The 127,475-nt window shown below is 40.7% G+C and overlaps 1 protein-coding gene and 1 pseudogene across 2 annotated transcripts; both read left to right on the forward strand.

The window, feature by feature from the left end:
• The first annotated feature begins 61,689 nt into the window (after window positions 1–61,689).
• Window positions 61,690–90,264, forward strand: LOC124251038 (cytochrome P450 2G1). 2 transcript variants are annotated; one of them, XM_046683452.1, is made up of 11 exons: window positions 61,690–61,733; window positions 78,110–78,195; window positions 80,888–81,109; window positions 81,697–81,859; window positions 83,197–83,346; window positions 84,552–84,712; window positions 84,960–85,136; window positions 85,893–86,034; window positions 87,702–87,889; window positions 88,012–88,153; window positions 89,266–90,264. In XM_046683452.1, the coding sequence occupies exons 3-11, from the start codon at window positions 80,930–80,932 to the stop codon at window positions 89,445–89,447; spliced, it is 1,485 nt and encodes a 494-aa protein (XP_046539408.1). In that variant the 5' UTR covers window positions 61,690–61,733; window positions 78,110–78,195; window positions 80,888–80,929; the 3' UTR covers window positions 89,448–90,264. The 2 variants fall into 2 exon arrangements, with proteins under 2 accessions (XP_046539408.1, XP_046539409.1); XM_046683453.1 differs by lacking the exons at window positions 61,690–61,733; window positions 78,110–78,195 and adding an exon at window positions 78,784–78,833.
• A 5,987-nt stretch (window positions 90,265–96,251) lies between these two features.
• On the forward strand, window positions 96,252–116,508 carry LOC124250381 (cytochrome P450 2G1-like; annotated as a pseudogene).
• Window positions 116,509–127,475: the final 10,967 nt, after the last annotated feature.

The following is a 127,475-nucleotide window of genomic DNA, read 5'->3' on the forward strand; positions in this document are numbered from 1 at the left end:
TAGGTATCTAGGAAGTCAGGGGTTGCTGGGGTCCAGGGTTTCATCGTGCTTCTCCACATTGCAGCCCATGAAGGTGTTGACTTCCTGCAGGTTTTTGTAGACTTGCCTGTGTATGCCAGGAAAGTGCTTCAGGAAGTCAGAGAAGAGCTCAAACACTTGCAGGAAGCAGGAGAGAAGGGCCTGTGCAGTCCTCCTGTTGCTGAGGTCACAGGGAGGGGTAGCTGTGCTGATACTGCAGAGGGGGAATCTCTGTCTGCCTCTGTTTCTCTGTATCTCTGTCTCTGTCTTATTCTGTTTCCCACTTTCTGTATCTGAGTCCCTTGCTCACTAATTCTATGTCTCTTTTAATGCATATTGTCACATTTTTCTCTTTCTGCATCTCCCTCTCTCATACTCATGTCTTTTTGTTGGTCTCTGCCCCACCTCTCCATCTCTCCTTTCCACCTCTCCTTATCTCTGTTTCCATGTCTCATCTTGTTAACATTTCTCTGGGATTCTCTTGCCTACCTCAGCAGTTTATCTGTTTTGATCTAACCTCTGACTCTTTCTATCTCTTGGATTTCCCTTGTGTGTCAGGCATTGATAACATGATATTTACACAAGATGAGCCTACTGGAAATTTAGTCTATTTATTTATTTGGAAGTATAGTTGTATTGTTTTGTTTGATGATAAATATAATATTCAACTTCTTGCAAGTTATTGCAAAAAGTTAAGGAACATAATTATGTAAAATTCCTTCTTAACCCTCCCTCTATAGATAACCACTGTTAACTTTTTTGTGGACCTCCTTCCAGATTTTTCTCTCTCCATGGTTCTCTATCGGATAAAAAAATTGAAACCACCTCTTGGGCTTGTCACAAATACTCACTCTGGGCCCCATTCCAGATTTGTAACACTCTTACCTATGAATCTGACATACACGTGGTGAAGAAGGATAGCCAGGCATACTGTTCTGCCATTTAAATTTTTAACTTAATATACAATAGGGATATTTCCAGATTAGTTGAAAAGGTGAAACTTTATGATCTTGCTTTAAAAGAGGAGCATATTCCTTTATAATGTGGGAGAAATTTTTGAAAAAGAGAAAGAGTGAGGAGAAATGGGGAAAATGAAGTTTCTTGTTTTCACATATTCTTGAATTTCCTTAAGTGAGGGGCTTTGCCAAAGATTTACAGGAAGCAGAGACAGAGTAGAGACTCTGAAAATCTGACTCACTCTCTCTCTCTCTCACATACACCCCCCCCCCCCCCACACACACACACATTGAATTTTCAACTGTCTCTCACAGGATTGCTTTATCTCTGACCTTCTTTGTCTAGTTTTCTCTCTTTCTTATTTCTTTTCTTCCCCTTTTCTCTCCTCTCTCCTCCAAGCCTCATTCCTTAGTCTTTCTCTCTATTTCTGCCTCCCTTATCACTCCCCTTTCTTTCTGTTTATCTCTCAGTCCCCTTCTCACCATGCCTCCCTCATTCCAGGTCTCAGTGTCCCTGTCTCTCCCTGTTTTCTCTGTCCTTCTTCCAGCCCTAAGGTGCATTTCTGACCCCGAAAGCAGATCATGCCTTTCCTATGCCCTGGATTCCTTTAATGTTCCCACTGTCTCTCAGTCTGTCCTGTACCTGGCTGGAAAAGGAGCTGCTGAGTGCAAAGCACTGGTAGAGTGAGCCCAGGAGCCACAGGAACTGGAGATCTCTGTAGGAGAAGCATTTTGCAAAGACAATGGAGCAGATGATGTTGGTGGCACTGGCGTGGAAGAAGAAGATGGGGTCCTGGAGGGCTCCTAGGGGAAGGAGGCGCAGGTAACTGGACGCAGACTCAAAGGCCTGAGGAGCATTTGGCTGCTGCCTCAGCTCTGTGTGATTATCCTCCTTTGCTCAGGAAAGATGAAGAAAACATGACCAGGAGCAGCTAATAATCACTAGCCCATATGAGGTGCCAGGCCCTATTCTAAGCACTTCACATATTGTTTAGTTTAATTCTCACCACGACCCTGCAAGTAAAATGCAATTCTGTTATTATCCCCATTTCATAGGTGGGCAGACAGAGCAGTTGTGTCATTTCACTAGAGTTACCCAGCTACTCATTACTGGGTCCAGGAATCAGACCCCGGCTGCCCAGCTGCAGGGCTGTATGGTTGGTCCCCACTCAGGCTCCTGCCCTGACTCTGGGAGCAGGTAGAGTTCAGTCCCAGGATCAAGGGTGCTGCAGAGCAAGTGTTCAATCAATACAGGTGCAAATTTAAAAGCTCTGCTCTCCCTCTCCCTTATGTGTCACTCCCCCTTCATCACTTCTCTTCAACCTCTGGGCTTTGGTGATAGTTCTGCACTTGTTAGTTGATATCAGTGTACCCCAGGCTTGGCCCCATTGAAGGGAAGGTGGCTGTGAGCCCAGGAACATCAGGTCATGTAGGTGTGGCCTCTCTCTTTGGGTCTCACTTGTCCATCTTCTCTTGTTCCCCTGCAGACCTCCTCCCGAGCCTGTCTGTCTGTCTCTCTAATTTTCTCTGCCTCAGTTTCTCTCTCCCTTTCTTTCTTCTGCCTCTCTAAGCACCTTCTACTCTCTCTCTCTTGTCTCTGCATCCCTCTCGGTCTTGGTCCTTCCTTCTATGTCTCTGTCTCCTTCTCTGTCTCTCTGCACACTCTGTTCCTTCCTGGCTTTCTTCTCAGACCTCTTTCCCTATTCCTTTGTTGCTCCCTGTGTCTCTGCCTCTCTCTGCCAGTCTTCACATTTATGACTTGCTAATTCTTAGAAAGCACTCTGTCACCTTTGTGTCTCATAAGCACTCATATTAGGAGAATCCAAAAACAACTGGAAGTGTGTCTTTGACATCCATCCAGCTGCCCAAGAGTGGCCTACCCCACTGCACTCTTTGCTCACTGCAAGCTCATCAGCAGTTCACCCACAGAAAGGAAAATTCAGTTCCTCATTTTCCAAATGTTTGTACTTTTCTTTCTTTGCTTTCTTTTACGTAAGTCCTGTTTTTGCCATTGATAGACACAATTAATCCATGCATTGGTTTCCCTGAATAAAAGTAAATAATGTGCTAATATCTCAGTCTATGTCTTTGGACTGTTCTCAGCATTACAAACCCCACATCTCTTCTGTCTCCTCATGTCCCTCTTCTGCTCATCCTCCATATCCATGCTCCTCTCTCTGTCCTATCCTTCAATATGATGGTCTCTTGGGCTCTGTCTTCCTCTATCTTTACTTCTCTTTCTATGACCACGTCTACGCCTTGCTGTTTCTGCTGCTATTCACTCCACATCTCTCTCTGATTTACTGTCCTTCTGTCCTGCCTATCCCCCGGGGCTCACCCTTGGTATTTCACAGCTTCTCCACCAGACACTGAACCTACTCCTGAATTCATTCCTCCACACTCCACTTTTCCATGCCATAGTCCCTCATAGTGGCCAGAGAGAATTGCCGAAGGGCCTTCCAATGTTCCTCGTTTGCAATAGACCACACCTTGGGATGTAGAAGTCTCCTCCCCTTACCCTCCCTTCCCACACTCACCTCCTCAATCCCCAACCTCCATCCCACCCCTGCCTTATATTTGATCGATAATTAGCTGCTGCCCCCAAGACCCTCCACCCCAGGACCCAGCAACTAAAGGATTAACCCATCACCCAGCCATGCTCCATGTGATTGGAGCCCTAAGCAATAGAGTTGGTTCAATATTTCTAAGATCACCTTTGCCTGTACCCCTGTGTCTAGCCAGATCTCCCTGGCATCTCAACTAAAGAATCATCCCTCTTGTGACCCAATTTCAACCTGCTCTCTGCCTCCTGACAATTTCCGCAGAGAACTACCCTGAATCCCCTGCTTAGTAGACATGAAGGGAAAGTACTGCCCTCTGGGGATGATCATGAAATTTGAAAAATCATAATATCAGTACAGCCACTTGAGAAACTCCTCAGCTGTACTTACTGAGACTGAACACATACATACTCAGTGACTCAGCACCTATACTCTCAACAAAATGCCCAACAAAAATGCATATATGCATTCACCAAAAATATGAAGAAGGAGTTTCATAGAAGGCTTATTAATGAAATGTTCAACATAATTGATAGAACATAAATATAATGATTTATTCATGTTGTTAAATATTATGCAGCAATGAAAAAGAACAAACCACTGCTACACTTAACAACTTGAAGGAAACTCACAGACATAATGTTGAGTGAAATTCAGTGGACACAAAAGAGTCCATAAGTCATAATTCTGTTCATATGAAGTTCAACAACAGATAACATGTTATTGGTCTCAGGCTGCTCTAAGGGTATTGACTGTAAGTTGGATGTGAGGGGGGTTTCTGGGGACAGGCTGTGTTGTTGCTTATCTGTATGTCAATTATATGAGTATGTTTGTTTGAGAAAATTCACTGAGCTGCACACTTATGATCTGTACACTTTGCAGGGTGATTTTAAACTTCAACAAAAAGTTGACTTGACATCATAAGAAGGTTAAGTTTACTTAAAACTGACTCACAATGGTCTCTGCAAAGCCTCCTTACTGGTCTCCCTGGTTTCATTCCTGTACTGCCTACAGTCATTTCACCACTCACCCATCCCACCCCATCCTGAAGTCGGAGTAATCCCAATACCATGTAAATTCGTTAATATCACTAATCTTCCCCCAAACCTCCAACGATCCCACTACACTGAGAATAAGATCTGAAGTCTCCACCGTGGACCACACACCCTATATAATGCTGCCCTATCACCCCTCTGACTTCTCCTCCCGCTCACCCCTTAGCTTACTTAGATCCAGCCTTTATGTTTTCCCCCAAACATGCTGAGCTTGCCTCCTGTTTCAGGGTTCTTACACCAGCACCTGCCTCTCTCTGATGCCTGCTACCTCCATCTTTCAGGGTATCTGCTCAAAAGAAAAGCAAGACTGAGTCTTTTCCCTGCCACTCAATCTGAAATAGCTCCCACCACTTTCTAAAATATTGCTCTGCATTATTTTGATCATAGCTCTTGTCTACCTCATATTTTCTTATTTGTTCAGTTTCTATGCCCTGTCCAATGCCACATCATCAAAGTCTAGAATATTCCCCACACACAGATGTCCAGTAAATTATTACTGTATCAGTGAATAAATGAATGAGTGTATCTAACTAGCTGTCATTTAACTTGCTATACACAAGGCTTTATGCAAAATATCCCATTTAATCCTCACAAAAAATCTTCGGAGGCACACATTCTTATGATTACCATCTCATTTTAAGAAGTTTGTAAGAGTTGAGTAATGAATAAGTGTTGAATATGGAACACGAACCCATTTCTGTCTGACTCCAAAAGGATTTGGGAGCATATGGGAGACTGGAGGAGGAGCAGTGCCACTCTCCTCAACCTGTCCCATGATGACATCCAATAGCCAATGCCCTCTCCCTCATTCTCTCTCTCAGTCTCTCTCTCTCTCTCTCTCTCTCTGTCTCCTTCTCTCTCTCTATGAAGATGCAATGATAATGGAGGATCATGGACACGTTGAGGATCCTTTGAGGGTCTCTGGAAGAGCTTTAGGGGTTCGGCAACTCTCAAAATTGTATGCTAAATTTGTATGGATATTTGGAGGGGAGGCAGCCCACTGCTCAATAATCCCCAAATTCTTGGGCAGCTTCAGTCTGTGAGGGCATTGAAGATGGAGAGACCTCCATGCTGGACTCCATCATCCCTTCTGTGAAGTCCCAGCTGTGTTACTGTGGACAAGGGACCTCCCCAGGCTGAGCTTCACTGTTCATACCTATAAAATGAGAAAAGTACCTTTCTCAGCTCTCTTGTTGTAAACAAGACCTGATGAATTCCCATGACAATATAGATAAATCCTAGCCACATAATTCTGAGTGAAGAAACTGAGTCCAGGAGTTTACACAAAAGCATGATACACTTGGGATACATTAAACATATTGAAAGTTAAATAATACGCACTTGGGGCCTCCACATCTGTGATAAAACACTCTCTATTAAAAACAAAGGGACAACAAGCCCAAGATTGAGCAGACTGGTTGCCATGGTGGGGCAAAGTGGGCAGAGAAGCACAAGACAGTTGGAAGTGACTGTCAGTATTCCATTCTCTGTTGGGTAGTGGTTTCGTTGATGTGGATTATTGTTAACAAATAAACAGATCATCAAACAGGGAATCATGCCTGGAAAGCAGTGATACAGAGCCTAGTACATATTCCACACTGTCAGCTAGTATTATAGTGTGTTAATGTTCATTATTGTAACCACTCTGTACCTGGCCTCCTGTCCTGCTCTCCCTCCTGCCTTCCCTCTGTCTTAGCACTGCCATGAGCCAGTCTTTGCTGTCCTTTGACAGCAGAGGAGAAACCTGCTTGACTATTGTCTCTGCCTGTGTTTCTGTCTTTTCGAGTAGTGAGCAGGCAGCCACGAATGTGACAGAGGGTGGCAGAGGAGGGCGAAATTCTACACCTATGGCTCACACCCAGACGCCATTGCATGACCAGTCATCTGCTCCAGGGATAGTGACCATGCACTTCCAGCTGAGCAAGGACACCTCTGCTTGTCTGACTGCCATCCACCATGTTCAGCTCTATGCTCATTACTCACCAATCTTCAGGCATCCCATCCCCGAGCCTAGAAGGATGCCTCAACTCCTTCTGGGGAATGATCCCCAAGTACAGAGGCAGGGAGCCACCCTCAGACCCCATCCATCTGTGTCTCACCCTCAGGAATGATTTTCATAGGCCTCTTCTGTCCATCTGCAGAAGGTTCCCAAGTACAGCAGAGGATGGGGTCCTGGTGGGAGGTGGCCATGGGCCTTTGGGCAGTGCCTGGCCAGAAGAAGCAGAAGTCCCATGAAGAGAGCAAAGAAGAGGAGCACACTGAGCCCCACGGTCCCAGTCTGACTGCCTTCCACCCCACTCAAGCCTTGCACAGGGCTTTTTATCCTGAGCCTGCCTTCCCACCCACTTACGCAACTTCCTCACTTCCTCTATCATCATTGTCTGGGAGTGTCAACATTAAAGAGAAGAGCTAAGGGACCTACATTTCCTCCTCAGGCAGTCTACTGACCGGCTTGCTCCCTACCTACGCACTCCTTCCCTAGATGTTGTCAGAGGTACTGTGGTAGAGATACAAAGGTCCATATGAGTTTATGTGTGTGTGCATGTATTTGCATGTGTGTGTGTTTATTTTTCTGGGTCTGGGTGAGCATGCAATCTCTACTTGTTTTGGTCATATTTGTGTATTTATGCTTGCGTGTGTTTGCCTGTACCTACTTGCATCTGTGTGTGTGCTCGCATGATTTTCATATGTGAAGGTGTTGTTTGTGTTTTGTGAACATCCTGATATGTTTCTGTGTATGAGTCTGGGTGTACTTATGTGCACATTTTTGCATATGTGCAGACTTGTATGTGTTTATATAGTTTCCTACTTGAAAATGTGATTGCATTTGCATGGTGGTCATGGTATATGTCTCTGTGTGTGAGTCTGTGTGTGCTTGTGTGTTTGTGTATCAACCGGTTCCTGTCTTTATAGGGCCCAAAGACCCCCAGTGTCTATCTCTGCAGACCCTTCCTTCATCCTCCATTCTGTAACAACCACAGATAGGAGTGATGGGAGAGATGGAAAGAGCGGGGAGAGACACAGAACTGGTGAGACTCAGAGGTGGAGTTGATAAGGTGGAGAGAGAGACAGAGAGACTGAGACCTGACAGGTGGAGCATTCAGGTCCCCTGGAAATCTGATAGCTCTGACCAAAGCCAGGTTGTTCTGTCTCTGCCCCTGGTTCTATCTTCACAGTCAAGGAATTTTCTCTGATTGTCACTGACAATCTGTATGGGTGTGGCTCTCTCTCCTGCTACCTCTCTCTGTCTTGGTGTCTCTGTTCCCCGCAATAGACTCTGAGCTCCAGGAGCTCAGAGACTGGATCCGGTGTGAATGATATCCGCTGCCCTTGCGTCTGTCTCCATCATCACTCTGAGTCTTCCCCCACCCAGCCTGTGGCTGGCTTACTTCATATTTGCTGAATATGTGTCCATGTCTACCTTTCTTGGCCTGGGCCTGACATTTCACCTCTCTCTGTCTCTTTCCTTGAAAAGAGAGTGAGGGGAGATGAGACAGCATCTTTCTTGCAACATTAGGCACAACCCTTGCTGGACCCAGGATCCTCATGCTTGTAGTTGAGTCATACTTCTCCACTCAGAAGGAGAGGACCAGCAATCTTGACCTCTTGAATTCAGGGGTGGAACCTGTACTTTCCCGACCTTATAGAAGTGCCACCAGGGACTTTCCTGAACCCAGCTACTGGCGTCTGCTGTGCTGTGTGATCTGGCACTGAGCTTGGGTCCTCATTCCAGCCCTGGGAATCACTGGTGGGGATGGGTGAAGTGCTTTACACAGTGTAACTCATTTACTCCTCACCCTTTGAGGTAGGTATGGTTGTCATCCCAACTTTATAGATTTGGAAAGCGAAGCACAGAGAGATTGAAAGTGTTGCCCAAGGTCAGCTGCCGATTAGACCTGCATTGTCCAAGATGGCAGACACTTGCCACAAGTAGCTATTAAGTATTTGAAATATTGCTAGTAGGAATAATTAAAACCAAAATTTATTTTTAATTGAAAAATTGATACTCAACTCAGTTGTTGGAAAACTTCTAAGTACATTTGGAACAACTTGGGTATGTGGAACTGCTTTTTCAATGGTAACTGTCATGAATCTAAAGACATCAACTATTTCTGAAGACATTTTAGGGTCCCAGTTAAGATACACTGTAAGTGCAAAATAGACAACAGGTTTCCAAGACTTATAAGGAACAAAAGGTATGATGAGAGGCAGAGGCAGAAACAGAAAGAAACTGAGAGTCAGGGAGATGCTAAATATAAATATTCTTACAGATAAGAAATATCTTTATATATATATATATCTTTTTGAATTAGTGTTTTCATGTTCTTTGTATATATACCCAAAAGCAGAATAGGTGCATCATATGGCATCTCTATTCTTAATTTTTCTGAGAAGTCTCCATACTGTTTTCCACAGTGGTTGCACCAGTTTGCATTCCCCAGAGGAGTACTTAAGGGTTCCCTTTTCTCCACATCCTCTTCAATACATGTTATTTCTTGTCTCGTTAATAATTGTCATGATGGTTGTGAGATGACATCTCATTGTGGCTTTGATTTGCATTTCCCAAATAATTAGTGATGTAGAAAATCTTTTCATTTGCCTGTTGACCATATGTATATCTCCTTTGCAAAAATGTCTGTTCTTATCCTCTGCCCATTTTTTCATCACGTTGTTGGCTTTTTTTGTTGTTGAGTTGTATGAGTTTTTATATATTTTGGAAATTAACTCCTTGTTGGATATATGATTTGCAAATATTTTCTCCCATTTGGTGGGTTGTCTTTTCATTTTGTTGATGGTTTCCTTTGCCTTGCAGAAGCTTTTTAATTTTATGTAGTCCCTTTCATTTATTTTATCTTTTGGTTCCCTTGCCTGAGGAACCCCCTTCCATTCTGATTGGTGAAAGACCCATATCATTTCTGATTAGTCACTGGCTCACATCTGTTTGGATTGGTTAAAGGGTGATGTTTGTTCTTTTTGGTCTGGCAAGAGTCTTACAGGTTGTTAAATGTCTTCAATATTACCCCGGATACACAGCTGCAAGAGGCAATCAGGAGAGCAAAGACACCAAAGGAAAGAGAATATGATAACAACAATAGAAAAGTAATCCCTCGTTTCCTGAACACTTACATACATGATATCAAAAACAACCACAGGTGATGAACTAAGGCATAGAGAGGTTAAACTCCTTGCCTAAAGACACATATCTAGTAAACGGTAGGGTCTGAGCGTGAACCCAGGCAGTTTTCCTCAAGAGCCCACCCTTTTGCTACTCTGTTGGCCTTGAATAGAGAGAAAAAGAAATAGGGAAATGAAAACTGGCACAGAGGAACATGGGGATGGGTAGGGAGAAAAGAAGAAACAGAAACTAGTAATGGATGCAAGGGGAGACATTTCGGATTGTCCACTTCCATGCCCAGGAATGCTCCAATCCTAAGAGTGAGTTCCACCTTAAAAATCCTGTTCACACACTGGTCTTGCGTTCTTTGCTGGCAGGGAGACCTGCAGCACCACTCTCTGCTATGCACTGCGCCTCCTTCTTAACAACCCAGATGTTTTAGGTGAGGGGGGCTTATGGTGGGGGTGGGGGGCAGCGACAGTCAAGGATTTCTGAGGCCATGCTGGAAGGTCATTGGGTGATGGGTGAACACATCTGTCCTGATCAGTCTGTAAAACAAAAAATCTACCCCTGTAGGGATTGTAACTCTAGTCAAGCTTTGCTGCTGACAAAGCTCTTTGAAACGGATAAGATGCTTACAGTTTACAAAATCTTTTTCATTCAGTGAAGCAGCCTATGGTTTATAAAGGGTACTTTTATACTTATGAAGTGTCTTGCACATTGCAAATTGGAAAACACTTGGCAGATTTTAAGGTGCTTGATGGTTTACAAAGCATGCTCCAGTCACAAAGAATTACCATTTGCACAGCATTTTGCAATCTATAAAAGCACTTGGGTCTTGACAGAACAGTTTGACTTTAATACTTTGAGTTTGCAAAACAACTTGACTATTTGGAGTATATTACTGTTTACAACTAAGTAAAAAGCTCCTCAATTGGTTCTCATCTGGAGGGTCCTCAGATCATACTTGTTGAAACTCTCATCTAATCAATCTCCCTTATTTTACAGATATGAATTTAGGCCCAGAGTAGGGAATTGACTCATCCAAGATCACATGGCAAATCAGTGGCACAGAAGGACAAGAACTGAGTTCCAGGCAAAACTCAATTTAGTTTAAAGAAAAACATGTACCTTAAGTGTTCAACCAATTTCCACCTGCCCATCCTTCCCCAAATGATCCCTCTCTTAATGATAATGGAAACATCAGGCAAGGCTTTGCCACAAGGAAGCCATTAACTGTCTTTCTTGATGATTTTTTTGAGAAGGAACAATAACCAAACATTTTAGTAAAGACTTCACAAAACTTTCCCCCTGTCTGCAGGTTATTTATTTATTTATTTATTTATTTATTGTGGAAGATTAGCCCTGACCTAACATCTACTGCCAATCTTCCTCTTTTTGCTGAGGAAGACTGGCCCTGAGCTCACATCCATGCCCACCTTCCTCTACTTTATATGTGGGACGCTTACCACAGCATTGCCAAGTGGTGCCGTGTCCACACCTGGGATCTGAACCGTTGAACCATGGGCCGCAAAAGTGGAACGTGTGAACTTAACCACGGCACCACAGGGCCGGCCCCTGAAGGTCACTTTTTGGGTGACTTCCTGAGCCCAGCACTATGGACATTCATTGATGACCCCTCTCCAACTTTCACCATTCTTAGAGAAAGTCCAGGCAGAGATAGACAGAGTGATCAGCCCACACCGTCTCCTAGTCCTTGCAGATCAAACAAAAATGCCTTATATAGATGCTGCCATCCCCAAGATCCAGCTGCCCCACCACACTTTAGACTCCCATTCTCTCATCAAGGGCACTCATTTCCGAGGGTATCTTCTCCCTAAGGTGAGAACAGCAGGACCACAGAATCTTGGATGTACGGTGCTGTCTGCCTGCAGTCTTAGGCTTCATGTCTCTGATTGTGGACTGCAATGAGATATTTCATTCCAGATTCTGTGGGAGGGAGGGAGAATTTAGAAGTTCACAAAGGTCCTCTCCTTTCTGTCTTTTTTATATTTTATCTTTAGTAGATGTTAGATTTTCTGAAAAAAAAAAAAGATCATATATTTATTAAAACTTGTTATACAGTAGAGGGTTTTTTAAAACTATTTTATAATCTCTCCTACCTTCCTCCTTCATGAGAAGCATTCACAATATATTTCTCCTTCCACACTTTCTTTAAATTATATGAACATATAGCACATATATACATGTATACACAAAGATCGGTTCATACTATATCTATCATTTTGGAACCTGTTTGTAAAATGCGCATGTCTCCTTCCCCTCCTGTCTTTATGTTCATATTAATGCAATCGGCAACTTGTTTTTTATTTTGTGTCTCTGTGTGCGACTTCCCTTTTATAATATTAGTATGATGTCGATATATTTTCAGGTCAATACCCAAGGTTGTAACTCATTTTTTCTGAAGTTGCAAATGTTCATGAGTATAGATGTACCTAGGGGTGATACAATATCTAGTCACCAAATGGGCACCACCCACTATATTGAATTCTGGCTTTTGTGCCAGAGTCGGATGCTTGGAGGCCTCTGCTGATCCAGATGTGACCCTTTTAGTTGACGGGTCATGGAGAAGTCCAAAGGGTCTTGGAGAACAGGGGTCAGGGTGGTCAGTAGAGATTCCTGGAGAGCTCAGGACACAACTATTATCAAAACGGGGCAGAATTATTTCAATTCATTATTTTGGCAATTATTTTAGCCACCAACTGTAGACCATACAGTTGGTGAAGCTTATTTTCAACTGTAGAAGTACCATCATTGATTCAGCTGCTTGCTGTTGATGACCCTTTGGGTCCACTTGGCTTTGACACCCTCTTAGGACACTACTGTGTACACCATCCTGAGTTATGTCCTCCATGACACACACCACTTTGAGAAGCCAGATGCCTTCCACCCTAGCCACTTCCTGGATTCAGAGGGCAACTTCAGGAAGCAGGAAGTCTTCATCTCATCCTCCATGGGTAAGCCATGCTCCTTACACTCTATAAGAATGCCTACTTGCCCCCTTTTCTGTGTATGACTTTCTCCCTTTGTCCAACCCCAAACACTGTGTGAACATTTTTGAAAAGGATGAGGATTCTCAAGGAAAGAGAAAGCAAGACATGTACAGACACTATGATAGTGTGAGTGGGATGAGAGTGAGGAGGTATGATGGGAGAGAAAGGTGGAGAGTAAGTTGTAGATAACATGAAAGACGACACACATACAGGCACGTGCACACACAAATGACAGACAGATAAATGGATCCATTATTGAGCATCTGACATGTGCCAAGAATTTGGAAAAGCATTTTCAGCTTTTTTTCATAATAAAAATAACTTTATTATTTTTTTCTAATTTTTATACAAACAGTGATGCAATTAAGGTGAAAGTAAAAATAAACTGCAATTCACCATCAAAATCATATCTGTTAATATTACAGATGTCCTTCCAAATTTTTTATTACATATACACCTGCATACCAAGGTAGGTGATGGATGAATAGATAGAAAGATAGATAGACAGATAGATAGATAGATAGATAGATAGATAGATAGATAGATAGATGATAGATAGATAAATAGGTATAGATAGATAGATGAAAGAAAGAGGGAAAAAAAGAACAGAAGAGAAGAGAAAAGAAGGAAAATTCAGTGATTTATTTCTTGTGAGCCTGTTGTTAAATTCCAAGTCACAGACTAGAGTGCAGTCCAGGAGCCACGTAAGGCACAAAACTTTGGGGAATATTCATTCTCAGGGTCCTGCAAGTGCCCTGATCCAATCACCTATCAGATAATTTAACTTTTAGCCACTGGCTTGAAATTTATCATATGCTAAAATTTTAAATCTCCTTAGGTTTGTTTCCAGTAAATTTATATTCTGATGTGTTTTACTATAGGTTCTTCTTTTTAAGAAATTTCAATAGAGTTTCGTGGCGAGAATTGTCAAATATCTTTTCAGATCCTGTCAAGAGAATCAAATTGATATTTTCCTTTAACCTGTTAAAAAATAGTAGATGCCCTGGTGTTGAATCATGCACTCTCTTGTAGAGCTGGAACAAGAAAGGCCCAGAGGGCAGGGGGCCTGCCCAAGGCCCTGTAGGAAGTCAAGACCTATGTTAGTCAGGACAGGCTAGGCTGTGATAAACAACCTGAACATCTCAGCAGCTTAAAGAATATGAGTGAATTTCATGCTCATGAAATGTGCCCATACCAGGCCATCACAGTCCTTTAGAGATAGGGACCACTGGATACTCTACCTACCACATGCAGAAACAGTAAACAGCATGACATATGTCAATTTAGCCCTCACTTCATTGGCCAAAGCAAGTGCCATAGAAGTTCAATGTGGCAGAGATGTTCAATGCACCGAAGGATGTGTCCTGAATGTTTGTGAATGATAATGCTCTTTACCACACTGAATGAGGCAGCTTTCTGGGCCCACCCCTTTCCCCCTGAGGCTGCAGGTCAACAGGATGCCATCCACACTGTGGCCCAGCACAGGGACTCATTTGCTGCCCACCCTTGGTTATGCCAGTGACATAAGCCTATGCTGAAGTCAACAGTGGATCCTGAGGGCTCCATCTAGATAGGACACTTTTGTGATGGTGGATCCCATTTTGCAGGAAGATATGAGTGGTGTGTATGAGAGACAGAAACTCAAGGATGAGGATGGGTGAGGAGTGCAATTCAACATGTTTATCATAAATGACAGGACCACCATCCAATCATAATGGCCACTGGTGGTGATGTTGAAACAAGGTCTAGGAGGCTTACCCATTAGCTGCTGATTGTGGACAAGTCTGGGGTCTAGGGGCAGGGCCAAGGTGACTAGATGAGTGCAGACAACTGGAACCTTAGAGCAGTGGCTGTGCATCACCTCAGTCAGAAGTAGTTCAATATTGGCTGTGAAGGCAGCCAATTGAGATATGGGTGCCCACCTACTGCATATCAGTCCAGGACAGGGGCCATGGAGGTTTTGCTCCCCTCTACCTCTCTCATGGTTTCTCATACCCAGGGTACAGCAGCATGGATTTTTCCATTGTTTCACATTGTCTCATAAACTTGCTTAGTCGAGAATTTACTTAACCAGAGACACAGAGAAAATAGAGATTGTGAGACAGGCAAAGACAGGGACCAAGATAGATAGAGGAAGGCACAATATCGGATACACTAAGAAGAGGTGGGAAAAGAGAAAAACCCACACCACTTGTGTCGTTGGTATTGAGAACAGGAGTAGGAGCAGAGGTAACTCATATATAAACCTATGTAAATACTCATGCAAATGTCTGGGGAGCCTGGAGGTGGGCAACCAAGTGCTCTCAGAGGGCTCCTCCCAATGAAACAACCCCCATTATGCCTTCAGGAAAACATCTCTCTGGGTGAGAGCTTGGCTCACTCTGAGCCCTTCCTCTTCTTGACTTCGATGCTGCAGAACTTTTCTTGCGCTCTCAAAAGGTCCTAGAAGACATTGACCTCACAGCAAGGAAGAACGTATTAGTGAAAATGCCCCCGTGTTTCAGCTCTGTTCTTGCCCCACTGGGGAGGGGGAGAAAGGACGCAGATCCCCTCAGAGTCCTCACATCCAGCCCCCACCTCTGCCCACAGTGAATCTGTGGAGGTCTCCTGACTCCTCCCTGCTCTCTCTTCTTGTGGAATGTCCTGTCTATAGTCTCTCCTTCATTCAACCTACTTTAGACATCATTTATCCAAGATGTCCTGCACTATTGACCGAGAGTAAAATCTCAGGGTTTCAGGGCCAGGAAATACTCAACAACTCAGTGTTACCACCACCCCTAGCACAGTTAGGGAAAGTGAGGCCTAAAGGAGGGAAAGATTTAGATCCAAGTTTACCCAGGACAGCAGCAGCGGGTGCCCTCCCTCTGGCCCTTGTCCCTATCTGTATCCCCCACCTTGCTGTTCCCTCCTTGAGTTGAGAGGGCCAGTTCAGCCCTCAACTTCTGTACTGAATGAATCAAAAATATCTCCCTTACTTCTCTGATTTTATCCTCTAAAACCAGTCATATCAAAATTAAGTTCTCCTATTTCTGGGCAAAATGACTATCTGTGCGGCCTTTCCATTGTTATATATTTTTCTTTGGAGGTAAAATTCACAGAGCATAAAATTAACCCTTAACTGCATTAAAGTGTACATGTCAAAGGCATTTTGTACAAATCACAATGTTGTGCATCTGTCAACTCTATCTATTCCCAAACATTTTCATCACCCCCAAAGGGAAATTTTGTACCCATTAAGAAGTCAATTCCCATTCTTCCTCACTTCTAGTCCCTGGCAACCACTGCTATGATTCTGTCTCTGAAAACTTACCTGTTCTGGAAGTTTCATATGAATGGACTCAAACAGTAAGTGACCTGTGTCTGGTTTCCTTCATTTAGTATGTTTTCAACGTTCATACACATTGTAGCATGCATCAGTACTTCATTCCTTTTATAGCCAAATAATATTCCATGGCCTGGAAATACCACTTTTGTTTATCCCTGCATCAGTTGATTGGCATGTGGGTCATTTCCACATCTATCTATTGTGAATAGTCCCGCAGTGAACATTTGTGCACAGGGTGGCCCTGCTTTTGCTTTAAGCTTCACTGGGGCAATGGAAGGAAGGTGATCTTCAGCCTCCACCTTCAGACCTGAGGCTCTGGAAGGATGGGGCCAGACCTCTCCTCTCAGATGCTCTTCACAGGTGGTTTTGAACATTAAATGAGACATTGCTGATAAAGTGGCTAGAACAGTTTCTGCCACCAAGTAAGCATTATTTAAGTGATTGATAAATAAGCAAATCCTCATCTTTGAGTTGATGCTCAGAGAGGTGGAGTCACTGACCCGAGGTCACAGCATGACTCACACCCCAGCCTGGTGACTGCCAAGGCTGAGCTCTTAGAAGTGGATGACATTTATGGATCAGGAAGGAAGGTTGGATGCTATGGTTGGGAGTGGCATTTCCCACCAGCCCTGTGCCTCAGTTTGCCCCCTGTCCCATGCTGAGTGGCCCAGTCAAGTCACGTCTAGAGTGAGGCTGTTTCATGAAGAAGGGTGGGAGGGATAGTAGGTTCCTATATCAGGGAGGGGGGATGTGGGGATGAGGATCACAAATAGCCAAAGTAACCCCCCCTCCCATGTTTCATCATTCTCTGCCTCAACCCCAGGCAGGTGCAGTGTGTTTAGGGCCCAGTGCTCAGGAGAAGGGAGGCTGTGGGCTGCAGTGGAATGAGGAGCTTACTGCATCTCAGATTACAGGTCTTTAGTCAGCCCAAGCTACACCTACACAGCTGAGGGAGGCAGATGTTCTTGTGGTCACTCATGGAGCTAAAGAATCTTCCACTCTTCCCTGTTCAGGCCACAAACAGTAGACTTCAGGCTCAACTTGAGGAAGTGGCCAGAAAGAGTGATGTGAAAGCTACACTATAACTTCATGAGGAAAACTGGGCACTGGTTCTAACAAGGGCTCTGTCCCCATAGTTGTGTTGTGTGGGATTAAGGTTGTTCAGGAGATCGTGATGGAAAAGTCAAGGGATTCTCCAATAGGTGTGAGATTGGGTTGCTAGAAGTGGTTTCATGGGGAATCAATGAGTGGAAAGCAGAGAAAGGAAGTCCTGAGAAACAGGTAGGTGGAAATTGTATAGTCTTTTATGACCTTGCCTTGGAAGTCATGCAGTGTCACCTCCACTGCATTCTATTTGTCAGAGCAGTTACAGATCTATGCAGATTTAAGTGGAGGGGAAAAGAGGACATCTCAGTGGTGGCACGTCAGTGTCACATTGAAAGAGGACTACATGGGACAGGAGATATATATACCTATACAGTTATATAGATGTATACAGTGGAAATTGATAAAGAAACCTTAACTAAATTGGAGTCAGAAGGACCTGCAGGGGGAGCTCCCACACCCTATCACATATCATCAATATCATCAGTTACACCAAGGAGGAAGAGACAGATAGATGTTTGCATCTCTGACCGGAACTGAAATTACTTTACTACTGAAAGGAGATTCCCCCCCTGCCACCCCCCACCAGTCAACAGCCCAGCTGATGAGAAATGACACAGCTCGGCCAAAGAAAGTCATTGTCCCCCTGAATTATTACCCTCCTCCAATGGACTTTCACTTTAGAACAAGCCCCTTCCTACTCCCCTTTTTCCCTATAAAATCATGCTCCCCTCCTCGGTTTCTGAATTTACCTATGGTTTGCCATGGTATTCACATGCAGAGTTGCAATTCTTTTGGTTATTGCCTAATAAACTCATTTAGAAATAAAATAACAGGAAAATCTGCCTTTTTAGTTGACATGTATGGTGTCAGAAACACGGAGCCAAAGGAAATGATCCCCTAGACACATTGACTCCCAAAATCAAGCAAGGTACCCACAGCCCCTTGTGCTCATCGCTTATGTGTGTTGCTGCCTGTTTTCGGTTTGGTGAGGCTTCTCTCAGATGCTGAGCTCCGTTCTCCTTGCTTTTTGAGCTCTCAGACTTTATTCAGAATCACAAGAGGCTTTGTCCTCTCAGGGCAGGGACCTTGTCCTTCTGGTTCAAGGCTTTGTCCTTGGGTTCAAGGCATCATCTTTGGTGAGTACTCAGTTTTTTCTGAAGGTAGAATAGTTCCTTTTGGGGCTCAGGCTTGCTAACAATCCAGAAGTTTCCCTTGGTTTTCAGATTCCTTTTTGAATCAGGACTAGAAATCTGGCAATTTTTCTTTTGTTTATAGATTCCCTTTGGGGACAGGGCAAGGATTTTAGGAACCTTCTGGAATTTTCATAGGAAATTTCAGAAATGGGATCCCAGGCATCTAAATGTTATTAGGGAAATCCTATTTCAGGGACCCCAGACTGGTTTATGTTTAAGAACTTTGGGCCTCCTACATGCACAGTTTTAACTAAGTGGGCCAAATAGATCAAAAGTAGTACAGAATTGCAATGTCCATTATAGGGGACATTTGATTTCCCCAAACTAGCTTTTCTTAAAATCAAGTTGGAAGACTGTGGCTCTAAATTTAAGCAAAATAAATGTCACGGCTATTTTTGTTGGTACCTGGAAGCTTCCCGCTTACGATGCAAATAATCAATAACCAATCTGTAGGTAAGGGAGATATTTAAAGAGCTAATGTGAGGACTAGCCCAGAAGCACTCTCTTCCCCAGGGAAGAAAACCTCTGGGAAAATGTGATTTACAACATGGTTATATACCTTTTCAGAACAAAGAACATACAGCAAGCATGATAGAAATATGTTTTTTCCTGCAAATTCATAAGGAAGTGTTCTGTCACAGTTTAGCATGTACACAGCAGATAAACTTGATCTTGGTTCACTGGGAAGAAAAACTTATCTTCAAAGAACTACAGGTGTCAGCATCAGAGGGGGAAGACACTCATCCCTATCTTTAAAGACTGCATTCTTTGCTTTGGGGAAATGTTTGAATGAGATGTACAGGGCGTGTTTGATGGGCTGGAAGTCAGGCTACTCTGAGATAAACATGTTTTAGTTCAAATCAGATTTAAACCACAATGCCTTCCCCATATATCCCGATATGTGAAAATTTCATTTTATTCTTATTATTTTCATAATTTTTCCCCTTGTGGCCAATAATCTTTTGATAGAAAGCATTGATGACCAAGTTATTGTCCCTTGGTGCCAGAGTGGTTGCTCCCTGCCCTGGGTCTTCATGTCCCTTGGAGCTGGGATTTCATTTTATTTTACACAGTTATTCATGTTGGGAGAAAATACCTGAGCTTAGTGAGCAGAGATAAATGTATATTCTCATAGGGGAAGCATTCCATAGATCAATAATTTTGGATTTTCACAGAACCATTGTACGTGAGCTTCAACAAGATTTTGTAAACATTGCTTATAACACTTGTTGACTATAGAGCAGATATATTAGCTAAAAAAATGACAATGAAGTGTCTAGTTCAGAAGAATAAGTGTTAAGCATAATCACTATCAGAGAAGAAGGCTCATTCAGAATTATAAGAATGATCAACCATCTCAAGTTGCTGAGTGATTGTTACATGAGCTTGCATATCAGCCTTACAACATTGAGTAAACTGTAAATAGCTTAAATATTATTATTAAAACAATAATTCCAAGAAACAGCAAAATAAGAATTGTAATCCGGATTGCCGAAGGCAACCAATATCTGAAGGGAGCCAACTAAATAAATTGAGACCTGGTGAAGTGTCGCTTAAGGCATTCACCTGTTTTATGTGTTTTATCAGAGATGACAAATTGGAAATTTTATCAGGTATAAAAACGCAGTATTCAATTTGAATTACAGCACATGGAGCAACTCGGGATGTGGTTGGGATACCTAAGATCATTCTATTTTGAAGGACAGCCTTTCTCATTTGGACATCTTACTATTCAATGAAGCTATTCCTGTTTGGCTATCAGTAATCTTCAACAAAATGCTAGAAGATTGAAACAACAATAAATTAAAAGCATCATACACCACAATCAAGTGGGAATTATTCCAGACATGCAGGGATAGTTCAACATCCACACCTCAATCACTGTGATACAACACATTAACAAAGTAAAGAATAAAAATCACATGATCATCTCAATAGATTCAGAGAAAGCATTTGACAAGATCCAACATCCATTTATAAAAACTCTAAGTAAAATGAATATAGAAGGAAAGTACCTCAACATAACAAAGGTGATATATGACAAACCCACAGCCAACATCATATTCAGTGGGGAAAAACTGAAAGCCATCCCTCTGAGAACAGGAAGAAGACAAATGTGCACACTCTTACCACTCTTATTCAACATAGTACTGGAGGTTTTGGTCAGAGCAATTAGGCAAGAGAAAGGAATAAAAGAGATACAAATTGGCAAGGGAGAAGTGAAAATCTTTCTGTTTGCAGATGACATGATTTTATATATAGAAAATCCTAAAGAATCCATCAGAGAACTATTAGAAATAATCAACGACTACAGCAAAGTTGCAGGGTACAAAATTGATTACTAAAATAAGTTGCATTTCTATATGAATAATGAACTAACAGAAAGAGAACTGAACAATACACTCTCATTTACAATTGTAATAAAAACAATAAAATACCTAGGAATTAATTTACCCAAGGAGGTGAAAAACCTATACAATGAAAAGTGTAAGACGTTATTGAAAAAAAATCTAAGATAACATAAAGAAATGGAAAGATATTCCATGCACATGGATGGAAGAATAAACATGGTTGAAATGTCCATACTACCTAAAGTCATCTACAGATTCAAAGCAATCCCCCAATCAGAACAAATGACATTCTTCATGGAAACAGAACAAAGAATACTAAAATTCATATGGGGCAACAAAAGAGCCTGAATGGCTCAAACAATCCTGAGAAAAAAGAACAAAGCTGGAGGCATCACAATCCCTGACTTCAAAATATACAACAAAACTGTAGTAATCAAAACAGCATGGTACTGGTACAAAAACAGACATACAGATCAGTGGAATGGAATAGAAAGCCCAAAATAAAACCAAACATCTACAGTCAGCTAACCTTTGACAAAGGAGCTAAGAATATACAATGGAGAAAGGAAAGATCTTCAGTAAATAGTGCTGGGAAAACTGGACAGCAACATGCAAAATAATCAAGGTAGACCATTATCTTTCACTAGACACAAAACTGAACTCAAAATGGATTAAAGACTTGAAGGTAAGATGTTAAACCATAAAACTCAGAGAAGAATATGTAGCTAGTACACTCTTTGGTGTCAGTCTTAGAAGGATATTTACTCAGGCAGGAGAAACAGAAGAGAAAAATGAACAAGTGGGACTTCATCAGACTAAAGAGCTTCTTCAAGGCAAAGGAAACCATGAACAAAATGAAAAGACAACCCACCAACTGGGAAAAAATATTTGCAAACCGTATGTCTGACAAGGGGTTAATCTCCAAAATATATCAAGAACTCATACAACTCAACAACAAACAACAAATAACTAGATCAAAATACAAGCAGAGGATATGAACAGGCATTTTTCCAAAGAAGACGTATGGATGGCCAACAGGCACATGGAAAGATGTTCAATATCAATAATCATCAGGGAAATGCAAATCAAAGCTACAATGAGTTACACCTGTTAGAATGGCTATAATTACCACACTACCAAGACAAAAAAGCAAATGTTGGAGAGGATGTGGAGAAAAGGGAACCCTCGTACACTACTTGTGGGAATGCAAACTGGTGAAGCCACTAGGGAAAACAAGATAGAAATTTCTCAAAAAATTAAAAATAGAAATACCATACTACCCACCTATAACACTACTGTGTATTTATCCAAAGAACTTAAAATCAACAATTCAAAGAGGCTTATGCACCCCTGCGTTTATTGCAGCATTATATACAATAGCTAAGATGTGGAAGCAACCTAAGTGCCCATCGAATGACGAATTGATAAAAAAGATGTGGTACATATATATATACACATATATGTATACATACACATATACACGTGTATATATGTATACGCAATGGAATACAACTCTGCCATAAAAAAGACAAAATGGTCCCATTTGCAACAACATGGATGGACCACGAGGGTATTATGTTAAGTGAAATAAGACAGACAGAAAAGGACAAACACCATATGATTTCACTCATATGTGGAAGATAAACAAATACATGGACAAAGAGAACAGATTAGTGGTTATCAGAGGGGAAGGGGGCTGGGCGTGGGCACAAGGGGTAAAGGGCACATATATAGGGTGACTTACAAATAATAATGTATAACTGAAATTTTACAATGTTATAAACTATTATGACATCAATAAAAAATACACAGCATTCAGTTTGAATTATAGCACACGTACCACCTAGGGATGCACATAGAATATCTAAGTCCATTCTATTTTGAAGGAGAGCTTTTATCATTAAGGACACCTTAGTATTCAATAAAGCTATTCCTGTTTGGCTATTGGGAAAGGACTGTTGAGTAAGTTTAGTCAGGGCTTCTACATGTGTTATGACATCTTCTAACTATATGAAAGGAATGAATGTAGCTGGTAGGTGGTCACACCAGTGGAACACTGAATGAGTTCATCTGGCCTTAAGGAGAGGAAGACTGGCAGCAATTGTTAACTTAGGAAGAATCCTTCCCTTCATCTAAGGGAGCCCCAGGGAGCAGCGTCCTAGCCATCCCAGCAGCAGCCAAGGCCAAAGATTTGTTAGACGAGACCATTGAGTTTCAATGTGTGCCACTCAATAAATGCCTGGCCCTTGAGAACAGTCTGTTTCAAACTAGTCTTTTTTTTTTTTTTTTCTAAGAATGATAGTATTTTGACATGTCTCCAGCTGTATCCATCCCATGTTTTGGGTACATTTAGGTAAGTTTTGTTTGGAATGGTTTCTCTGTTCCAGCATAAAGGTGTTCATGACTTAAAGACCCATAACTAGGAGTAAGGCAAAGAAATCGACATGAGATTTGTGTGAAATCTCCCCTAGTTGTTGTTGTAGAATCCAATTTCTTTTGTTTAGTGGCAGATTCTTGGGATAACTGAATGGTTTGAGCAAGAGAAAAGGAATAACCTTGCTCTTTACTGTTAATAGTGTTGGCTATTAGCCAGATTTCAGGATCATAATTAGTAATATCAGATGAAATGTGAACATTGTAACTAGAAATCTCTATCATACTACGTTGTTATAGAGCTTTGCCATCTGTACCTTGAGGGCGAGGAACCCTTCAGGGTAACCCTGATACACTAGCAAAGGGAAGCTGGCCACATATCCAGCAATTGGACTGATTAATATGTGAAGCAAAGAAATTAACCCATTGTCAGAAGACATCGCCATCAGAGGTCCATTCCGTGAATTGAATAAGCAACCAAAGTATCAGAAAAACCTTAAATGACATTCTGGTAGCTAATTAAAAGATCTTGTACTTAAGCTCTGATCTATTCTAGTCTAGAGGGGTAGAAAGAGAGTATTAAAATTATAGGAACAACAATTAAAAGACACCAAAAAGGCAACCTACAACACAAGGAAGGTGACTAGTATCACATAAAAGTATTAAAATTGCTAATATACTCAATAATATGATTAATATAGCAATTATAAATGAGTATACAGCTTAAGCATTATAAGGGTTTAAACTAAGGGATATAAGGTTGGGGATACAGGCCTGGTCTAGGATCTTGGGACAGCTATCTACAACAGATGTCACCTTCTTCTCATCCTGGTTGGTAGTACTTGTCTTAGTCAATAGAAACCTGGTGTCAGTTACAGGAGTTGAAATCTACTCAATAGGAGGGGCCTTTTTTAAAATGCGAAATTTGAATCCATGAGTTTCTATCATTTAATTTTGCCATGCATGGATTGGTTAAAAACCTGGAAAATTCTAATGGGATTTTCAAAGAGTCTTTAAAATTTGGTGTATTTTCCGATGAATAAAATCTCCAGCTTGTAGATTATGATCCTTAAGGTCTTTATCTCCCAAGGGATCTCTGTGAAAAGAATCTGCTGCCAGTTTTTCATTTCTTTCTAATGTCTTAATAAGATGTTGACAATAATTTAAGATAGCTCCTTTGAAAACAGTTGGTTCATTCATTCCTTCATCAAATTGCATAGGGCAGCAGCCTGTTGTTATTTGAAAAGGAGACAGCCAATGTTTACCAAAGTGTGTAGATCTAAGATTGAGGAGCAGTAGTGGAAGAGCTTCTGGCCATGAGAGGTTAAATGCTCCTGAAAGTTGTGCCAATTGAGTTTTGGTTGTGCTGTCAGTTCTTTCTACCTGTCCTGAGGATTGGGGATGATAACTGCAGTGAAAGTGCTGCCTTATATGCCAAATATCACAAATAGATTGAATTATTTGCCCAGTGAAATGAGTTCCCAGTCACTGTGTAGATTAATAGGAATTTCCCAGTGGGAATTATTTTTTCAAGTAACAACTTACCTACTGGTAAGCTGTTGCTCTTTTGAAAGAGAAAGCCTCAACTCAATATGAAAATGTACAAATCATTACTAAGATATATTTATATCCTTGAGATGGTGACAAATTTGAACAATTAACAGATTTGAACAAAGTCCAATTGCCATACCTCAAATGGTCCCTTAGAAAGGGGAGAGTGGTTTCCTGTGGTTACATTTAGGACATACAGGACAAGAAGCATAGATTTTATGAGCCATTGTGGGAGAAAGTTTCCAAAAATATTGCTTTCTCCACAAAATCATCTTTCCAGATGCCCAATGGGTTAATTTATGTATATGTTGGACTGGGGAAATTGTGTTCCAATAAGCAATATAGGTTTTTTGTAGGGCCTAAACCACATTTGCACAGTGGGGTAAAAAATTCCCCCTTTTGTTGTCATATTTGTTTCTCTTTTTCTGTGGTGATTTCTTGAACCTGCAGAATGAAATCTTTCACTGGCTGAGCAGGGTGAACAGAGAGCAGTGGGCATTCTCAAGGCTGAACATGACAAATTTTTAAAGCTGCCTACTTAGAAGCCACATCAGCAAGTTGATTTCCCTTAGCTACCAAAGTGTCAGATTTGGAATGCCCCAGTATTTTAATAATTGCCAATGTTTTCATAGTGGTATACCATTTAATAATTCTGCCAACTGTTTTCTATCTTTTGTAGGTTGCCCTGAAGAGGTTAAACCTTCACAATGTTTCCATAACATTCCGAAGTCACGTGCCACTCCAAAAGCATAATGGCTGAGGTATACATATCTGCGAACTGGTCTTCAGCCAACTGACAACCTCAAGTTAAAGTAATTCATTGTGGTGGTTGTGCTGATTTTATTTCTGGTAAATAAGTACTCTCAATTGTGCCCACTGAAGAAATTTCTGTATATCCAGCTTGGTAATGTCCTTCCTCATCCTTTAAGTAAGACCTGTCTTTAAACCAACTTAAATCAGCATTCTCAGTAGGAATTTCTTGTGAGTCATTGCTAAGAGCAAGAAGGTAATCTGTTATTAAAATACAGTCGTGGTCAATTTCCTCTTGTGGTTATGGGAGCAAAGTTGGACGGCTGAGATTTTTACACTGGGATAAGGTAATATGAGGTTCACAAAGCAACAGAACTTCGTAAGAGGCCAACTGGCTTACAGAGTAATGCTGAGTGTGATGAGAATTTAAGAGATTCAACTGAGAGTGGAAGATAAGTAGAGAAAGGAGACTCCATCACCATTTCTTCAGTGCCCTTGCATAAAAGAGTTATTGCTGAAATAGCCCTCGTAAAACATAGAAGTCCTTTTGCTACTGAATCTAAGTGCTGACTATATTATCCTATAGGTTGACGTTGACCACCATGGTTTAAGTTAAAACACTTAAAGCATTTCCTTTATCTTTCTGCACAATGAAGAAAAGTGGCAAGGTGTAATTAGGGTGTCCTAAAGCTGATGCATGATCCAAGATGAACTTTAAGGTATGTACTACTTTCTCTCTTTCTGGAATCCATTCAATCAGGCCAGGCTGGTTGGGCTTAAGTAAGGCATCTGAAAGTTGAGCAGTAAGTGAAAAGTTAGGCACCCAGTTCCTGCATTATGCAGTTAGACCTAGAAATCCCCTCAAGTGTTTTTTGTTTTAGGGAGAGAAAAATCCAAAATTCCTCTAATCCTTCCATAATCAATCAAGAGTCCATATTTAGAGATTATGTGCCCTAGATATTTCACAATAGGCAAACACAATTGGGGTTTACCTTTGGACAGTTTATGCCCCTTAGATACCAGTTGCTGTAGTAGATGTGTTGTGCCCTTTTGAGAGTCTAATTCAGGCTTTTAGCATAAGAGGAAGTTACCTACATATTGAATTATAGTAGGATCACTAGGAAAATCTACATTAGCTAAATCGCCTTGAGTGTTTGAGAAAAGTAAGGAGAGCTTTCAGTATAGCCCTGTGGCCTAACTGTTCCAGTGTACAGGCAATCTTCTCAAGTAAAGCCAGAGACATTGACTGTCTTTTTCTAATAGAATACTAAAAGAGGTGCTGTATAAATCAATTACTGAAAAACAGCAGCTGTTATTTGGAATGGCTGAGAGCAGAGTGTATGGATTTGAAGCCGCAGAATGTGGAGGAGTCACAATATTATTTATGTCTCTCAGATATTGAACAGATCTCCAGCTTTTTCCATTTGGTTTTGGTACTGGTAAAATTGGTATAAAATTGGTGTACAAGGACTGGTACAAAGAATTATAAGTCCCTTTTCAAGAAATTTCTGAATAATAGGTCTTAATCCATTTAATGCCTCTGGTTTAAGTAGATATTGCTGAATATTAGGTAGAGGCTGAGAGCATCAACAGACACCTTGAGTGAATGATTTTATCACCATCAATTTTTCAGTAAATAAATTTTGGTCAGCATCCAAAGTTTCTAAATCTTGAAGCATTTCACCCTTTGGTGAAAAGGCAATATGAGCATTGTATGCTTCTAGGAGTCTTGCCCAATCACATGAATTGGAGCACACTTTACCAGGAGAAACACGTTTCCCTGTGATGGTTCCTAGTTGAAAGGTTATCAGCTCCAATTGAAAGACTTGCATTGGTAAACTAGAAACTGCTGCCATTTGAATTGCTTGTGCAATATGGGGCGGGGGGGGGGGGGGGGGGAGGGGCAAAAAACGAGAGCAGGGTTAAGGACAGATAACTTAACCCTGGTATCTACAAGGTCCTTTGAAGTTTCCCCTCCAATAGTTATTTCATCTTTGGTTAAGGTATTAGCGAGGAGGTGGGGAAAAGACTTCTCATAATCCTGAGAGCATCTCTATTGCTTTAAAAATTCTCCATGTTCTAAATTCTGTTTAAGTTTGTGGCAATCATGTTTGAAATGACCAGGCTTTTTGCAATATAAACATCGTCGTCAGTTTGCTTCTAGTCAGGGTTTGAAAAGATGTCTTAACTGGGCCACTAAATTGTTGCCATTGTAGATTCATAACCTTAGTGGCTCTTTTTCTTTCTTTAGTATAGTTTTAGAGACTTTATCTGCAATAGTGACAAGTTCACTAGAGGATAAAGTGGCCCAGCACAATTCATGCCTGTTGATTAACCTTGCTGATTCCTCATCTAATCCTTCCAAAAAGATGGAATCTAAAATTGGATCATTTTGATGATGCAGAAAACTCTCAGGACCCATCCTGGAGTATTATTTGAACGTTCTTTCATATCTTTCAAAGTAATCAAAAATAGTGTCTCCAGGCTTCTGCTTACATTGGTAGACCATGATCCTTTCTATTTTCTCAGGAAAAAATCTGGGGAATAGCTTGATACAAGTCAAGAACAATTTCCTTGCACTCTGAAGGTCAGCAATCTCATGTTTATGAAAATCTTCCATGGGTGCTTTCCAATTTGCCTCCTTTACCCAATCCTTAGCTTTAATTCTGGATACTGGCAACTGCACAAGCTGATATAAATCTGAGTATCCTGGTTCATATGTTTTAACAGTTAGGTGAAGTGATTGAACAAACCCTAGAGGGTCTTTTAACGTGTCTGAGAAGTCCTTATTTAAATTCTTAAGTTCAGTTATAATCCAGGGAGTAAACACAAATGCAGTCTCAACTCATCTAGTAGGTTTCTCTTTAAAGGGAGCCACAATGACCTTAGGACTCTCAGTATTTGTTTTCTGAGATTTACTTTCAATATTAGTTCCCTGAGATTTAGTTTTTGTTTCCCCTAGGAGTAGATGAGGAGAAGGAGGCAAAGTAGAGAAGCTAGGGCACAGAAGTCCAGTAAAAAGAGGATATAAATGTGCTGGAGGAGAAGAGAGAGGGCACAGGGCAGCTAGTACTCTCTGAGGGGCTGAAAGTGGTCCTGAAGGCCATGGAGGAGGTGAAAGTTGGTGCAGCCTCTGAATTTTTCTCTTTCTCTAATATAGCCATAGTCTCTACCAATTTCCAGTTAGGTTCCTTTAAAGTTGTCATTTTGCCATTACCACAATATGAAGCTTCTAAATTCCTATTATGATATGCTTCCTACTCTATTTGTTTAATTTTATGGCCAATTTTTTCCAATTGTGTGCACAAGTAAACTAATTTTGATAGGTTGAATGTTCCCCATTTGGGCCAGTTAACACTCAACTCATCTTTAGTTAAACCTTTCCATTTTGTTAAGTACTTGCAAGTACTTGTTCCGTATATGTTGTATATAAAGTCTGAGCAATTTCAAAGGACAGTGTAGTGGGTCAGAAGTTTGCTGCTTGTGAGTGCCACTTCCTAGAAGGTCATGAAATCTCTCATCTGTTTCTTCGTTTCTCTCACTAGTAAACTAAAATTACCATAGGGGCTCACAGTGGTGGATGATCAATCCTTATATGTGTATCCCTGAATAAGACTTTAATTATTTAAAGTAAAGGATCATGATGGAATTCCCTATGGGTCCACTGCACATCATGAGGATCAGCCTCAGACTCTTCCACTAAGTTCTCAGTCACCTGAGAGTGCCTTATGGCTAGAAGGAGCTGATGTCCCTTCTCTTCAGAGTTGCATGAGTTCAGTCTCTCATTTTACTATCAGACAGTTTGTTCAAATTTTACAAGCACAATTCTTTTCCAATTAAAGCCAAATTAAAAGGAAAGCCAAAACCCAGTTCACTCCAATATTTCTCCTAGGCCCTTTTGCCAGGACATTTTCCCCTAGGTTCCTCTTGCCTAGAAAATGCCTCCCTAGATTCCTCTTATCTAAGTTATGTACCAATATTCACCTAGTATTAAGACACCTAGTCTTAAGACCTGAAATAGTTTAAATAAATATCGGGACCATCAACTTAACAAGGACATCCTGATTTCAGGAGAAATCACCAAGACACCTGAACACTACAGTGAAGCCAGAGGGGATCAATGGGCTCATGCTGGTACCAAGTGCTGGTCCAACGTAAATTCCAGTTGGTCTCTGGCGGGCTTCTCTGAAGTTCTGCTGGCTACACCAAGAAGTGTTGAATCAAATAATAGCTAACAAATCTGTAGATAAGTGGAATCTTTAATGAACTAATGTTGAGTACTACCTTGGAAGTTTCCCCTTCCCAAGGGAAGAAAGAACTCTGATAATCATGGTTTAGAGCATGGTTATATACAATTTCAGAACAAAGAACATACAACAAGCATGACAGGAATATAAATTTTTTCCAAAGTCACAAGGAGATGTTTTGCTGCAGTTCAGCACTCATGGCAGGTCAACTTGACCTTGGTTCTCTGGGAATAAAGGCTATCTCCAAAGAACTACTCATATTGGCCTCAGTGAGGGGAGGACATTCATCCCCATTATTAGAGAGTAAATTCTCTGCTTTGGAAAATCTTTGAATACAATTCAACATACATACAATGCATGTTTGTATATGCAATATATGCAATGCACGTTTGGTGAGAAATAAGTCAGGCTGCTCTGGGAAAAACAAGTTTTATGCTGAATCAGATTTAAGCCATAATGGTTTCCCCATATACTTCAATATGTGAAAACTTATTCTTATTCTTATTTATTTTCAGAGGGAACAGCAAGGGAAGAGCCTGAAGGTGGAGACAGCATGGAGACAGCATTTGAAAAATTAGATGAACTCAGTGAGCCTGAGTGTGGATTATAGGCGACAAGGGTGAGGAGCTCAGCTGGGCTGGTACTTGGCAGCTGATAGAAATTTGGATTTATCCTGCTGGCACTGGGGAGCCAAGGAGGATCTTGACACTCTCTGATGTGCCTCAATCTCAATTCTCCAATCTTTGGCACCATGCAGAGAAAACCTGTAGCCCAAGCTTCCTCATCACTGGTAAAAAAGAAGACCTGAGAATCAAGTTCCTATTTGTGAGTTCCTTTGGTGGCTTCAGTGACCCAGGGACCTGGATATGCCCAGTGCAGTGGCGCCCTCCCTCATTTCACCTTAAGTGAGAGTTGTGTGGGCCATGTCGTGGCATGGGGTCAATTCCTCCATTCAATAGTCCTGTCCTATGTTTGAGAGAGGCAAAGAAGTGGAAAAATAAGGACAGAAACCAACAGAGAAGGATATAGTGAGTGAGAAACAGAGAGAGGGACAAAGGGAGATATAGGGGGAGATAGAGACAGGGGAGATAGTGGTAGAAAGAGACAGAGAGTGAACATGAGACAAGGAGGGAGGAGAGGGGAGAAAGAAGAATAAGGAATGAAGAGGATGGGAGAGAGGAGGAAGGAATGGGAGAAGAAGAGGCAAATAAACAGAAAAGAGAAAGAGCGAAAAAAAGAGTGACATAAACAGACAAGAAAAATAGTAAAGGATAGAAAAGGAATCTCTAGAAGGAGATTAAAAATGAGACTGAGAGAATCAGACAGAATCAGATCCAAAAAGACAGGGGCAGGGAGTTAAACAAGATGGAAGAAAGGAGAAACAAGGAGACAAAGAGAAGAGAGACAGAGAAAGATTGTCTGACAGGAGGTATAGACAGAGAAAAACACCGAATCCAACTGCCATAAAAGGAAGACAAGCCGAGCTAAAAAAGTGTTAGAGACAAAGGGATACCAAGTTTGTCCACTGGACAGCACACAGGATGGTGTGGATGTGGTGAGAGGAAGACAACAGGCATCAGGATGATCTGGAAACAGCTGGGTCAGAGAAACAGTTACAGGAGAAGAACAAGCCCAGAGCACTGCCCCAAGTGTCTCTAAGCTCATGTCTTCTAAGTTCTGTATGTGCCAGAAACATGTGGACCCTTCCGCAGTAGCTCCACACACGCACAACGTCTTTCAACTTGAAAGGTCTAGCAAATGCCTGGAAACTCATTGACATGACCTTCCAGGATTGTCAGCTTTCAGAAGAACCACAGAGGTAAAGGAGACGACTCTCAGTGTCTCTGTCTGAGTTTTTGGCTCCCTTTCTCCTCAGTTCTCTCATTTCTCGTTTTTACTGGATATGCCGAAAAGATGCCTCCACACAGGCACGCTATCTATACTTGAAAGGTTTAGGAAATGCCTAAAACATCACCCTTGAAGTTGCTTTTCCAAGGTTTTCAGCTTGCAGGTTAAGAACCAATGATGTAAGGGAGAGACTCCCTTTGCCTTATTTTTTCTCCAAACCCGATGTTCATAACCTGTTGGGTGAGGTTCCTTACACCTCTGAGAATCTGATGGAAGCCATAGATTCCTGTCTCAAGTTCATCAGTCAAACTCACAATGTCATGTACAATTTGGAGATTTTTCAGAACTCTTGAAGCACATGGCTCTCAGGCTGAGATAAGAAGACATCCTAGAGGCAGACAAATACATGCCATGCCAGAGATGCATCCCATACACACTTACCACCATACACACAGAAGCAAAAACAAAGCATAACTGCATTTATAAGATCCTAAATATGGATGAGGTGCTATTCTAGGAATATTTACAAAGATTAACTTCTTTAACCTCACAATAGTCCTGTGAGATAGATACCATGCTCCCCGTATTAGAAATGGAGGACATTTAAACTATTAAGTCAGAAATATGCACACATCTACTTGCAGAGGCAAGCACACAAACACAGACACACACGCACACACAACTGGAAGTGGGTTCTTATGCTCTGTGGGGACTTTGAACCATTTGGAAAACTAGCATAAGCTACAAACTCTCTTCTGCAAAAATGGGCATAGCACATCCACTCAAATATTTGGACCTGGTTTCTGAAGGCCAGAGAATCTCCTAAAAGTGCACCCTGAATTGCAAGTTAAAGGCCAATATCAACCAAGTGTATTGCAATAGACACACTTTGGGATGTGACAGGAAGTGAATGTGCACTCCCAGAGGCACAAGCTGAACTTACCCATTCTGGAAGTTTTATATGAATGGAATCACACAGTAAATGACCTATGTCTGGCTTTTTTCATGTAGCACATTGTTTTCAATGTTCATCCAAATTGTGCCATGTATCAGTACTTCATTCCTTTTATGGCCAAATAATATTCCATTGTCTGGAAATACCACATTTATTTATCCCTGTATGACTTGATTGACATGTGAGTTGTTTCCACCACTGTCTATTGTGAATAGCGCTGCTGTGAACATTTGTGCACAGGGTGGCCCTGCTTTTGTTTTACTCTTCATCAGGGTAATGGAATGAAGGTGATTTGCAGTTTTCACCTTTGAACCTGAGGCTCTGGAAGGATGGGGCCAGACCTCCCCTCTCAGATGCTCCTCACAGGTGTTTTTGAAGATTAAATGAGATAGTACTGATAAAGTGGCTAGAACAGTGCTTGGCACCAAGTAAGCGTTATTTAAGTAATTGATAAGTAAATAAATCCTTATCTTTGACTGAGGCTCAGTTGTGAAGTCACTGTCCTGGAGTCACAGCCTGATTCACACCCCAGCATGATGACTGCCAAGGCTGAGCTCTAAGACATGGATGACTTTGGGGATCAAGTAGGAAGTTTGGGATGCCATGGAGATGGGTAGCTGTTCCCATTAGCCCTGTGCCTGGATTTGCCCCCTGTCCCATGCTGAGGTGCCCAGTCAAAGCGTGTCTACAGTGAGGCATGGAGAAGGGTGAGAGGGATTCCTATTCTTATATCAGGGAAGATGAATGTGAGGATGGGAATCCCAGAAAGCCAAAGTAACCCCCTCCCCTCTTCCATATTTCTCTGCCTCAACTCCAGGTGGGTTCAGTGTGTTTGGGCCCAGTGCTCAGGAGAAGGGAAGCCTGCGGCTGCAGTGGGGTGAGGGGCTTACTGCATCTCAGATTACATGTTCTTAGATGGCCTGAGTGACACCTTCACTGCAGAAGGAAGGGGAAGTGCTTGAGGTCACACATGGGGCTAAAGAATGTCTCTCTCTTCCCTGTTGGGGCCACACACAGTGGGCATCAGGCTCAACTGGAGGAGGTGATAAGAAAGAGAATTGGGAAAGCTACTTTATAACTTCAAGAGGAAAACTGGGTAATGGTGATTCTCCCAAGGGCTGTGACTGCTGGTTGCGTTATGTGGGACTAAGGCTTATCAGGAGAAGCTGATAGAAGAGTCAAGGGATTCTCCAATATGGGTGAGATTGAGTGCTGGAACCAGTCTCATGGACTCAATGAGTGGAGGTCAGAGCAAAGTGTCCCGAGAGAGGGCCAGGTGGAAACTGTACTGCCACTTATGTTCTTGCCTTGGAAGTCATGCAGCATCACTTCCCCTGCATTCTAACAGTCAGAGCAGTTGCAAATTCCACCCAGATTCCAGTTCAGGGGAAAAGGGGACATCTCAGTGGTGGCATGTCAGTGTTCCATTGAAAGAAGAGTGCATGGGAAAAGAGATATCTATATAGAGATAAAAATATATAGAGAGATATATGTTGGAAATAAATAAAAGAAACCTTAATGAATTTGGAGTCAGGAAGGCTTGTAGGGGGAGCTCTCATGCCCCATCACAAGTTATGAATTACACTAAACAGGAAGAGCCAGACGCTTGCATCTCCAACAGGGAGTAAAACTACTTTACTACTGAAGGAAGAATTCTCTCCCCAATTGGCAACAGCCCAGCCAATGAGAAACGATGCAGCTCAGCCAATGAGAAGCACTTGCTGCTTTGAACCATTTCTTTCCTCCAATGGACTTTCAGTTTAGAAGGGCCCTCTCTACTGACTACTTTTCTCTATAAAGGAGAGGTCTCCTGCTTAGCTTGCTGAATTTTCCTATGGTTTGCCATATTATGCACACCCCTAATTGCAATTCTTTTGATTATTCCTGAATGAACTCTTGTTGAGATAAAGTAACAGATAAATTTACTTTTTAAGCTGATATAAAAATTGTCATAAAAGTGGATCCAAAGAAGGCAATCCCCTGGAGATAGTCACCCCCAAATTCAATCAAGGCACACACATTGATCCCCTTTTGCTCATCATTTATGTGAGTTGCTGCCTGCTTTCGGTTTGGCTAGTCTCCTCTCTATCCTGAACTCTGCTTTTGTCACTTTATGAGCTCTCAGACTTCATTCAGGATCTAGAGAGGCTTTTCTCTATTGGGGGAGGGACCTTATCTTCCTGTTCTTGAGTTCAAGGCATGGTCCTTGGTGAATATTCTGTTGTTTTCTGAAGGTAATAAAATTCCTTCTGGTACTCAGCCTTCCTGGCAATCGAGGAGTTTTTCTTTGGTTTTCAGATTCTTTCTGGTATCAAGGCTATGAATTCAGCAACTTGTCTTTTGTTTTTAGATTCCTTTGGGGACAGAGTTAAGACTAGCAACTTTCTTGTTTTTTCAGAGGAAATTTCAGAAATGGGAATCCCAGACATTAAATTTTCTGAGGGAAACCTTCCTTCAGGGGCCCTGGTTGAGTTTGTGTTTAAGAACTTTGGGCCACTTACATGCATATTGTTAACTAAATGGGCCAACTATATCAAAAACAGTCAAGAATTGCAATGGCCATTATAAGAAAATTTGATCTCCCCCAACTAGCTCTTCTTAAAACCCAATTGGAAGACTGAAGCCCTAAAATTAAGCAAAATGAATGATATGTCTATTTTCATTGGTACCTGGAAGTGTCTGGATACACACGAAGCTCTAAAATCATCTCACTCAAAATACCGTACCTAAATTAACTGAAAAAACTAAAGAACTGAGGGAGAACAAAATTGTTTAGGAAGCCTCATATTCCCATTCCCTTTCTTCTTTGTCTCATGTGCCATCTTGTTTGTCTTCCCAGACTCCTTTGTCCAGACTCTGCCCCAGGAACTATTTTGTTCCCAGGGTCCACCCCTAATACCATATTCCTTTCTTTCCTTCTGTGAAAACTTTCCCCTTTTAAGATCAAGTCCTCTGGATGAGGATTAAGGCTGCCCAAGGGAGAGAATCCAAGGTGTCCTGCCCAACATACCAATCTATATCATCCTCCAGGAAGCATAGGACATCCTGACCTGATCTGACCTGATTTCTATCCAAAGTTATAGGACCACCCAATAACCAGACCCCACCTGCCCTGATACCATTTTAACAATTTTTTTCATGATCTTTCCTTTGTCTTGTAAAGAAATAACTCACATACCTATGCCTTATAAATTTAGCCCTACCATCAACACATTGCAACACTTACTGCCCATGGGTCCTGTCCCCATGCTATTCTCTGAATAAAGGAGCACTGCTACCAGACCTTGAGAGTCCAAGAAATCTTTCCTTTGACTCTTTGGCTCACCAAGCCCCTATCACTCGGAGGATTCAAATGCTAGACCCCTAATTACTATTTCTGAGTTAACTGGAGAAAATAAACAACTGGAAGGAAAAATGTAAATAGTAATTGCCCTAGACTTTTGATAATAAACAAAATGATTCCAAGAAAATTCTAAAAGAATTTTTACAACATGCAGATAGTAATCTTTAGTAAAATACTTTGGCCACTTGAACAAGTAATCTTAACTTATTCCATCTGCCAGAAATAAAATTTGGATCCATGTATTTTTTTGAGTTTTGTGCCTAAGGCATAGCTAAAAGTTTTAAAATGAAAGCTGTGAGACCTCTGTTTATGTCTGTCTCTGTATCTGTGTATGTATGTTATAGAGATGTGATGTTTTTCTACCTCTGTATGGTATTGTTAGAATTGATTTGTAAAAAACTCTATTTAATTGGCTTGAAAGTAACCACTTATAAATTAAGTATTCCAAAATTTCAAAAATATAATAGAAACTAACTCAAATGCTTTTCAAGCTTATATGGTCTAGAATAAATCTGTAGTAAGTAAAAGCTAGCTTAAGGTTGTTGGTGTCAATTTAAAAAACAGCATGTCTTCTGAGTTGTTAATATTGGATGTAATGCACATGTGTAACTTTTCTCTTTGCCTGGGTTTACTAGTCAAGTTGGCTCATGATGTCTCTTCCAAAATTTTTCAGCGAGAAACTAGCTTAACATGATGGTTGGCTATTTAATGTCTAATCCAAGTCTGATTGTTAAAAGAAAGTCATTAAAATAAATGTAAATAAGATAAAAGTTTATACTAATTTAAATGAAATAATGGATAGTCATTCAATACCTAAATCATTTTACAAACAAGACAAGATACTAAAATATTAATTACTGAATGTAAGTTTATCTACTTTTGGCTTCCTATTTCAGAGAAACTGGGCCTATTTGATTCTATTACTGAACATGTTTTATGCCATGCTGTGAAATTTTCTATGAAAAAGAGGCATATGTTTTTAGAAATTTATAAAAGATATTTTAAGTTTGTCAAGCCATAAAATGCTAGTGTAGTTCACAATTTCTTACTTCTTAGTTTCTACTAGGAATTGAAGATTCTAATCTAAAAGTTAAGGATTCTAACATATGTAAACAAAAAGGAAAACATCTCTGTATGTAAGGAAAGTAGGATGTGTGTTTTGGTAAATTCACATGCTCCACTTCATGAAGAATAGAAATGCATTTTGTTGAGGGAAAATAAAGTCATTTTGTCCCAAGGAAAGGCCAGTAATTTCAGAATGGGAAAAAGAAAAAAATATGATGAAATCTGAATGTAAAATAATGTTGTATAAAGTTTATGGAAAGGAATATTGGGAAAGGAGTCTTAATGTGTGGTCAAGTTGGCAAAGGTTAAAATGAATTTATTAAAATGAATTCTAATACCACAATAAGATGATGCAAAATGAAAAATTAGCTTTCTTTTCTGTTGAAAGGGCAAGATTTTGTTAGGCAACTTGTCTTCTCTTGGTAGTAAAGGTAAAGAAGCTTTCGTGACATAATATGCCTATAAAACATATTTTGTGTTTTGTTAAAATAATTTCTTGTGTTGTTTCTAATAGGTCTTAAGAAAACTGAGAATTCTTACTTTTAAAAGAGTTGTTTTGCTTACAGCTATGTAACCTTTGTAGTCACCTTTGAAACCTGTTGTTGTTACTTTGCTCAAATAGATAATTATTGTTTTATAATGATTCATGATCCTATTTGGCCAAATGTCTAAACCTTTAGATTTTTTGTTTTGTTTCATTTTGCTTTTTGGTGAAGAAGATTGACCCTGAGCTAACATCGGTTGGCAGTCTTCATCTTTTTTGCTTGAGGAGTATTTTCCCTGGGCTAACATCTTTGCCAATCTTCCTCCATTTTGTATGTGGGAGGCCACCACAGCATGGCTTGATGAGTGGTGTGTAGGGTCATGCCAGGATCTGATCCCATGAACACTGCTGCTGAAGTGGAGCACGTGAAGTTAACCACTATGCCATCAGGCCAGCCCCAAAACTTTTGATATTTTTGACAAGCTTCCCAAAATATTCAAATTCTAAATGATGTCTTTTTGAAGTGGACGTAATTTTGGGATTTTCCAGAGGGCACCTGGGATATTTCAAAAATTTTACTCCCTCCACTCACAAAAAGAGAGACATTAAACTAATTAGGTTTATTTAGTATGTCAAGTTACATGAGAAGCATGGTTAAATAAGTGATAATAAAACTTTTTAGGTTTTGGTGTATGGGTGAATGTTACTAAAAGTGTTATACAAATTGTATAAAATTGCTAAAAATCTGATATGTCCTAGTAAACATTATTACTTGTAATTCTAGTTACTGTGTAAAATGTGCACCACAAAAATACCTAAATTTCCTAGTCAATTGGATTTACACATTGCCTTTTTAATAAAAGTCTATTGTCAGTTACAGACAGTTATTGTTTTACTCTGTTGCTTTTATAACTATGTTTCATTTTCAAAGAGATTCATAAAAAAGATTTTGATAAGTACTCTGGAATTCAGGTTTTGATAACTTTAAGATCTAACACTGAACTGGGTAAGAATTTCTAAAACTCTAGTGGAAAACTGATTGCTTTGATGTTTTGTTTTCCAGATATAAACAATTCCTTTTTCTCCTCTCCTTTAATCTATGTATAACTCACAGCGATGTGGTAAAGTGCAGCTTTGCAAAAAGGGTTGAAACATTTATCTTTTTCTCTCTGCTTGATCTCTTCAGAATCCGGAGACTCTTTAGTTTTCTTTTCATGACAATGTATATATTTGCACGGGTTCAGTGAGGGTCTATTCTCCTTGTAACAGGACAATTGGAAATATTGGCAACATTATCAAGGCTTTGACTAGAATATTATATTCAAGAAGGATGTACATAGACTCAGTTATGACCAGATAGCTTTTAGGAACTGCTTGGAAAAGTTGACCTAGGACCTTGCTTACAAGATTTCAGCAAAGCAATCATCAAAAAGAGCTTATATGGCCAATCATGATTCTTACTACATTTATATAAATAATCAAGCCAAGTTTAATACAAACTGATTTTACTATGATTATCTTTTAATAAAATTTTGGGTAATTGAGAAGAGAGAAATTATGTTTGCAGATATTTATGATATATTTGTAGATATTAAATTCTAGTCCTATTAATTATCTTTAAGATTTTTTCTATATAGCTGGAAGCTGGACTGTATCATAAATTCTCATAGTTTCCTTAAATGTCTGGCTACTATACACCAAACTCACGTTTCTAATTTTACTGCCCTTGAAATATCCATGGAAGGGGCTATACTAAGCTGTCCTCACTACCCAGATGGTAGCCACACTTCAGGGACTTGACCTTGGGTACACATCTCACAGCTAAAGAAGGCTAGACCTGATATCTGGTCCTGAGAAAAGGCTGGAGACTTCCAAATCAAAAGGACTAGGAAGAGTGGCAGCCAACATCTGCAGCAGTCAGCTTTCCCAAGATGACTAGACTAGACCCGTATACCCTCTTCCCACTGTTGTTTCTGCTTTATTTTCTCCTCCACTTTCCTGGAAAGACAATGCCCTTGTTTGAATTTCCCAATCCTGTGAAAGGAGGAAAGCTCTCTCATTGCTGGGTTTGCCATCAGAAACCTTGGTTTATCCAAAACAGTAATACCCCTTAGTTCACCCTACAAGTAATTTCACTGGAGGTTCAGGTGCTGTTGTTTGTCTAAATTGATCTGCCAGTCCATTTCACAAACTCAGTATGCTAAGCCAATCTAAACGTGTCCCTTGCTTTAATTTCACCCAGCCTGGGGAGGGGAAAACAAGATCTTTTGAATATTTGTGTGAAAACTTCTGTGTACCTGCCAATGTAACCCAGGCCATCTGTAAATTTCTTGATGTACCCATATATTTAGGTAACCTCTCGCTACGTAACAACATAGTATCTGAGCCTTGGTAATATAGTGCTAATGTCTCTACGCCAGTGAATGAGTCTATAGATGATAACTCCACTTAACAAGAGCCTATGTACACCCCTTGCCTACACCTCCATATGTCGAACTTTTGGTAATGGCCTTTATACTTGGGCAACTCTTTTGTCTTGAGAGCTGAAGAATGCAAGGAGAGCACGCCCTTGCCATATTCACTGTCTTGTTTTCTTTACATAACTCTACAGAGGCCTCTCATTGATCCATTCTATTAAACCATGATAACTGCTTTCAATGAGAGCTTCCAGGAGGCTTGCATGACTCCAGTTTTGCCCCCATGGGAAAAGATTTCTTCTTATGGATCAAAGTGAGTGCCAATGAACAAATGATCAGGAATCTTTCCCTGACAGTTGAAGAGTTGGCCAGCTCCACGGCCATAGAAATTTCAGCTGAGCAATGGTCACTTAACTCATTGGCCAAGATAGTTTCAGATAAGTATATAGCCTTTGATTATCTACTTGCTGAGGAAGATGTCTGTGCAGTGGTGGATACTTCCTGTTGCTGATGGCTAAATGCCTTTGGGGAAGTAGAAACCCAACTACATAAGATTAAAGAGTAAGCACATTGGCTACAACAAATTTCACCCAACAATCCACTGTCTTTTCATTTGTTCCTCTGGTTACCTTCAGTTCTGGGCTCCGGATATAGAACTATCCTGTAAACTTCATTTATAGTATTTCTCTTCATCTTACTCTGTATACTTATTGTAAAGTTCTGCACCTCCTGCCTGTCAAACCTCTGTAAAAATAATATGCCTAATAAGATGATGCTGGCTCAGCACCTTAAGATGATCTCCAATGCCTATGAACTTGGAGAAATATAGATTTTTCATGGCAACTGCCTGAAAGATCTCCCTCCTTACCTGCCTTGTTACTCATATGTGGCCTAAATGGTTTCCAACTGCTGTGCACTTTCCCTCCACCATGGGACACAACAGCAGGAAAGATCTCCTCTGGCACTGAGGGACAGGACCACTACATGCAGAGAACCTGACTGTTAATCAGCAATGCTTTTGGAGAAAGATTTTGATCAAAAGGAGTAAATGTGGAAATTTATAAAAGAAACCTTAACTAAATTGGAGTCAGGAAGGTCTGTAGGGGGAGGTCTTATGCCCTATCATTCATCCTCAATTGCATTAAACAGGAAGAGACAGATAGATGCTTGCATCTCTGAGAACTTAAACTACTTTACTACTGAAGGAAGATTTCTCTCCCCACTGGGCAACAGGCCAGCCAATGAGAAACGCTGCAGCTCAGTCAATGAGAAGCTGTTGCTGCCCTGAGCTATTACTTTCCTATAATGGAATTTTATTTAGAACAGCCCCTTCCTGTTCCCCCTTTATCTGTATAAAAGCAACTCTCCTCCTTTGATTTCTGGATTTGCCTTCTGAAAATCTGCCACAGATATGCTGGGGTGGGGCAGACTGTGACACTCAGGCCTATGTATAAGGACCATCTGACTCCCAGAGTCTATCTCGACCAAATAGACTAGGGAACATGTGTTCAAGCACCCAGGGTTTCAGGACTAATTAGAATGCACTGCCTCCACCTCACCCCAGTGCCCAGCTGTAGAAGGTACTGGTTGGGTGTTCAGTTTGTGATGAAACTTGGAGTCCTGGAAGAGAAAGCCTTGGTGAAAATGATAGAGTTGATGTCTATGGTAGATTTTGATAAATTTTTCAAAATAGTCACTACCTCTCCTTACAGGGTCCTTTCTACAGAGAGAGTATATTTATTCTCCCACCCTACAAATGTCCAGCTTGGCCATATGACTTGCTTTCACCAATAGAATGAAAGCAGAAGTGTTGAGTATCATTGTAGCAAGAGCTTTAAGAGACACTGCATGGTCTGCCAACATCCCAGTTTTTCCTCTGATGCAAGACTAGCAAAATCTCTGATAGAGCCTGCTTGTTCAGCCTGAGTTCAAGGAAGAAGATTTGCAGCAGCATCATGAGCTGACTTTCCATTAAAATGAATGTGAGCAAGAAATACACCTTTGCTGTCATAAGCAATTGAGATTCTGAGGTTGTTTGTTACTGCAGCTGAATTTAGCACAAGCTGACCCACACAATCATGCTGCAGGTGATGCAATGAAAGAGGAAAGTAGGATCTGTGAGGGCTCTCACGCCCTGGGGGTGAGACTCCATTCCTATCTCTCTTTGTTTTGCTTCCCTTTCTTTCTCTCTCACACTATTTTCCCTCTGCCTTTTGATGCCTTTATTTTTTCTCTGTGAATGTCAATATCTGTGTGTCTGTCTTAGTAACTCTGAGGCCATCAATCTCTCCCTGAGTTTTTCTCTTTCGGATTCTTTCTGTCTGTTTTAACGACAATAATAATAACAATAATAAACATGTGTCTGTTTGAATAATAAGGATAGTGATCACTTTAATTTATATTCAATTGACCAAAGAAAGTCATGTGGCTGTGTCTAAGTTCCAAGTGAGTGGGGAAAATTTATGCCAGTTTCTGGAGAAGGTAGAATGGGAATATTGGTAAATAACCTTGACGACTAGCACAAACCTTGCATTGTTTCCGGAGGAGTTGGTCTCAGGAAGCAGGGTCAGCATCAGAACCTCCTCACCACTCTTTTCTCACTCTTTTTGTGGGCACAGAGACCACCAATGTTAATCCCTAATCACTCTCATGTCACAGGTGGGTGGGGTAATGGAGAAACAGGATTTCTTTGTGACCAAACTCACCATGTCTTGACTTGGGATGTGGGAAGAAGGGAATGCTATTCCGATTGGCTATAAGGATAGCAAGGTCTCCTGCAGAGACTTGCACATTAGAAAATACAATGACACTTGCAAAACTTTTTCCGATTGATAACTACCTTGTGTTACAAGCCACATTATGAATTATAAACTACTTTATGATGGGATGCGGTAGTTGGCATTTCCAAATCACGTTTTTTGTATACAAAATACTTCATGATTTAGAATAATTTTTACAAGATTCTTTCTTTTTTCCAAATGCTTTTTAGCATGTCAAATATCTTAAAATGTTAAGCGTCGTAGGTTTTAAAATTAACTGTGAAATATACAAAGCTATTTACAAATACTTTGTCATTTTCAAATCATTTCACCAATGAATTGACTTAATGAATCATGCACTGTCTTAAAAGTATTTTACTGTTCGCCAAGTATTTTATACTTCAGTAAGCAGTTGTCCATGTTAAACCACTTCAGTGTGTACTCAGGTCTTTAGAAATGAAACGTTTGGCAATTTCTAAGCTCTTAAGAATCTTCCAAAGCAACCTAAAATGCACTGTCTTGTAGATGTCCAAGAGCATTAAAACTGACAAAACACATTGCAATCTGCAATCACCTTGCTAACTACCAAAATCTCATACTGTATAATCTATAGTACAATTTATGTAATTCATGGGCTAATATTTAAAGTAATTTTAGAATCTAGAAAGTACTTTAGGGTTTACAAGATATTTATTCATTCAAAACAACCTTACTAAGCCTCTGCTCTGTGCCAGGCACTTCTCTAGTCACTTGACAACAAAATGCGTCAGAAGACTCAAGACTATTTCTGAGGTAGTTGGCTTCTTCAAAGGCTATACCAGTTAGAATCATTTTGTAATTAACAAATCATGTACTTAAGGAAGCAGTTTACCACTGATAAACATGCTGCAATTCACAATTACTTGGTTATTCAGTGAGTGAGCTCAGTTCTTTACACTGTGTAAGAGGCTTTGTCTCATAAATAATTTGATTACTATAAAACATACAGTAATTTATTTATCTTTCTAAATTAAAAAGTGTTATGCAGTTTAAGAGCACTTTATAATTACAAAACAAATCAATATGGATAGATCACATTGCATTTTAAAAAATCCTTTGCTTTTAGCAAAACACTGTGATGTTTACAGAGTATTCTGTAGTATACAGACCTCCTTTTTGTTTACAAGGCATTTTGTAGTTTTCAAAGTATTTTTAAATTTGCAAAGCACCTTAACATTGACAGGATTCTCGATGGTATGTAGGATAGAGTCTTTATAAATGCTGAGTCATTTACAAAGCATTTTGTAGTTTATAAGAATTTTTCTGTTTACAAAATGTCTTAGCAGAGTGCATTGTTATAAAGTGATTTTCCATTTTACAATGTACATATTTTATTAACTCCTTTGCAATGTTCACAGTTACCATTTACAAAGGGCTTTAGTTTCACGTGCAGAACATATCAAAATAGAACAGCACTTGATTACAGCTTAAAAATTCCCAAAGCATGTGAAGGGAATTTACAAAGTTCACCAGCATTTACTTGATGAAGGTTCTGTGAGTGCCTATTGAGGACCAGGGAGGGCAGTGAGGTCAAGGTTAGGCCATAATCAGGGAGATGTCCCTATTCTGTTGGAACTGACATCAATTGGGGGAGAAAATTAATAAACAATATAATGGCAGACAGTGATCAATGGTATGAAAAGAGAGCAGAGCTGGCAGTGATAGGGAGTGAGTAAGGGTGGAGGATTAGTTAGAGCAAAGGTCTTCAGTCACTTGGGAATGAAGGTTTTTAATTCAGTGAGATACTCCTGTGTTCACTCAAGCACATTGACGGTTCTCTCCGAGGGTTTTCTTTAGAAGGAGGCTTTGTGTATCCCTCCTAAGGTCTTCTCTCAACCCCAGTATATATTATACCTTGAGCTCAGTCCTTCATGACTTCACTGTTGTCAGATGTAACCATCTTCTCCCCCAGGCACTGCCTGGATGAGGAAGAGACATTTGAGGAGGATTTAGCCTTTATTTGGTCCCTCAAGGTAAGCAGACCACGTCCACCCTCCACACTTAGGGGTTCAGGTGAAGATTGATTTTTCTCCTGGACCAGGGAGAGGCTTTAGGCCATTTTTCACTACTTATTAAGTCTATCTATGGTAAAGGAATTAACAGATTTTAAATAGGGGAAAATGAGGTGTAATAGGTAAAGAAATTTATCTGGTCTCTGTCCCTGGTTCCTGGGACTTTGTTATGCTAATGAGGTGACTCATGGTGGGCCCCTAGATATGACTGTAACTGGTCAACCAGGAAGACCAACCACATGATTAGAGGTTTGGAGCTTTGGGCCAGCCTGACCTCTGGGGAGAGGAAGGGGGCTGGAGACTGAGTTCAATCACATGGCCCATGATTAATCAGTCAGGCCTGAGTGATGAAACCCTGAAAACGACTCTGGATGGAAAGGCTCAGTGGACCTTCCTGGTTGGTGAACATATTTGTGTGCTGGGAGGGTGCCCAGATTCCACAAGGACAGGGCATAGAAGCTCTGCATCCCCCTTACAGACCTTGCCCTTTGTGTGTCTTCCTCATTTGGCTGTTCTTGTGTTGTATCCTTTCCAATAAAACTGTAATCCTAACTATAATACTTCCTGAGTTCTACGAGTTGTTTTAGTGAATTAGTGTATTATTGATGGGGTCATAAGAAGTCCTGAATTTGTGGCCAGATGGGCAGAAGTGTGGGTGGTTGGGACACCTGGAACTTGTGAGTGGCATCTGAAGTGGGGGCGGTTTTCTGGGATGGAGCCCTCAAACTTGTGGAGTCTGATGCTGGCTCCAGGTAGTTTGTGTCAGAATGGAATTGAGTAGAAAGATGTAGAGTTGGTGTCAGAGAATTGATAGTGACACAGACGCAGGGGCAAAGAGTATGTGAGGAAGAGTAGTGAGATGAGGAAGGAGAGGGGGAGGAGGAAAGGAAAGAAAGAGCTGAATAGAAGGAGGGGAAATAGTGAGGAATAGTGTGGTAGGAAAAGACAAAGAAACACAGGAAGATGACAAGGAATGAATGAATGAGTGAATGAGTGAAATAATCTTTCAAGTGCCAGGCAATGTAGTACTACATTACACTTACACTTTAGCTGATTAGATAATGTATATTCTACCTGGAAACAGGAAACTCTTTTACTAAGACCTGAATCCAATGGAAAGCTTGGAGTCCTTCATTGTGGGGCCCAAGTTGATGGGAAGCAGCTACGTGGGGCATGATCATCACAGCAGAAAACAGCAGTGTATGAAGCTACCAAACCTTTACCAGCACATTTAAAACCTTTGCTTACATCCCATTGATTAAAACAAGTCACATTTTGAAGCCCCGTTTACCTGGGGCTGAGATATACATTCTGCCCACAATGAGAGATATTGCAAAGTTATATGGCAAACAAGGTGAGTGTGTAATCCTGTTACAGGAGAGTGGAAAATTGGGTACAATTCAGGATAACCCAGGGAATAAGTCTTTTTTCCTACTCAGCCCATGTCGAGACATGATCTAATCTGTATTCATCAGTGCTCTCTCCTTGGACTTTGAGTCTTGAGTGACTCATACAAGGAAGGATATAATGCTTGCAGGTCAGATTTACTCGGCATCAGCAGCAACAATGGGTTCTATGACTCATTTGTATCCTTCCAAGATATCCTTCTCTGCTCAATATAGCAGAGTCACTTTCCATCACCTGTACTGAAAGATATTAAGAGCTTCAACCAATTCTTACCTCTGTAGTGACTCTTCTCCAAGGGCCCACCCTTTCCACCAGTTTTGGCATGTACATTACTTCATAAATCTATTCTTCATAAGTCATTCATTTTTTTCATCTGCTCATTCAAATATTCATTTAAGCGTTCAACAATCTGGTTTTGCCAGAGTCCAAACTTGAGGTCAATGCAGACCACCATACCCAGCTCTTTCCTGTCACTCCCAACAGTTTTAGCATCTCTGAAGAATTCAGTATTTAGGAGAGAGTCCAGAAGGTACTTGGCAAAGTCTACTAGAGAGGAAGCCATAAATCTCTGTATCTGCCTCTGACAAAAGGGCTGGTCGGCTTCTTCTGCATAAGTTTCCATGATTTATATCATGTGACCCTGTTTTCCTTGTCCATAGCTTTCAAATGGGCACTAAATATGAAGACACTTACCTAGAGGTTGGATGGGCAGTCAATGAGATTGACCAAATTTTATTCAAAGGGACATTTTGAAATTATCCACCCCATAGCCCCAGCTAAAGGGATGTTCATGAAATCATATACTTTTTACTCATTACCTCACCTTCTTGATCACAGTGGCTTATACTAAGGATGATCTCCTGACATGGTGAGGTTACAATAAAGATCCATGGGTTGGGCCAATCTAATTCTCTCCTTTGACACTGTGAACTCAAAGTCGGTCTGCTTGAGTGAGTAACAATGCCAAGGAAAGCCAGAGACACAGTCAAGCCATAGTTTGTGAACTCACAAGTCAAAATCTTGTATAAGAAGTTCATCTAGGGGAAGCCCAGAGGTATAGTGGTTGGGTTTGTGCTTTCCGCTTTGACAGTCCAAGGTTCAGATGCCAGGTATGGACGTACACACTGCTCATCAAGCCATGCTGTGGTGGCATCCCATATACAAAACAGAGGAAGATTGACATAGATGTTAGCACAGGGATAATCTGCCTCAAGCAAAAAGAGGAAGATTGGCAACAGATGTCAGCTCAGGGCCAATCTTCCTAACCAACAAAAGAAAAAAGAAGGAGAAGAAGTTGATCCAAAGAGAGGAGTATAAGTAGGCACATTGAGAGAGGCAAAGCAAGAGGCCATCAGTCCTCAGAGAAAGAGAGACTGAGATACAACTTTTTTTCCATAATGTGTTCCATGAAATTCCTTTCTATCTTTTTGCTTGCATTTCTTTTACTCACTCTCTGTTTCTTGCAAGTAAATTGTCCCTAAGACAGTGTCAATGCCCTCAAGTCAAAGACCACCAGGAACACATCTATAGTTGAACAAGTTGAGTTTATGACTTGCACTGAGAAAGAAGTCACACATGTGGGACAGCGTGCATCTCAGTAAAAGGGTGTTAGGAAGAATTTATTATAGGATTTGAGTCTGTGTTAGGTGATTGGAGGGGGGTTAAGGAAATGAGGTGTTGCTCTGGAACGTATACTGCCAGGAAACAGGGGTAATTCTATGACTGGTTATGGCTATGGATTGAATTGTGTCCCCTCCCCCACAATTCATATGTCAAAGCCCTAACCCCCAGTATGATGCTATTTGCAGATGAGGCCTTAGGGAGATAATTAGTTTTATGTGAGGTAGTGACAGTGGAGTCCTCATGATGGGATTAGTGCACTTATAAAAGAGACGCCTGAGAGCCTCCTCTCTCTCTCCTCACCATGTGAAGACACAGTGAGTAAGCAGCCTTCTGCAAGCTGGGAAGAGAGCTCTCACAGGAACCCAAAAATGCTGACACCCTGATCTTGGACTTCCAGCCTCCAGAACTGTGAGAAAGTAAATTTCTGTTGTTTAAGCCTCTCAGTCAATGGTATGTTTTATGGCAGCTTGAGCTGACTAATACAGACAACTTAACTCTTATGTACAAGGAAAGTGGACTACAGTGAGGCAAAAGCTATCTAACTGGTAAAGAAGCAGCAGTTACTCACATGAACTTGGAGAAGGGGATATTTGATAGTTTGTGGTTTGGACATTATTTATGTTTTCTCTGTGTTCAGATGTCATTATGGAGTGGTGTTTGATTCTGTCTTGATCTGGTCGAAGGCTGGCTGTGTCTGATGCTGATGTTCCATGAAGTCGTTTGTGTTCAACAGAGAACACAGGACCCAGCTATGAGTGACAGATCAGTGCCTGGATACCAGGGGACTTTTTTGTTTTCCCTCAACAGAGTAAGGTTGAAACCTGTGACTTGGCTCTAGCCCAGAGAACACGGCAAATGCAGAGTGATTTTGCAGATGTAACTAAGGTCCCAAGTCAGTTGATTTGGGATTAATAAAAAGGGAGAATATCCTGGGTAGGCTTCACTTAATCACCAATCCAATTACTCTTTATCACCGGAGTCAAATAGAAGGAAGTCAGTAAGGCTGGCCCATATCCAAGAGAAGGGGCATCACACTCCACCTTTGGACTGGTGATGAGTCACAGAATTTGTGGGCCTATCTAAAAACCACCACAAAGTTAAAAAGGGTTGGGAGGGAAGGGAGGGACTGCAGGCTTCTCTTTGTGCTGCTAAGGAGGGGTTGCCCTTCTGACCTCTGACCTTTCTCACAGCCCTGAAGCTGTGGAGATCCACAATCCTCTCCCAAGAACTGACTCAGGAGAGGAAGGAGTTATGTGAAAAAAGGAGGACGGGCATGCAGACAGAGGGAGAAACCAATTATAAACACTGTTGAGATGGCAGAGAGCCTGGAAGAAAGAGAGATTCATGTTGACATCATTTTCAAATAATCGCTACCATTACAAAATATAGACGCATTTTTTCTCACTGGAAAATTGGTGGTGGAGCTCTTGTACCACTGCAGTAGTATAGTGGGTATCTTGTATTTTTGCCCTGCCAACTTCCATTCCCACTGTTTCAGGTAACAGCACCCGTCTTTAGCTCTGGATATCTTGCCATCCCCACTGAGATGAAGTCTTGTTGGGACTGTCAATCAAGATACCCCAAGCATATTCCCCAATCAGATCAGTCAAGTATTTCCTACCTAGATTTTGCTTTTTGAGTGGAGTGATGCAAAGAATGGCAACCCAAACTCTTTACCGTGGCCTACAAAACTCTCTGTGACCTGGTCCTCTCCTACCTCTCTCTTGTCCTCTTCTGCTGCTCTGCCTTCAGTCACCATGTCACCACACTCTAGTCCCACTAGCCCTCTTTCTGTTTCCTGAATATACCAAGACCTTTCCAGCCTGAGGACCGCTGTACTAGCTGTTCCCTTTGCCTGCAGTTCCCTTCCTTCTTTATTTCCCAGCTGGCTTCTCTTTCATCCTCCAGAACTCTGCATAAATGCTCTCTTTAGAAGATTTTTTTCTTTGAATCAACTTATTTAAAGTAGCCCTCCTAAGTACACTTAATTTCTTATTTTATTTTATTTGTTACACACTCACTAGCAAAAGCCTTGTGTTTGCAAAAACCTGTTAGTTTGTTTGTTGTGTACTGCCCCTAAGTTATGAGCATCAGAATATCACATAAGTAGAAGCTGCATCCACATTGCTCTCTGTGGCATTCCCAGTGCCTGGAACACTGCCTTGCCCATAATAGGATCATATGGTTTTCCTCTTTCACCTGTTAATGTAATGACTTATGTTAATAAATGTCCTAATATTGGAACATCTTCTGCTTCTTAGAATTTGGAAATTGAGGCCCACATCTGGGAAAAGTCTTTTCCAAAGTCACGCAGTAAGTCTGTTCTGGGCCTCCACATCCTCCCTTTCCCCCTGGGATTGCAGCAATAGTATTCAGTTAGGCCAAGAAGAATTTGTTTGCTGAGAGTTATGCAGGGAGGGATGGTGGTAGGAGAAGGTAGTGACTTAATCCTGAGGAGCAAGGCAAACTATTCTCTCTTCTTCCAACCCTCATCTCCCCACCTAAGGAGCTCCCTTACCACCCAAAAGTCTAGGTGATTCTTCTATGAGTTTTTGCCCACCCTATGGGATTTCTGGATAGACAAGCAGAACACTGAATCAAGCAGCTGAAGAAATTCCACAATGATCCACAAAGGGGAAGATAGAAAGACAAGGAGACAGAGAAGAGAAAGAAAGAGAAAGAGAGAGAGAGAAGCAGAGCGAGAAATTCGAAACAAAAGCATAGGCAGAGACACAAGACGTGTGTTGCTAGTGAATTGGTACCTACCTGGGCCAGGAGGGATGAGGGGATGAGAAGAAACCCCTTAATGGTGCAAGTTTTCCTTTTGGGGTGATGAAAATGTTTTGGAGCTAGATAGAGTTGGTGCTTGCACAACATTATCAATATGCTCAGTGCCACTGAATTGTTCACTCTAAAATGGTTAATTTTGTGTTCTATAAATCTCACCTCAATTATAAAAACACTTGGGAGCCAATCTTTCTGTTTAAATCCCAGTTTTGTCACTCCCTAGCTGCGTGAATTTGGGCAAGTTGCTCAATCTCTCTGTGTCTTGTTTCCCACTCTGTTACGTGGAATAAAAATAAAATCTACCTCATTAGATTTGCTCTGAGAATTAAATCAGAATTACTTGCACAGTGCTTAGAACAGTGCCTGGCATGTAGTAAGTGCTATTAACTCTTACTAATTGTAACTCCTGTCACCATGTTGCAAGGCTGTATTGATCAATATTCTTTGGATTTCAATGGACAAAAGGCCAAATTGAGCTGACATAGGCAAGAAAAGGGATATATTAGAACGATACTGATGTGTCAGTTAGGATTAGGTTCTGCTGTATGAATGAAAAAATCCAAACATAAGAATGAATTGACCATGGTAAAAGTTTATTTCTCTCCCACATAAAGGGTGTTCAGGGTGGAGAGTCCAGAGCTAGGATGACAACTCCGTGAAATCCTCAAGGACTTAGTGCCTTCTGTCTTCCTCATCTGCCATTTTTTGCAAATGTCTTCTAGTCCTCTGTTGTGCTTTTTCTTCCTGGTGTCACTTCCCTGCTTGCTTCCAGGTAAGAATTATCCAGAAGTGATGATGTGAAAGATTTTGGAGGTAGAGTGAAGCTGCAGCCATTCTTCTTGGAAGATTGTCATAAGTTAGACGCAGTGGGAGACAGATGCAGAGTTGTTGACGGGTTCTAATTTGTCCTCGATCTTATTATTCTGCATCCATCTCTCCTTCCTGACTGATCAAAATTCGCCCTATGCCCACTACCTGATACAGCATTGTGAACTCACAGGGATGATAGGCCAAAAAGCGAACAATCTTCTAGAGAAATTACTCATCAGCCCCCTTCATGGTCTTTCTCTAACAGTGCATGTGCCTAGCTTCCAGATTTCTGCAAGCCCTGACTCACTCATGTCAGTGTTGGTTAGTGACCTTTCTTTGATTCATTGATGCCCCAATCAGACCTTTATCTTCTTAGTCCCTCCCACCATTGTGTAAAGTCTAACCCCTATAATAAATTTCTTATTCCATACTCCTCATGGAGTTTTCTTCCCTGATTGAACTGTGATACTGTTCTCAAGGTCACCTCATGGCTCAGGACAGCTGCAGGAGGTCCAGCTACCATCTCCACATTGCAGGCCAGAAGTAGGTCAGTGATAATTTAGCAGAAGGATGCTGTGGGAGCCAGACTCCATGGTGATCCCCATGATCTCACCTCCTGGGATTCACTCTCTTGAGTGTTCCACCAGATCTTGGTGGTTCCCCTCATCCTGCCCACACATCTGAGGTAAGCTCACCACTAACCTCCCCTTGGTTAAGGCCAATGAGTGTGCCATCTATGTCCCGCTGGAGCCTGACTGAGACAAGAAGAGGAGCCATTGCCCAGGAAGTTCCCAACATGAACATCCCCTGGGAGTGAAGGCAGATGTGAACCCATGAGACAATCCCATTTTCTCTTTGCTCGCCTTCTCAGATTAAAACTGACACCTTTATGAGTAAATCCCTAGATTGCTGGACAATTTGGGAAGGAGAAGCAAATATTGAATTGTTGCTAACACAGGCATATGAGGTCTCAAGAGATTACCTGGAAAATAAAGATGGCATACTGTTCGTGTCCCCTCTAAATTAACAGATTGAAGACCTAACTCCCAATGTGATGGGGCCTTTGGAAAGAAAGTAAGTTTAGATGAAGTCATGAGAGTGGAGCACCCATGATGAGTTTAGTGCTGTTATAAGCAGAAGAGCCACCAGAACTTGCTTTCTCCACCATGTGAGGACACAGGGAAAAGACAGCCAACTGTAAGCCAGGAAGTGGGCCCCCACCAAGAGCTGAATCTGTCAGCATCCTGATCTTGGACTTACATATTGAAGATATTTTCAAACCATATATCAGATAAGGATTTAATATCAGAAAGATACAAAGAACTCATATGTCTCAACAACAAAAACACCAACGACTCAATAAAAAATGGCCAAAAGATCTGAACAGATATTTCTCCAAAGAAAATGTACAGATGGCCAATAGACACATGAAAAGGTGTTCAACATCATTAGCTATCAGGGAAACGCAAATCAAAACTACAATGAGGCATCAGCTCACTCCAGTCAGAATGGCTATAATGAACAAGACAGGAAACAATAAGTGTTGGAGAGGATATGGAGAGAAGGGAACCCTCATACACTGCTGGTGGGAGTGTGCTTTCCACTATGGAAAGCAGTATGGAGTATCCTCAGAAAATTAAGAAATCTACCATATGATCCAACTGTCCCACTGCTGGGTATTTATCCAAAGAGCTTGAAAACACAAATGCATAAAGATACCTCTATCCCTATGTTCATCGCAGCATTATTCACAACAGCCAAGACTTAGAAGCAACCTAGCTGCCCATCAAGGGACAAATGGTTAAAGAAGATGTGGTATATATACATAATGGAATACTACTCAACCATAAGAAATTATGAAATCTGGCCATTTGTGACAACATGGATGGCCCTTGAAGGTATTATGCGAAGTGAAATAAGTCAGAGGGAGAAACTCAAATACCATATGATCTCACTCATAAGTAGAAGATAAAAACAACAACAAACACACGCATAGCAACAGAGATTGGATTGGTGGTTACCAGAGGGGATGGGGCAGGGTGGGTGCAAAAGGGGTGATAGGCACACATGCGTGGTGATGGATTGTAATTAATTTTTGGGTGGTGAGCAGGATGTAATCTACACAGAATTAGAAATATATTACGATGCACACCTTAAAGTTATATAATGTTATAATCCAATGTTACTGCAATAAAAAAATAGTAAGAATGAGGATTACAATTATCTCTAATTTTTGTAAGTAAGCAATTTATAAATACAAAATTTTTACTCTAGGGAAAAATGTTACCAATTAAAGGCAAGACGACAAATTATTATCATTATTACCAGCAGTAGTATATATTATGATCTGACAGTTTGATATTGCATTAAAACCTCATCAAATTGGAGTATTTAATTCTGAATTGAAAAACATTTTAATCTGGAGACAAAATAAGCTGGTATAAAAATTAGAATTTGGTTTCTTTTGCTTAAAAGGATAGTTTTCTTGAACTTTTAGTCTGCTGTTGATAAAGAAATTCTAAAAGCTTTTCTTTTCCTTTGAGTAAATCTACCTAAAGACAGAAATTCTATGTTTTGTCAAAATAATTTCTGTATTTGCCTTTAACATCTTCTGTTGTCACTTTGGTTAAATGGATAACTAAGCATTGTTTCACAGTGACCATTTATTTCATGGTGACACATTGATCAGCAAATACTTGATCTTGTTTGATTCAGTGTTTTAAAACTTTTTGATATTTTTGACAATTTCCCCCAAAATTCATATCCAAAGCGAAGTCTTTCTTGTGACTTGAAAATTTCTCTGAGAATTTTCAGATGGCCCCTGGGACTTCTCAAACAAGATTGTTCTCTTTTCCTATAAAGAGGGAGATACTAAACTAATTAGGCTTGTTTGGTATGCTAAATTGCATGGGAAGCATTGTCAGGTAAATGATGATAACACTTCTTCTATTATATTTAAAAGGTAAATATTATTCACTATCTTCACCCTGCCACCTTATTTCCAGAAACACAGGTGGTAACAGCCATGACTGCATTCTATTATCTAATTTGTTTTACAGATGAGTCTCAAGACCACTTTCCCCTTCCCAAGGGACCCTCTGAGGTATGGCAATTGGGCTTTGTTCAAATGCCACCATCTTAAGCATTAAACATGTCTTGTAATGATCAGTATGTTCTCATATTGAATTGAGGCCTTTACTTGCAGAAGAGTGGTTTTTTTTAAAAAAAAAAAAAAGTCTTCTCCATCTGAGAGGGTTTCATTTTCTATTTCTGATACCCAACTTCAACCAACCAATGCAAATATCTCCAAACCAAGATGAAAAGAAGATGACATCTGTGGTAGAGAGCTGTCGCAAGACTCTGGACAAGGCTTGTATTCCCAATCTTATAATCTTCATTTACACCTCTGTAATGCTTAAGCCATATACATGTTTTGTAGTTGTTCCATTTAAGGTTTTCATGATACTATCATACTTAAAGAAAGTGATTGATTTGGAACACACTGGCATTTATTTGGTAGCTCCTAATGGAAGTCAATGGTTATGTGGAACAAACCTCTGGCTTTGGCTACAGCACAGATGGCTGGAACACTTCACCCTGACTCCACTTGGATGCAGGAAAGAATTCACCCTGAGCTACCATCTGTTGCCAATCTCCCTCTCTTTAAGGTCACATGAGCTCATTCAGTGTTCCACTGGTATGGCCACCTCACAGCTATATCATATCACTTATAGAAGCCCTGACTAAATTTACTCAACAAGCCCTTATTTATGGTCAAGCAGGAATGGCATTAGGTATTTTAACAGCATCCCAATGTGGTACATGTGCGATCATTTAAGCTGAAGGTTGTGTTTTCGTACCTGAGGAATCTTGCAATGTGTCATCTCTGCTAAAGCACATTAAAAAACTAGGTGATTGTCTTAAGTGATTCTACAGCCAGTCTTGATTTGTCTGGATCAATACCCTTCAGTTATTGCTTCCCTTTGTCAGTCTAGATTGCAATTACTATTTCTATTACTCCTTGGAATTCTTGTATTGGCCATAATATTCAAACTAATTTCCATTTTCTTTACTCAGTTTTGTAAGACTGGTATGCAAGCTATGGTAATGATTGCTCAGCGACTTGAGGTGGTCAATGAATATTACAACCCTGCATGAATTTCCTTCTCTGATAATGACTATGCCAAAGAACTCATTTTAAAATGAATCTTTTCAACTATCGACTTGTCATCATTGTTACTGTACCGGTTCTATAATTGTCAACAACGTGAGCATGAGGAGTCATGTAAAAGCATATGCACAGCGTTTCTGCAAGAATCTAAAATTAATCGAAAAATCCGTGAAATTCTTCCTCTGTTAATACAACCTCCATACTTGTTTATTTCTCCCCAACATGGAGAACTGAGCAAATAAATGAGATAAAGCCCTAGTACTGACAGACATGATGGACTCAGGGCAGGCAGCAACCGCCCTGGCAGTAAGGGTCAATATTTTCATCATCAATGCTTTCTATCAGAACATTATTGATCAAAAGAGGAAAATGGATAAATAAATGAAAAGCAATAGAAAATGTTGTGCGTAAACATGGAAGACATTTTGTTTATAATTAATTCAGGTTGACTTGTTTTTCTGAAAGGTCCTGGCGTGGCCTGTTAAGCATGCATTGTACATCTGCTTTTACAATGTCCCAAAGACAAGAATGATGCCCTTAAAGATAGAGATGGATCTTCCCACATATCAATAATTACTTAAAGATAAGCATTTCTTCCTAGAAAATTAGGATTAATTACTGACCTGGTGTCCTCAACTTGTGACCACTGATCTGCTGTGCCAACAAAGCAACCTCGTGACTGTTGTAAAAGGGACACTCCTAACATATTTAATGCATGCTCTTTTTTCCAAGGCGGTATGTAGCCACCACGTACAGCCCACTTCTTTGGTGCTCTCCCTTCTTTGGGGATAGATGGACCTGGGCTATAGTCCTCAGACGTGGTTCATAACAAACTCACTCCAATGTTGATTTAAAGATTCAGTATGGATTATTTGCATTGACACATTAAATATACAAATTCACTTTCCAAGTTTTCTTTTTATTAAAATCATTTTTAAAAAGGATACAGCTTACCAACCAGTGGTGAACATGTCCTCTACGAGAAAAGACTCCTTTGTTGACCTGAGGTGGACTCTGAAGGAGGCTGATGATGCTCCCACCAGGGTGTGGGCACTGAAATGAGTAACAGGAACCCCCCACATCTAGGGGGTGAAGATTATCATGCGGAGTGTTTCCTCCTGATTGGTTTAAATGTTTTAGATCCTAAATAAGTCCTGGGTTTTTCTTTTAAACAACGGAAGTGCCCACTGAAGCATATTTCCCCAAAGAGAAGAGAGAGACAGAGGCAGAGAGAGGAACAGAGAAAGAGAGAGGGAGAGAGAGGAAGGGAGGGAGAGAGGGAGGGAGAAGATGAGAAAACCAAAGAAAAGAGAGAGCCTGACAGTAGGAGTCTGAGGTTGAGTACGGGTCTTCTAGAACAGCTAATGGTGACCCCTCCTCAGGGCAAATCCTGTCATCCAGAGAGATGCAGAAAGGTGGGGCTGCAGTGTTCCTGGCTCCCTAACCTTTCCACAGCATCTCCCCACCCAACCAGCCCAGGGTTGCAGTGCTTCTTCTCCAGGGGGCACACAAGCCCCAGGGTTACCAGCTCTGAGACCAGAGCTGCAGCTCCCAGCAGGTCAGCCTGCCTAGCCCAGAAGGTCACCTGATCATATCTGTCCGGGCCTAGCCACCCTGCCTCCCCATGCATCACCACCCCCCACAAGGCCACATCTCTGTGCCCCTGGGAAAAGGGCCAGCCTCGCCAAGGTCGGTGCTTGTTCTGTTTCCAAAGTAAACAGTTTCAACAGCAGTAGCCAGAACTGAGGTTGTGTAATCAGAAGTCAGGTCAGGTGGGGAATGGAGGAAGCTGGTGGGGAGGGGGAGGGGGAGGAGGAGGAAAGGAAGAAGGAGAGGAAGGGATAACAGAACAAGGTGGAGGAGGAAAGTCAGCTGCCTTCAGCCCTGCCCACCTCTCCAGCCCCAGCTCAGGCCTCTTCCCTAGAGTGTTGCAGTAGCCTGCTGTGAATTTTTTTTTTTTTTAAGGAAGATTAACCCTGAGCTAACATTTGATACCAATCCTCCTCTTTTTACTTAGGAAGATTGGCCCTGAGCTAACATCCGTGCCCATCTTCCTCTACTTTATATGTGGGATGCCTGCCAGAGCATGGCTTGATAAGCTGTGTGTAGGTGCACACCTAGGATCCCAAACTATGAACCCCAGGCCACCAAAGTGGAGCACGCAAACTTACCCGCTATGCTGTGGGGCTGGCCCCGGCCTTCTGTCTGTTTAGTTAAGTTGTGGTTTGGTGAATATTAGACAGCACCTCAAGGGATGCTGTACACACAAGAAACTGAGCAGCCTGTGTCCCTGCCCTCACAGAGCATGCAGTCCAGTGGGAGAGAAAAATTTTCTCTGAAACAGTGCTAGTCGAGTCAGGGCCTTGATCGGGGTCCAGAGACAGGAGTCAGGGCAGGAACGGGGGTCGTGGACAGTGGAATCAGAGGTGAGATTGCCTGGGCTCACCTGAATCCATAGAGAGACTTGGGACACCATAGTCCAGGCCAAGGAACCTTGGCAGCATCTGAGGAGTCTCAGTAGTCTGAGGACCTCCTCAAACCGTACCAGGTCTCAGAATCCCCCTTCAGCTTTGTTCTGTGGTTTCCTCTGTGGCGTATGAAGTGGAGGTGGCATATAGCAACATGACAGAAACATAACAGATAGCCAGCAGGTGGTAAGCATGTCTTGAATATCTGAATGCACCCACAAAAACAGGGTGCTCTCCCAGGGGAGCACATGACTAACTTCTACACACAGAGAAGACTGTGTTTGTGCAGTTCATGGCCATTGCAGCTTGGGTTCTTTGGGAAGCCAACTCTGCATTTGGGGTGCAGGATGTTTATTAAGGAGTGCTATTGGGGTCAAGCAACACCTGTGGAAGGGAGCGGAAGAAGAAATAGTGGGCAGAGGGAGACGTTAAACTGTAGTTGTACATGGGAAGAACTGGTATATATTGCTGCTACAGAAACAAATAAAATACCAGAAAAGGATGAAAAATAAGTGTGCTTTCTTGATTCTATTTTTATGCACTCAAAACTAGACACACAGTTGGCATTAGCTCCAAAGTAAAAGAAAATGAGTCTGGGAATGAAATAAAAGCACACACAGTTGTCGAAATTAATAAAAGAAACTTCAACTAAATTGGAGTGGGGAAGCCCTGTAGGGGGAGCTCTCAGGCCCTATCACACATCGTCCTTTACAGCAAACAGGAAGAGACGGAGGCTTTACATCTTGGATAGGAAGTAAAACTACTTTACTACTAAAGGAAGATTTCTCTCCCTACCTGGCAACAAGCCAGCTGACAAGAAACACTGCAGCTCAGCCAAAGCGAAGCTGTTGCCACTGTTACCACGCAAAGGGCGTGATCTGCTCACCTTGAGACAAAAGCTAATCGTCAAGACACCAGATGGGGGTGGGGGGCGGGGAAGACAAATGGCATTTAATTACAGCTTGCTAGCAAAGGGAAAGATGGCTGACTAATGTCCAAAACAATCATCTTAAAGGGGGCACAGAATCTTGAAGTAGTTATATAGGCCAGTGGGTTATAGGGGAGGGGGTTAGGAATTGTTGACCCAAGAGTTGCCACACCACCTCTTTCAGTTTTTGTTGATGATGGCTATCAGCATAGACTCTCTGTTCGGGGGTCATCACAGTCCTAGGGAATGCAAAAGAACAAAGCTATCGTCTTATCACAGCTAGGAGGTATACGCACAAGCTGGGGTCATAAAATCTACAGAGTAGGTGGATCTTTTGGAGCATGCATAGCCACTTGGGTTAGTTAGTCAGAGGTCATTCAAAGTTATGGCATGGTCTCTATTCTACAATATGGCTTCCCTTAGGTCAACCTTGTTTTGAGCCGGTATCACCACCATGAACTGTTACTTCCCCTCAAGGGACTTTCCTTTAGAACTATTGCTCCCTGCTCCCCCTTTTTCTCTACAAAGCTGCTCCCCTTCTTTGTTTGCTGGGTTTGCCTAGAGTTTACCATAGCTGGCACATTTGGAACTGCAATTCCTTTGGGTATTCTTAAGTAAATTAATTTTGAGACAAAATAACAGGCAAATTTGTTATTTAAGTTGGCACAGTGAATATCAACATCAGTGAAAGTCAACTGCTGAATCACACAACAAAAACAAATTGCGAAAGAGTAAAATTGACATGTTCTTTCCTGATATACAATTTCATCTCTCCAGTTTTACTTTTTTCTCCATTTTATTGAAAATCCTTTTTAACAAAGTCAACAACTTACCAACCATTGGTGAATGTGACCTCTTTGGTAAAAGGCTCTTTTTGTTGAGCTGAGGTGGATTCTGAAGGAGGCTGAGGATGCTTCCACCAGTGTAGGGGCAGCACATCTCCTCCACTGGGATGGGCTACAGGAATCCCCACATCTGGGGGGTAAATATTATCATTCAGCATGTTTCCTCTTCATTATCTTAAATGTTTTGGATCCTAAATAAATCCTCAGCTTTTCTTTTATACAACTGAAGAGCCCACTGAAGCAGTTTTTCTCCAAATAGAAGAGAGAAAGAGTGAAAATAGAGAGAGATGGAGAGAAGGAGGGTGAGAGGGAGAGAGGAGGTGATAGAACCAAAGAAGAGAGAGAGCCTGACAGTAGGAGTCTGAGGTTGAGTATGGGCCTTCTAGGACAGTATGGAAAAGCTAAGATGCTGGCCCCTCCTCGGAGCAAATCCTGTCAGCCAGAGAGAGAGGCAGAAAGGCTGGGCTGCAACATCCTGGGTGCACTCTGAACATCTTGTGGCATCTCGCCTTTCAACCAGCCCTGCAGTTGCAGCACTTCTCTCCCGTGAGCCCCAGGGTTACCAGCTCAAGACTGGAGTGGAGGCTCCCCACAGGTTGGCTAAGCTGGCTCTGCAGGTCATCTGCTCAGAGCTATCCGGGCCCAGCCTCCCTCCCACCCCGTGAATCAGCTCTCCTGCCAGGGCCACATCTCTTTGTGGGTGGGGAAAGGGCCAGCCTCGCCAAGCTTGGCACTTGTTCTGTTTCCAAACAAACAGTATTAATAACAGGACCAGGAACTGAGGTTGTGAAGTCAGAAGTCAGGCCAGGTGGGGAATAGGGGAAGCTGGTGGTGATGAGGAGGGGGAACAGGGAGGAGGGGGAAAAGGAGGAAGAGGGATAGAGGGAGGAGCAAGGAGAAGAGAAGGGTCATCTGCCTTCACCTCTGCCTGCAATTACCGCCCAAGCTCAGGCCTCTCACATGGAGTGTTGCAGTAGCCTGCTGTCTTTTGATCAAGTTATTGTTTAGTGAATATTTGAGTGGCCTTTCAAGGGATGCAGACACAGCAAACACTGAGCAGCCTGTGTCCCTGCCTTCACAGAACATGCAGTCCAATGGGAGATACAATCTAACCCTGAAACAGTGACAGTCAAGAGCAGTCAGGGCTGGGATCAGGGAGAGGCACAGGCAGAGGAGTCAGGGCCATGCTGCTGAAATCTCAGCGGGTTTGGACAGCCAGCCTCTCTCTCTTCCTCCCTGCCTTCCTGTCTCCTGCCTCTCAACTCCTGGCATGCATGCCTGCTGCTTTCCCCTTCTGTCTCTTTCATCTCCTTTCCTTCCCCACTTTCCTCATAGTTGTCTCCTGAGCTAGGTGGGTGGTTCACGCCCATCCTCCCCAAGCACGCCTCCCTCAACCCAGAAATGTTAGGCTACAGGGCTGAGGCTGGGATGCGAGTCTAGGTGCCTGTGTCAGCAGGAGGGAGACAGGGAGAGAGGCAGCCTGCCAGGGGAAGGGCCCTCTCCCTGACCAGGGGACTCTGTGACAGAGGGCCTGGGCTGTCTAGCTCACTGCTGTGTCCCCAGCGCCCATCACTGTAATATTTCTGATGAAATATAAGGATGGGAGTCTCCCTCCCAAAAGGATTCCCAGACTGGCATTCCTTAATCTGACAATTCACCATAATTTAGGAGTTGGTTTTCAAATCGTGTTCTGTGTTTCCTTAGCTTCTGTATTTGTCATCCACTCTTCACAGAGCAAATTGTGTTATCCATATTTTCTCATTTTCTGTATTTGATGCTCTGGCATTTGTGGCCTTGCTGACCAGCGAGAAACTGCCCCTTCCAGAGCCAGCTGACTCTGAGAGACAGTAAACAATGTATTGGGGAAACTGCCTTTCATGTAGAAACACATCAGTCCTGAGTCTACGCCCCTAACCACCCCCTTTAGCTCTCACACACCAAGCCAATATTTTCCCTACCCTAAATCAACCCAGGGCCCGGTACCTGACAACTAGGGACAGCCCATATGACCCAAAGTCCACCGGAATTATTCAGACTAGCCAGTCTTATGCTGTTTATCTTGTCCTGCCTCTTCCGTGGAAAGTCCTGTAAAGGCTATGGCCTATCCCTTCCCTCACTCCTTTCTGCCTCCTGACCCACCCTGGTGCTTCTCCCTGTGAGTTGGTCCCTGAATCATCTCCATAAACTAGAATCTTGTGGGTACAAATGGGACAACTCTAGAGACTCAGAGATCTGATCTTGCCGTGGCTGACCATGGCCCCATCGCACCATGTCTCGGGTGGTGAGACAGGAATGCGTGGGCTCAGGTGACCAGCAGGGTGGAGTGGTGGGGAACAAGGCTCAGGAACCACAGTGCCTGAGTTTGAACCATCCAGCTCCATGAGTCTAAGTAAGTTCCTTAAGCTCTCTGTCTCTTTCCCCATCTAAAATTCCTTCCTCCATGGGTTGTTGGGAGATTAACTGAGTTAACATGTGAGGAGTTGGGAGCATCTAGTGGTACATGGGGAGCAAGATACATGAGTTAGTTTTCACTGATCAACAGAAGTTTAGTGAGCACATACTCCATATTAATGTAGGCACAGGAGCTGTATCCAGGAACAGGAAAACCAAGGGCTTCCCCTCAAGGAGTTTGTAAATTCTAGCAGGTGAGACAGACTAAAAGCCAACAGCATAATGAATAAATAAAATGACCTAAGTTAGTGATAAACACCACCAAGAAAATTAAACAAGGAAATATGATGGATACTAACTGGTGGGGGCTGCTGTAGATTGGGTGGTCAGGGAGGGCTTCTTTAAGATGTCTTCTGAGAGTCAGCTGTGGGAGCGTGGGGGGAGAAGCATTCCTGGGGGAGGGAACAGTAAGGGCTAAGGCCTTGAGGTCATGGAAAATCCAGGAGCATCAAACAAAGGCTCTGACCATGTCTCCTCCTACCCAAATGTCAGCTCCATGAGTCAGGGATTCATGCTGATTATTCACTGTTGTGATTGTTTGACCCGCCCACCACCGCTATCCTCCAGAACAGTTCCTGACACATAGTGGGGTTCCTAATAACCATGTGTGGAATAAATAAAAGCTATGCCTTCTAGGGATCCAAAAAACTTGAACACACAGCTTCTCCAGGTGGGCACGAGGGAGCCCCACCTTGCATCATTTCAGGGTGTTCATAGGCTCCTTCTATCAATCTTCAGACATCAGGCTAAGATCCCTCAGTTCTCCAAATTTGAGGGCCACATCACTAGAGTCCACATTTCTCTCTCTCGGTAGTACAGGAGTTAAAATGACAGCTTGGAGCCAGATAGCTGGGCATTGAAACCTAGCTATGAGCTGGTGATCTGGACAAGTGACAGCCCCTCCACCTGCCTTAGTCTCCCCTCTGTAAAATGGAGATAATAGTTGCCCTCATGGTGCAGGCTTGTTTTCATGGAGATTAGGTGAGATGTGTGCAATGTACTTAGAATGTGCCTTGGACATAGTCAGCGCTCTAGAGGTATCAGCTGTAATCATCACCATAGAGACTTATTGGGATTTAAAGAGATCAGGTCTGTTGGGGCCTGCCAGAAAATGTGTACTGTAAATATGACTGTGCTGGCTGCTCATGAGGCTTCCTGGGTCAAGCTGGCATGTCTTGGCCAGGTCACCTACCCCTTCGATTGGATCATGTCTCTCCTACCTGCTGCTGCCCTGTTCTGCCTCAGCCACATCTCCCTCTTTTTCATTGGACTGTTTCTACTTTCCTTTGTGTCTCTTTTTCCCTCTCTCTGACCTTCCATCTCAGTCTCTCAGTAGTGCAATGGCTCTTTCCCCTGAATCTCTACTTCTTGCTTCTCTAGATTTCCCCACATCTCTGGGTCTCTCTCATTCTTTATCTTTGTCTACACATCTGAGTGAGTGTCTCTCTATCTCAGTCTCTCTTCCTTTCTCTCTATGTGTCTTTCTCCATCTCTGGCTCTGGCTCTGGCTCTCCCTCTGTCTGTGTCTGTGGCTTTCTCTGGTTCCTTCTCCCTGTCTGTCTTGGTCCCGGTCAGTCATTCCCTCCCTCCCTTCCTCTCCCCATTTCTCTCTTTCTGTCTCTCGCTGACACTGTCTATTACTGCCTCACCCCCCAGAGAAATATATTAAGCATCTTATCAGCCAATCACCTACACGGCAACACTAGAAAACTCCTTACCCCGCTCACAAGAAGCCAACTCGAGGAACTACAGGTGCAGAATGGTGTGTTAATTCTATCTATGCCCCTTGAGAACCTGGTGACCTCTGGTGAGTCAAAGTCTGTGTGCAAAATGAGAATGACACACAGAGACATGAATCATGAGAACATTTAACCAAAGAATTTAGCACAGTGCTGGCACACAGAAAAGGCTCAAGAACGGGCAATCCCTTCTTATCCTTCCCTCCTCTGCTGGACCAGCAACCAATTGATAGTCCATGCTGCAGTCTGCGCACTACCTGCCATCAGCTTCAGTCCATGCTCAGCCCACTGCTCAGCCTCACTGCTGTAGCCATCGGCCCCACGCACAGAAATTTCCTCCCTGACAACAGATTGCAAAGGGCTGAAGAGCCTGAATTAGAGAGTGGGCGGAATAACTAATGGCAATGGCACTGTGCTGATGGCTTTCAGTACATTTAATCTGGACAACAACCTGGCAAGGGAGGTACTTTTATTATATTTTCACTTTACATAAATGGAAACTGAGATCGAAGATGTGAGATGTCTTGTTTAAGAACACTACTTACCAAGAAAGCAGCAGACGCAGGACTTGAACCTGATTCCCCCTGACCCAAGAGCATTCCACGATCTTGCACGTGCTCTCAAAGGATAAAATTGGAGGGTTTGGACATGAATGAAGACAGGGCTGAAGCAATGAAGACAAGAGAATGGCCTTGTGAGTTTACACTCAATGGTGAGCACAGAGGGAGCCCAGAACTTATGTAAACTCCACAGCATGGCAAGCTCCTATGTGGGACCTAAGCCCTAGGAAGTTTAACCTGAAGGTATTCAGGTTACTGAAGAAGCTCATTCCCAAGAACTTTGTAACCAGGGACCCTGCCCAAGAGCAGTTCCTTTTTCCTGATGCCATGGAGATCTGAGAGGTCACCACCCTCTTCCTGTATGCCATGTGTCCATCCTGGTGATCTCTACCACCTGGAAGCACGTGAACTAAAGAAGCAAGATGCCCAAAGGCATTCATCTATGCTATGTCTGGGAGCTTGGCTGGGACCCCACTCCCTGTCCCAAACTTCCACAACGAGTGTGTCTGCTGGATATCAACCCTGCTGTTTGCAGATTGTTTTCCTTTTGTTTCCCTATCAGCTCTGAGTCAATCCCTATGGCAGACACTGTTAATTGTTCCCCTACATTCATTTACCCCTTCTTTCTTTGGTATTAGAACCCGTAAATATGAGCTCAAGATCATTCAAAATAAAGACTACGTTTTCTTTGAAGCTAGGTGTGACACTGAGACTGTAAGCAAATGAGATTTGAGGGAAAGTGATGTCTGCCACTTCCAGAGTCTTCCTTCCACTCCCCTGCTCCATCATCCTGCTGGTTGGAATGCAGACCCAGCATATGAGGAAGTTAGTCATCCTCAACTGTGAGGGTCAGGGCAATGCTCTAGGAAATTGTAGTGCTAAAGCCAGAAGAAACAGGTTCTTAGCATTGCAGCTGCCGTATCAGCATCTGATTACTTACCTCAGACTGACACATCAGAGAACAACTGTTATCCTTCTCAAACCACTGTTATTTTTGGGTCTCTGATATATAAACATACAACATCCTTTCTTCTTATGACTTCCTAGTTGGATTTCCCGCCAACCCACATTCTATAGGAACTACACACCTCCATACTCACAAAGACTTGACACTCTAAGATCCATCCATTCACCCCCACTGCCCATGCACCAAGTTCAAAACGCCTTCCCCCTCCAAGCTCCCTCATTCAACCTTCTTTTCCTCTGTCTCCCTATTGTGCAGGAGTTCTTCCATCCATTCATATCCAACCAGGAACTTATCTGAAACTCTAGCTATGCTCCCTTCCAATAGCATCCATTCTTTTATCCTTTGTCCTCCAATACATTCCTCCACTCCTCCTTCCCACCATGCATCCATTTAACCATCCATTCACTCTTTCTTCCATTACATCCTCTCATCTATCTATCAATATGTTTATTTATTCATCCTTCCATTCACCAGTACCTTCAAACTTTCGTCTATTTTTCATCCTGTCATTAATTTATCCATTGATCAAGCTACATCCAATGATTCTCTCTCCATTTGTCCACTCACCCAGTTATTCAACCATCCATCCTCCCATCCGTTCCTCCTTTTCATCATTCAGTCCTTACTTTCATCCACCTATACAAGCTTTGATCCATCTAAAAATCCATTTCCCCTTTATATATGTCATTCTCGTCAAGAAATTCCAAACTGATTGATTCATTTTCCCTTCCTCCCAGTCTGATCTTCTCACTGAGTCATTTTTTAGGAGGGGAGAGGTTGGCATAGGGTCTCCTCTTTAGAAGAAAAGAAAAAGGGAGGGAAAGAACAATGAACTGGGCCCTTGTGGGGAGAACAAAACAGCAGGAAGACTGAGAAATGGGCCTCTATGCCGTTCCAGATGACCTAAGCTGGGCTCTTCATCCTCACTCACACCCCAGTTTCATTAAAACACATATGCTCATTCCCTATCACCCACCTGAACGTCCATACCCCACATTCTCTACTCTAAGTCCTCTCTTATCTCACGTTTCCGCATCCAAAGCTGTTCTCTATCCAATGAGGGATAGAAAGAGGTGTAAGGAAGAAGGCGCCTCACAAGAGTCTGACACAGGAGGCTGGTGCTGCCCCTACTCCACTCTCCCTACAACATGGCTCACTGTGGGACTGTGGACATGAAGGAAAGAGGAAGCCCCTTAAAAGGAGGACCCAAGATAACTCGTGGTACGTCCCCATCCCTGGCCTGTGGGTAAAGGGAAGAAAAAACAGACCTTAAGGTGCTAGCAGGTATGACTCTGGTCAAGACGGAGCACTGGAAATTCTTTTGCTACTTCTTAGCTTGCTGGAAGCTTGAGGTTGGGGGAGAAAGAACAGATCCAGGAGGAGGCTGGCTTCCTGTTAGAGATGTCCCAGGAGATTATGTGCATGGGGTCCAGTAAAGGATGAGAAGAGCATATGGTATTGTACTGAGTTGAATAGTGCTTCCAAATTCATATCCACCCAGAACCTCAAAATGTAACTTTATTTGGCAATATGGTCTCTGCAGAAGTAATTACTAACATTAAGATGAGGTCATACTGGACTAGGGTGGGCCCTAATGCAATGACTAGTGTCTTTATAAGAAGAGAAAACAGAGAGACACACAGAGAGCAGAACACCATGTGCAGATAGACACAGACACACTGGGAGGACACCATGTGATGTTGAAGGCAGAGATTGGAGTGATGCATCCACAAGCCAAGCAACACCAAAGTATTGCCAGAAACCACCAGAAACTAGGAAGAGTTAAGCAATAATCCTCCCACATTGCCTTCAGAGATTATGGCCTGCTGACACCTTGATTTTGGACATCTGGCCTCCAGAACTGTGAGGGAATAAATTCCTGTGTTTTAAGTCACATAGTTTGTAGTACTTTGCTATGGCACTCCTAGGAAACTAACACAGGGATGAGAGGTCAGCCCTGAGAAGCTCAAACCACATGATATGGGTCCCATCGAGTGTGGGATGGTTTGAGCTCTAGGGAAGGTCACGTTGGGTGTTCCTGGATATCACCAGCTGGGGCTCCAGGCTGACTCTTCACAAGAAAGATCATTAAAATTTCTCTTGCCCTTGAAATCTTCACCCAGGGACCATGGCTAGGATTAACGGATTCTGTGAATTTTCTAAAATTAGATGCAAAACCCACTGAGCATAAATATTCATGCAGTCCAGTTTGGGAATAGTGTCACATTCAAAAAAGCATAACCCTGCCTCCAAAATGAAGGCAAAATAACTTGAAACTGTTATTGCCTTTCTATCAGGACAGTAAGAAGAGATTGTGGAAAAAAAGGCACTGTGGCAGAGACTAGCTAAGTGTTTGTCAATCCTGTTTCTTCCTCCTGGGCACACAAGAAAATTACGTTTCCCAATATCCCTTGTAGCAGCTAGGTTAGGATCAGAAACATCAGCATGTGTTTTATACAAGTAAGAAATAAGCCTTCCTGTGTTGAGTTAATATGATTTGAGGATTGTTTGTTACAGCAGCTAGCTGACTTAATTGGGGATCCAAGCACATTGTCCTTAGGATCTCATTGAAATCTCCTTTTCTCTCTTCCTCACTGCATCAATTCTCTGCAATTCTCTGGAGACATTGCCTCACCCCCATGCCATTCCTTCACCACCATCTCTTCCCTCATCACTCTGCCTTGCACCGACTACCCCCTTCAATTGGCCTTCATGCCTTCATTGCATGCCTAGCTGGTGCTTCGGCCAGAGTAGCCCCTTTGGAATTATAAATTGTCTTATGCTCTCTTTGTTTTTCTCATGGGTCTGAGCACCCACACATCCACCTCTGTTACTGTCTCCTACAGTCCTCTCTCCTTCTTAAGTTTTTCAGGTGGAATTGGCTGTGGTCACTTGTATGCCAATCATTCCTTTTGTGTTCATTACATATGTACACTTGTATGTGGTGGGGGATGGGTTCATCTGAAAGTAACCGGGAAAAAATAACAACCGGAGCTTTAGTAAGATCATTTAATTCTCTTCCATATTCCAGGCATTTTGGAAGTTGTTCGTTCAGGGTTAGTTTGGTGCTCCACAGGGTCTGGCTCTTCCATCTTGCTCTAGTATGTATGTTTTCCATTCCCAAGATTACATTATGGTGCCAGATGACTGCTGGAGCTCCAGCCATTGATTCCACATGACAGCTATCAGAAAGAAATAGAATAAAAAGAGGGTCAAGGATGTAAACTGTGTTCGTTGATGGAAATACCAAGAAGATGCCACATGACCATTCTGCTATGTCCCATTGACCAGAACCTAGTTATGTTGCCACATCTGGCTGAAAGCAAGGCTGGGAAATGTAGATTCAACTCTAGATGGCCATGTGCCCAGCAACAAATTGGGGTTTCTGTTATGGAAGAAAGTGGCTGCAGATTTTAGGGGGCAATTGGTGGTCTCCATTACAGTGTACAAATGTTGATTTTTCTAGATATACATACATCTCATATATCTTCTTCATGAATTATCTGTTTAGATCTTTTACCCATTTTAATAATTAAGGTTTAAAGACAATTTTTGCATAGAAGTCCTTTATCAGGTGTGATTTGCAAATATTTTCTCCCAGTTTGTGACTCATATTTTCATTCTCTTAATAGTGTCTTTCACAGGCAAATATTTTTAATTTTGATATCGCACAACTTACTAAACTTTCTTTCATGAAGTATGCTCTTGGTGTTGTATTTAAAAGCTCATTGCCAAATCCAAGTTTACAGAGATTTTATTCTTATGTTTTCTTCTATAACTTTCACAGTTTTCCATTTTACATTAAAGTCTATGATATTATTTGAGTTAATTTTTGTATAAGGTGCGAGATATGTACCTATGTTTTCTGTTGTTGTTGCTTTTGTTTTTTTCATATGTATTTCCAATTATTGCAGCATCATTTTTTGAAAAGATTATCCTTTGTCCATTGCAAGGGTTTTTGTCAAAAATTGGTTGACTATATTTGTATGGGTCTGTTTCTGGACTATTTTCTTACGTTGATCTATATGTCTGTCCTTTTGCCAATGCCATCCTGTCTTGATTATGGTATCTTTATAGTAAATACATCCAGGAATATGAGTCCTTTAACTTTGTTTTTTTCAGAATTGTGTTGCCTCTTCTAGTTCCTTTGCCTTTCCATATGAATGATAGAATCAGCTGGTTGATACCTACAGAAAATCTTACTGATATTTTTATTGGAATTGTATTAAATCTATGGAACAAATTGAAGAGAAGTAATATCTTAATAATATTGAGTCATCAATTCTTGAACATGGTATTTTTCTCAATTTATTTATAACTGCTTTGATTACTTTGCATTTTATAGATTTTTGAACGTAGATCTTGCACAGATTTTGTTATATTTACAACTTAGTACTTCATTTCCTGGTGCTAACTTAAAGAGTATTTTTTCAAAACATTTAGATTCCAATTATTCATTGCTGGTGTACAGGAATACATTTGCCTTTTGTATGTTAGCCTCCTATTTTGTGACCTTGAAAAATTTACTTATTAGCTCCAATTTTTTGTGTATTCTTCAGGACTTTCTACAGAGGCATTCATATTGTCTGCAAATGAGAACTGTTGTATTTCCTCCTTTCCTGTCTGCTGTTTATTTCTTTCTCTTTCTTCATCGCACTAGATAGGACTTGACATTATGATGTTGAATGCGACTGATGAAAGAGAACATCCTTACCTTGTTCCAGGACTTAGAGAGAAAGCATTTAGTCTTTCACTATTAAGTATGATGTTACCTGTAGGCTTTTCATAGATATCCTTTATTAGATTAAGGAAGTTCCCTTCTATTCTTAATGTGCTGAGCTTATTTATCATGAATGGATGTTGAATTTTGTCAAAAGCTATTTTGGCATCTATTGATATGATCATATTTTTCCTTAGTTATTAATATAGTTAAATACATTGATTTTTTGTGATGTAGTATTCTTTTTATATATTGCCGGATCTGATTTGTTAATGTTTTTTACATCTATGTTTATGAAAGATATTAGTCTGTAGTTTTCTTTTCTTTTAGTGTTTTGTCTGTTTTGAGTATTAAGGTAATGCTGGCCTCATAAAATGAACTGGAATGTCCTCCCTCTTCTTCTTGAAGAGGCTCTTTAGTATTGGTGTTTCTTCTTTAAGTATTTGGTAGAACTCATCAGTGAAACAAACTGAGCCTTTAGTTTTCTTCTTCTTTTTCAGATTTTCAGCCAGAACTTCAGTTTCTTTAACAAGCATAAGGTTATTAAGTTTATCTATTTCTTCTTTTGTGAGTTTTTGTAGTCTTTCAAAGATTTTGTGTATTTCATCTAACGGTTCAAATTTGTGTGCATAAAGTTGTTTGTAATAGTCCCCTATTGTCTTTTTAATGTCTGTGGATCAGTAATGATGTCCCCTCTTTCATTCCTGATATTGATAATTTGTGTCTTCTTCCTTTCTTTTCCTATTAACCTGGCTAGATCAATTTTATTAGCCTTTTCAGAAGAATCAGTTTTTGGTTTGATTGATTCTACTTTTTCCCAACTATCAATTTCATTGATTTCTGCTCTACTTTTTATTATGTCCTTCTTTCTGCTTGCTTTAGATTTAATTTGCTCTTCTTTCTATAGTTTCCTAAGATGGAAACTTAGGTTACTGGTTTTAGATCTTTCCCCTTTTCTAATATATTCCCGCAGTGCTATAAATTCCTTTTAAGCACCATCTCAGCAGCATTCCACAAATTTTGACTTTCATTTAGTTCAAATATTTTTTAGTTAGGTTTGAGACTTCCTCTTTGACCCATGGGTTATTTAGAAGTGGGTTGTTTAATTTCCAAATATTTAATTTTTCTACATATCTTTTTTTTTAAGATTTTTTTTCCTTTTTCTCCCCGAAGTCCCCCGGTACATAGTTGTATATTCTTAGTTGTGGGTCCTTCTAGTTGTGGCGTGTGGGATGCCGCCTCAGCATGGTTCAATGAGCAGTTCCATGCCTGCGCCCAGGATCCAAACCGAGGAAACACTGGATCGCCTGCAGCAGAGGGCGCAGACTTAACCACTCGGCCACGGCGCCGGCCCCTACGTATCTTTTTTTTATTGACTTCTAGTTTAATTTCTTCATGGTCCAAGAATGCAGAATATATTTTTCTATTATTTTCAATTTGTCGAGATTTGTTTTATAGCCACAAACATGGTCTACCTTAGTGAATGTTCCATGTTTACTTGAGAAGAAAGTGTCCCGCCGTTGTTGGATGGAATCGTCTATGAATGCCACGTAGGTTAAGTTGGTTGACAGGGCTGTTTAGATCATCTATAATCTTACTTATTTTCTGCCTTCTTGATCTATCAATTATTGAGAGAGGAATGCTGATGTCTCCAACTATAATTGTGGATTTGTCTATGTCTCATTTCAGATCTATCAATTTATGTCTTGTGTGTTTTGAATCTCTGTTGCTGTGTGCTTTCACATTATGATTGATATTTCTTCATGGAGAATTTACTCCTTTTTCATTACGTAATGTCTCTCTTTATCCTCAGTATTCTTCTTTGTTCAGAGATCTATATTGTCCAAAATTAATATACTACTCCAGCTTTCTTTGATTTAGGTTTGCATGACACATGTTTCTCCACTCTTTTGATCATATTAATCTAAGCCTTTATATTGAAAGCCTGTTTCCTGTAGACAACATATACTTGAGTCTTACTTTTAATTTAATCTGACAATCTCTGTTTTTTAACTAATGTATTCAGTGTATTTAATTAGTGCATTTCACATTTAAACTGATTATTACCTAATGAAAAGAATGGACAGAGGATCTGGACAAAGAAGATATACGGATGGCCAACAGGCACATGAAAAGATGCTTGACATCACTAATTATTAGGCAAAGGCAAATCAAAACCACAATAAGATATCACCTCATGCCCACCAGAATGGCTACTATTAAAAAGAATAGCAAGCAAGAGAAGATATGGAGAAAAGGGAATCCTCGTGCACTGTTGGCGGGAATGTCAAGTAGTGCAGCCACTATGGAAGACAGTATGGAGATGCCTCAAAAAATTAAAAATAGAACTACCATGTGATCCAACTATTCCGTTTCTGGGTATTTATCCAAAGAACATGAAAACACTAATTCAAAAAGATATACGCACCCCTATGGTCATTGCAGCATTATTTACAATAGCCAAGACTTTGAAACAACCTAAGTGCCTACCAACAGATAAATAGATGAAGAAGATGTGGTATATATATATACATACACACAACTGAATAATACTCAGCCGTTAAAAAGCTGAAATTTTGCCATTTGAAACAATGTGGACTGAGAGTATTAGGCTAAACGAAATTAGTCAGATGGAGAAAGACAAATAAAGTACGATTTCACTCACATGTGGAAAATAAACAAATAAACACATAATTACAGAAAACAAACTGGTGATTATCAGAGGGAAAGGGAGGTTAGGGAAGGTGAGAGGGGTAAAGGGGCACATGTGTAGAGTGAAAGATGGCAACTAGACTGTTAGTGAACATGTTGTAGTCTATATAGAAATTGAAATATATGATGTGCACCTGAAATTTATATAATGCTACAAACCAATGTTACCTCAATAAAAACATTTAAAAATATTTTTTAAAAACCTTATTATTGATTTATTTGTATTGAAGTATACCATCATGCTAGCAGTTTTCTATTTGTTGGATTATCCTATGTTTCTTGTTGCATTTTATTCTGCCTTCTCTGATTTCAACTGAGCATATTTTGTGATGCAATTTTATTTCTGCATGTGACATATTATTTATATCTGTTTTTAAAATTTTCTTATTGGTTGCCTTGGGCAATGTATAATCTTAAATTATAGGAATTCATTTTCAAATAAAAATGTACCATTTTATATGCAATGAAAGAAACTTAAAATGATATACTACCAATTCTTCCTTCCTATCTCCTGTGTCATTCTTGTCACATGTTTCACTTTTAATATGCTATAAATACCCAACACATTGTTAATGTGATTACTTTAAAGTAGCTTTTGGAGCAATTAAAAACGAAAGGACAAAATAAAAAATATTATATTGAAGCTTTATTTATTTCATCTCTAAGTCTTCATGTCTTTGTGAAGATCCAAGTTTTGACCTTAATCATATTCCTTCTGACTGACGAACTTCCTTTCATATTTCTTCTAGGGAAAGTAGGCTGGCAGTGAATCTCCATCCTCCCCTCTTCTTTTTGTCTAAGAGTCTTTATTTGTCTTTCATTTAAAATTTTTGTTAAAATATACACAACATGAAATTTACCATTCTAACCATTTGTAAGTGTGCAGTTTAGTGGCATTAAGTACATTCCCATTGCTGTGCAACCATCACCACTTTCCGTCTCCAGAAGTTTTTCATCATCTCAAACTGAAACTCTGTACACATTAAACAACAGTTCCCCATTTCTCCTTCATTTTGGAAAAACATTTTTACTGTATATAGAATTCCTGGCTGACAGTTTTTTTTCTTCCAACACTTTAAAGATGTCACCCCATTATCTTCTTGCTTGCATGATTTCTAACAAGATGTATGCCATAACACTTGTCCTTGTTCCTCATGAGTGAGGTGTATTTTTGCCCTAGATGCCTTCAAAATCTTCTCTTTGTCTTAGGTTTCCTGAGACACCTAATGCTTACATTTGGGTTTTTTCATATTTACCCTGTTGGTATTCTTTGAGCTTCTTGTATCTGGGGTTTGGTGTTTGTCATTACCTTTGAGGAAAAAAATCACCCATAATTTCTTCTAGTATTTCCACTGTCTCATTATGTCTCTCTTTGTCTTCTTCTCCTGGTATTCCTGTCATCACATGTTACATCACTTTAGATAGGGAGGGATGGAGGATGGGGGAGGAGAAAGAAATAGAGAGAGGAAAGGAGAGGAAAGACAAAAAGAGAGAGGGGGTGAGATGAGAAAGGGAGAATAAATGATGAAAGAAGGAAGATATAGGGGGAGAGTCTTTGAAAGAGAGAAGAGAAGAAGGGGGAGGAAGAGAAAGAAATGAGGAAAAGAGAGAAGAAGAATGGAGGGAGGGGGAAAAGGGTGAAGGGAGAGAGTAAGGAAGGAAGAGCGGCAGAAAAGGGGAGAGATATAGAAACAATACAATTTTCAAAATGATAAAAACATAATTCTCAAAATAGATGTCATACATATGTCAAAGATTATTTAATTCATTAATGAGGGAACCAGGTGTAAACAAAGCTGGTTCAAAAGACGAACAAAACACAAGGATTTTATAGTTCAAAAAAGAAAGACAAGAAATGCTAAGTTAAATAAAAAACTGGTTAACGTCTAATTTTATTGCATTTTTTTACTGAGGGAAAGGTCATCTCTACCAAACAGAAAAGATAGTAATCATGCCTTAAGAGTTTTACAGAATTGTAAAATGCTTAGACCCTGATCAATTGTATAAACAAAGTGACATTCCATTTTGGAATGAGATTATTTTTACAAGGCCATGTTAGAAAATACAGTCATGTAGTATATAACAATGTTTTCGTCAATGACAAACCGCATATATGACGATGGTTCCATAAGATTAGTACCATAGAGCATAGGTGTTTAGTAGGTTATACCACCTAGCTTTGTGTAAGTACACTCTATGATGTTCACACAATGATGAAATCACCTTATGATGCATTTCTCAGATGACAATCCCATCATTAAGTGACACTTGACTGTATACTTAGCTTGACATGAAAAAGTTCCATAATCATATTTTCCTTATTTCCAGGATAATATTTCTTAGCAGGAGGAAAGAAATTCAAAAGCTCCGTTCACTATCCTTCCTACTCTTCAATAGGAGAATAACCCCTATGATAAATTCACCCTCTAGAATTTGCTTCCTAAGATTTGACAAGTTTCTTTTGGCTGGGACTGAGAGCAACAGCTATGCACTGGCTGTAGCTTCCTGCTCCTGATCAAAATGTCTAAGAGGAGGTAAAATGTCATCTGAATACTGTCCCCGTAGCTCCTCACTTTTCTCAAGCTGGAAGAATCTTATCCCCAGCTTGAAGAATCCATAGACCACTGAAAACTTAAAATCATAGAATTCTGGAATCTTAAAATATTAGAACAACAGAGTCTGAGAACCACAGGACCTTGGAAAAATGGTAGCTTGGGGAGGCTGTTGATCTCTGTCTTGGAACCATCCCACAAAACACCTCCCATAATGCGCCTTCTCAGACTATGCATGAAGATCTCCAAGACTCACTTAACTTAACTCCCTAGAAAAAATTCAGTTCTGGGTACCCTCCTTCTACTGCAGCCAAAAAGGAAGCCAACAGATTTCTCCAAGTTTCCATGGTGAGGGGAATGAGAAAGGACATTCTGTCTCCACTCAGCTTTTCCTGGTCCCAGCTCCATTGTCCCAGCAGCACTCTGTCTAATTTTCATTTTAACAAATATTTATTAAATGCTTGCTGGGTGCCATAATTTATTGAATTGTCCCCAAACCCTAGAATATCAAAATAATCACTTGGCCCATTTTCGAGATGGGGAAACTGAAGCATACATAATGCCCAAGTCTTGTTCTCAGGGAGTATTAGGACCAAGCTATTTTACAACCATCTAACCGTGCAAAAAGCCCTCCATCATTTGAGCTCTTCATTAATTGCCAACGCCTATGTTAAGAGTTTCACATACTTGTTATCCCAAACTTCAAACACTCTAAAAAGGAAGTGTTATCATCTCCAAAATACAGATGAGGAGAAGCTCAGAGAGGGATGCTCACTTTTCTGTAGTCTTCATGACTGTCAGTCTCCAGAGTCATAGAGTGTTGTTCCCTGTATGGCATTATCTGAGACATGAACAACAGAGCCTACTGAGCCCAAACTGAGTGCTCTTCTCCATTGCCTCCCCCAACAGGAAGATAGAGACTTTTGGGGGAAATGCAGTTCATGTGGAACTCCTGATATCAGCAAGCATCTGAGTAACTCCCCCTGTGCTCCCTTGGATCACCTGTCAACATTCACCCTGAGCCCAAATCTCCAGCTTTGGAAATGCACCACTAGTGGTGTGCTGGTAAAGGTTTAACAGCCACCTCTTGAGTGGGAAAAGTCCTGATTTATAGAGATTTTGTGGTGCAAATACATCCACCATGGCCAGTCTCAAGCAACCAACAAACCTGATGTCACTGAACATGAAATTGGGAAGAGACATACAGAACCACACCATCATATAGTATTTTCACCATGCAGATACAAATAGGGGTAAATAACCTCAAGAACATAGGTAATGGAAAAATAATTAAGAAGTGATGAGCTTTGAGTATTTACGACCTTCTTTTACAAATATAATGAATTCCATTCTAAGTTTAGATGATTTAATTAACAACGATTGTGTTTCAAAATCAGCTCACATGATTCCTAAATGTTTAATAGTCAGCTCTTGAAACAGCTTCACCACACCACTGCCCCTCACCTACAAGTTCCACATCAAGCTCTGCTGAGATACCTGCCCAGGGCGGAAGGGAATTTCTGGAGTGCAATGCCTAGGACTAGGATTCAGCATTTACATGCCGATGTGGTTGTACGAGTTGTTAAGGGTATCTTTTACAGAGGTTGCTAAATAGCTAACTCAGACACTTCCTCAGGACCAACTTTCACAAATATCCCATTCAGCAACTAATGTGTCCTCCAGGACCCTCCTTCATCTCCAGCCACTCTCTGTTTCTGCTGCATCACTTGTTAAGTAATTTTATTATCACCACTGGCAATATCCAATTCCATACATACATCCTCCCTCCAAGGAATTTTGCAATACCTCATAACTGATAGTCTACACTCTGTGCTGGCATTGGGCCATATTATGCATTTCGTCCCTTTTGAGAAACTCTGAACTAAAAATTTTTCTAAGCTCTCTTCAAGTGCTGAGAACCCAAGCTAGAGCCTGAGAGTGAGAGGAGATGTGGAGAAGAAGTTGGAAGACTCCCTGGTGGGAACACGAGATTATGGCATTAAATGACTTTGGCACACAGAAACTCTGGAGAATAACAGATTGTTGTTGTTTTAAGCCACTAAGTGTTGAGGTGTTTTGTTATATAGTATGAGATATCTAATACACAGGTATTTTCTAGTTATGATAGAGGATAGCCAATTTTCTTAAAGGGAGAGATATCAAGCTTCCATTTTACATAAATAAGTTTAAGTTCTTAAAAAGGAGAGTCAATTTAAAGAAACACTAAATAAATATATGGGTGGTACTCAAATATGGCAAAAATACAGTAATGAAATGTTTGTAGCTGGACGAACACTTCCCTCCTTCAATGATTTTCAAGCATTCTTTACCTATAGCAGCTGCAATTCGTAGGATATAGGTTAACGACTATAATAAAGACCCAAGACAACAGTTTAAAGGAGGTGAAACAAGATGAAAGTTTAATTTTCTTCCACTTAATGGCTCAATGTAAGCAATCCAGGACTGGCCAGGTAGTTCAATGGTGTCAAAGACCTAGACTCCTTCCATATTGTTGCTATTCCTTCCTTAGTGTGCAGTCCTCCCCGTCTCTACATCCCACTCCAATCAGTAGGAAAAGGAAAATATTCAGGAGGAAAACTCACCCCCTGTCTTTAAGAGGAAGTTGCATGCACCAATTCTGCTCAAATCTCATTGGTGAGAACTTGGGCACATGGCCACCCTCAGTTACAAGGGAGCCTGGGAAATGTAGTTTTTATTTTGGATAGCCATGTGGCTGAATAGGATTCTACCACTATGGAAGAAGGGAGAACAGATATTGGGGGACATCTAGGTGCGTCTGAAATATAAACTTTTTCTCAAATATGGTCAGGTATGGATTGATGTATCAAACGAGATGGCAATGAGAACTATACTACCAAGCGCTTCAAAACATCTGGATGCCTTTTCTCCTGACAGGTAATGTATTGCCTAATGGTGCATACCATTTAAGGGAGTCACACGGAATCCCCCAAAGTTCATCCAGCAGCCCCAGGTTATAAGAAGACTTGCTTTACAGTAACAAGTCATCTCTGACCATGTGCCCTGCCTGGTAAGCTGGTTGTTTGGATTAGAAGATACCCTGCTTGTCAAGCACACAACTCAATGCCTGACACAAAGATGACACTTCATAAAGAAAGAAAGACATTCCTGGCAGAATCACAGCATGTCTTAGTCCCAGACGGAGGGACATGTGACTAGGCATAAAATGATCCAGGTTCCATTTCACACACACCCCCTATGGAACCTAAATCACCCTCTCTCCATCTCACTTTGCCCTGGGTTTGTCTCTTCTCTGTCTCTCTCTTTCTTTGCTTTCATCTCCCTGGCCATCTCCATTTCTGACTTCTTGTCCATTTGGGTTGCTGCTGATACTGACCCTGATATCAGTTTCCCCACATTAAACCCAGTATATATGGGGTTAAAACCAAAACACTCATTCCCTGCTTACTCTCTGGCTTCCTGGCTCCAGAATCCACTATCCTCCATGGAGACAGACACCACCAAGGAGAAGCACCTGGATTCATTATCTCCTCCCCACGAAGAGATACAGGCTGGTGAGAAAGCTGCTGACCAGCAAGGCCACAGGCTTCCTCCTCTCTGCAAGTAGTCTCAAGGCCAAAGACAGGCTGGTGGGAAAGCTCCAACCAGCAAGGCCATATGCTCCCCCTCCTCTACCTAAAACCCTAAATAAAAACCCTTCCTTTTAGCTTTTTGGGGAGTTTGGGAATTCAGAAGTAGCTACCCTCTCTCCTTGCTCAGCGCTGTGCAAAAATAAAATTCCTACTTTCTTCCACTACGCCCAGTGTCAGAGATTGGCTTGCTGCACATCACGTAAGTGAACTCACTTCAGGTCCGGTAACACTGCCTCAGAGTCAATGGTTTTTCAATTGAGAGAGAGAGGGCTGTGTGGGTTCCTCTTATTTCTTCTTCTTTGGCCATATGTCTCTTTCTCAGTCTCTAGCTCTGTTTCACTGAAACTATTTTTCTGTTTTATTTCCTTCTGATGGTATCTCCCTCTCTCTGTTTCTTAATTTCCTTTTGTCTCTGTGTCTTCGTTGGTATCTAACTTTGGCTCAATCTCTGTCTCTCTCTCTTTTTCTCTCTCTGCTCTATTTTCATCTCATTCTGGTTTTGTTTCTCTGCACTTCTCTTTTCTCTTTGTTTCTCTCCTTCTTGATCTCTATCTCCATCACACAATATCTGGCATAATCTGCCTCTCTTTGTGTTTCTCTGTCTCGGGTTCTCGCAATTATTTTTCCTTTTTAACTTACTTCCATCTTTTAGTTCAAGTGCCTCCACTTCTAGCTTCTTGCCTAGAGTGGGATGGTGAGAAGGACTGTACTAAGGATGCCTTCTCTCTCCTTTTCTGTCTGAATGGGAAAACAAAACTCACAACCACCACCATCACAGATAACTAAGAGATTAGCCCTGAATGAGTGTCTAGGGGTGTGGGTCAGAATGGAAGGGAGAGGCGAAGCTGGGATAGTTGAAGGAAGCGCCCCAGAGCTGACTTTTACCCCATGACAGACATCCTAGCAGCAGATCCAAGATCCAAGATCCAGAAGGTGGTGCTGTGTAAGTCTTTCAGTTTTCCAAGAATTGTTACCACTTTTGGACATAGGACACCTCAGCCCAGCCAGCTAAGCCTTTTTCTAAAAGCTGCTGGTTTCCCAAGAGATTCAATTGCTAACTCTGAGAATCTGGACACGTGAGAATGGCATTGGATTTTCTTTCATAATATGTATAAGTAGATTATAACACCTGGGAATTTTGTTTCCGGAAAGTAAATAAGATTTACAAATATTTGGTACAAAAAGAGTTGAAAACTATTTATTTAGATGATTACAGGGACTAATCACTAGGCTGTGTTTAGAGATGGTCTCTCCCTCTAGAAATTAGGGCTCAAGGGTAGTCTCTACTTCGTGGACTTTGAAAACAAAAGTGCATGCATACACACACACACACACACACACATACACACACACACAAAGCTTTGTTAAACCAATAAAAGCAATCTTTGATTATTACTACTTAATACCACCTTGAGCATAAACAAGGGAACTTGTTAAATAAAACTCTTTTGATTGAGTTATTTCTCTTGCTATTCTAAATCTTCATCTTACTGTTTTATTTTTAAAAGTGATTATTTATGATCTGGCAAAGATAATGGAGTCATTCCTGTTCTCTAGCAAGACTTTCTGAAACTTTATGATTATCCCATTTGGCTGATGGGGAGATTGACGCCAAGAAGGTTAAGTGACTCTCCCAATGAAGAAAAAATGGAGCTGGAATTTGAATCCGGATTGTCTGATTCCTAGACTCCATAGCCTAAAAATGATGTTCAACTGACACACCACCAAGACAAGTTGAACTAGAGGTTGAACTGAGGGTGATTAACTAAGGGGATTGGAAATATGAAGAAGTGGGAAAGGCCTCAGTAGATTTTCCTAAATTAATTCAACCCACCTTTATTCAGGTGCAAGATTAGGGGTTATATGATCACCCCACCAGATAAAGTAATCTCTTCCATGATAGCATCTATACCCGCAAAACTTCAATCCCAGGGTGTTCAGGTTTCCACACAGCTGATTTCCCCGAACATATTTAGGCAGGATCTGGGGCCCTGGACACAGCCCCTCGACCTGGCATCATGGAGCTGGGAGGAGCCTTCACCATCTTTCTGGCACTCTGCTTGTCTTGCCTGCTCCTCCTCATCGCCTGGAAACGGATCAACAAGGGAGGGAAGCTACCCCCAGGTCCCACACCGATACCTTTCCTGGGGAACCTGTTGCAAGTCCGTACTGATTCCACCTTTCAGTCTTTCATGAAGGTGAGTCTGCCCTCCTTCTCTGATAGACCTGTAGTAACTAATCCTATAGACAGATACATGTAAAACCTTCTGACTTCTAAAACACGGACTCTTAGAAAACTGATTTTATGAACCTTAGAATTCTGAAATTCCAGAATCTTAAACTCTTGGAAACACAGACTCTTAGCACATTGGAACTTAAGACTCTCACAATCTCAGGACTTTGGAATGAGAGTAACTTCTATCCTTAAACACAAGGACACTTGCAGTCAGATTGTCTTAGAACTTTGAGACTCAGCATCATGAAATCATAGGATTGTAGAAATTTAGCATTTCAAAGAGAGAAGCACAGATCTTGGAGTTCATCTCATCCTGGTCCATCATTTTACAGATGAGCAAAATAAGGCTTGTGGAGGTTTGGGGCGTCTTGCCCAGGATCACAAAATCTCTGTGCCGTTTTCTTAATAGCCTTTCCAACACTATGACGCACCTTTATGTTTTTACCACATTTATATCTCCTTGAGATCTTCACTTCCTAAAAATTCATGATTGGTCTGTACTTGGTCCTCCAATAACCCCCCTCTTCTTGTGTCTTCCCTCACTCCCAGCTCAGGGAGAAATATGGCCCAGTCTTCACCGTGTACATGGGTCCCCGGCCAGTAGTTGTTTTATGTGGACACGAAGCAGTGAAGGAGGCTCTGGTAGACCAAGCAGACAATTTCAGTGGCCGTGGAGAATTGGCTACAATAGAGAGAAACTTCCAAGGTCATGGTAGGTAACAAAAATAATAAAAACAAAACGATTATAATGCACTTCCTATGTCCCAGCTTCTTTGATAAGTATGCTAAAAGAATTATTGCATTGCATCCTCTGAGAACACTATTAATATTATAATAATTTTGAAAGTGAGGAAGCTGAAGGCAAGAAAAGTTGGGTAATATCACTCCGTAAGTGGTAGAACCATTTGATTTTGACCCCAAACCATCTGACTCGAGAGTGCCTGCTGCAATATATGTGTTGTAATTTTTAATGGATCAAGTACCATCTTCGTGTACGCACTGAAGCTCTTGTGGCCAACCTTGCTTCTTATTTCCTACACATACACACACACAACCCATAGGTCTCTGCCTCCTCTATTTAGGTAGATACCTTTCTAGTGTTGCCCATACATCTACCTCTAATTGGCCACACAACTTCAATTCCAAGCAGCCTCACACCATTCCTTCCATATTTCCATCCATCCATCTATCCCTATACCTTTTCTTCTGTTCATCTTCTTTTCCATTGATGCATACATCCACCACAAACTCCATTCACTAATTAGTCTTTCTATACAAATGTTTTCCCATCCAACTTATCTATACATTTATCAATTAACTTTCCATATACCCGTCTATCCGTCCTTCCATCCATCCAATCATTAACCCTTCCATCATTCATCTGTCTGTTAATCTTTCCATCCATCCTTCCTTCCAACCGTTTATAAATCCATCTCAAACCATCTATTAACCCTTCCCCCATCAATTAAAGTCATCCATCCATTTGTCAGTCATTCCAGTCATAAACCCTCCCTTCCATTCTTGAATCCACTCAAATTCATTTCATTAAATTTCCAGGCATTAACTCACCAATCCATGTAAATTTGGTAATTTCTAAATATTTTTTACTACATGGAAACTCCTTTTGTGTAGGCGTATTGATGTATAGGTGTGAGCTTCTGTGTAGATGTAAGTGTATGTCTACAGAATCCAAGTATTATATAGAAAATTGAACTAATATCCCTATTCCAGAGTACCGTACATGGAATTCTATCTATTCCAATGCGTCCATCCAGTCTTATCAGTGCAGGTCTTGTTCCTGTAAGAAACTCTCCTTGATCTCCCCTGATCACTTCTAGACTGATTCCCTTTCTTCCACCTCAGCCAGGACTGTTTTTGAGGGTCCTGTAGGAAGGGAACCTTAGTCTCCCCATCAAACCTGGAAGGTTGGGAGGGGCTTTCCTGATTGCAGAGTCTAGGGCTTTCGTAATATATCCTCATCGTTGTCCAGCACAGAGTTGGGCACAGGAAGGGGAGGGGGGCAGGATCCTGACTCTGATATTTTGGCAGGTCTAGCTATGGCTAATGGAGAACGATGGAGGATTCTGCGACGCTTCTCCTTGACCATCCTTCGGGACTTTGGGATGGGAAAGCGGAGCATTGAGGAACGGATCCAGGAGGAGGCTGGCTTCCTACTGAAGGAATTACGGAAGACCAAGGGTATGTGAGGGTCCCAATGGGGAGGGCTACAAGGTGACTCAGTGGCTGTAAAGAGTTCACTTAGGAGAAGATGGGCCTTGGTGGGAGAAAACTCTGGAATGGAAGAGGATGAAAAAGATGAAGGATTTACTGAGATTTCCAGCCAGGTTCCAACTAAAAAGTTAGCATGAAGGACCCTTGGAGACCACTTGTCCAGAAACTTCAATCAGTGGATCTCAGGGAGTTTGTGAGCTCCTGATATCATATGCGGACTTTGGTGATATGAAAGTTTATGACTTTTTCTGGTGATAGAATCGAATTTTATTACACACACACACACACACACACACATACACATATTGTGGTAAAAACCACATAACATAAAATTTTACCATGTTAACCATTTCAGTAGTGTTAAGTATATTCACATTGTTGTAAAAAGATGAAATTTTTCATTTAGCAAATCTGAAACTCTATATCCACTTCATTATATTTTTAAAGGAATCCAGGCCCTGCCCAAAAATAAAGTCTGGATGCACGGCGGCCAAAAAATTAAAAAGACAGAGAGGCTGAAAAATACAGAGATGAATGGATAGATAGAAATAAAGATAAATTTCTCTAAATCAGAGATTCCTCACTTGGGCTTCATGCGTGCTAAACAATCTACATAAGGGCTTTGTCCATGCACCCCCATAAATTATTTGCAACTTTGTATATTTATGAATATATGCATTATTCTGGAGAAATTGTCACCAAATCAAGTGACTTGGCCAGCATCCTGTTTTGCAGATGGTGCAGCTTAGGCCATGGGAAGGAGTTTCTTAACAGCCCAAATGGAATCATTGGTAGAAACAGACAGAATCCAGCTGTCCTTGTTTTTATGTGTCCCTTACCACTACTTCTTTCCAAAATCTGTGACTCTCCAGCACAAATACAAATAGATACTAATAACAAAAGCTACTGATTGAGCTCCACCAGCATTTCTTGAGTGCTTCTATATGCCATGCACTGTGCTGAGCATTTTACATGGATAATGATATTGAATCCCCGTGAACCTATAAAATGGATACTAAACCAAGTCGAAAATTGGGAAATCTAGATTCAAAATACAAAAATGAAGTAACTGACATGTTATTAAGCAGTCATCACTGATATCCAAAACTGAATGATTCCCCATCCCCTGCACCTAATCATTGCCTCCAACGTAAACAATTTCTATCACCCAGGTGCCCCCATCGACCCCACTTTCTTCCTGAGCCGTACTGTCTCCAATGTCATCAGTGCCATCGTTTTTGGAAGCCGCTTCGACTATGAGGACAAGCAGTTCCAGAAGCTGATGCAGATGATCAATGAAAGTTTCACTGAGATGAGCACACCTTGGGCACAGGTGCCCACCAGTCACTTCTCTACCCACTCCCAACCTCAGTTAATTAAGCACCCACCTGTACCTCACTTAATCCTCCCCACATCCCTGGGAGGCAAGTATCAATATATCCTGAGTGTCCAAGAAGCAAATGGCCTCAACCAATTCTAAGACCCAGTGCTGGATAGACTCTAGCTATGTGACTCCAGGCTCAGCCCATGCTGGCCCCTGGTGCCCATCACTGACTGACTCCTTTGCCTATTTCCCACAGCTATATGACATGTATTCTGGAATTATGCAATATTTGCCAGGAAGACACAATCACATCTACTACTTGATAGAGGAGCTCAAGGACTTCATTGCCTCTAGAGTCAAGATTAACGAAGCATCCCTTGACCCCCAAAACCCTCGGGACTTCATTGATTGCTTCCTCATCAAGATGCACCAGGTACCTCTTCATCTTCCACCAACACTTTTCTCTTATCTCCTCAATCCTTAGTGCCTACAACTTTAACCTCATCTGTAAATATGTTGGAGATAAAAGTGCAAGCATTGTTTCACATGGTTCGCTTTTATTTATAGATGAGATATGAACACCCTAAAGGCACAAACTCATACTTTTAAAATAAACTTTCAATGTAAACATTTGAGGAACATGGAAACAAAATCTTACACCTTTCTAACCATAGATGCCAGAGACTTACAACTGTAGAAAAGGACAGTGAATATTTAGAATCTTCGAGTTTGGGAAGCTTAGACATTTAGTCTTTAAACTTAAGAGTTTAGACTTTAAACTTAAAAGTTTATAGTCTTAGAGATACATAAATTTAGAAGCTTAATACTTCTGTATCATAGAACTTTAGAAGTTTTATGTGTTTGTTATCATAAGACCTCAACAGTTGGAAGATAAAAACTGCATACCCTAATATCCTGGAACTTTCAAATCTGACAAGACAATCTCTTTCTACTCTTTTCTCCCCATAGTTCATTCCTCTCCAACCAGACTGGTCTCCTCCTTGCTGTTCCTCTAATACACCAGGCACACTCCTGCCTCAGGACCTTCACTCTGGCTGTTTCCTCTCCCAGATACTCTCTTGGTTTATCCATCGATTGTGTTTTCACAAAGGCTTAACCTATACATGGAGAAAATAAGAAGATAAAGACAGAAGAGGATGATTCTGTTTACTATCCCTCTCATTTCCAGGATAAAAGTAATCCCTACACGGAATTCAACTTCAAGAACTTGGTCCTCACCACTCTCAACCTCTTCTTTGCTGGCACAGAGACTGTGAGCTCTACATTACGCTATGGATTGCTACTGATGATGAAGTATCCTGAGGTGGAAGGTGAGTGTCCACCTGGTGACTTTCACTCTCAGCAGGGATAGAAGACATAATCTTGAAACTTCAGAACCCCATGGCCTTAGACTCTTCACACTTTAGACCCTAAGGATATGGAAGCTTGGAATCTCTGGCTTGAGAGGCGATTTTATTTAATTATCTTCTTGGTACTTGTATTAGTTTCTTATGGCTGCTGTAATAAATTACCAGAAACTTAGTAGCTTAAAACAACATAAATCTATTACCTTATAATTCTGGAGTTCTGAAGTTCAAATAGGCTTTCACTGGGTCAAACTATGGTGGAATCTGATTCCTTGCCTTTTCCAGCTTCTAGAACTGTATTCCTTCAATTCCCGGGCTCATGATGTTGCTTTCACTTCAAAACCAGCCACATAGCATTTTCAAATCTCTCTTTGTTTCCATTGTCACATCTCCTTCTCTGACTCTGACCCTCCTGCCTCCGTCTTATAAAGGGCTTTGTGATTATATTTACAGCCAACATGGATTATCCAGGATAATCTCCCCATCTCAAAGTCCTTAACTTAATGATATCTGCAAAATATCTTTTGTCATGTAAGGTAACATTCACAGGTCCCAGGGATTAGGAGGCAGATATCTTTGATGGCCATTATTTAGCCAATTATAGTGCCAGAATCAAATAGAATCCATCAAATAGAATCTATCTCCCATAAATTCCAATCTGGTCTGGTCGAGTAACTCCAGTAATGAGTAGCTCATTATTTGCTTAAGGAGAATCCCCAATTTTGGTCCCTCTCCCTTCTAATGCAGTTCAAAGTGAGCCAAAGAATTTCTCCTGTTACAAAGGATGGAAGAGTTGTCCTCTACTAATCTAAATCATCAAATATTTAATGAACCTCTTCTATGTGCTAGGCACTGTCCTAGTCACTTGCATACTGGATTTTATGTAAATTTCCCAACTCTGTGAGCTTGTTAGACCATCACATCCATTTTGAAGATGAAGGAACAGGCCCAGAAGATAAAGTCATTTGCCCCAAGGTCACTCAACCGGAAGTCGAGAGAGGGGTAACTGTACCAATAGTGCTGTTAATCACTGTCACATAGTTGCTGTCATTTGCTCCATTCCCATCCTCATCAACTGTTGTGTCTCTTTTCCATCCTGTCAAAAATCTGTGTATGAAAGCCAAGCTGGCATTCGGACACTGCCCTGCTCATCAGTCTTCCATAGTTCCTCACTGCTTTCTGCTCAACAATGCTTGACCTAAGTGTTAATATTATTCCCACTTTTCTTGGTGAGGAAACAGAAATAAACTGCCAATGGTGGTGAGAGTCGGTGAGAAGCAGAGCCTTGGACTGAATTCAGGTCTTGTCTGCCTCTAAAGTTTGTGACCACTGGCTCTGTTTGAATGAATTAAAGTGGAGGTCCTAAGTTGCAAAAACATAAAATAAAATAAAGTAAAGATCAGATGTCCCAGCTGGCATTCAAAGCTCCAGGCTATGTGCCTCCCAGTGGTCTGGTGAGTATTTATTAGCCACACCACTGTGTCAGGTATATGAGTAAAGAGGCAATCCATACAAATATGGCCTACTCCCTCAGGGTACACAGGTGCTGAAGATACAAACTCATGGCTCAACTTTGGCCTTAAGAATTACCTTCTGTATCCTTGTCTGTTATGTTTTCTGGTCTCTTCCAGCCAAGATCCATGAAGAGATTGAGCAGGTGATAGGATCACGCCGGATCCCAAGTGTGGATGACCGGGTGAAGATGCCCTACACAGATGCCGTGATCCATGAGATACAGAGACTGACAGATATTGTGCCCATGGGTGTCCCCCATAATGTCATCCGGGACACTCATTTCCGAGGCTACTTTCTGCCCAAGGTGAAGTTGCACCTTCAGTGTCACTCTACCTCTTCTCCTTACATTGTACCCCTCTCTCCTCCTGGTTCCCTATGTCATACTCAAACACTGATTTCTCCTAACTGCCTCTATCTTCACCTCAGGGTACTGATGTGTTTCCCCTACTTGGCTCGGTCCTCAAAGACCCCAAATACTTCCGCTACCCAGATGCTTTCTATCCTCAACACTTCCTGGATGACCAGGGTCACTTCAAGAAGAATGAAGCCTTTGTGCCTTTTTCCTCTGGTAGGTTTCTACAGTCTGAGTTCCCCCAAAAACATGCTGGATATGCCCTCCAACCATTGGTATGTATTTGACCTTCGGATCTGAATAGGAAGTTGAGTGCTATTTCATAGAATCATAAAATCTTAGAATCCCAAAATCATAGATTAGAACCATTGACTCTGATAACTACAAAAATAATAGCACTAAACATAGGTCAGAAAACTTTTTCCCTAAAGGACTAAATAGAAAATGTTTTAGGTTTTGCCAACCATACAGTCTCTGCCTCAACTATGCAGTCTGAACTACTCACCTCCACCATCGTAACACAAAAGAGATACAGACAATACGTAACTGAATGAGCAGGACTGTGATGCCAAAATATTTTATTGATAGACACCCAAATTTGAATTTCATTAATTTTCATGTGTCAAAAAATATTACTTTCTTTTGATTTTTTCCAACCATTTAAAAATGCTAAAAGAGTCTTAGTTTGCAGGCAGTACAAAAACAGACAGCATGGAGAATTTGTCCAATGAACAGTAGCTTGCTGATCCATGACATTTATCTTAGAATAATGGTATTTTAGGTGTAAGCCCCATTGAACCCGGAGTCAATGCAGTATTTAGGAAACAGGAAGCCACTTCGTCACTCACAAATAGTGGTGCCTGTCTATAAAATGGAAATTAATCTCTCCAAAGTACTGGAAGGGTGTCTCAATTACGTGCACAGTTTAAGTGTGAGCTTTCTTTCTTTCTTGTTTTTTTTTTTCTTTTACCTCAGCAGTATCTGGCAACAATTAGGTGTTTTGTAAACATTTAAGAAGTTGAAATGAACAGTACCTTCAAATTCATGATCCTTTAGAACCATTCCATCTTGGAATCTGATGGAATCCAAGCCATCAGAGAAATAGTTGCCATGTGTTGACCCCTTTAAGTGGCAGACCCTATCTAAGGACTAGGTATAGAAACCCACTGAGTCTTTATACTGACCCTATAAAGTACATATTGTCATGATCCCAGAGATGCTGAGGAGGCAGCTGAGGTTCAAACGGGTGGTGGGGCCAGAATGCTCCCCATGCCCACATTATCCTGTGCAAGAGTGACCCACTTTTCCTCCCTCCCCTGTGCTTACAGGAAAGCGCATCTGCCTTGGTGAGGCCTTGGCCCGCATGGAACTCTTTCTCTACTTCACCTCCATCCTTCAGAACTTCTCCCTACGCTCACTGGTGCCGCCTGCTGACATTGACATCACGCCCAAGGTCTCGGGCTTTGGCAACATCCCACCAACCTATGAGCTCTGCTTCATGGTCCGCTGAGAGCCCCCTACTGGAAGCAGAAAGAACCATCAGACAACAGAGCCCTGTTCTGTTCCCACCCTCCTCATCTCCCTAAATTCTCACAACAGCCCTAAGAAAAGACACTATTACTACTGTCATGGGACCACAGGTCAGCAGGGGTCACCTGAAAATATAGAGTTGCATCTTCTATATCCAGTGGAAAACAATACCCTGTTCAAGATTTCGGCAACAATCTGGAGGATTTACTCTCATCCTCCAGATCACGGATCACCTCCTCCTGAGCTTTCTGCCTCCACCAAATTCTTGCTGTAGATTCCATGTCTTTATGTTGTTCCTTTGTCTTTGCCCTGATAATGACCAAAATGTGAGTCACAATCCTTTCTCCTTGATTCTCATATTCACCACTCCCAAAAAGGCAACAAAGAACTCAAAACTGCCCACTGTAGCAAGTTTATTGGGTATTGTGTGGGACGTCAATAGGGCACTTCAAACAACTTAAAACGGCCTTTTTGACTTCCTTGTTATTAGCTATCCTTTCTGCCAGCTCACCACCAAAGATTTCCCCCTTGGTGGGCCATCCTTGTAATACCCCAGCCTCAACCTTCTTGCTGGCTCATTACCTCTCCCTCCCCCATCATCTCACTTGCTAAACATGGTTTTCTAGTTGTTCTTGTCTCAATTTCCAGTTCCAAATACTCCCCCATCCATTTTGAAGAATAGTTAAATCACCCACGGCTCTATTATTCCATTTCTAAACTCCGTCAACTTGCTCAGTTGATGAAAAGCATCCTTCATTTTTCATTTTATTCAACCAATATTTATTGAATACCCAATATGTGCCAGCACAATCTCTAGGTACTTGGAATCCATCAATGAACAAAAGAGAAAAAACTCTTGCCGTTGTGGAGCTTAAATTCTAGTGGGGGAGGTAGACAATTAAGAATAAACATCATAAATAAGTAAACAGAATATAGGAACAGCAAAGTAGGGAAATGGGATAGGGAATTCTAGGATTGGAATTTTAAATTGGGGGTCATGGGTGGTTTCACAAGGTAGTGAGGAGCAAGCTGTGCAGATATCTGGGAAGGGAGTGTTCTTGGCAGAACAATTGAAAACAGCAGAGTTGGGCCAGCCCCGTGGTCAAATGGTTAAGTCCATGCGCTCCTCTTCAGCAGCCCAGGGTTTCGCTGGTTCAGATCCTGGGTGCAGACATGGCACCGCTCATCAAGCCATGCTAGGTGGCATCCTACATGTAGGATCCTACATCCCACAACTAGAGGGACCCACAACTAAAACTACACAACTATGTATCAGGGGGTTTTTGGGAGAAAACAGAAAAATAAAATCTTTAAAAAAAGAAAAGCAAAGTCATAAGACAGAAGGCCACCTGTGTGTTCATGAACCCACAAGGAGACAGGTGTGGCTGTAGTGGAGGAGGGAGGGAGAGTGTAGGATTAAGTGAGATGAGGGAACGGAGTTAAAAGGTCAGACTGTATGGGGCCTTGTGCACCTCAGTGAGGAGCTGAGTGAGATGGAGGTCTTTGGGGGCTGGTGATCATAGGATGACATATATTGACATGTTTAAAAGGCTCACTTTAGCTGTTGTATGGTGAGTAGACTGAGGAAGGGGGCATGAACAAAAGCAAAGACCAATTAGGAGGCTACTGCAAGCGGTGATGTTGGCTCAGACACAGCAGAACCAGTCAAGGTGGGGAAAAGTTGGTGATTTTGGAATCTATTGTGATGTCTGAAGTTGCAGGATTTGCTAATGTACTGGACGTCAGGTGTGAGAGGAAGAGAAGGTTCAGGTTCATGAGCCTTTTAAACAGCTCATCCTTTACCATTTCTATTCTAGCCACACCCCTGCCCCAGAGACCTTCAGGTCCAGTAACACTTCAGGGTTGCTATTTTTAATCAACATAAGATGAATTTGGCCACTTTAAGCAGTAAAGCCTGTTGGCTACAGACGGGCACTGGTTAGCTCACAAAATCAATGGGAATTCTGGAAAACCAGACAAAGAATATGAGTAGGAAAAAAAAGACACTGTGCCAGGAGAACGTCAGCTAAGATAATGGCCAGAATCATCCAGCTAGGGGCTGCTACTGCCACTGCCACCCCACCTATTCCTAGGCACTGAACACCACTGCCATGGGACTCCTGACTCATTGCGGCCACTGGGGACAACTTCCTAATTGTGTCTGTGCTTTTGTGTCACTTCCTTAGACAAGACTCAAAGTTTCAGGCAGGATGATCCAATTAACCAAGCCATTGTCACAGTTAAAGCCTTAGGGCTCAGGGTGTTGGGAGGAAGAATCAACGGCTCCTTCAGCTTTTGTGGTGGGAGGCAAAGACTTTCTCATGATGAAGAGATACAATAGGGAATTTTCCAAAATTGGAAGAGAGTTTTGAGACTGGGTATGTAATGCATAACAAATGCCATGATGCACATTATGTGAAGTGGGTCCTCTGAGAAGCAGAATCTTAGACGGAGTTAATAGTGCATGATTTTATTGCAGAGCAATGTGTGTGAAATACAAAAGATGGAGAAGTACAAGAAGAATGGTTCAGGAAAAGTCTTCAGACTAGGATGCAGATCTGACACCATATCCATGAAAGGAAAGAAGGGAGGAAGCAGAATTAGGCAAGGAGCGACTCAGACCACCATGCACAGATAAGAGACCTGCAATCCATCCAATGGGTATCTCTGAAGTGAAGATTGCTGTTAGAGATGTCTCATGTTGGGCAAGAAATGATCATGCCTTGAGGCCAGCTCCATGGCTGAGTGGTTAAAGTTCAGTGTACTCCACTACAGTGGCCTGGGTTCACAGGTTTGGATGCCAGGCGTGGACCTACTCCACTTGTCAGCCATGCTGTGGAGGCATCCCAAATACAAAGTAGAGAAAGACTGCCACAGATCTGAGTTCAAGGCAAACATTCCTCACACAAAAAAAGAAAGAAATGGTCATGCTTGTACCCCAGGTGTCCTTGGTCACTGGCTGAAGATTTCTTGGGGGAGCCTGAACTCTGCTCCAGGCTGAAGTGGATACTCAAGGTGCTGCTGCTGGAGGCTGTCAGTTCACTGCACTCCTTGAAGCTGAATAGCAAGTTCTTTCTTGAAGGGAGACCTGAGTGGCGCATCTCCATGCCTGCCAGAGGCACAAACATACAAGCACTCATCATTAAAGACTTGGTACTCCTTCCATAAACATAGCATTACAAACAGTTACAAGTACTCTTAAAGCACACAGTCCAATGGTCATCAAACGTTTCTTAGCTGTGAAAAACCTTTCTCAAATTATCTTACGTAGAAATTTAATACTTGAAGCAGGAGAGAGAATTGCTGAACTTTTCTCTCTGGGTAAAGCACTGAAGAGATCTAGACCTTCAAAAGAGCCTTCATTTTCATCGATGAGGACAGCCCATTAGAAATTCCTAGAAATTCTGAGGGCTATAAGGTACTGTAATCATTCAACACAGGTCCCTGTTCCAAGTTGGCCCTGTGAAGGACCTGATGACATAACGGTGGCCAGGATAGATTCATTTACTGACTACTTGGGACTAACAGTGCAGCAAAGAAGATTGACTCATCTCTGGGCATTGACAGCCCAGAGTGATCAGGGCTCTGATGGAAACACAGGACATAGTGTCAAAAGATATGATGGAATAAGAGAGACTCAAGTGGTTTGGGGTGACAGCAGGTAGTAGGAGACAGGCTTGAAGGAGTTGATATCCCTTTTATTTCCTGAAAATAATTTGTTTTATTGGAGTAAATTCTTCTCAGAAATTAGGTGAGTCAGTCATCTTTATACTGTCACTAGTAGGAAGAACCAATCAGGATATAGGAGTCAGACAGGCCATTTTCTTTGCAGTGGATTTTTTTTTCTTTAAAAAAGTTTAAAGTATACAGTTAAGTGGCTTTTGGTATATTCATAGATAGGTGATGCAAGTATCACCATAGTCAACTTTAGAACATTTTCATCACCACAAAAATAAACCTCATACCTTTTAGGTATCTCTCCCCTGCCCTGTCACCCTACTCCCACTCTAAGCAATAACTAATCTATTTTCTGTCTCTATATATTCTCTATTTTTGACTTCCATATTATTGGAATCATATAATATATGGTCTTCGTGTCTAGCTTATTTCATCTAGCATAATGTTTTTAAGGTTCATGCTATCATTCCTTTTTATGGCTGAATAAAATTCCATTGTATGGATATACCGCATTTTGTTTACCCATATATCTGTTGATGGATGTATTAGCTTCCTAGGGCTGTTACCTTCCTAGATACCACAACAAAGTATCACAAACTGGGTGGCTTAAAAACAGTGGAAGCTTCAGCCATGGCACGCGATTCAGCTCAGTGAAGTTCAAGATGCTGATGAACTTAAGGGCTGGTGCTTGAAAGGCAGAATTGGGGTGCTTGAAAGAAGCTTTTCAAGTAGGTAAGGTGTAGATGACCATGTGACAAGTGATATATACTTAATAGAGGTTTTGGCTTTCTCTGTCCCTTTCATGTTGGTAGCAGGAGTGAATTTTGAAAAGGTGGCAAATATCTGTAGGAACGTATATCTAAGAAGATTGTACTGCAGCCCCATAGAGAATTTCCACAGAATTCAACAGCCTTATTTAGAGCAGCTCTTCTACCGACCAATCCAGGTTTGAAACTTGACGCAATAATTAGACCAGCTGTTCTATAACTATCTTAAAATAACTTTGTCAACCGTGCTTTAAATTACAAAGGTTATTTTGAAATCCCATTCTTTGGATTATCCTAAAGATTATGCGTTCTTTTGTGGTGTACTCTTATTTAAATATTGCTGTTGTGGCATATATATGGTGACGGTGGACTTAATTCTGCCTAAGATTTATCTCTGCACTGAGCAAAAGATCTTGCATTTCTGTAGTAAAATGTGAAGCTATTTTCATTTTGTTGGTGACTAAGGAAACTTTTGAAAGGTAGTTTAAAAAAAAAAAACTTTAAATGCTTACAAATTTTTCCATTATATGTAATTTTAATGATCAAATTTGATCTTTTTGATGGAAAACAGGTCAATGGGGTCCCTATGGGTCAGGTAGGGTTTACTTGGAAAGGAGCATAACAGAGTGTTTGGGGCACTGTTCTACATCTTGATTAGGATGGTGATTGCATTTCTCAAATTTCAGGGTGAATTTTACCGAGTGAAAATTATATTTCAATAAACATGACTTTAAAAACTTTATAAAAACATGACAGAAATTTATTGTCTCACAATTCTGAAAGCTAGAAGTCTGAAACCAATGTGTTCGAAGGGCCATGTTCCCTCTGAAACCTGTAGGAAATGATCCTTCCTTGCCTCTTCTAGTTTCTGATGTTTGTGGACAATCCTTGGCATTCCTCGATTTGAAGATGCACCACTCCAGTGTCACGACAATCATGACAGGGCCCTCTTCTCCTTGTGGGTCTCTGTCTCCTCTTCTAAGGACACTGGCCATATTGGAGTAGGGCCTTATCTAACGACCTCATCTTAACTTGACTATACCTGTAATGACCCTATTTCCAAATAAGGTCACATTCTGAGGACCTAGGGGTTAGTACTTCAAGATATCTTTTTAGGGGACACAATTCAACCCATACCAATGGACATTTTGGTTGTCTCTACCTTTTGGCTGTTATGAATAATGCTGTTATAAACATTTGTGTACCAGTTCTGTGTAAACATATATTTTCATTTCTCTTGGTTACATACCTGTGAGTATGTAGTTTATCATTATTTCAATTCATTTGTGAAGATTTTAACCATTATTTCTCCAAACATTCTTAATGATTCTTCCTTGTTCTCCTCTCCTTCTGTACTACCATTACATGTATGTTGGTGTGCTTAATAACGTTCCACATTTCTCTGAGGCTCTGTTAATTTTTCCTCATTCTTTATTCCCTCTATTTTTCAGCTTGCATAATCTCCATTGATCTATCCTCAAGTTCACTTATTATTTCTTCTGACAGTTGAAATCTACTGTTAAGCCCCTCTATTGAACTTCTCGTTTTAGTATTGTACTTTTCAACTCCAAAATTTCCATCTGGTTCCTTTCTATAATCTGTCTCTTTATTGACAGTCTATAGTCTATTCGCTGCCATATTGTCATCATTACGTTCGTTTACTTCTTTAATTCTACCTTAGTTCTGTGAATATATCTATAATGGCTAATTTGAAGCTTTCTTTTCGATCTGACGTTTGATTACTCTCGAAGGCAGTTTGTGTTGTCTGTTTATTTTTTCTGGTCTATTTGTCATACTTTTCTGTTTCTTTGCAAGCTTTGTAATTTATTATTGGAAAATAGATATTTTAGATAATATACTGTAGCGACTCTTGGTATAGCCACCTCTCCCCAAATCTTGGGGTTATTATTATTATTTGCTTGTTTATTTTTTAGTGACTTATTTTAGCTATTTTAGTGAACTCTATTTTCTCCCACACAGAGTTAAGCCTCTGAAGTTGTTCCTAAGGGAAGCACAGCTGTGAGTATGCCCACAGTCATCCTAGGATGACAGTGGTATTGGTAGGGCTCTCTTTCTGTCTTTCCCTGACCACATACAGCTGTTAAACCCCACTAATTCCTGCCTGATCTCTCAGTTGTTTCCAATAATTCCCTAGGGCATAAATTGCTGTGCAAACTAATCTGATCTAATTTTAGCATCCTTTTGAAACAATAGTCTTTGAGGTCAGTGTTTGATATTTGTTCTCACACTGAATGAGCTCCTTCTAGCTTCCTTATCCTCTGTTTCTCTCCTGCAAACTAGATGGCACACAGTTCAAGATGTACCTTCATTAGGGTGGAATGACCAATGTAAGTAAGAGTTTATGACTGGATTAATGGGCAGAGGGGTGAGTGAAAGTGTAAATGGATGAGTAGAGGGGAAATAAGTGGACTGTTTGAGAATCAGATGGATAAAAGTTTGGAAGAATAGATGCATGGAAACATTAAGAGATTTATTAATGAATGAATATATGGACTAACTATGGATGGATTAATGGATGCATGGATGGATGGAAGAATGGAGAGATGTGAGAGTATTTGGAATTGAAGGGTGTGGGCAGTTAGAGATGTATGCATAGGTAACACTAGACCGGGATCTACCTAAATGAAGGAGGCAGGTGCCTATGTGTAGTGGGTATGTGTTTTACAGCCTGCTTCTCCCTTCAGGCAAAATCTCTGATCCAGGACGCTAGAGCTGGGCCCGTGGACAACTGCAAGCTTCTTTCTGAGTAACACTTCTACTCTAGGAGCTGAGCATTTGGTGGAGGGAGAGCAGCAGTACGATGTTCTCTCATCCCAGTATTCTCAGCGTGCCCAAGGTGGAGCCTCCATTCTGCCTTTAGGGATTACACAGAAGGAGTGAGCTCCTATCTCCCAGCTGCACTTGCCCAGAACTCATCCGTAGGAATGAATAGACGGGAGTAGGATGAAAAATGCTGAAGTCCAAGTCCCCCAAGGAAGAAAGCCCTCTGACTGGGAGCTGGGGTTGAGGAAGCCCCGTGTTGTTGTGCAGCAGTCTGGAATGGAGTCTCTCCCTTGCCGAGTTAGGAGGGTGAGGAAAGGAGCAGTCATAGTTCCAATTCTACCAACTTTAGTCTTTCTTACTGAATTTTTGTTGATCTTCTTGAATAGATGTTTCTTCATTTGCTGTTTACCCTTAGGACTATGTCCATTGGCTTTAAATGGTTATTTAAAACTCCCTTCTTAAATGGTAACAATTCCCTTGATTAACAAACAGATGAAATATTTCACTGTCCTTTATATACGTATTCATATTTCTCTGTAAATATTGTACCTAGTGTAGTCTCAACCATTTGTACTAACTACAACCTTTAGCCAGCATAACTAACTTTCATTAAAAGGAAGAAGCAGGGAAGTTAGAAATGTTTAGGTATTCTGTCCATGAGTCCATTTTACACATCACTTTTGAAATCATAAGGTGGCAAAAACGGACACATATAGTAACATCATCCAATAGCAATTGTAGATACTTTATCTTATTAATCTATCACTGTTCTAGAATATGTAAAATTATTCAACGAGTAAATTAAAACTGTTTAGTGATTCAGTAAGCAGTCTTTGTATCTTTGTTCTTAATTTGAAATTATCTAGATATTCAAAGATTATTTATTAATTAGCTCTCTTCAATTTAATAATATTCTAAGCTCTGAAAGCTAATTATGAATCTGAAAATTGCAATTTAAATTGAAAACATCCAGTCCTTATGACTGAAGCATTATAAGAATGCATATCTTTTTATAAAGATATTACCTATCACAATTTAAGTCAGTTAAACACATGATTTTGTAATCTTAATAAAGTGATATTAGTTAATCCGACTAGGAAAAAAACAGAAGTATTTATAGATATTTAAAATAATTAGGCTACTCACAGCAAAATAAGCCAGGCCATGAACAGACTAGATTATTGTGCTAACATTATTTTTACACAGTGGTAAAGCAAAGAGAAGACATAGAAGTGTTTTTAGACAAAAATTAAATCAGTCAGAGTCACATAAACTAGAAATATTTCCAGAATATGCCAAATATTAAAACTTTATAGTTGCTTAATAGTACTTTTTTGCTTCATAGCTTGAAACCTAGTAACCAATGCCATTAATTAAACTCATAGCTAACATCCTTTTGCTTTATTCCCAAAACACAGCTTTGTCAAAAAAAAAAAGATAAGGGATCAATTTTTTTTTATTCTTATTATTAATGGTATGATAGATTACAACCTTGTGAGATTTCAGTTGTACATTATTGTTAGTCATGTTGTGGGTACACCTCTTCCCCCTCCGTACCCTCCCCCCAACCCCCTTTTCCCTGGAACCACCGATCAGATCTCCTTGTCAATATGTTAACTTCCACCTATGAGTGGAGTCATATAGAGTTCGTCTTTCTCTGACTGGCTTATTTCGCTTAACATAATACCCATGAGGTCCATCCACGTTGCTGCGAATGGGCCAATTTTGTCTTTTTTTATGGCTGAGTAGTATTCCATTGTGTATATATACCATATCTTCTTTATCCAATCATCAGTTTCTGGGCATGTAGGTTGGTTCCACATCTTGGCTATTGTAAATAATGCTGTGATGAACATAGGGGTGCAAGGGACTCTTGGGATTTCTGATTTGAGGTTCTTAGGATAGATACCCAGTAATGGGATGGCTGGGTCATGGGGTATTTCTATTTTTAACTTTTTGAGAAATCTCTATACTGTTTTCCATAATGGCTGTACCAGTTTGCATTCCCACCAACAGTGTATGAGGGTTCCTTTTTCTCCACAACCTCTCCAACATTTGTCGCTCTTGGTTTTGGAGGTTTTTGCCAATCTAACAGGTGTAAGGTGATATCTTAGTGTAGTTTTGATTTGCATTTCCCTGATGATTAGCGATGATGAACATCTTTTCATGTGTCTATTGGCCATACTTAAGCCTTCTTTGGAGAAATGTCTGTTCATGTCCTCTGCCCATTTTTTGATCGGGTTGTTTGTTTTTTTGTTGTTAAGCAGTGTGAGTTCTTTGTATATTATGGAGATTAACCCTTTTCGGATAAGTGGCTTGTAAATATTTTTTCCCAATTAGTGAGCTGTTTTTTTGTTTCAATCCTGTTTTCCCTTGCCTTGAAGAAGCTCTTTAGTCTGATGAAGTCCCATTTGTTTATTCTTTCTATTGTTTCCCTCAACTGAGGAGTTATAGTGTCCGAAAAGATTCTTTTGAAACTGATATCAAAGAGCGTACTGCCTATATTCTCTTCTAGAAGCCTTATTGTTTCCTGCCTAATCTTTAGGTCTTTGATCCATTTTGAGTTTATTTTGGTGAATAGTGAAAAAGAATGGTCAATTTTCAATCTTTTGCATGTGGCTGTCCAGTTTTCCCAGCACCATTTGTTGAAGAGACTTTCTTTTCTCCATTGTAGGCCCTCTGCTCCTTTGTTGCCAGAGATTCTTTTTTTCAGCCACGTCCAGTGTACCAATAAGTCCATCAAAGACATTTTTCATTTATGTTGCAAGGCCTTTGATCTCTAGCATTTCTTTTTGGTTCTTTCTTACAGCATTTATCTCTCTGCTGACATTGCCCATCTGTTCTTGCATGCTGTCTACTTTATCCATTAGAAGCCTCAACATGATAATCATAGTTGCTTTAAATTCCTGGTCTGATAATTCCAATGTTTGCCATGTATGAATCTGGTTTTGATGCTTGTTCTGTGTTTTCAAACTACTTTTTGCATTTTGGTACATCCTGAAATTTTTTCTTGATAGCCAGACTTGATGACTCAGTCAAAGAACTGCTGTAAACAGGCCTTTAGTAAAGTGGTGGTGAGGTGTGAGGAGGGGGGAGGCATTTTATGATCCTATGATTAGGTCTCAGTTCTTTATTGAGCCTGTGTCTGGACTGCAAGCTTCACAAGTGTTTTTCAGGTTTTGTCTTCCCACTTAGGTGGGACAGGATGGCTAGAATGGGCTGGTGTTGGGTATTTCCCCTTCCCTATGTCAGTTAGGCTCTGATAAAGAAAATCTAGCTGGTTAGGCTCTGGTTAAATAGTTTCTTCTGAGGGCAGAATTTGTTAAGAACAGAATTCTCAGTTGGATTTCAAAATAGTTCCTTTCCCTGTCTTTCTGCCAGAAGGATGAAGATATTTTCCTGATATTCAATGTGAGAACATGGTAGAGCTTCCAGAGATAAAACTCACAATGGTTTGGGGGCCCCCAATGACTGAGTCTCCCTGGAATTTTTATCTCTCAGATTGGCCCACCATGAACCTCTCACACCTAGCTGTCAGTTACAGCTAGGTTCTCCTACCCCGGCACTGATGCCCATAGAGACTTGTAGTCTGGTGGGTTGTGATCTTCTATATTGGCCTGTCAGTCTCTCCAATTTTGGGGACAACACTTTGTGCTGTGACCTCACTTCTTGGATCTAAGAAGACTTGTTGCTTTTTTACTTTGTTCAGCTTTTTATTCATTGTTAGGATGGAGTGATGACTTTCGAGATCCTTACACGCCAGACCAGAAACCAGAAGTCGCTCAGGTGCTTTTCAAGTCTGTGATCACTCTACGTTTGCTACTCAAAGAAAGTCACAAGGCCATCCCCAAATCAAGGTGTGAGGACATACACTCTGTTCATCGGGATGGTGGGAAAGAAGGAACAAATATTTCTGAACAATAATTTAATCTACCATAGAAGTTATTTTTACTTCTTTATCCTTTACTGTGTTGTTTAAATTATGTATAACAAATGTGTATCATCTTAGCATCAGATAGAAATGTTTATTTATTATGGATGTTTATTACAGATTTATTATAGATGTTTAAGTATATCCCTTACGGTCCAGGAATACAATGCTTAATTTCTTTTGAAGCCTGTAATATGTACAAATGAATGTACAATATATTAACAAACTCTTTAAAGAAAATAAAATGAACATCTGTGTAATTAACACATCATTTAACAAACTGCCAGGTTGGATTTCTCTCCTGAGATTAGGGCTGGGAAGTGGTCTCTACATCTTAGATTTTGGAAACAAATGCACACACCTCCACAGATTCAACAGCAAAGGTCAGATAAACCAATACAGGTGATCTTGGTTTATTATTACTTAATATTATCTTGAGTAGAAAAAGGAGGGGCTGTCTAATAATATATTTCTCTTGGTGTTCTGAATCTTTGTCTCCCTTTTTTATATTTAAAAAAAAACAGATGAGTTAGGTCTGGCAAAGGCAAAGGAGTCATCCTTGTTCCCTAGCAAGCCTTTGGAAGACAGTATGGTTATCCTATTTGATAAATGGGAAGACTGAGGCCCAGAGATGAATTAGGTGACTCACTCAATGAGGAAACGATAGGGCAGAGACTTGAACCCTGCTTGACTCTTAATTGCACTAAGCTACAATGATGTTCCACTGTCTCTGCACTAACAAAGAGATGTTCAAACTGGGAGTTGACCTCACCTCAGAGTTTAGAGGTCTAGACCTGAGGACTAGAAATATGAAGAAAAGGGAAAGGGCGAGGTGTTTTCTTGGGTGAATGCAATCTGCCTTTACTGGTGATTGTTGGTTATATAACCATCCCCTGGATAGCGCAATCTCTTCCCTGATGGTGTCCATACCCAGAAAACTTTAATCCCGGGGTGTTCAGATTTCAGTATAAGCTGATTTCCCAGAATCCGTTCAGGCAGAACATGATGCCCTGGACACACCTCTTGACCGGCACCAGGTTGAGTCTCTCTTCTCCTCTCAGGCAGGCCGAAGAAAAACTAGTTCTACAGCCAGATACACTTAAAAGCTTGTCACTTCTAAACCACAGACTCCTTGAAACACAGACATGCCAAACTAGAGTATGGAGTCCCAGAATATTAAAATCTTTGAAATGTAGACTTCTAGTATAATTGAACTTCACACTCTCACAATCTCACAACTTTAGAACTACAGCACCTTAAATTCTTAAACACAAGGCCTCTGACACTCAGGTTGAACTTTGAGATTCAGTAACATGAAATCTTAGGATTCTAGATGGTTAGCATTTCAGAGAGAGAAGAATGGACTTTGGAGTTTGTCTAACCCAAGTCTGTAATTTTACAGATGAGAAAACTAAAGCTTGGGAAAATGTTGGGAAGGAAAGGGCTCACCCAGGATCACAGGAACCAAGGCTCCTCTGCTTTTCTTTTTCAATAGTCCTTCCAACATCAGGACTTACCCTTTATCCCCCTTTCCTCATCTGTGTCCCCCTGAGTCTCCACCCTAAAATTCTTGGTTGGTCAATAATCCTCCTCTTGTTCTGTCTTCCTTTGCACCCAGCTCAGGGTGAAATATGGCCCAGTCTTCACCATGTACATAGGTCCCCAGCCAGTAGTTATTCTATGTGGACATGAAGCAGTGAAGGAGGCCATGGTATACCGAGCAGATGAGCTCAGTGGTCCTGGAGAATTGCCTTCAATAGAGCAAAAGTCCCAATGTCATGGTAGATAACAACAGCAAAAACATGAAATGTTTGTAATGCACTTTCTTGTGTCTCAGATTTTTCATAAGTACTAAACATTCACTAGCACATTGACACCTTCAAGGGAACTATTAACAGCATCATAGAATTTCAAATAAGGAAGTTTAGAGTAGGAAAGTTTTGATAATATCACACAGTGAGTAAGTGGGAGAACCAGGATTGAACCCAAACCATCTGGCTCTGGAATACCTGCTGTGTTATGTCCGTTCTCATTTTTAATAGATTAACTACATGATTTATGTACCCAATCAAATCCTCACAGCCAAGGTTACTTCTAACCTTCCTCCACAAACACACACATACCCACTACACATAGGCACCTGCCTCCTTCATTTAGGTAGATCCTGGTCTAGTGTTACCTATGCATACATCTCTAACTGCCCACACCCTTCAATTCCAAATACTCTCACATCATTCTCTCCATTCTTCCATCCATCCATCCATCCATTAATCCATCCATAGTTAGTCCATATATTCATTCATTAATAAATCTCTTAATGTTTCCATACATCTATTCTTCCAAACTTTTATCCATCTGATTCTCAAACAGTCCACTTATTTCCCCTCTACTCATCCATTTACTCTTTCACTCACCCATCTGTCCCTTAATCCAGTCATAAACTCTTACTTACATTGGTCATTCCTCCCACTCTTTTGATTAATTTACAAATATCAACTCAACCATCCTTCCATACCTGGAAGTTTCTGACTACATGGTAATTTCTTTAGTGTAGATACATTGATATCCAAGTGTGATTTTAACTGTACATAAATGTGCATGTCTAGAAAATCCAAGTGGTATTGAGAAAAGTCTCTCCATTTCAGAGTACTTCACATTGCACTTATCCCTCCCTTTACCTTCTAATGCATCTAGCCCATTATTTATCCAGTTGCAAATATGTCCTCTGAGAAGCTCTCCTTGATTTCACTGAAACATTCCTTGCCTGATTCCCTATCCTCCAACCTCAGTCTATGACTTGGTCTCCCCATTGAGCCTGGGGAGGTTGGAAGGGCTTCACTGAGAATAGAGTCTAGAGCTTTCTTATTCTGGCACCCTCCCCGTCCAGCATAGGGTTGGGCATAAACAGAAGGGAAGGCGGGAGCCTAAAACTGAGATTCTGGCAGGTGTAAGTCTGGCTAAAAGAGAACAATGGATGATTCTCTGACACTTCTCCCTGACCTTCCTTTGAGACTTCAAGATGGGAAAGCTGAGCATTGAGGAGTGGATCCAGGAGGAGGTTGGATTTCTGCTTGAAGAATTTCATAACACCAGTGGTATGGATGCCAACAAGTGGAGCGCTACAAGCATACTGGGTGATTGTAGTGAGTTCAGTCTCCAAAGGAGAGGTGTTGGCGGGAGAAAGCTCTGGATTGGGAGAGGATGAGAAAAGATTAATTTAGCATTCACAGATTTTCCCAGTCAGGGTCCATTTTAAAAGTTAAGATGAAAGACCCTTAAAGATCCTTGTGTCCAGAAAGTTTAATCATTGCACGGCAGGGAGTCTGTGAGCCCCTGAAATTGCAGGCAGAATTTGCCAAAGCATGAGTTTCTGCCTTTTTGTGCAGATAAAATCAAAGTTTCACTACATTTTTAAAGAAGTCCACTCTCTGCCCAATGATAAGTTTAGAAAACACTGAGGTATACATAGAAAAGATGCCGAGGTTGAGAAATACAAAAATAAATAAATGAGTGAAAGAGGGACAAATTTCTCTAAATCAGAGACTTCTCACCTGAGCTCTGTGGATGGCTTAAGAGAATCTACATGAAAGTTTTGAATGTCTTTATACCCACAATAGTCATTTGTAAAATTGTATATTTGTCAGTGTTTGAGTTATGTGGGAGAAATTGTCCCAAATGCCTTGAGCTAAGACCAGCATCGTATTTTGCAAACGGTGCAACCGACGCCTAGGGAGGAATTTTCTTAATAGAGCAAATGGCATCAGTGGTAGAGCTGGACTCAGAAATCAAGCATTCTTTTTTTTATGTCCCTTACCAGAACTTCTTTCCCAAGTATGTAACTCTTCCTACAAACACATAGAAAGAATAACAAAAAATAGCAATAAGCCTCGCTAGCCCGTGTCGAGTGCTTACCACATGCCAGACACCAAGCTAAATATTTAACACACATAATGATTTTGAGTCCTCATCAACCAATGAAGTGTTTATTAAACCAACTTGCATTGTGGGAAATCTAGACTCAGCACACAAAATTGAAATGACTCACACATTCTTCTAAGCAGCCAAGCCATGACTCATAGCCACAACTAAATGATTCCACGTCCCATGCTGCTCATCATTGCTTCCAACATAGAAAATTTCTATCACCTGGGGCCCAATAAGGCTTCTTCCTGAGCTTTATTGTCAGCAACAGCATCAGTTCTGTCATCTTTGGAAGCCACTTCAACTGTGAAGACAAGAAATTCCTGAAGCTACTGTGGATGACCAATAAGAGTTTCCTTGAGATGAGCACACCCTGGCCACAGGTGCCCACCGGTTACCTCTCAGTTCACCGCCAACCTCAGTTAACTAAGCGTCTGCCTATACCTGTCTTAATCCTCCCCAAAACATTTAGAGGAAAGTACAAATAAGTCCTGAGTCTCTAAGAAGCAAATGGACTCACCTAATTCTCAAACTCAGTGCTGGACTTTTAGACTAGCTGTCTGCCTCCAGGCTCAACCCATGCTGGCCCCTGGTGCCCATCACTGACAAATTTCCTTTGCCTAGTTCCCACAGCTCTGTGGCATGTATTCTGGAATTGTGCAATATTTGCCAGGATGGCACATCGTGTCTACTACTTGATAGAGGAGCTCAAGGACGTCATTGCCTCTGAGGTAAAGATCAAAGAAACATCCCTTGACCCCCAAAACCCTTGGGACTTCATTGACTGCTTCCTCATCAAGATTTAGCAGGTGCTACTCTCCTTTCCCAATCCTTTCCTCTCATCTCATGATGCCTGCCACTCTAACACTATTTGTAAACCTGTTTGGGATAAAATAGTAATTATAGTCTTACATGGTTGCTTACAGCTAGAGATAAAACATAGAAACTGTAAAAGTCTAAACTCTTGGAATATTTTTAGGTAAAACTTTGAATCTCAAAAAATGAATAGTGCTCCAATGACATAGGAGTGCTAATATCTCGTTGAGTTCCTGATTTCCTTTCTTTTGGCTATGTACCCAAAAGTGGGATTGCTGGATCATATGGCAGTTCTATTTTTAAATTTTTCCAGATCCTCCATACTGTTTCAATTCTGGCTGCAACATTTTGCTTTCCCACCAACTGTGTACAAGTGTTCCAGTTTCTTCACAAGTTCAACACCTGTCTTTTGTTTTTCTGAGAATAGTCATCCTAATAGATGTGAGATGCTACCTCATTGTGGTTTGCTTTGCATTGACCCAAAGATTAATGATATTGAGTATGTTTTCACATACTTAGCCATTTGTTTGTCTTCTTTGTAGAAATATCTATTCAAGACATTAGCTCCTTTTAAAATCAGTTCATCAGCTTTTTACATTGAGTTGTAGGTTTTTCTTATACATTTTGCATGTTATCTCCTTCTCAGATACATGGTTTGTAAATATTCCCTCCCGTTCTGTAGGTTACCTTTTCATTTTGTCGGTTGTTTCCTTTACTCTGCAGAAGCTTTTTAGTTTGATGTAGTCCCACTAGTCTATTTTTGCTTTTGTCGCCTGTGTTTTTGGTGTCATGTTCATGAAATCATTGCCAAGACCAATTTCATAAAGCATTTCCACAATGTTTTCTTGTAGCAGTTCACAGTTTCAGATCTTATTTTTAGGTCTTTAATCCATTTTAAGTTGACTTTTGTGTATGTTGTAAGGTAAAGGTTCAATTTCATTCTTTTGCACATAGATATCCAGTTTTCTCAACACCATTTGTTGAAAAGATTATCTTTTCCTCATTGTCTATTCTTGGCACCATTTTGAAGATCAGTTGACCATATGTGAGTAGATTTATTTCTGAGTTCTCTATTCTCTTCCATTGATCTATATTTCTTTCATTATGCCAATACCATACTGTTTTATTTGCTGCAGCTTTGTAATATATTTTGAAATCATGAAGGGTGATGCCTCCACCTTTGTTCTTTTTCAATAAGATTCGTTTGGCTGTTTGGGATCTTTTTTGGTTCCACATAAATTTCAGAATTTTTTTTTTATTTCTGTAAAGAATGTCCTTGAGGTTGTCTTAGGGATTGATTTAAATCTGTAGACAGCTTTGGGTAGTATGGATAGTTTAACGATATGAAGTTTTCCAATCCTTGAACACAAGATATCTTCCCATTTGTTTGTGTCCTCTAATTTTGTAACCAATGTTTTGTACTTTATTTTTCAATGTACAAGTCTTTCACTTCTTAAGTTTATTCCTAGGTATTTTATTCTTTTTGATACGATTGTATATAGCATAGTTTTCTTAATTTCCTTCTGGATAGTTTGTTATTAGTATATGGAAACACAGTTGATCTTTGTATGTTGATTTTATATCCTGCATCTTTACTAAATGTACTCATTTTAATAGCTTGTTTGTGGGGTCTTTAAGGTTTTCTATATATAAGATCATGTCATCTGCAAACAGAGAATATTTTAATTCATTTTCTGACTTGAATGATTTTATTTCTTTTTCTTGCCTAATTGCTCTTGCTAGGATTTCCAATACTATGTTGAAAGGAAGTGATGAGAGTGGGCATCCTTGCCTTCTTCCTCATCTTAGTGGAAAAGCTTTCAGTTTTACACCATCAAGTATGCTGTTAGCTGCAGGTTTTTCAAATATGGCCTTTATAATTTTCAGGTTATATCTCTCTATTCCTAGTTTGTTGAGACTTTTTATCATAAAATGATAAATTTTACCGAACACTTTTCTGCATCTATTGAAATGATCACATGATTTTATCCTTCATCTGTTTATGTGATGTATCACATTATTTGATTTTCATATGTTGCACCACGCTTGCATCCCAGGGATAGATCCAATTTCATCATAGTGTATAAGCCTTTTGATGGGCTGTTGAATTCACCTTGGTAGTATTGTGCTGAGGATTTTTGCATCTATGTTCATCATGGGTATTGACTTGCATTTTTCTTTTCTTGTGATATCTTTGTCTTGCTTTGGTATCAGGGTAATAGTGGTCTCATAAAATGAATTTGGAGGTGTGCCTTTTAAAATATTTTGGAAGAGTTTGACAAGGATTGGCATTAATTTTTCCTTAAATCTTTGGTAGAACTCAACAGTGAAGACATTTGGTCCTATGATTTTCTTTGTTTTGAGATTTTTAATCTTACTAATTTTACATCTGTTTAATTTTCTGTTTCTTCATGATTCAGTCTTACTAGACTATATGTTTCTAGGAATTTATCCATTTCTCCTAGGTTATCCATTTCCTTGATATATAATTGTTCACAGTAGTCACACAATCATTTTTATTCCTGTTATCGGTTGTAATGTCTCTTTCATTTCTGATTGTATTTATGTGAGTCTTATCTCTTTTTTTTATTTAATCTTTCTAAAGGTTTGTCAGTTTTGTCTATCTTTCAAAAAGAAACCCAACTTAGTTTGTTGATTTTTGCTCTTGTTTTCCTACTCCCTATTTTGCTTATTTCTGCTCTAATTTTTTTTTTTATCTTTTCCTCCTTTGTGTTCACTTTGTATTTAACTTTTTCTTCGTTTTCTAGTTCATTGATGTGTAAAGTTAGGTCATTTATTTGAAGTTATTCTTCTTTGTAAATGTAGGCATTTGTGCTAAAAACTTCCCTCTTCATTCAGCTTTTGCTGCATCCCATAAATTTTGGTATGTTGTGTTTTCACTTTCATTTATCTTAAGATATTTTCTAATTTATTTTTGGTTTCTTCTGTGACTCATTGGTTGTTCAAAAGTGTGTTGTTTAATTGCCCCTCTTAGTGAAGTTTCCAATTTTCCTTCTGTTATTGATTTCTACTTTCATTCCATCTTCGTTTGAAAAGATGCTTGGTATTATTTCAATCGTAAGTTTTAAGGCTTGTTTTGTGACCTAACCTAGGCTCTATCCTGTTTCATGTGCACTTGAGAGAATGTAAATTCTGCTGTTGTTGGGTTGAACGTTGTATATGTCTGTTAGGTTCATTTTGTCTATAGTGTTGTTCACATACACTGTTAATTTTCTGTCTGGTTGTTCTATGTATTATAGAAAGAGGGATATTGAAGTCTCATACTTCATACTGCCATCTATTTCTCACTTCAATTCTTTCAATGTTTGCTTTACATATTTAGGTGCTGTGATGTCAGGCACATTTTTATTTCTAATTGTTATATTTTCTTGGTAGATTGACTCTTTTATCATTATATAATGTCTTTGTTTCTTGTGACAGTTTTTGAGTTAATGTCTTTTTTTTTTTTCTGATATACGTATGGCCATCCCTACTCTCTTTTGGTTATCATTTCATGGAATATCTTTTTCTGTCCCTTCATTTTCACCGTATACGCGTCCTTAAATCTAAAGTGAGTCTCTTGTAGACAGTGTGTAGTTGGGTCTTGTTTTCATTATCCATTGAGCTAATCTATATCTTTTGATTGGGGAGTTTAATTCATATATATTGTAAATAATTATTGATTGGGAAGGATTTACTATTGCATTCTGTTATTTGTATACTGTTTGTTTTGTAGTTCTTTTGCCCCTCTTTTCCTCTTTTACTGTCTTCCTTTGTGTTTCATTGTTTTCCTTTTTATCATATTGATATGCTTTGACATGTTTCTCTCTCTCTCTCATTTTGCCTCTAACTGCTATAGGCATTTTCTTTGTGGTTATCATGGGGTGTACATAAAATACCTTATAACAATCCATGATAATCTGGTAACATCTTAACTTCGGTTGCATACAAAAACTTGACAGTTTTACTTCTCCCCCTCCCACAATTCATGTTATTGATTTCTCAGTTTCCATTTTTTATATTGTGTATCTATTAAAGTATTTTAGTTATTTATTAGTAATACTTTTGTCTTGTAACTTTATACTAAAATTAAAAATGCTTTACTCATCACCATTACAGCAATGCAGTCTTCTGTATTTGTATATATATTTACCTTTACCTACAAATTTTATACTTTCTTATGCTGTTGTATTGTTGTTTAGCGTCCTTTCATTTCAACTTGAAGAACACCCTCAAGCACTTCATTTAAGGCAGATCTAGTGGTGATGAAATCCCTCAGCTTTCGTTTGTCATGGAAAAATTTTTATCATTTTTGAAAGACAATTTTGCTGAGTATAGTATTCTTGGTTGGTAGTTTTTCTGTCACGACTTTGACTGCATTATCCCACTGCCTTCAAGCATTCAAAGATTCTGCTGAAAAATCCACACGATAGTCTAATGGAGGTACCCTTGCATATGACAATTCAATTTTCTTTTGCTGCTTTCCAATTTCTCTTTGTATTTGACTTGTGACAGTGTGACTATAAGGTGTCTCAGTGTGTGGATTTCTTTCAGTTTGTCTTATTCAATATTCTTTGATCTTCCTGGATTTGTATGTCCATTTCTTTCTACAGATTTGGGAAGTTTTCAGCCATTATTTCTTCGAACAAGGTTACTGCATTTTTCTCTCTCTCTTCTCCTTCTGAGACTCCCATAATGCATATATTGGTACACTGTTTGGGTTCCCTGAAATCCCACAAGCTAACTTCCCACTTTTCCATGCATTTTTTTTCTTTTTCTCCTCTAACTGGGTAATTTAAAATGATTTGATTTTGAGGTCACTAATTCAGATTCGTTCTGCTGACTCTCTGCCGTTGACCTCCTCTATTGAATTTTTCAGTTCAGTTTTTATATTCTGCAGTTCCAATATTTCTGTCTGGTTGTTTTAAAAATGTTCTCTTTGTTGAAATTGTAACTTTGTGTACAACTTGAGCATTGTACACATTTTGAGCATTTTTGTGATGGTTGTTTTGAATTCTCTGTCAGGTAATACATATATCTCTGTTTCATTGTGTTCAGTTTCTGGAGTTTTCTCTTGTGCCTTTGTTTGGATCATTTTTCTTCACTTTCCTTGACTCTTTGTGTTGGTATCTATGCATTAGGAAAAAACGCCACCTCTCCCAGTGTTTATGGATCGGCTAGATACAGAGATCTTCCCCAATCAACCTGGCTAGAGTTTCTGTGGTTCTCTCAAACCTTCATGCTACTCCAAACCACTGTCTTTGTTTTTAGAAGACCTCAGGCCTCTAGAGTACCCTCAGCAGTCTGAGACAGATGGGACAGGAGCCACTCCTTTGGGGAGCTCCCCAAGAAGTTGGAATGCTGGAAGAGCAATCCAACTCTTTCACTCTCCATGGATAAGCTGGGAGCTGTGTTTTTTCACCCACTCACTCTGTGTTGAGCCAGAGAGAGGAACTGTAACAAGTGCCCACATGTTTGTTCAAACTACCACTTTGTTCACTGTGGCCCCCAGGGGTCTATTTTATACTGAGTCCTCTCAGCAATCCAAGACAGATGAGACAAAAGTCAGTCTTGAGTAGTTCCAAGAAAAGTTGGGATGTTATATGTGCAGTCCAACTCTTTCCCTCCTCTAAAAGAAGCTTGGAGCTGGGATTTATCAACTGCTCATTCTATGCTGAGCAGGAAGGAGGAGTTGTGCTGAGGGCTTGCATGCTAATTCAAGCCACCAGTTTGTTTTCTGTAGCTGCTAGGGGACTAGTGTATTTCAGGCTCTGTCAGTGCTCCAAGACAGATGAGATAGAAGGCAGTTCTTCAGTAGCACCAGAAAATGTGGGGCCTCAGATCTGTAGTCCAACTCTTTCCATCTGCAGGGAGAAGCTGGGAGCTGGAGTTTGTTTCTTCTCCCACTCACTCTTCGTTGAGACAGGGGGCGCTGTGGTGAGTACTTGCATGCTACTTCAAACTACCGCATTGTTCTCTGTGGCCCCCAAGGAACTAGCAAATGCCAAGCCCTGATGGTGTTCTGATGCGGGTGACACAGAAGCCAGCTCCTCAGGTAGCACCCAGAAAATTTGGGGCACTAAGTGTGCAGTCCAACTCCTTCTATTCTCAGGGAGAGTCTGAGAACTAAGGGTTCCCTCTTGATCATGTGGTGATGTGCCAGGAGGGGAGATTGTGGCAAGAGACTGTTTCCAATTTTCCTTTCAATTTCTTATCAGTGACTGGTGTTGCACTCATCCAGGTACAGGAGTCTCTCGGCTAGTTTCTGGATTTCTCATAAATTGAATTGATCCCTGGGTTGGTGTTGAATTGATGTATCTGTGGGAAAAGAGGAGTCCAAGGCTTTCTATTCCTATTCTTCCTATGTCTTATTGATGTCACTATCAAATCTTAAAAATTTTTTTCATCCTGCAATTTTTTTATTGAGATATAACTGACATATAACATTATATTCATTTCAGGAGTACAAAATAATTATTCAATATTCGTATGTATTGTGAAATGACCACTACAATAAGTCTAGTTCACATTCATCACCATACAGAGTTACAGAAATTTTTTTCTTGTGATAAATTCTTTTAAGATCTACTCGCTTAGTAACTTTGAAATATGGGGCCGGCTCCGTGGCCTAGTGGTTAAGTTCGTGTGCTCTGCTGCGGCAGCCCAGGGTTCGGATCCTGGGCACGGACATGGCACTGCTCGTCAGGCCACGTTGAGGCAGTGTCCCACATCCCACAACTAGAAGGACCTGCAACTAAGATATACAACTGTGTACGGAGGGAGGGGGTTGGTGAGATAAAGCAAAAAAAAAAAAAAAAGATTGGCAATGGTTGTTAGCCCAGGTGCCAATCTTTAGGAAAAAAAAAAAAGAAGAAATATACAATGGAGTATTATTAACCATATTCATCATGCTGTACATTATACCCACATGGCTTATTTATTTTATAACTGAAATTTGTACCTTTTGACCCCATCACTCATTTTGCTCACCTCCCACCCCCAGCCACTGGCAACCATGAATCTGTTTCTCTGCACCTCTGTGCTCTGCTTTTGTTTGGTTTTTAGATTCCACAAATAAGTGAGATCATATGGTATTTGTCTTTCTCTGTTTGACACATTTCACTTCACATAATGCCTTCAAGATCCAATCATGTTGTCTCAAATGGCAAGATTTCCTTCTTTTTGATGGCTGAATAATATCCCTATATATATATTTCATTTCTTATCTATTCATCCAATGATGGACACTTAGATTTTTTCCATGTCTTGGCTATTGTAAATAATGCTACAATGAACATGAGGATGAAAATTGTTTTGAGTTACTGTTTTCATTTCCTTCAGATAAATAACCAGAAGTAGAAATGCTAGATTATACTATAGTTCTATTTTTAATTTTTTCAGGAATCTACGTATTTTCTCTAGTGGCTGCAGCAATTTATATCCCCGCCAGAAGTGTACAAGGATTCCCTTTTCTCCACATTGTCACCAACACTTGTTATTTCTTGTCTTTTTGATAATAGCCGTTCGAACATGTGTGAGGTGATACCTCATTGTGGCCTTGATTTGCGCTACCCTCGTGTTCAGCGATGAGCACCTTTTCATGTACCTGTTGGCCATGTGTATGTATTCTTGTAAAAGTTCTATTCAAACCCCCTGCCCATTTTCTAATTGGATTGTTTTGCTTTTCACTATCGAGATATATGAGCTCATTATATATTTTGGATATTAACCCATGTCAAATATATGATTTCCAAATATTTTTTCACATCCCATAGGTTGCACGATCATTTTGTTGATGGATTCCTTTGCTGTGCAGAAGTTTTTTAGTTTGATGTAGTTCGACTTGTTTATTTCTGTTTTTGTTGCCTTTGCGTTTGGTGTCAAATCCAAAAAAATCATCATCAAGACTGATGTCAGGGAGCTTACTACCTATGTTTTATTCTAGAAATTTTAGGGTTTCAAGTCTTACATTAAAGTCTTTAATCTATTTTGAGTTATTTTTGTGTATGGTGTAAGATAGTGGTCCAGTTTCATTCTTTTGCATGTTACTGACCAGTTTTCTAGACACTATTTATTGAAGAAACTATCCATTCCTTATTGTATATTTTTGACTCATCAGTCATAAATAATATGTGTGGGTTTATTTTTGCGCTCTCTATTCTGTTCCATTGTTAAAACTTTATAATTATATATACTAGAGACTTAAAACTGAAGAAAACTAGAATAATAACATTAGAGTCATAGAATTTGAGAAATTTTATGTTTAAGAATTTAGAAATGTAGAAGCTTAATACTTATAGAACTTTAGAATATTCAAATTTTAGAAATTTATATTTTTATGTAAGACAACTTTAACACTTGGAAGTTTAGAATTATATACCCTCATGTCCTACAACTTCCAAATTTTCCAAGGCACTTTGCTTTCTACTCCACTCTTCTCCCTATTGTTCACTATTCTCCCTATTGTTCACTTCACTCCAACCACTTGCCTCCTCCTCTCTGTTCCTCTCACACAGCATATATCCTCCTGCTTCAGGATGTTTGCTCTGGTTATCTCCTCTACCTGGAACATCCTTTCCCAGACACTACGTTGGTTTACCCACCTGTTTTCTTTTCATAAAGTACTTCCTTGAACATAGGGAGGGCATAAGAAGACAAATAAAGAAAATGTTTACTATCCTCTTCATTTTCACGATAATAATAATCCCTGCACTGAATTAAACCTCAAGAACCTGGTCCTCACCACTTTCAACTTCTCCTTTGGTGACACAAAATCAGTGAGCTCAACCCTCTACTATGGATTCCTGCTGCTGGGGAAGCATCCTGAGGCAGAATCTTAGGATCTGCTCTTGAGACGCTCCCCAATGTCTCCCACTCCCAACAGGAAGGAAGACATACTATAGAAAACTTAGAAACCCACTGCCTTAGACTCTTTCAACTTTAGGACCTCAAGATGTAGTGAATACAGAATTTTGGATTCTCAGCACAGTAAGGCTATTTAATATAACCTTCTACTTGGTGTCAGATTCACATAAAATCCATTTCCAACACGTGATAGTCTGGTCTGTTGAGTAACTATTAGTGAGGAAACTCAATATCTTGCTAAATAAAAAACTCCAATTTTAACTTGTCTACCTTCCAACATAGTTAAAGCAAGCTGTTAGATTTCTCCTGCTAGAGATGATGGGAGAGACTAACCCATATCCACTCAACTATGCTAGCCTCATCTTCATTATCCAGTCTGAATTTACTATTTTCAATAATCAGATATTTACTGGAAGCTTTCCTTGTGCCAGGAAGTGTCCTGGTTATTGCATAATGGATTTTGTATAATCACTGTGACCTTCTGTCCTATGAATTCTGACCTCTTCCAGCCAAGATCCTTGAAGAGATTGACCAGGCTACTGGACCACATTGTGCCCAAAGTGTGGGTGACTGCATCAAGGTGTCTTCAGAGAAGCTGTGATCCATGAGATACAGAGAGTGACCAACATTGCACCCATGGGAGTTCCCCACAGTGTCTCCGAGGACACTAATTTCTGAGGCTACTTTCTTCCTAAGTTGGAGTTGCACTTTCAGTGTCACCCCCTCTTTCTCCAATCACCTCTCTCTCCTCCTGTTTCCCTACTTCATACTCTAACACTGATTTCTTCTAACTGCCCCCTTCTTCACCCCAGGACGCCAATGTGTTTCCCCTGCTTGCCTCCATCCTCAAAGACCCAAAATACTTCCGCTGCCCAGGTGCCGTCTATCCCCAACACTCCCTGGACGGGCAAGGTCACCTCAAGAAGACTGAAGCCTTTGTGCTTTTTTGCTCTGGTAGGTCTCTATGGTCTGAGTTTCCTCCAGGAACATGCTAGTTATGTCCCCAGAACCATGTCTGTATTTGACGTCCAGGTCTGAATAGGAATTGACTCATAGCATCATAAGCTATAGAAAAATCATAAACTTTGAATCTTGGAATCATAGGATATTAGAATCATTGACTTGGCTCACTAGGAAAACAAAATTGCAACAATGAAAGCATTAATCAGAGTCAGCAAACTTTTATGTAAAGGACCATATAATAACTGTTTTAGGTTTTGCAGGGTATACTTTGTTGTAACCACTCACTTCTGCTGCTGTATAGCACAAAAGTGGCCAAAGACAAAACTTAAATGGAGACACTCCGGGTTCCCAGAAGGCCTTTTTTCAGTAGACACTGAAATTTGAATTTAATTTTCATGTGTCACAAAATATTATTTTTCTTGTCATATTTTTCAACCATTTTAAAACATTAAAAGCATTTCAAGTATGCAAGCCATACAAGCACACGTAGCAAGGTATACCTTCCCCGTGAGCATGGTTTGCACCCATGGGATAAAATCTCAGTACAGTGGTAATTTAACTGTAATCCTGTGGCAACGGGAGTCAGTGCAGTGGTTAGGAACCAGGACCCCACCCCACCACTTACAAACTGTAGGCCATGGGTGAGTTATTTCAGCTGCCTGCTGTAAAATGGAGATTGATCTCTCCAAACCATTGGAAGGGTGACTACATAAGTACTGTTTAAGTGTCAGCTTTCTTTTTTACTCTTCACCAGTATCTGGTACAAATTAGGCACTTTATAAACAGTTAAGAAATTGAAATGAACAGAACCTTCAAATCTGTGGATACTTTAGACCTATTCCATCTTGGAATCCGATGGAATCAGAGCCCTCAGAGAAGTAGCTGCCACCTGTAGAGTCCCTTTAAGCAGCAGATCCTACCTAAGGATTAAATATAGGAACCCACTGAGTCTTTATAATGACACTATAAAGTGTATATTATCATGACCCCAGAGATGCTGAGGAGGCAGCTGAAGTTAAGAGGAGTGATGGGGCCAGAACGCTTTCCATGCCTCTATTACCCTGTGCAAGTGTGACACTCTTGCACTCCCCTATGCTCACAGGAAAGTGCAGCTGCACGGGCAAGGCCATGGCCCACGTGGAACTCTTCCTCTACCTTATCTCCATCCTTCAGAACTTATCCCTATACCTGCTGGTGTCACCCACAAACATACACATCAAGTCCAGGTCTCAGACTTTGCCATCATCCCACTCACCTATGAGTTATGCCTCCTGTCCCACTGTGTGCCTGCTACCAGTCACGGAAGGAACCATTGAGAACAGAGCTCTGCCCACATGGGCAGTTGCACCCCCCCTCCTCATATCCCTAAATTCTAACAACAGGCCTAAGAGAAGGCACTATTGCTATTGTCATGTGACTACAGATCAGCAGGAGTCACCTGAAAATATAGAGCTGTATGTCTTCTACGTCCAGTAGAAAAGCAATGCCCTGTCCAAGATTTCAACAACAACCTGGAGGACTTGCTCTCATCATCACCTCTGCCCTGGCTTTGTGTTCCCACCAAATTCTTGTTGTAGATTCTATGTCTTTATGTTGTCCCTTTGTGCTTCCACACTCATATTGACCCAAGTGTACTTTATGATTCTTTTCCCTTATTATTATCTCCCACATAAAATAAAATAAAAGCAGCCAGGATATCAAGACCTTTGCGCATAGCAGGTTTATTGTGTGTTATATGTAACATCACTGAAGGGCATAGAAAACAACTTAAAATGACTCTTTAGACGTTCCTGTTATGAAATATCCTTCCTATCAGTCCACCACCACAGATTCCCCACCTGGCGGCCCACCCCATGTAACACTCTATTCTCAACCATCCTGCTGGCCCATTTCCCCTCCCTTCCATCAGTCATCTCCCCTTGTAAACCTACCTTCCTGGTTTAGACCGAACTTCTATCACAACTTCCAATTCAAAATTTTCCCCGCTCCATCCATTTGCTCAGCTAATGAAAGCCTTACCTCATATTTTATTTTACCCAACAAATATTTATCGAATACCCAACATGTGACAGCACACTCTTCAGGTACTCGGGATCCATCAGTGAACAAAACGGACAAAAATTCCACCCTTGAGGAGTTTCATTCTAGTGGGAGAGAGAGACAATGAAAAATAAACATAATAAATAAGTAGATAATATAGTATGTTAGAACAGTGAAGATTCCAGGATTGACATTTTAAGTGGATGGTCAGCGTAGGTCTCACAAGGTGGTGGAGCAGCAAGTCATGCGGATATCTGGGAAGACAGTGTTTCTGGCAAAGAGATGAAAAACAGCAGAGTTATAAGGCAGGAGGCTGTGTGTGTGTGTTCAAAAATCCACAAGGAGATGTGTGCGGCTTGAGTTGAGGAGGAAGGAAGAGTGCAGGAGTGAATGGGATGAGGGCAGGGTGTTAAATGAACAGATTGCATGGGGCCTTGTGGGTCTCAGTCAGGACTTTTGCTTTTATCCTGAGTGAGATGTGTGTTTCCTGGTGAGCATAGGGTGACATATTGTGACATATTTGAAAAGGCAAAGTCTAGTTGCTACATGGAGAATAGATAGGAGGGAGGTTGTAGCAGATACCAATTATGTAGGCAGGGAGGGGAGAAGCGTGTGGATTAGGAATCTGCTATGAAGAGAGAGTCGGCAGTGTTTGCTGATGAATTAGATGTGGGGTGGGAGAGAAAGAGGGTCATGCATGAGACCTCATCCTTCAGAATCTCTCTCTTAACCTCACATCTCCTGGGTACATAAGCTCCCATAATAAATGGATTTGTAATTTTAGGAGACAGGAACTGACCATGGCTACTTAAGTATATAAGGGTACTGGTTACTAAAGTCATCGGTAAGTTCATATTATTTTGTGATTTCTAGAGACCCAGGCTCAGAATATGAGTAGGAAAAGAAGAGAAGCCCAGACAAGGTAACAACCAGAATGTATCAGCCAAGGGCTATCTAGTAGCTCACTGCTACTGCCGCTGCCCCTTACTCCACAACCTTGGGCATTGACCACCACTGCCATGGGGCACTTGACTCATTGCTGCCACTCTTGACAACTTCCTAATTGTATTTGCATTTTGTGTTACTTCCTCAAGATTCAAAGTTCCGGCAGGACTATTGAATTAGTCAAATATTACAGACTTAGGGTACCTGGAAGTGTGTTAAATTGCAGGTTCATCTAATTTTAATTTACTTTTGGATTCAAACTTGAAAGGGAGTAGTATAAGTGCCATGAGAATGCACGGTTCTACAAGATTTTTCCTCTGCTTTTCAGCCCTGCCTTCACTGTCTCTTTCTGGGTAATATTTAAAACTGGGATTTCATGGAGAGAAGTGTAATTCTGAGTAATTTGTCTGGGGCTCTTCCAGATTTCAGACCCTTCCACCAACCCACACTGTTATCTAGGTGGTAGCTAATTTCTTCTCATCCCTTCAAATTCTCTCCTCTATAGCAGGCCCACTCTTCTAACCACCCATACTGTAACCAGGTGCCCTTCCTGTGGTATGGATGCTTCCACAGCTCTCTGCTCACCTATGAAGTGTGTGTGTTTAAATTTTGTCTCTTATTTCTTGTCACATTGAGAGTAAAAGCGTTTCACATCCTTTGACTGTATTTCCCATTGAGTTTTAAATTTCACTTATTATGGTTTTCATATCTAGAATTTTTTTGTTTCTTTTTAAATTTATTTTTTATACTCTCTCTTAATTATGTTTTCAACTCTCCCCTATGCCTCAGAGTTGTCACTGATCTGGTATTCCTTTTTCTGCTATTCTTTAGATTTGATTCTTTGGAATGATGCTGACAGTGTTATTTTGAACAACAAAACAATGTGTGGTATTTGACTGTCATGACAGATTTTATGGTAATATTTTTCCCTCCTCATCCAGAGCCCATACAGGCACAAAGTAGTTCCCTCATCAATTCACTGTGTCACTGAATGGATTTGTTTATTCTGCCCTTTCACTAGTAGCACAGCCACGTGAGGATCTAGGCTTTCTGTATATTTATCAGTTAGTGATCACTGCTAACAAAGCTCCCTAAAATTTCGTGTCTTAAAATAACAAGTTATTATTTCTCATTAACTTATGGGTAGACTGGAAGGTTCTGCTGACATAGGCTGATCTCAGTAATGGATCTGCAGTTAGCTGGTGGATCAGCTAAGAGACAGAAGGTCTAGAATATCCTTGGCTGGGATTTGGCTCTCTCCCATGTACTCAATCATTCCTCCGGTAGGTGAGCCCAGGCATTTTCTCATAGTAGTGGCAGTGTTCTGAGAATAGAAGTAGAAATTAAAAAGCCCTTTTTCACACCTTCGTTTTTGTCACGTTTGCTATTGTCCTAGTAGCCGAGCCCATAGATGTGTAAGCCAAGTATGGGAAGGCGTGATCAAACGGATGCATGAAATATTGCGACTTTAATGCACCCAATCTACCAAAACTGGACTCTAATTTCTAAATTCCCATATTATTGGTGCTTATGGATTAAGACAGTCATAAGTCTTTCTCTTCTATTTTTGAGTGGGTGTTAAGAAACCAAAGAGCTTACTTCATTGAATGTGAAAATTTCCCCAGGGCAGCTGCAACACCCAGTCTTCTTCTTGTTAGTCTTATTTTTCGCCCTCTCCCTCTCTCTCTCCTCATCTCCCTCTGTGTGGTCCTCTGTGGCAAAAGCTACAGGGTTCCACAATGGCTGCGAGGGCTGCTGGGGTCTTCAGTGGTGCCCTTAAGTGCATCTGGGTAGATGGGGCTGGAGCAGGGGGCAGTTGAGCAAGCAGGTTTGGCATGTGGCAGCGCAGGCTGGGGAGAGAGAGAGGCAAGGTGCAATACGATGATGAAAAGATTTGACTTTGCTGGCTTTGAAGATGAAGAAAGGAAGCCATGAGCCAAGGAATGTTGATGATCTCTAGAAGGTGGAAAAGGCAAGGAAATGGATTTCCCACTAAGGCCCTCAGAATAGTATTCAGCCCTGCTGTCACCTTGATTTTAGCCCAGTGGTCCCTGCACTGGGCTTTTGACCTACAGAATTATAAGATAATAAATTTGAGTTGTTTTAAGCTGCCAAATTTGTGGTAATTTGTTTTATGGCAGCAATGAAAAACTGATACACATGAATGTGTATTTAACTTTAGAAGAAACTGCCAAACTGTTTTTCCAATTGTTGTACCATTTTACATTCCCACCAGCAATGTATGAGCATTCCAGTCGCTCCGCACAGGTGCTCCACATACAGATTAAATTTTAGCCACTCAAATGTGTATATAAGAGTATATTATTATGATTTTAATTTGCATTTCCCAAATGACTAATGATGTTAAGCTTCTTTGTATAAGCCTGCTGCCCATTTGCATTTCTTCTTTTATAACGTTCCTGTTAAAATCTTTTGCACATACTTTTTATTATGCATTTGATTCTTATTATTGAGTTGTAAGGGTTAAATAATACGCTCTGGATATAGCATTTTGTTTTCAAGTTCACTAGCCTTTTCTTCCTCAATGTCTAATCTGCTCTTAAGTCTATGCAGTAAACTTTTCATCTCAGATATTGCATTTTTCATTTCAAGAGTTTCCTTTTTTTCTTTTTTTGCAGTCTCTATTTCTCTGTTCATTATGCGCTTGTTTTAATGTGTGAACATACTTAAAATACCTGTTTTACAGTTCTCATCTACTAATTCCATCATCTCTGACACTTCTGCATCAGGTTTTTCTACTGGTTTTTCACTTTATCCTGCTTCTCCCATGTCTTTGTATTTCTAGAATGCTTTGTTTTGACCTATCGTGGGAAGTTCTGACCTACAGAGCTCTTCAAGGATACTGGGGCTTCTATCAAAAATTTGTTTTCTTACAGTTCTGGAAGCTAGTAGTCCACGATCAAGGTATCAGTGAGTTGTGTTTCTTCTGAGACCTCTGTCCTTGGCTTGAAAATGGACATCTTGCTGCCTCCCCTCCACAACCCTGGGTACTGACCAGCACTGCCATGGGGCACTTGAACCACTGCAGCCACTGTCAACAACTTCCTGATTGTATTTGTGTTTTGGGGTTATTTCCTTATAGTCAAAGTTCCAGGCAGGATATCAAATCAGTAACATGTTAAAGCACTGGGGTCAGAGTGTGGTAAGGAAGAATAAATGGCCTTTCCAGCTGTTGTGGTGGGAGGCAAAGCCTTGCCCCAGATCAGGAATCTCACAATAGGGGATTCTCCCAAAATCAGAAGGGATATTCAGATTAGGTAGGAGAGAAACAACAAATGTCATTAAACACAATACGTCCATTGGGTCTTCCAGGAAGCAGAGGCTGAGTTGGACTTAAGCAGGCAAGTGTTTCATGGAGGAGTAATGCTTATCAAAGAGAAGATAGGGAGAAAATAGAATGTTTCAGGAAAAGTTTTCAGACAAGGATGCGGATGTGACACCCATGGAAGGAAAGAAGGGAAAAGGGAAGATTGGGCAGGGAGAGACCCAAGATCCATGCAGAGTGAACAGAATCTCATTCCATCAAAAAAGTACATCTAGATTGAAGATTGCCTTTTAGGGGTGTCTCATGTTGGGTACAAACAGTCATGCCCTGTATCCCAGCTGTCCTCAGTTGCTGGCTGGGGCTTTCTTGGAAAAGCATGGACTCTGCTCCAAGCTGAGGTGGATCCTGAAGGTGCTGCAGCTGGATTCTATCAGCTCACTGCACTCCATGCAGGTGAATGGTAAGTTCTTTCTTGACAGAAGATCTGAGTGGTGTATCTCCATGCCTGCCACACACATCATTAAATCCCTTTTGCTCTTTCCACAACATAGTTTTCAGAGCTACCAACAGCAAGTATATAGTGCAGCAGTCATCACACATTCTTAGCTACAAAAATCTTTTCTCGCATTTTCCTGTGTGCAAGTCTAATACATGAATTAGGGAAGAGAATTGTTAATCTCTCTAGGTAAAGCACAGAAGAGCTCTAGACCTCCAAAGACCCTTCACTTTCATTCATGAGGAGAAATCTCCAAGGCTACCAGGCACACAGCCATTCAAAACACATTCCTGTCCTCAATCCCGCACACTATTGGTGTGACCAGGATAGACCCAGTCACTGACCACATGGGGCTCACAGTCCAGCACATTCATTACTGGTATCAAGGAAAACTAACAATAGATGGATTTCATCTAACAAAAGCGAAAGCCAGATTTATATAGCAGAAAGGTGATAGAGGAAGTAGGAAAAAACAGACAATTTGGGAAACACGAACTTCCTTTCCTTTTCTTCAGTGGGCTGCTGATGAGCTGGCAGCTATTTGTGACTGGTTAGAGTGTCCTGCCCTTGAGCTGTTAGATGGATCATCAATAAAAACAAATTGAATTCTTGTGGATTGCCTAGAAGATCTTGAGATTTTAACTGTGGAGTGTGCAAGAGGCTCTCTCTGTGTACATGTCACTGTCCTTAACACCTTGATGTTACAATTGCAGCATTCCCCTTATCAGAATTTCTCACCCTGCTCCCTCATGAGACATATGTATTGTCAGTCTCTTCAAAATTTGTGAATTTAATGAGCACTGAAAGGTGATACACTGTGGTTTAAATTTTTATTTCTTTGATTAGCAATGAGACATGGATTTTGTGTGTTGATCCTTTGTATTTATATTTTTATGAGTTGTCAATTCATGTCCTTGACCCATATACCTACTCAGAATTTTTCTCATTGATTCTATAAGCTTGTTGTACAACGAAGATGCTGACCTTTATTTCTGATGCTAGGTAAAAATATGTGTTTGCCCTTGAATTCAGATTTTTTAAACAATGAAATTATTTCTTATGAAGTCAAATTCCTTCTAGTTTTTCTTTTGTGATTTTTCTAATTATCTCTAGTTTTAGAAATACCTTCTACTTACTTTTTGACCCAACAATTACACTTCAAAGAAGTATGCAAAGGTGGAAACACAAGGATCTTCATTTCAACAATGCTTATAAAGATAAAAATAAAGTAAATAATCCATATGTCCATTGTCTAGCAGAGTAGCATGCATTGATTGTCAATCCCAAGGGAACAGCACATCATCCACTGTTTTCAAATCCCAGGGGAGGACTCCAACTACATGGTGATAACAAAGATCATCACAATTACAACCACCAGGAAAAGAAGTCCAAATGCTTTTGCCCACTGCATCTCGTCATCAGAGCTGCCAGTCAAGCACTGGAGGGAACAATGCTTTACTTACATAGAGAAGAGACAGAGCAAGATCAGCTTCAAGAGAGCCCATTCCCCCTCCATGGCCAGCAAGTCTCTCCTAGGAGCTGGCTCAGGGCAATTTGCCCATGGTGCACCTCTCTTGTGCTACCTGGAAGAACCCCATCCCTTCACCACGAGGACAGGTATAACAGTCAGCTTGGCCAGGCACTTTATGATGCACATCCTTAAGCAGAGCAAAGGAGTACTCATTGACCTTAAACAGGGAAAGACATGCCTACCCAACATGATAAGCCCAGCACAGGCTGTGTGGCCTCCTTTTATTTATTAATTGTTTTTGCAGGTGTACATCATTATATATTTCAATTTCTGTGTACATTACAACATGTTCACCACCCAAAGGCTAATTACAATCCATCACCACATACACATTCCTAATCATCTCTTTCTCCCTCCTCCCTCCCCACTTCCCCTCTGGGAACTACCAATCCAATCTGTTTCTCTGTTTGTCATTGTTGTTATCTTCTACTTATGAGTGAGATCATAGGGTATTTGACTTTCTCCCTCTGATTAATTTCACTTCGCATAATACCCTCAAGGTGCATCCATGTTGTTACAAATGGCCAGATTTCATCGTTTCTTATGGCTGAGTAGTATTCCATTGTGTATATATACCACATCTCATTGATCCATTCATTCCTTGATGGGCACCTAGGTTGCTTCCAAATCTTGGCTATTGTGAATAATGCTGTGATGACCGTAGGGGTGAATGTATCTTTATGCATTCATGTTTTCATGTTCTTTGGATAAATACCCAGCAGTGGAATAGCTGGTTTATATGGTACGTTTATTCTTAATTTTTTGAGAAATCTCCATAGTGTTTTCCATAGTGGCTGCACCAGTTTGCACTCCCACCAGCAGTGTATGAGGCCTCCCTTCCCTCCACATCCTCTCCAACACTTGTTGTTTCCTGTCTTGTTAATTATAGCCATTCTGACAGGAGTGAGGTGATAACTCATCGTAGTTTTGACTTGCGTTTCCCTGATAGCGGGTGATGTTGAACATCTTTTCATGTGCCTGTTGGCCAGTTGTATATCTTCTTTGGAGAAATGTCTGTTCAGACCTTTTGCCCATTTTTCAATTGAGTTGTTAGGTTTTTCGTGGTTGAGATGTATGAGTTCTTTGTATATTTTGGATAGTAACCCCTTACCACATATATGGACTGCAAATATCTTCTCCCAGTTGTTAGGTTGCCTTTTCACTTTCTGGGTGGTTTCATTTGCTGTGCAGAAGATTTTTAGTTTGATGTAGTCCACTTGGTTTATTTTTTTCTTTTGTTTCCCTTGCCTGGTCAGACATGGTACTTGAAAAAATGCTGCTAAGACCAATGTCGAATAGTGTACTGCCTACGTTTTCTTCTACAACTTTAATGGTTCCAGGTCTTACATTCAAGTCCTTAATCCATTTTGAGTTAATTTTTGTGTATGCTGTAAGATAATGGTCGACTTTCATTCTTTTGCATGTGGCTGTCCAGTTCTCCCAAAACCATTTATTGAAGAGACTTTCCTTTCTCCATTGTATGTTCTTGACTCCCTTGTCCAAAATTAGCTTTCCATAGATGTGTGGGTTTATTTCTGGGCTTTCAATTCGTTCCATTGATCTGTGTGTGTTTTTGTGCCAGTACCGTGGTGTTTGGGTTACCACGGCTTTGCAGTATATTTTGAAATCAGGGAGTGTGATACCTCCAGCTTTGTTCTTTTTCCTCAGGATTCCTTTGGCTATTTGGGGTTTTTGTCGTTCCATATAAATTTTAGGATTCTTTGTTCTATTTCTGTCAAAAATGTTGTTGGGACTTTGATAGGGATTGCATTGAATCTGTAGATTGCCCTAGGAAGTATGGACATGTTAACTGTGTTAATTCTTCCAATCCAAGAGCATGGAATATCTTTCCATTTCTTTGTGTCTTCTTCAATTTCTTTCAACAATGTTTTATGGTTTGCAATGTACATATCTTTCACCTCTTTGGTTAAGTTTATTGCTAGAAGTTTTTATTCTTTTTGTTGCAATTGTAAATGGGATTGTATTCTTAACTCCTCTTTCTGCTACTTCATTGTTAGTGTACAGAAACACAACTGATTTTTGGTATGTTGATTTTGTACCCTGCAACTTCACCATATTTATTTATTATTTCTAAAAGTTTTTTAGCGGATTCTTTAGGGTATTCTATTTATAAAACCATATCATCTGCTAATAGTGACAGTTTCACTTCTTCCTTTCCAATTTGGATCCCTTTTCTTTTCTTTTCTTTTCTTTCTTTCTTTTTTTTTTTTTTTTTTGCCCAATTGCTCTGGCTAAGACTTCCATTACTATGTTAAATGAGTGGTGAAAGTGGGGATCCTTGTCTGGGTCCTGTTCATAGAGCTATAGCTCTCAATTTTTCTCCATTGAGAATGATATTCACTGTGGATTTGTCATATATGGCCTTTATTATGTCAAGGTACTTTTCCACTATTCCCAATTTAATCAGAGTTTTTGTCATAAAGGGATGCTGTATCATGTCAAATGCTTTTATGCATCTATTGAGATGATCATGTGCATTTTATTCTGCATTTTGTCAATGTCGTGTATCACATTGAGCCATCCCTGCATCCCTGGAATAAATCCCACTTGATCATGGTGTATGAGCTTTTCAATGTATTATTGTATTTGAATTGATAGTATTTTGCTGAGGATTTTTGCATCAAAGTTCATCAGTGATATTGGCCTTTAATTTTCATTTTTTGTGTTGTCCTTGTCTAGTTTTGGTATCAGGGTAATGTTGCCTTCATAGAAGGAGTTCGGAAGCTCCCGCCCTCTTCAATTTTTGGAAGATTTTAAGAAGGATAGGTATTAAGTCTTCTCTGAAAGTTTGGTAAAATTCAGCAGGGAAGCCATCTGGTCCTGGACTTTTATTTTTTTAGGAGGTTTTTGATTACTGTTTTGATCTCCTTACTGGTGATTGCTCTATTCAAATTCTCTGCTTCTTCTTGGTTCAATTTGGAAGGTTGTATGAGTCTAAGAATTTATCTATTTCTTCTAGATTATCCAGTTTGTTGGTGTATATCTTTTCATAATATTCTTTTATGATCATTTGTATGTCTGAGTTGTCCATTGTAATTTCTTGTCTTTCGTTTCTGATTTTATTTATTTGAATCTTTTCTCTTTTTTTCTTGGTGAGTCTAACTAAAGGTTTGTCAATTTTGTTTATCTCTTCAAAAATCCAGCTCTTGGTTTCATTGATTTTTTCTATTGTTTACTTAGTTCCCATTTAATTTATTTCTGCTTTGATTTTTATTTCCCTCCTTTTACTGATTTTGAGCTTTGCTTGTTCTTCTTTTTCCTGTTTCTTTAGGTACACCGTTAGATTGTTTATTTGAGATTTTTATGTTGTTGGGGTAGGCCTGAATTGCTATAAACTTTCCACTTAGAATCACTTTTACTGTATCCCATAGATTTTGGCATGTCATATTTTCACTTTCATTTGTCTCAAGGTATTTTTTTATTTCTCCTTTAATTTATTCATTGATCCAGTCATTGTTCAGTAGCATCTTATTTAATCTCCACATGTTAGTGACTTTTCTGATTTCTCCCTGTAGCTGATTTCTAGTTTCATATCTTTGTGATCAGAAAAGGCTCTTGAGTGGAAGAGAGCTCAAGATGGCGCCGTGAGTAGTCCTCTTTGTCTCTCGCCCTTCGAGTCTACAATTATTTGGACACTTATCGCTTGACAAAGGATATCCAGACAGCATCTCAGGACGTCTGAGACACCCACGCGACTATACATCGGAAGGCGGATGGACTTTCCTCCGGGAGGATGAGGAAATAGGTGAAAACTCTCCGACCCCGACGGGCAGCCTAGTACCCGCAAGCGGCTTTCTTCCAACGGACGCCCCCAGAGGATCCACACACATCTAGGGCAGGAGCGAGAACACAACAGAGGAGCGACGGTGGAAACAGGTGACCAGAACCCTACCTAAACCCCCTGCAATTACTCCTAAACGCAGAGGGAAACTTTGGAGTTGCACACCTGAGCCCGCGGGGAGAG

The sequence above is a fragment of the Equus quagga genome, chromosome 13, assembly GCF_021613505.1.
Source record: "Equus quagga isolate Etosha38 chromosome 13, UCLA_HA_Equagga_1.0, whole genome shotgun sequence".
Lineage (NCBI taxonomy): Eukaryota > Metazoa > Chordata > Mammalia > Perissodactyla > Equidae > Equus > Equus quagga.

Excerpts from the sequence above, each read along its gene's own strand:
- LOC124251038 (XM_046683452.1), top strand. The coding sequence starts at position 80,930 with ATGGAGCTGGGAGGAGCCTTCACCATCTTTCTGGCACTCTGCTTGTCT. Across the intron at positions 81,860-83,196 it reads GAGAAACTTCCAAGGTCATG|GTCTAGCTATGGCTAATGGA; the intron begins GTAGGTAACAAA and ends ATATTTTGGCAG. Across the intron at positions 88,154-89,265 it reads CTTTGTGCCTTTTTCCTCTG|GAAAGCGCATCTGCCTTGGT; the intron begins GTAGGTTTCTAC and ends CTGTGCTTACAG.